The sequence below is a fragment of the Psittacula echo genome, assembly GCF_963264785.1.
Source record: "Psittacula echo genome assembly, chromosome: 2".
NCBI lineage: Eukaryota > Metazoa > Chordata > Aves > Psittaciformes > Psittacidae > Psittacula > Psittacula echo.
This window is the reverse complement of record NC_137737.1, coordinates 45,022,922-45,167,100: the sequence shown is the minus strand read 5'-3', so window position 1 is coordinate 45,167,100 and position 144,179 is coordinate 45,022,922. Positions and strand designations below refer to the sequence as shown.

The window sequence follows — 144,179 nt, the reverse complement described above, 5'->3', positions numbered from 1 at the left end:
ATGCTTATCACAAATACAATTAGACACACTCCGGTCAGATCTGTTGTTATCTCAACCCTTCGAGCCCCACGTTGGGCGCCAAAATAGAACTGTCGTGGTTTAAGCCCAAGCTGTAAATCAGAACCACGCAGTCTACTGCCCCCCCCACCTTTCTTCCCTCCGCTTCTGGAGGGACGGGGAGGAGAATCAAAAGAATGCAATCAAAATCCCACGGGTTGAGATAAGAACAGTTTAGTAACTAAGGTATAACACAAATCACCACTGCCGCCACCAACAATAACAACGACAAGAGAAATAACAAGGGAAGAGAATACGATACCGCCCGCCGGAAAAGACAGCCCGACCGACCAGGGGACGTGCCCTTCCGGGTAGCTCCCAGTTCCATCCCCTGGCATGACGTGCTGTGGTATGGAACACCTCCTTGGCCAGTCTGGGTCAGGTGTCCTGTCCCCGCTTCCTCCCGGCCCCTCCTCCTCCCTGGCAGAGCATGAGACTCACAAAGTCCTTGGTCAGTCTAAACATCAGTGTTATCAGTTTTTTGTTCCCAAGCCAAAAGTCAAAAACACAGTGCTGCAACAGCTACTAAGAAGGAGAAAAAAAAAAAAACAAACAAAAAACTGACTGCCACTGCTGAACCCAGGACAATACATTAACCTGCATTTCATTAAAATATATAAAGAGCAGCTAGGAAAAAACACTGTAGGGTATAATTTGAAATAACTTGAGAATATTTTGGTTAAACATTAATTTTAAATGTTGAAGGCAGGGATTTTTTTTTAATAACAGTAACAGTAACCTGTTAGAAATAGCTTCTTAAATACAAAGAAATTAAAAAAGAAGTCTTGAATACTGCCAATGGAAAATGATCAGAAATGTATTTGTTTATTCTTCACAGGACAGCTATATGAACTGTCCCACCTTGTTTTAACACTGCATTACACAAAACTCAAAGAAGTATTTTTTATCCACAATAGATTTTAAAATACTATATTGTTGATTCTCTGCTACATGAAATTTCAAGCTCTTGATTCCATGCCTAATTTTGTATACACCATTAGGATTGCCAAAGCAGATTTTAATACATGCTTTAAATTTGATTTGACTTTCAAGTGATGTGAAGAGTAAGATTTCCATTAGCAATGTCTTGTATTGCAAACGATTGAATATTATTTACATATGTGGGGTTTTTTGGTTTGTTGATTGTTTGGTTTTTGGTTTTGTTTTTGGTTGGTTGTTTTTTTTTTTGCTATTTGAAAGTTCCAAGCTGCATCTTTTTACCAAGATACTGATTACCAGTTAAGGATGCCTCACTGTGAAGAATGAGCCAACGCTGCAGATGAAAGCGTGGATTATTCTTCATATGTACTAGATACTTCTGCTTAGCCACTAACACATCTACAGACCACAGCCTGCTTTTTCCTTTGCTCCCTGCTTCCCGAGGACATGATGTACCGAAGGAGAGGATGAGCTAGTGCAGGCACAGCTGGCAGCGAGATGTGTTGGCCAGTGTTTCTTTGTAATGGGGTGAATGTCAGGAAGCAAAGTTTCAGAGTGAGAAATTGAGAAATGAAAGTGAGTGATGAGGAGAATGCCTGAGGTATGGAAGCAGTGCACAGAGGAAGGGTAGGCAGGGGAAGGAAGAGCCAGGGCATGTGTGAAAGAGAGGGAAATCTGCCTGTTTTCCTTAAGTCACTCACACTCCTCCAGCTACATGTTTGCTTTCATATCCTTTTACAAAGTTATCTACTTCACAGTTACCAATGAATCTGTCTGTGATTAAATGGCATCTTGTCACATTCTCAACTTTTTGCAGGCTCTTCAGATTTTCTTCCATTTCAGCAATCAAAATTTCTCCTTCCCTCATGTGTTCATAGTGAGTTCGCCTATAGAAAGTGAATGATTTTGGTGTATATCTCAGAAAAAAAATTACAGAACAGCTCTTTAAAATGAAAACCAAGATACAGAACGCAGAAAAGAATTGTATTTCCTCAATAACAATATCATGGAAATACAGAACAGTCAATATAGATTAATCAAACCATTGTAGTTCATTAGATAAAGTAATTACGTGTTGTAAAAAAACCCTGAAATGAAAAACCTACCTTTTTATCTATTACAGTATTTATATTTTATGTTAGCACAGAGTCCAGACAAGTAAAAAAAGAAAAAAAGAAAAATAAGTCTCTGTCTAAAGCATCATAGATTTTGTTCTAGGATTATTTCCTATCCAAAGCACAGCCCTAAGAATAATCAATCACATGGTCATGGTTTTTTTTCTGAATAAGGAGTATAGACTCAGGATCAAGGCCTACTTCAGAGTCCTGTATAAAAGAAAAAGGCATCAAAATCCAGTAATTCAGATCAAATGCATTTATTCTTCTGCACAAGTAATAATCTAAGAAATAAGAAGAGGTAAGGAGTACAGTGCCTGGTTTTTTTAATAAGGTTGCTGACATAGCATAATAGGTGCATCAGAAACTCTGAAAGGATGATAATTGATAGGATATTATAATTGCAAGACTGATAAAAGTCAAGCCATCTACTATAGTAATGCCTAATTTCAAGAAGGGAAAGTATAAAAAATAAACTCAACGGAGTAGCCATGTTTGGAGGGAGGCACCAAATTATTCTTGGGCACCATAGAGCCTGTTCGAGAAAGATTTAAATCAAACAGGAGAAGTACTGAATAAACATTGAAAGAAGCTGATCAAAGTAAGAAGGTGTCCTTGAAAAAGATAAATTGCATTTAAATGAAGAAAATAAAAAAGAACAGAAAGTTAAACATTAAAAGTATGCTAAAGAGGATTTAGCGCTTCATGGAAGGCATAAAAAGTAATAAATACACTGGAACAAGAAGCCTGAATCTGAGATATAAGAACAGCTGAAACAGAGAAACAGGATATGTAAATTTATTCTTTGCATCTATATTTACTGGAAAGGAGTTTCATGAGCTAGCCTCCCTCAAATCCCCATCTGGGGCGAATACCAGAGAAATCATTCAAACTAAAGTGTCACAATAGTCTAGAGATAAATCAACAAAAGCAATTGCAGCAAACTGCCAAGAGCCAATGTTAATCATTTAAGAAGGCTTAAGGAATTCAAGGGTGAGTGCCAAATCTCATTGCTATATGGATGGAAAAAGGCTAACTTACGTAGTCTCGATTTTTAAGAGGCTTTCTGGAAGTTAAAAAAAAAAGTACAGAAGAATTATACAGATGTTGTGGACAGGGTAAGTAGATCACATCATGGAAGAATCAACATGGGCTGAAGGAAGTCATATCTCACAAATCTAGACTTCTTTGAGGGAGTCATACAGAGAAAGAGAGATAATTTCAAATAACTGGAGTTCAAAGATTTTCAACAATGCTTTTCATTAGAGCCTTAAAGAAACTTCCAGAGAATGTGAGAAAAGTCTTCAAAATAACATATAACTATTACAGCATACGATTTAATTACCAGTTTTCTAATTTGAGAGTTGTTATTGATGGAGTCTTCAACCTGCTGGCAGTGCTCCTCGTAGCACAGCCCAGAACCAACAAGGTCCTCCTCCTCTGTAGAGCTGCTTTCCAGAGGGTTGGACCCCAGTATGTGCTAGTGCGTGGGGTTATTCCTTCCCCAGGTGCAAGTCTTGGCGCTTCCCTTCATTGAGTGTCGTGAGGGTCCTCTCTGCCCAATTCCCAGTCTGGCCACGTCCCTCTGAATTTCAGCACAACCACACAGTGTACCAGCCACTCCTCACAGTTTTGTATTGACTGCAAACTTGCTGAGGGTGCACTGTTACCCTTCGTGCAGGTCATTACAGAAGATGTTAAACTGTAAAGGGCCCGATATCAAACCCTGAGATACACCACTGGTGACTGGCCTCCAACTAGACTTTGTACCACTGATCGCAACCACCTCAGCCCAGCTGTTCAGTCAGCTTCCAACCCACTTCACTGTCTAACATATAGTTCACCGCCTTGTCTACAATGATAATATGGGAAACAGTGTCAGAAGCTGTACTAAAGTCAGGATAACACCCACTGCTGTCCCCTCAGAAAATCATTCATACATTTAAATGAAGGAAAATGGTAAAAATCAATTGTATATGTATTTACTGACAATATGTGAACTACCTGTAGTCTACTCAGGAAATAAGGTACAGAGCATCAGCTTAATGTTCAGCAACAGTCAATAAAACATCTAGAATAATCATGGATTACTAGAAAAAGAGTAAAAAGCAAAACAGAAAAACTTGACAAAATCTAGAAAAGGAGTGATGTGACTAAATCTTGAATATTGCTCCAGTCTCAACCTTCTCAGCAAAAATACAATAAAACTGGAAAAAATACTGAGGAGGATGCCAAATTTAAAAGTTGTGTTCCAGTCTATACAGGGAATGACTAAATAAAAAGGGATTTTCAGCCTGGAAAAGACAACTAAATGAGGATATCATAGTGACCTCTCATGAGAGGCAATGGAGAAGGTGAATAGGGGAAGACCAAAGAATTATCAGACAATTTCAAGCTCAGAATAAACATAGAGTACTTCTTCTCATAACCATAATTAAGCTGTAAAATACTTCAACATACTGTGGATGCTATGGACTTAAAATGAATAAATAAATTCATCAAAAGAGAATTCATCAAGGGAGATTAGCTACAGAGCATAGCAAATGTGTCTTAATTTGAAATTAGAGAATATTCTGGGAAGAATTATGCACTGTTCTCTACACATCTGCTTTTGAATACAGATGGAGAGAGAGCACTGGATTATATGGACTTTCAATCTGATCCAGGAAGGTTAGAAACCTTTATATTCTTTAGTATCCACCATTCATGCCACAAATTGTCTAGCTGCAAGGGCCTGTTGCAGACCTTTCCAGCTCAGTTCCAAGCTAGTAAACAAAAGGTTTTTTCTTTTGCCACCTTCATTTTCTTTTCTATCACAAGAAAAAAACTTTGAAGCAATAATTAGCAGTATATCACATTTACTGGTTTAAAATCTCATTCAAAAGAAATAACAGATTTATTTCAGTAAGGTTGTCTGGCCTGCTACTTTGTGTCACAGCAATGTGTACATCAAAACCTCATCCTGCCCAGAACTGGAAGCGCCAAATTTATTTCAAGGCTCTCCACTGATGTAAAATTAGACCGCTTTTCCATAAATCTCTCAAAAAAGCAATAGGAAATCAGTGTATGTCAAGAGATCTGGAAGCTGATGCAGAAGAGATGCCTGGCAGAAAGAGATACTTCACTTCAGTCTAATACATGAGAAAAAAATATGCACTTAGCAGTATATGCCTAGGAAGACACCACCAGTCTGATCCTTTGCATTATGTTCTTTTACATGGTGCATGAATTTTATTACCACGACAGAAAATCTAGCCATTTGGATGTAGTTTATAGAGTCTGGGATTTTCAAAACCACCTATAACTTGGAAGCAACCAAATGCATCAACTTTTCTATAAGAACTGGTGTTCTAATGCCAATCAGTTTACTCTCCAAACCAAAATGTGATCATTCTGTGCTCCTGTTTGAAGCAGTACCTACTGTCAGCAAGTAAAAAATATCAGCAATAAAATTTTATGTCAACTATTGACTTTCACTGGCACTTCAATGGCATCTTCATCCGCATAGGTTCCAGAGCACTAAGCCCTCCCTGGGTGTGGGCAAGTATAATACAGTTCAGTGGTTCAAGAACACCAGTGAATAACAGAGTTTGATTAGATTCCGTTCCTGGTTGAAACTGGGTCACTGTGCAGTCAGAAACCTAGAAATCTTTTGGACAGCTGAAAATGGGGAAGGCATGATACTCTGTAACAAGGTCGTTTAACAAATTCAGCTCCTGCCATACCGCTCTGCTTGACTTGGGAACCTCGTTTTTTCATGAAACACCCTATCTTAAGTGCCACAGCAGGTAAGGTCTGACCTTTGCACTAAATTCAATCTCTTGTATAACACTGGTCATCATATTTTGTTCAATTAATTCCTTTTGAGATAGAAAATTAAATTGAAAATAACAACCTGCTTTCATTTCATATTAGTGAGGAACACATCACGAAGCTGACAAGCATTCAGCTGAAATACATTTGACAGGACACTTAATTCCATATTTATCTAATTTTGTAACAAAAATCTCTTTCTGAAAAACTCTGATGACTTGTAGATCTCAGCTATTCTAACTGCTATTAATATATAAGGTAACCTCAACACTGCTCAAAAAATTTGGTTTGAAAATTCTCTGCCATAAAATAATAATAAGGCACATCAGTTATGTTTCCTTCCCTTAGTTTTCTATTAATATTGCCCTGCTAAATGCCTCTCTCCAATATTAAGCTGATATTATCCCATATATCCTTTGAAAACACAAGCATAGCAGTAACTCCATTACAGCTTTCTGGAAATTTTCCACTGTTTCAAGAATGACTATAAACTAATATTAATGGCCCAAACAGCTCTTGATACGCTCATTTATTCAGTACCTTTATGAGATAGTCTTCAGCTCGCAAATATGTAATCAGCTAATGCAGACTGGAACACTACCTATATCATTGTAGTACAAAATTTTCAGTCTAAAAAGCTTAATGATTCATTCCCATTTTTTGGAATATCCCATCAGTTCCCTTAGTGTTTAATAAAACCTGAAAATCTGACAGAAATTAGTACAAAAAAACTTTTCTGAACAACTTTTTCCTGCTTTTACAAAGTTTTTCAAAGTTTAAATAATTTCCAGAGATATTCTCAAAATTTATAGTCTATCAACAGTTTCATACCAAAACAGTTTCTTATTAATACATTTTATCATTAAATTTTCATATTAAGTGTATATATTAAAATTTCACTAGTCACATAACAATGGCAGATAGCTATTAAGAGTTGTACTTAGATATAAAACATATTCTAGCTGACACTTCAAACTGTAACACTGTTTTTCAGAGGCTTGTAAAACCAAGAGAGCTGTAGCTGAATAGAGTAGATGAATACACCGTATAAGAAGTATTCTGCAGCTTCAGTAGAGCCACAAGGGTATAACAGAGCAATGGCTACAGCAAAAAGAACACAAAGCAGAAGTCTACATAAATTAGCTCTGCCTTTTGTGCTTTAGAGCATAGGTCTTCAAGGAACTTGGCTGCAACATCATGAAATCATACTTTAAAACTTACTGAAAACTTTCAGGTAAACTAAAATGTTAAACTTACTTAAATATATATTTAGATCATAAACTATATTTTTCAGGTCATTTAATTAAGTACTGAATTTGGAAGAAGCAGATTGAGATATCTGTCAAAAAAGAATTTACAATCTCCTGATTTGTTTGCCTATTTTGATAGGGCAGAATACTCATAAGGCTAATTGTCTTTCATAGAGTATACTTCAGTTCAGAACATTTGTTCACTTTTCTTTATGACTAAGAAATAGCATCATCTAACATATTCCAAATCATAACAAATAACAATACATATTTTCAGTTTAGCATATATATATATATTTAAGTGTTCATTATAGAACTATCAAAGCCAGAATTTTTACTGTCTGTACATATAGATGAATGTACACATAGTGTCTCACCCTCCTGACCACGTATGCTTGACTGATCTGCTACATAAGTCTCCTTTTGCTGCAGGTCTTTCAATTTTGCTTCCAGACTTGCAGCTAAAATCCTTTTTAGCTCATATCCTTTCCTGTCTATAGAAAATGACATATATGCTAGTCAATATGAAGTTTTACAAGTTCTTGTAACAGTTTTTAATTTAAGCTACAGTGTTTACTGTTGAGAAGTTGCCTTTACATTCTCATAGTAAATAAAGTATACTAAATATTAAGCACAGTGATTACTCAAGTTGTTTTAAAAATGTTTAAATCAAAGAATGAAAACATTCTATAAACTGTTATGTGCTGTCACATAAGATATAATGCGAATATGTAACAGACTCTTTCTGCACAGCTTCAAGAATAAAACCAAGTAATTCCTGCCTGCTGAAACTTACAGCTTTCTATTAACATTTTCTAATTCTAGTGACAATCTAGTATTGCAGACATAGATCTGAAGTATATCTTTATGCAGATCCAACTATTACACTCCTGAGTTATGAGTCATTTAAAATGTATTTGCTTTAAAAATACCTAAGTAGCACTCAGTCAACCTTAAATACCACTCCCCGGTGTCAGAACTTCAGTCAATGACCATTATCACATATGTTAAAATAGATAGTACCTTCAACTTCTTATTTTTACATCAGTCTTGGGCAAAAGAATTCTAAAACATGAAAATTTGCTAAAATAATTTCTATGTTTACAAAAAGCCAGCCCTGTAATCTTACTCCTAGAAGATATGAATGTCTCTGTGATTCAACTCTATGGATACACAAAACTGCTAGTGAATAAACAACATGGTATCAGACTTCAACTGTGTATTTATCATTTATGCTGCCTGTTTGGCTTGCTGCCAAAGCCAGTGTTTCCTGCTAGTCTTCCAGATTTGATTTCACAATTGCAAGAAGCCTTCTCTGGTCTGGTAACTCATTTAGTTTGTTATCTGCAATAGGTGCAAAATATTAGCCATTAGCTGGAAAACTACCTATTTCTTTTAAAAACTAAATCCTATCAGATGGATCTTGCGCTAAAAAGTTACTTCACATTGGAAATGATATCCATGATAAAATAAATTATTAGCCTATACCATAATATTTAAAATAAATTTCTAAACCTTGAAAGAAAACCATTGTCATTTGCTTACATTTAAATAATGCCAAAATCCGAAAGTGCACAGGGAATGAAAAACAATGACATTTTTAATGTCTTGTTAACCCTGCCCGCCTGAAAGTATTATATTTCAGATTTAAGTCCTTCAAAACAAAGATAATCTTGTTCTTATCACAACGTAACTGTGATTTTCATACCAGTCTCTGGATCATAGTATCTTATTTTCTCATTCTACACTTTACAATAGCAAGAACAAATTATGGTCAGACACAGGACTTTCCTGACCTTAATTAAAACAACTAGAAAATTCTCATTAACTGCAGTGGAGTCAACCGTAAGTCATTAAATATAATGAATCACCTGGGGCAACCTGTTCCCCCCTCCTAGGGGCTCAGCCACCTGTGGTCAAGAGCATCTCTGGTATGATACAGCTTGGTAACCCAGGGAGAAGATTGCTGTGAAAAGAGCTACGTGAGAGTAAGTTGTGAGAAGAGGGTCTCTTCTCTCTGGCTAGGGAGCTGTGCGAACTTTCAGGCCTTTGACTGGACTACATTGTAAGCATGCCCTTTCCTAGCCATGTCCTCACCGATCTGAACCCGCTGACTTGGATTTCCTGGCTTGACTTTTGACTTGCCATGTCATTATAGATTTGCCTTACAATCACTGAAAGGCTGGCTGAAGCTGGTTTCAGTCACCAGCCCTGATTCTGACCCTAATATGCTGACTTGACTTCAGATTATCTCTCATTATTTTGTACTTACCTTGTGATCTGACTGTTAGGTGATCCTAGCTACCATAACCAGACCAACTCTGCTTGCCTTGCCCAGCTGCTGCACGATTGTGCCCTTGAAAGGGAAGATACTGAACTGACTATCTTGCTGTCATCATCGTCTCTCAGATGGTCTTTCCTTGTGGAGCAGCCTACTCTTGCTGTTCCCTGGCATACATAATCTCACTGTCCTTCATCTCCCATCTCTCTTTTCTTTCTCTCTTCATCTCCCATCTCTCTTTTCTTTCTCTTCTGCCTTCTTCCTATTTTTGATGCCATCGATCATTTATGCCTTCTTGGCCTTTTACACCCACTAGGCTTGAAGATAATTTTTTTCTCCATTTCTTTTCAAGAATGTTCTTTCAGTTCATCTTTTCATGAGCCTTTCTACAAGCTTTTTTACTCTTTCTCCACTCTCCCATTATTATCCAGGGCAGTGCTTATAGCCTTTTGCTCATCTTACATTATGTTCTCTCTCCAAGCAATTTCATCAGCTGACACATCTTCAGTTATCATCTCCATGCTGATGACTAACAAATCAAGATCAGCGTCATTAATTGTTTTTCTAGTAATATTTTCCATCTGTCCTCTCAGACTATGTCATTTCAAGGTTTTATCAGTTTTAACTAAACTTGTGAAAAATAGCTTCTATCTTTCTGTTCAAAAACTTGCCAAACTTGCCATATCTTTACTTTCCATTCTGGATACTCAGGTATGTAATCCCAGGATACTTTCAAAGTTTACCCTCCCACTGCTCTTAATAAAAAAAAAAAAAAAAAAAAAAACAACAAAACCCACATGCCATTTTGGGATCCTGCTCTACTCAATACCCTCTTTCTCCATTTTTCCAAACAGAAGTGGCCTGCTTTTATTCCTTATAAAATGTTACAAAAACCCTTATAAAAAACATCTCAATTTGTTCATATAACACCCTCCCCTCAACACTGTCATGTCTGAATTCTTCCACCATCTCCCTGGTTCTCTTTGACATCAAATTTCCATTTTTCTGTATTGCTTTTAAATGTCCATGTCACATATAAATCTACATCTTAATTAATTAATTAATTCCTGTATTAGGTAAACCCTACCTAATTAACAGTTGAAATATCTGAGCTAGTTTTAAATCAGCTAGGTATTGATAGAAGTCAGTTAGCACTAGTGAAATACCAGCAAGAGCGGTACTGATCTTCTTGGCAGGATATATTAGCTCATGCATAAGTTTATGCATTTGTGGATAAATATTCTTCCTGTTCTTCTGTATAGCTCTGCAGTTCCCTCATAACATTTCATTATGCTTTATGCTTATTTATACTTTTTACATTCTGCCAGTATTCCCAGTCTTGTTTAATATGTTTGACAGTCTGTCATCTATATATCAAATAATGTAAAGTCTTTCAGCCTATTTGCATTTAAATTCCTCTTAAAATAATTCTACTTTCCACGATGTCTCCAGTACCTTTCGCTAATATCTGTTTCCTTATCTTGAGAATGCAAGTTGCTAGAAGAGTAGCACTTCTTTAATAATTGCATATGAGGTGTTAAGAGTAAATTAAACAGGGACCTCATTAATAGAATACAGTTATCTACATTCAGTCTGCATTTACCAGTACTTCTATTTAACTAGCTTCAAAAGCTTCTTTGTCTTTCACATCTCCTATATCTGACAGCAGCTTAGCACGCATACTGTGCAAAAGCTCAACTGTTTTCTTCATAAAGATAAAAGCTACTCAGAAAGATGTTCAATAGAGAAAACATCTAAACAGTGTCTAATGTTTTTCCTCCAGAAACTGGCACATGCTGTTTTCTAATTAGAGTGAAGCAAACATTTTGTAATTCTTAAGAATTAGTCTTTATTGCATTTTCTGCCGCAGGCATGTGCATTCCATGCAGTTTCATTCAATGAAGATGACAAGGTACATGCCAGTCCAGACACAGGCATTTTGGCCTACTTTGTAAAGCACATATATAGCACAGATGTAGGTCGCTTCGTCCCCACATGAAGATTTTAGGTTTTGCTGCAAAATATCTTTACTCCATCCTTTATTATATCATCTTTATTAGCCATTTTCTAGAGATAGATGAGGAACTGGCACAAACTTAAGATTTTATGGAGTTGCTTAACTTTGGAGACATGAGAATCATTATCTCGTTCTACAGAAGCAAAACCAGAAACCTCAGGGGACAGGGATGAAAAAGTTTACAAAAGGTTAAGAAGTAAATTAATTGCCAATATGGAAATACCAGCACAGCATCTCAACAAGGTTCTTTTCTGTCTAAAAGACTGTAAACACCCATGGACAAGCCCCAGTTCTCCTGGCTAAACATCAAACAAGATGATTTCATTAATTTGTAGAGCTCAAAAATATGCTTATGTTGACATAGTTTGGAGCACATAAGCAACAAGCACGTAAAACTGACAGTTGTTTCAGGAATTGTATCAGAAACCTTAGCAGGGCCAGGTGTGTCTTACTTCTCATGACAGTCCAGCAAATTCCAGTATTTATCAATTAAGAAGACATGAACTAGTCATTCAAGAAAGACTGCCACAGAAAATGTGGTTCTGGCAGATGAAAGTTTAAAAAAAAATTATTCTTCAATATTTGTAAAACTACAAGATACATATTATCTTTTTGTGGGGTCTTAGAAGGCATGTATTTTGAATTGCTGAACTATGGGAAGAGTGCTGGACAAAGAAGAGATCTCTCACACAATAGTGCTATAGTGCTGGCGAGACTGCATCATGTTCCAATGTACAAAGAAAACCAGATGCTACAGGTTTGCTGCAGATTGCTGGTGCTGCCATAAAACCATTTAGAATCATTCATCATTTCTACATGGCTAGCAACAATTAAAGTATTTTATTTCAAAATATGTTATTGATTATGTTTTAACACTTTTACGGTATATTTTATATCTTCCAATTTCTGTGTTAGGTTTTTACCTCCTTACCTCATTAAATTGTTGTAGACTGCTGTCAAATAAACTACTGTAATGTAAACATAATACTCAAAAATATATTCCACTACAATCTGTGCTGCTGTCATGTAGAAGAAATTATGAAGTGCAAGATAGAAAATCTTTCCATACAAAAGTCCCCAAAAGGTCAAACATGCTGTGTCCACCCACTGTACATTAATTTATGAAAGGCTTATCCGCTTTCCTACAGTTTAAGGAAGAAAAACTCATTAATAAACAAGGGAACTAAGAGTAGCCAAGAGCCAGTGGATTATTTTGGCAACAGAGGAAGCATTTTGTTTCACCTTTTTATCTCAGTATCTCACCTATTTAGCTCAGTTTCTTTATGTTTGTATTTTCATCCTCAAGATAATGAGAAATATTAAAGTGAAACACTTTACAATGCTGGTGATCTCACAAAACTGGGAAAAGAATAGGGCAGGTAAGAAAAATAAAGAATCCCTTCATCTGCAATCAACTTCTCCAGGTTTAAACAGCTGCAGTTCAGCTTACCATACTGTTTTCTCGCTGAATGAAGCCATGCTGTCAATTGCTAACAGATATAGAACACTGACAAAGCAATACTGTAGTAATAAATAATTATTAAATTCACCTATACAGTGTATATGAGAATTGAATAAACTCTGTCCCTCATTTGCATCTGTTTCGTCTGAAATATTTTACTGCTATATTAGGTTCACAAAAGATTGGAACTGACAAAATGAGATGTAAATTTGCAGTTACTATGGTGATCAACAAATAAGTCCTTCAAAAATTAAAGTTATTTCTTCTGAACATCATCTGTTTTTATTTGGACTGAGGTTCGCTGCTGTATTTTATTGGGTATCAAAATTTATTTTAAAAGTTTCTAGCATACCACATTCCTGGGCAGTATTTCCTCCAGCAAACCACAGTCCACTGCCCTCTCAGTTGCACTACTGCAGCAGTTTATGTGGCTACAGTCTGAAATTACCTATATTTTTTTAAAAAGTCTTCTGGTTCTGCTTTTTAGTACTGCACTAAACTCTGACTAGTCTCCAAGGCACACTGAAAACCCTAGCTTCTAGCACCTTCAGATTAAAAAACAACAGCAACATACATCTATCTTGAAGTAGCTGGACTCAACCAAATAATTTGATCAGGTTTTTCTCTCTTGAGTTTCTATTTGCTGAAAACCAAAGGCACTTATCATGGTTGACTCTCAGAGTTTAAGAAATGTGTGACTTTTCTTTGGAAAATAACAAGCACAAGTATCCCATCCCATTCCATCCCATCCTCTTTCAAAAGCACTTTCTCAAGAATATGATGGAAACCTGTCTGAAGACTGAGAGGATTTAGAGTCTACATGACTGAAATACAAGGCTTTCTATTCAGACAGAGAAGATAGAAATAAAACAGCCGCTGAACGCTGACATATCTCAGAACAATCATTAGAGGTGCTGTAAATTATACTGACATAATGTACTTTTGTAGCAGAACCCAAAGTGCCACCTATGAGTTCCTGGCAAAACCACTACCTCTTTGTAATCACAGATTCCATCTGCAGCAAGTGGATAATAATGTTATCCATCTTTGTAATTAATTTTGATAACTTGATATTAAAATTATTGTATGAATCAGTTCTGTGAAAGCCAAAGAACTGGAGAGCAGATGCAGCAATTTTCTCTTGTTTTTCTGGGTTTAGTTGGGATGAATCTTTTTGTATATTTAACAACTTGGGTAATAATTGTTCTTGACATTTTGAGGAGAAATGTGATACAGAGAAACAATCAGATCTACTCTCAGTACAATTTTTTTTTTGCATTATGGAAGAGTTTGGAAAAAAATAGTATTTTTAAACTGTTGTCCAATATGAAGCTATGCTGCTAATTAAAAAGCCAATAAGATCATGGCCATAGTAATTTATATTATCTTGGTACTTACTTTACCATTCACATCAAGGAACAAACTTTGGTCCCTGGTTCAACTGAGACAAGTCCACTGAAGCCTAGAATCTTTCAGAGCACACTGGCTGTCTTCACACTTCCTAGGAAAGGTCCTCACACACATAAATATGCACCGTATTCACCATTCATTTGCCTCGTGCAATACATGAATGGGCCAGTAGCATTAATGCAAACAGTTTGTGCTTGACTATTGCTCGCTTTTGAGTACATCCTAGTTCATCACTAGATTAGTGGGCCAGATAAGTCCTTCAGAAAGGGCCTTCTAAGCCATTACTATGTGGACAGTTAAAGACACCCTGGAAGAAGGGGATCCCTGGAAGAACTAGTACTACTAAATCTGCAGGAATAGGAAGAGATACTTATTTATCAGCGGTGTGTTCCAGCACTTTGAGTTTCTGGCATTAGGCTGACTCATGAATGCTATGGTAAGCATCCTTCTGTTCAGAAAAGGTTTTGAGTCTCCAAAGAATAGTACCTCCTTGCCAGCATTATAGTATGTTATATCTAAAATGACTCAGCAGCAAGTGTAATCTGGATAGAGAGAATACTTGCACACAGAGACGGAAAACCCTATGGAGCTCTCACAGTCCTTAACTTACATCAGCAGGCAGCTTTCTGGGGATAGCTGATGATTTCCAAACCAGCACAATGTCGAAATCTGCATTCACTTGTAACACCAGTTAGGTTGCATGGGCCACTTCTCAGTGTGTCAAACGCAGAGAGACAGACTCAGACCTCCCTAGTCTGATTCACGCCTCCCACTGAGTTCACAGTTCATTTTGACCCTGAATTTCCTCAGGGTCAGGATTAAGCTGGAATTTAATTAACTGACAAGAAAGTAGAAAGATCATCAAGGATAAACAGGTAAACAGGATGCAAGCGTGGAACACTTCAGTCTGCCTCACCTCATACAGGAGAACGTGAGCTAACTTTCAGAGTTGGTCTCCTGTGCTCCTCCTCCAGTTCAGGATTAGTTCTGCCCAACAAACAACAGACAAGTCTCCAAGGATAATGAATATGCTTAAAACTGATATTGCAATTTTTAATATTATTAAAAAATAAATCTTAACTGTAAATGGAATTAGATTTTCCATCAATTTATCCTGCTTTAATAAACAAACCAACCAACCAACAAACAAAAAGGCAAACAAAAAAAACCCACAAACATGTGTGTAAACAAAAAGGAACACACAAAACCTCCAGTTTTCTGTTTGCTGTCGCTGCTGTTGGCCTTTGCTGGGTTTTACCAGATAACAATGACGTTGGCTTCTCATCAGTATGTGTAGAAGAATACTGCTTGTTTGCATGCTCAGGATAAGTTTCAAGTTTCGGAGTCTTTTCAATTATAAGAAGTAATTCCTTAGGTTTATCCAACCTCCCTTACTCCTGAATGTGATATTTTTCTTTTAACTTCCTAGCTGAAGCCCCATGATTGTTATACTTCCTTCTCTCTGTAATCCTTTTTTTTTTTTCATACTTTAGCATCCTTTTTTTGAGATGCTGCTGCAAATTCTTCAGTTTCTTCCATTTCTGCAGTACTTTTCCTTTTGTTTATTGCTTGTGTCCCTTGATTCACTACTGTCAATTTCTGTATTCAGTAATGGACTTGGACTGTACAGTCTTCTTGGACTGAACCGTCTTCTCTGGTGCCTTTGCTTTGAGGTTATTTTTTGGCTTTTCTTAGCTGTCTAATCTTCAGCAGTGTCAGACACACCAGTATGACCCTTTTCTGCATTTTTGTAACTAATGTGTGTATCCTGAACAACTTGTTTCTTGAATATGAATAGACTTTGCAAGTTTGTATGTTGCTTGTTAACATCTGCAGCTTCCTATTACAGCATCTATTGTTAACACATTTGCATTAAAAAGATGTTGCTATTTGGGTTCACTTCAATGCATTTAAATACTTCCTTAAGCCTTTTTCAACTGAAGCATGTTCTCAAATACTTTGAATTTTAAAACCCCTTTAAGTTTCATGTAAAATACACATTTAAATATTTAGCAAAGCACATTTAAATATGAAAGTAACATATAACAAGTGGCTAACCCATTATTTAAAGCTTTTCAAATATGAACTGAAGATAGAAGAGTTGAATTAAGCTTTCATAAGAAATTACTGGGAAATTTCCCCAAGAGTTTAAAGTTCACCATATTTTAAGTTGAAACTTGTTTAATACATTGAAATGCAACACTTTCCCTAAAAGAATTACACAGGTTACAAAATGGGAGTTTAAAAGAAAAGCTAGGAAATACAATATTCCAGTAGATATATAATTTCGCCATTGTTTTTAAGTGTGTATATTGTTAAATTTACAGCACTTGGTACAAAGGACACAGCCTGGTCAAACTTCTGTTTCCCAATTTTTTTAAGCTGCTATATTTTAGCTATATTTTAGCATTCAGTATATATTTTCAGTATATAGATATATTTTCAGTATGCTATATTTTCAGTATATAGAATGTATGTTTCAATGTTCTAGTCAGCCTCCATTAGAAAACATGCCTATATTCACCCATATCACAGTATCACAGTATCACAGTATGTTAGAGATTGGAAGGGACCTCAAAAGATCATCTAGTCCAATCCCCCTGCCAGAGCAGGAACACCTAGATAAGGTTACACAGGAATGTGTCCAGGCGGGTTTTGAATGTCTCCAGAGAAGGAGACTCCACAACCTCCCTGGGCAGCCTGTTCCAGTGTTCTGTCACCCTCACTGAGAAGAAGTTTCTTCTCAAGTTTAAGTGGAACCTCTTGTGTTCCAGTTTATACCCATTACCCCTTGTCTTATCATTGTTTGCCATTGAGAAGAGCCTGGCTCCATCCTCATGACACTCCCCCTTTATATATTTATATACACTAATAAGGTCCCCCCGCAGTCTCCTCTTCTCCAAACTATAGAGACCCAGCTCCCTCAGCCTTTCCTCATAAGGGAGATGCTCCACTCCCTTAATCATCTTTGTCGCCCTGCGCTGGACTCTCTCCAGCAGGTCCCTGTCCTTCTTGAACTGAGGGGCCCAGAACTGGACACAATATTCCAGATGCGGTCTCACCAGGGCAGAGTAGAGGGGAAGGAGGACCTCTCTCGACCTACTGACCATCCCCCTTCTAATACACCCCAGGATGCCATTGGCCTTCTTGGCCACAAGGGCACAGTGTTGGCTCATGGTCATCCTGCTGTCCACTAGGACCCCCAGGTCCCTCTCCCCTACACTACTCTCTAACAGGTCGTTCCCCAACCTATACTGGAACCTGGGGTTGTTCCTGCCCAGATGCAGGACTCTACACTTTCCCTTGTTATATTTCATCAAGTTTCTCCCTGCCCAACTCTCCAGCCTGTCCAGGTCTCGCTGGATGGCAGCACAGCCTTCTGGCGTGTCAGCCACTCCTCCCAGCTTAGTGTCATCAGCAAACTTGCTGACAGTACACTCAATTCCCTCATCTAAATCATTGATGAATATATTAAATAATACTGGTCCCAATACTGACCCTTGAGGCACTCCACTAGATACAGGCCTCCAACTGGACTCCACCCCATAGACTACAACTCTCTGGCTTCTGTCCTTCAGCCAGTTCGCAGTCCATCTCACTACCTGATCATCCAGGCCACACTTCCTCAATTTAGCTATGAGGATGCTGTGGGAGACTGTGTCAAATGCTTTGCTGAAGTCAAGGTAGACCACATCCACCGCTCTGCCATCATCCATCCACAATGTTATTTCCTCATAAAAGGCTAGGAGGTTGGTCAAGCATGACTTCCCCTTGGTAAAGCCATGTTGACTGCCCCTCATAACCCTCTTATCCTTGACATGCCTTAAGATGGCATCAAGGATAAGGTGTTCCATCACTTTCCCAGGGATGGAGGTGAGGCTGACCGGTCTATAGTTACCCGGGTCCTCCTTCTTGCCCTTTTTGAAGACTGGAGTGATATTTGCTTTCCTCCAGTCCTCAGGCACCTCTCCCGTTTCCCAAGACTTGGTAAAGATGATGGAGAGTGGTCTAGCAATGACTTCCGCCAGTTCCCTCAGCACCCGCGGGTGCATCCCATCTAGACCCATGGATTTATGGATGTCCAGATTGCTCAACTGGTCCCTAACCCATTCCTCATGGACTAAGGCAAACCGCTCCAGTGACCTGACTTCATCTGAGGTCTCAGGAGTACAGTGCTCTTCAGGACTGCCTCCAGCAGAGTAGACTGAGACAAAGAAGGCATTCAATAACTCTGCCATCTCAGTATCTTCTGTCACCAGGGCACCCATCCCATTCACCAGTGGGCCAACCTTGCCTCTGGTGTTAGTTTTATCAGCTATGTATTTGAAAAAGCTCTTTCTGTTGGCCTTGACCCCTCTGGCCAGATTTAATTCTAAGGAGGCCTTAGCCATCCTAGCTGCCTTCCTACATCCTCTAGCAGCAGCCTTATATTCCTCCCGAGTGGCCAGCCCCTCCTTCCATGACCTATAAACTCTGCTCTTCCACTTGAGCATACCCAGCAGTTCCTTATTCAGCCACGCAGGTCTCCTGGCCCTCTTCCTTGACTTTCTACGTGTCGGGATGCTCAGCTCTTGAGCTTGGAATAAGCAATTCTTGAATGTCAACCAACTATCTTGGGCCCCTTTACCTTCAAGCAGCCTTGCCCATGGGACTTCCCCTAGCAATTGCTTGAAAAGGCCAAAGTTTGCCCTGCTGAAGTCCAGGGTTGCAATTCTACTTGCTATTGTACTGGTCCTACCACACAAGATCCTGAATTCCACCATCTCGTGGTCGCTGCAACCAAGGCAGCCCTCAACCTTTACTGCTTCGACCAGACCCTCCTTGTTAGTGAGGATGAGATCCAGCAGCGCTCCTCTCCTGGTTGGCTCATCCACCATTTGGATGAGGAAGTTATCATCCATACACTGGAGGAACCTCCTGGACTGTGGCTGGGTTGCTGAGTAGTCCTTCCAGCAAACATCAGGGAAATTAAAATCCCCCATGACGACCACGTCCTGTGACTGTGAGGCTGCTCTCAGCTGCTTGTAGAAGGCCTCGTCAACTTCCTCACCCTGATCTGGTGGCCTGTAGCAGACACCCACAACAGTATCGCCCCTGCCAGCCTGCCCCTTAATTCTCACCCACAGACTCTCAACTCGCTCATCCCCTGTTCCTGGACAGAGCTCAGTACATTGCAGCTGCTCTCACACATAAAGAGCAACTTTCAAGTCTTCCTATAAAATCAATAGAAAGATATGTCTGATACATATCCTTACAGTTAGCTGGCACATTTTTAGTCCAAATTTTAAGGGATTTGTGCTGGAAACAGTGTTGATAATTATGGGATGTTTTCATTACCGCTGAGCAGTGCTTACACAGAGTGAAGACCTTTTCCATTCCTCACTCTGCCAGCGAGGAGGCTGAGGGTGCATGAGGAGCTGGAAGGCGACACAGCCAGGACAGCTGACCCCAACTGACTAAAGAGATATCCCATCTATATGGCATCATGCTCAGCACATGAAGATGGATGAAGAAAAAGGCGGGGGGGGGGAGGGATGTTCAGAATGATGGCATTTGCCTTCCCAAGTAACCATTATGTGTGATGGAGCCCTGCTCTCCTGGAGATGGCTGAGCATGTGCCTGCCCATGGGAAGTGGTGAATTAATTCCTTGTTTTTCTTTGCTTGTGAATGCAGCTTTTGCTTTGCTTATTAAATTGTCTTTTATCTCAATCCATGAATGTTCTTACTCCTAACCTTCTGATTCCCTGCCCATCCCACTAGTGGGGAGTGAGCAAGCAGAGCGATATGGTGCTTAGTTGCCAGCTGGGGTTAAATCATGACAACTCCAATTGTTTTAATATGTAATAACAATACAACCAGAAGTCAGTAAAAACAATACTAATGCCACCTTCACTTGGAAAGGGTTGGGCAAGATAAAAAGCAGCTATTTTCTGGTCTTTCACAAAGCACATTCCTCATCCAAGACCCAACCTAGAATCATAGAATAGTTAGGGTTGGAAAGGACCTTAAGATCATCTACTTCCAACCCCCCACCATGGGCAGGGACACCCCACACTAAACCATGCCACCCAAGGCCTCATCCAACCTGGCCTTGAACACCACCAGGGATGGAGCATTCACAACTTCCCTGGGCAACCCATTCTAGTGCCTCACCACCCTCTCAGTAAAGAACTTCTCCCTTATATTCAATCTAAACTTCCCCTGTTTAAGCTTGAACCCGTTACCCCTTGTCCTGTCACTACATCCCTGATGAAGAGTCCATCCCCAGCATCCTTGTAGGCCCTCTTCAGATACTGGAAGGCTGCTATGAGGTCTCCACGCAGCCTTCTCTTCTCCAGGCTGAACAGCCCCAACTTTCTCAGCCTGTCTTCATACGGGAGGTGCTCCAGCCCCCGATCATCCTTGTGGCCCTCCTCTGGACTTGTTCCAACAGCTCCATGTCCTTTTTATGTTGAGGACGCCAGAACTGCACACAATACTCCAAGTGAGGTCTCACGAGAGCAGAGTAGAGGGGCAGGATCACCTCCTTTGACCTGCTGGTCATGCTCCTCCTGATGCAGCCCAGGATACAGTTGGCTTTCTGGGCTGCAAGCACATGCTGCCAGCTCATGTTCATTTTCTCATCAACCAACACCCCCAAGTCCTTCTCTGCAGGGCTGCTCTGAATCTCTTCTCTGCCCAACCTGTAGCTGTGCCTGGGATTGCTCTGACCCAGGTGTAGGACCTTGCACTTGGCATGGTTAAACTTCATGAGGTTGGCATCAGCCCACCTCACAAGCGTGTCAAGGTCCCTCTGGATGGCATCCCTTCCCTTCAGTGTATCAATTGAACCACACACCTTAGTGTCATCAGCAAACTTGCTGAGGGTGCACTCAATCCCACTGTCCATGTCACCGGCAAAGATGTTGAACAAGATCGGTCCCAACACCAATCTCTGAGGGAAACCACTCGTTACTGGTCTCCAGTTCGATGCTGAGGTGTTGAGCACAACACTTTGTGTGCAGCCACTCAGGCAGCTCTTTACCCACCAAGTGGTTCACCCATCAAATTGATGTCTCTCCAATTTAGAGACAAGGATGTCCTAGGGAAGGTCAACTTTTGGAACAAGCCCCTTGCATTTAATTGTCTTCCTCCTTTTTTGTACTTTGTAAACTCTTTTGTTTTTGTTACTACCTCCCAGCTTCCAGGATTACTGCTCTCATCCTTTTCTGTATGTGCTAAGGGGTATGCTAATGGGCTCTGCAGAGCTTGGACCTTGAGAACGCAGTCCAGCTCCCATCAGATTCCCTGATATGTTTCAGCTACTGATAGTGTCCCACAGCTCAGCCCCTACTGCAGGAGGACATCTATCAGGGCACACCAAGTGCAGATGTGCCTATTGTGCAACCTCACCTCAAGAGACCAGGGCAGGCACTTCCTACACCATGAGATCTGCGCTGCAGCCTACGCTCTCATCGGCTGTCTGTTACAGACACTGTACCCTCACGTGATAGCCAGTTCAGGTTTTTAATACTGTTCTGCAGAACTGAGTCAGTTACTTGTTCTTCCTGAGCATTGCAGGGAAAAGCTGCTCAGTCCATGCGGTTTAAACCAAATTTCCATCAAAACATTTTACTGAGCTATCCAGAGCACGGAATTAGGCAGCAGTCAGTGAAGTGTTGCGTTCAAGTAGTAATACAAGAGATAAACCCCCAAACCAGACCCACGAATGATAATAAACACAAGCAAATATCTAAACACCCTGTGTAACAAACATAGAAGAGATTTCTTAAATTCTCCTTCTTTCCAAGAAGAAGATCTCACCATAAGGAGTGTAGTAGCAAATGCCACTTGATGTATTGATAAGGAATGGTGAGGAAATCCTGTATGCCCTCTACGTTTCTGCAAAGTTCATGCAGAGGGAACCAAAACCCCTTTCTTTCACCTCTGGGATCGCCACAGTCAAACGACTGTACGTGCTATGAAAGCCTTCATTGATACAGTCTGGGCATAGGGATTAACTTACAGGGACACCCAGCAGCGGTGCCCAGTGTGCGGCGCCCGCGGGCAGGGACATCCCCTCGGCCTGCTGGGCACAGGCACTGCCTGAGGGCCAGCACCCCACAGCCCTTTCTCCAAGGCATGCTGGGCCGAGGCGCAGCAGCAGCAGGGCTGCAGAGGCCCCGTCACCCCCGTGTCATAGTGCCACCACCCGGCAATGCAGCATCACAATGCTCTGGGGGACTATAAAGCCCACTGCCCTTCGCCAGTGCTTTGGAGCTCCAGTGCCAGGCACAGGAAGGGTTCTTGCTCCCAGGGTAGATCAGGCCAGTGGCATTTTGCTATTCTTGGGAGCCCGTGAGATGGCTCCAGGTGGAGGCAGAAAAGGCAGTGCTAGAGGCATAACCAGCCCGTGGACCAGGAGCGAGTCTTGCTCACGTGCTCAGGGAGTAGCCGATCGCCAGTACTGGGGTCAGGAAGGAATTTTCCCCCAGGTTAGATTGTCACTGGTCCCCGGAGGCTTTTTGCCTTCCTCTGAGCACTGAGCATGACCACTTGTCAGGGCTCCTCTGGTCCTGGTGCTCTGGGTTATCACCTGGTGCTCATGCACCACAAAGGTGGCCCCTTGTGTCCTGCAGCTGGCAGGGGAAAGGGCTTTTTTGCCGCCAGGCTGGACTAGCAAGTGTCCCTGGGGTTTTCTGCCTTCTCCGCAGCCGAACACAGCCCCTTCATGGGGCTCCTTTGGGTTATTGTAGCCCAAAGGCAGCAGGTCGTGCTCCACGCAGGTGGCCCTCGTGCCCTGCATGCCGAGGAAGGGAAGCCTTCTGCACTCCCAGAGTGGCCCCAGCTTTGCCCCAGGACTTGCTGCTTCTCTTTGTTGCATCTAGCACACCCCCTTGTCAGGTCTTCCCTGGCCCATTCTGGCTGGGTTCTTTCTTGCACTGCTCTCGCACCACCACGGCTCTGCTTCTGCCCCAGTTTTCCTTTGACAGGATGCAAGGGATGTTTTCTCAAGCTACACTTCAGCATGCTTCAGCGCGCTGCTGGCTACGTCTGTGCATTGGGTTAAGGCAGCTCTGCAAGATCTAGAAAACAAAATCTAAACTAAACTAGACTAAAATTTACTAAACTAAGATAAATAAAATAACTTGTAAATAAATAAAACACGCTTTCCACCTGTAACCTGATTTGTGTTTGATTTGTGTCTTTGGTGCTGAAAACCCCTTGGCATTTCAGGTAAATAATGGTCATATCATCATGCAACTCATCACGAGTGCAGGGAATGGGATGGAACGGAATGGAATGGAATGGAACAGAACAGCTATAACATGTTATGCACATAGTTCTGCACGACAAGCTCTGACATAGGTCTGTGGGGCCACGTGGACTGCAGGTCCCGAGGGCGGCCGGTCCCAGGCACTCAGGACTATGAACACCCTCTGGACCCTGACAGAAGCAGGCCTTCACTCCTCATCCACTCTCCTTTAGACATGTATGGGGTGCCACTGGAGAGAGAGTATTGTGCCTGATGGATACTGATGGAGTGCATTTGTTCTCAGGCCCTTGTGTTTTGTGCTGTTTCTCCAAAAGAAACAACTCAGGCATTTTTGAAAAGTAGTTTTTGGTGGAGGGGTAGGTTTGTGAGCGTGGTGAAATCACAAGGACATGAGCAGGTAATGCCCACATACAAAGGATTTGCCCTGATGAGGCTTCCAGATAGGCGCTGCCGGCTGCAAAGTCGAGGGGCGCGGCTCCTGCGTGCCGGTGCGCCCTGCTGTGGGGGTGACGGGAGGGGGATGAGCGAGGCCTTCCCCTCACAGCTGCCCGCTGGGCGTTCGAATTGATGTGCGCCGCCGCCATTCCTCAACGGCCACAGCCTGAGGCGGGAGCCCTGGCGCGCCTCAGCCTAGCCTCGTCCATCGGGTGCAACTGCTAAAGGACAGTGTCACTACAGAAACCAAAATGCTAAAGTTTTAATTAAATTAGGGCCTGCAAGTGAACCTGAAAAAGGAGTTTCCCTTCCAGAGGATGTGCCAGGTTTTTTAGTACAACACAACAGCCTTTAACAAAGCAGAGCTAAAATAATGACATCTGATGTGTGTTGTGCTCTGTGTTCAGTTTGTGTGGTGTCACAAAATACAGGACGCCCCGGAGTTATGGTTTAGTATTCATCAGACATTTAGCAGCATGTGTGTATTAACATTGCAGCAGGACTCTGGGTGCTTCAGATAGTCCCAGCTGGGGCCAAACAATTAAGAAATTGTAGGGTGAGGTAGGATGTCAAAAAGTTACTAAGCAATTGAAAGTTCTTATTGTTACTGGAGCTTCAAGATTTAATTAAATTAATCAGTGACCAAAGCGTAACGGCATGTCGCTTCTAACGTAAATACTATCAGTTTTCACACAGGCAACAAGTGGTGTCTTAATAGTTCATACAAACAAGAAGCAGAAGTGGCCCTCTCAGGCAGGGCACAAGGAAGTATCTTTCTCACCCTGTGAGAAAAACAAAAGGGTTTTTTAGTACATGGGACTTAATAAATACATAAAACCCAAGAGGAAACCTCATCCCTGTCATAATGTCCTTAATAAAATAGAGTAACATTTACATAATACATTGGATGAAACAAGAGCAAACAAGAGTAGCTAATGATTTTAAAATACAAAAATATATAACCTCTGTAACTGCATGTTTGTTTTAACCATTCTCTTTTCATTATCCTGTATCTTTACTAAAACACAAATCATGCAACCAGGCAAATAGATTAATGTGATGACTTACTTTAAAAAATGTAGTTGCTGAATAGCTTGTAAATACACACGGACTAGATACTCGTATTTCATAATGAATACAATGAGGAACATAATAATGAGCAGATTACTAGACTAGAATATAATACAAGTATTGAGCCTGCATATAAACTGTACTTCAGTAATTACTGTTGCATGATCAAGTACTTGCGGGTTAGGAAATGCCCTAACTAGTTTGCCCATACAACTTTAATTCCTGTTTCTTTCTGCTTTACATGTCTTAAGGTCTAATGGAAGAAATGATACTTTATCATGTACCTGAAACATCTTCGCTTTACATGATGGGAAATCCTAAACTAGTAGCTACTGATAATTCCATTCAGATTGTTGATATACATGACACAACTTATAAATCATGCTTTGGAAATGTATTATTTCCTTATGGCTTTTTCCTCTTTCTTTACAACACAGGTCACTGCTGTGAAGTACTTTACATACATTATTCATGCATTTTCAGAGACACTTTGTATGATGGGTGAGGTGAGGGTGGAATTTTTACATGAATCTAATGAGGGCAAAGCCAGTAGTGTCAACCTATTTTGAAAGTCCAAGGTGAGCTTTGATTTTTCCAGTTTCAGCACTTTATGTGTTCTGATCAGGGTTCAGACTGGCTTCGCCATCACATAGGAGTCACAAATTCCACTACGCATTATGACATTTCCAAATCGTATCTTTCACTACTTTTCCAAATTTTATTGGAGTAACTAGGCCAAGATCATACAGGAAGACAGAAATTCAAATACTGGGGGATTATGCAGCTGCCTGAATCTTTTCTTCACCTCATTCACTGCACATATTCTGAAAACAAATGAACTGGAGTGTCAGAGACAACTTCATTCCCTGAGGATCATGTTTCATGCACTGAGGGCACTGAAGGAAGCAGGGATCTTGCGGAAGAAGTACTAAGTGATCATCTAATTAAGGCCCATACTCCATCACACTTGCAAAAGTGACAAATGTGGCACACACAAAGCTTTTTTGCAACATCGGCATGCCTTTAAAATTGAGCCTTGTGTGTTTTTTCTTCTGCTTTAATATGAATGTAACTTTTAAAACTTTAAATTAAAAAAAAAAAAAAAAAAAGGAACATACACATGCTCTCTATGCCCTGTCTGTCCAGAAATTTCATAGTGTGGAAATACATTTACCCCACACAGGGTCGGAGCAATACTGGACCATTCAGGTTGACAGCACAGGCTGCCTGGTAACTTATTGCTGCCTTCTACACAGAGAAATCAGAAGAGAGGTTACATACATTTGCATTGTTTCCAAAGCCGTTTGATGATGGCAGATGCACACGTTGACTTATGGATTAATTCCAGGCTCTCAGAGGAGTTTCTCCTTCTTCCTTAGCCTAATCAAGTTTGCTTTGTCTTCTTTAATATGCAGCTGCCCAGAAGACTTGCACTCCAGTCAGACTGCATGTGCAAGTTCTCCATGTTAGTGGTTGAACAAGGAAAATCTCAGACATTACCCACAGTTTTGGTTTTAGCACCACAGTAGCTTTCAGTACCATAACTGAAATGTTAGATGTCCTGCTGAGCTCCAGTTCTCAAGCTAAGCTACTTCTTTGTTAGCTAGCAGAGGAGCAGAGCTACAGCTGTAAGGGTCCGATGACTGCACTACCTACCAGTTGCAGCAGCAGAAGAGTCGAATTAATACATGACATCTGTGTGACAGTGGAGATCTCTACATACAGATACAATATTTCTAAAAATCATAAACCATACGCTATTTTCATGTAGAAGTGGAAACAATAAAAATGGATAATTTATAGGTAAGAGAAATCTATTAGTATTTACTGAACAGATGGGAATTGTTTTCCTGGGGATTATTTGGCCGAAGTTTGATGGCAATCATAAAAATAGCAAATTCACATCACTAGTATCAGAGTGGTTCTGCTGCAAAATTCCAAGTCCCTGCTACAAAATGTGGCAATATTAGACCTGGTTGTTCTAATATCTTAGTACTAGGGAAATCAAATGTGATAAACATGATCCTTTCATAAGGGATGATGATACTGTGAACTTCTAAGCTGCTGAGACTGTCTTCCATACTGGGGAAACTACTGGTAGAAACTATTGGTAGAAACTAGTACAAATATAAAACTGAAAGACAGACGTATAAATCTGGTATACCTGGGGAGAAGTCACCATCACTTCTGTAACTGTGAAATAATGCACACTGGGAAAATAAAATGCAATTGCATATATTAAAAAAAGGATTCTAAGTTGCTATTAATTCCTCCTCCCTCTCCTGAAAAAAATGAGGTTATTGTGGTTAGTTCTCCAAGGAGAACTAACACTTTGTGCTAAGTAAATAATGTTAAAAACTGTTGGAATACGAATATAAAAATAAGCAGAAGGTTAGAAGCAATGAAAGCTTAAAAATCAGAAGAAAACATCATTGGCCTGATGTATGCATGGATGGTCTGCCCACATCTTGATTACTACATCTACCTCGGGCAATCCTACCTCAAAAAGAATAAAAATTAGAGAAGCTGCAGAGAAAGGCGACAAAGATAACAAGAGGCATTGAACTGTGTAACTTCAAGTCAAGAACTTGGTTTTAGTTTTCCCCCAAAATACAATAGAATCCTTATTATCTAACAGATAACAGTAAAGGTATAGAATTAGGAGTGACTGGAGAATGAGTTAGAAATTATTATTTGTCATTTATAAAATGAAAGAAAGAGGGTGGTACGTTAGAAAATCAAGCAGCCAATTACAAATTAAGTCAAACTAGAAATCATTTCTATTACAGAAACCAAAAACATAAATGGCTTTTAAAAATACTGCATAAATCCATGGAGTGTATGTCCACTGGTAGCTAATCAGCACTGTGAACCAGATGCAGAAACAAGCTTCAGAAACCCCTAAGTCACCACCTCTCAGAAGCTAAGCGTGTCTACCAATGCAAGGATCACTCTGTACTTGACCTGTTTCCTATATTCCTGCCTAGGTATCTGCTGTCATTAGCAGCAGCAGCCTGACATTTCATTCCACTCACTGGCTGTTCTCACTTTCTTACATTACTAAGTGATATTAACACAGCAAGCCTATGCCAAATAAACAAGTGAAAGCATTCGCCGATCTGCATGTGCCCTAGATTCCTGTGCTTTTTTCAGTTTTCACTAATTGTATATTTGCCATGCTTGCACCCTGAAGAAAATATTTCACTAGTGCCATGAAAAGCCTTCTTTACTCAGCCACTCAGACTACTGATTTATGGATGTGCCTTATTCTCCAACATGTGTTTAAATTCTAATTTATTGTTCTATGTTATGTAAAATTATATTTAGCTGCACTTAAAGGAGTGCAACTGGGCTTCTTGCAGATTTTTCAAATTCCACAAATGGGGTGAAGTGTATATGGGAAAGCATCCATTTTATACAAACGCTTTGGTAGGTCAGGAGATGATCCTAAGTAGGCAAATAAACTGTTGGTGTGACGATGGAGCCAGAAAAAATATATCACTCCAAAATTGATGGCACTTTCTTAAAAGAAAAAAATATAAGTAATAAAACCTTAAAATTCTGATTGAATTGGAATGACAAAAGCCGAGTCCCCACCACAGAACTTCTCTGTGCATTTACTTTTTTTTAGCATTTTCTTCAGTGAGGTTAATATGCTGCCTCTCTGTTTTACTGGAATTAGCAAGAGCTAGATATATTTACACACATGCATATCACTCTAGGAGCTTACAAAACTCTGATTGTGGTTAGACATTCAGATTATGCATACAAAAGCAGAGTGACGTAAACACAGTTCTTCCTCTGTTAAATATAAATGAAACACATTCAAAAATTATTAGAGACAGACTGCAATGCATAAGTGTAAAAAAATAATTTCCTCATGAAACCTGCTACAAAGCCCTGTGAGAACTTTAAAGAGAGAGCTGTAGGGAGGGAAAGGAGTTCTGGACCTGACTCTAATGAAGATGAGCTGAAGTAAAGGGAATAAAAAGGCTATAATAAGTAAACATTCCTAAGTTTTCCAGTCCTTTTGACTAGAAATACTTCATTTAAGAAAGCAAACTCTTTACTCACAGGCTTTTAAAATCACGTGATTCTTCTTCTGGCTTTTATTTAACTCCAGGAGCATTCTTGCTACAAAACTTGCATATATTCCTTCATTTCTTCCTTTCTTTCCTAGATGCTAAGCTATTAATACTGTAGTAATAAAGTCCATTTGGTTTTACATTGGCTCAGTAGCTTCCAAAGTCTATTTGGTGTGTTGTTCAATAAATGAGGAAATTCAGTGTAGTGTGAGTAGGTTAACTAGTGATTGATTGGATGATATCCAGTAAGTAATGAGAAAAATGTGTTAACAGTGGGGAAAACTTTTGGCTCAGAAAAGTAAATGAGACTTAAAGCAAGTAAACCCAGCTAAGCTGCTTTTTTTATTATTATTATTGTGACAGAAACATCTATAACTATCCTCTCTGACAAATGTTTTAAGTCTACCTGAAATAAAGGTCTGTGCTAAAGCTTTACAAAAAGCAGCCAAGAAGAGCATGTGGGAACTCAGCTCTGTCTTGTGTAAAATAATTGAGCTCAACTCGGTTGCGAGTCCATAGTGCTTGTGAAGTACTTTGCATAAAGGTATTACCAGTCTTCATAAAGTACTTCCAAGCAACATGAACTACCTTAGTTCATAGTTCACTTTAATGCCTTACAGCAAGTATGTAGAGATATAAATGACAGTGAAGTAACCTAATATTTTTGTGCACAGCTTCATAGTCATTATTTCTTCATGTCTAAAAAAAACCTGCTGCATCTTGACTTGCATCAATTTATGTAACTTGGTTGGCTAACAGCAGACACTAAAGCCATACTGCTATTCTCACAGTACTTCTAACCAGAGAGAAGTTATTACTCTGTCCATAAGTGTTCTGGCATTAGTTCTAGACACCCCATGTGGGAAATACACAGAAGGTACTTCACTGTTTTTTAACATTTTGTTTTCAAATCAAGTAACCATAGTATACACCTGGGTACCACCATCCACTTTCACACAGCTACAAGGCTCTATATGAAAGTTTTCTTTATCATTCCCATTTGAAATAGTGCTATGTGCTGCTAAGTACCAGAGAGTGGCCATCAGAGCTGGCATTAAAGTCTGAGAGGATGGGAAAGCTCCAGTCCAGTTATAACTCAGTGCAGAGATTAAAGCAACCACAGTGGAAACAGGGATGGGGAACAGAAGCTTCAAAGCTGTTACCCATAATCAATATGTGTGGTTCACACATAGAATCATAGAGTGATAGAATGGTTAAGACTGGAAAGGACCTTAAGATCATCCAGTTCCAATCCCCCTGCCACGGACAGGGAAGCCTCACACTAGACCATGTCACCCAAGGCTCTGTCCAACCTGGCCTTGAACACTGCCAGGGATGGAGCATTTACCACTTCTTTGAGCAACCCGTTCCAGTGCCTCACCACCCTCACAGTAAAGAACTTCTTTCTGTATCTAACTGGAACTTCCCCAGTTTTAGTTTAAACCCATTCCCTCTTGTCCTATTGCGATAATCCTTGATGAAGAGTCCCTCTCCAGCATCTTTGTAGGCCCCATTCAGATACTGGAAGGCTGCTATGAGGTCTCCACGCAGCCTTCTCTTCTCCAGGCTGAACAGCCCCAGTTTTCTCAGCCTGACTTCATGCGGGAGGTGCTCAAGCCCCCTGATCATCCTTGCGGCCCTCCTCTGGACTTGTTCCTCCTTCTTATGTTGAGGACACCAGAACAGATATAAAAAAGACTTCATACCAGATACTACTCTACTATCTAGAGCCAGCCCTTGACAATTTGAAACCACATGTAGAACTGGATAATGTCTAATAAAGCTATTAGGCAACAAAATAGTCTAAAACCTGTGTAATGCCTTACTTACCATTTAAAAAGAATCATTGGGTTAAATGCAAAGGTTACTGAGATATGCTTCCGTAAAAATCTGATTAGATCTTAGATTAAATCTGGTTAGATTCTTGAGATCGTTTTGTACATTTGTAAATGCCTACACACATGGAAGAATTTTTAGCTTATTTTTCCCAGGGCTATTGATTTAAAGAATCTGTAGCAGAATGAACAGAAATATAGTGTAGTATCAATTTCCAGGGCTATGTTTCAATCTGACCAGGACTTACTCGAAAACTTCTTAAAATAAACCACAAACACCAGTGTTGCAAAATGCCTTTTATTTTGATTTTTGTCTTAATGTTTTGGAAGCTGCTGTTCCTGGACCCTTCCTTAGATTGCCAGCACTGTTCCTCAGCTCTTTGATTTGAGTTGAACAAAAAGCTTCATAAGGCTTATTGTGGTGTTTGGGTTTTCTTTCCATTAAAGCTAGTAGTTACAAAGAAAATTTTGTCCCTTAGAAAAAAATAATTTTTGTTCAAGTTTTGGTGCAGCTCCGAAAATAACAGCACTTAAACGAGTTACAAGACTTGGCCTTTTAAACAATGAACTTGGAGGAAAGCTGTAACATGTAAAATAATAAAAGTTCCAAACTAAATTAAAATTCAGTTCTTTCTGAGCTGCTGTCATAGCAAGACTCAGGTTGAAGGGGGATGTAACTGCTAAGGCCCAATTCAGACAAAGACCTAAGTTAACGTAGCTGCAGGGCTGCTCTAGCTTCTGATGAAGGTTGCTATTATGTTGTTGTGCCATCTACGGATCATGGGCATGCAATACCCAGAGGCATGATCCAACAAATTCAGGACCTGGAAAACCGTGGTTCTATTTTGTATGAGCCCAAACTACTTTTACTTCAAGTATTACTCCAGACAGCAGTCACATCTGCTTTTCTTTCTCCTACTCTTGCTTTACACAAAGGAGATGGGCCCAAGACTGGCGCAGAAATATGCTGTCAATTTAGGCCATTAGTCATTAGTTACTGTTTGGAAGCTGCAATCTCTGTACTGAAGAACAAATGAGAATCATTCAGAGTTAGACTGAAATAGGACACTATTTATTTCCCCCTTCATAATTTAAGTTCTGAACAGAACATTACCCTACACTTTAGGTTTGTTGATCTGCCAAATACAGGTTTAAATTTCTAGTAGGCTGTGAGTCTTTTCAACAGAAGAAAAAGACAAAAAGGTAGAGGCATAATATTGCAAATGGTAAGAAACAGGAAACTCTTGTGAGCAAAGAATAGAAGACACACAGTGCCTGTGGAATGTGGACAAAAACAGCAATGAAGGTCATGACAGGAAAAATAAACTAAAGAGTCATGCAGAAGACTAAAATAATGTCAAAACTTTATACAAGAGCATGCAGGACACACAGAAGCCCTGAGAAGGACTAGGAACACAAACAGAACCTGGCTCAACAGAAGGATGTTAGGCACTGTTGAAGAGATAAGGGACATCTGCATCATCTGATGGATAACAAATGGAGGAATAAGTACCAAAGAGCATGGGTACATTTGGCACGGGAAAGCATCTGGAAGGTTCCTGAGATAAATAAATATGGAACTCAGCTGAGTGAGGACTGGAGAGATAAAATCAGTCCTCTAAATATGGACTGAGCACACTGAGGCAGGCTATCTTAAAGTAACTTTGCCAGGCTAGGGTCAAGAATGGAGAGTGAAGGTAATACAGGATTAAAAACCAGTGGATGAACTAGTCCAAAGAGCAAGATAAGAATGTGGTCTGTGGCAAGACCAAGAGTCAGGAAGGAAAGGAGTCCCTAGTGTAAAGAACAGCAGTGAGGCATGTCATAAAGTTATGGAATAGTCCTAGTTGGATGGGACATCAGAAGGTCATCTGGTCCAGCCTCTCATGGAAAAGGTAACCTAGATGAGATTATCTAGCACCCTGTCCAGTCACTTCTTGAAAGCCTCCAGAGATGGGGATTCTACCCTGGAATTGTTCAGGGTTGTTCTCACTGAAAAAAAATTCCTTCTTATATCAAGATGAGGCCTCTCCTGGTGCAACTTGTACCCATTTCCCCTTTTCTTCACCTGTGAAGTAAGAGCTTCTGTCTCCTTTGTAGCTGCCTTTTAAATACTGGAATACAGTGATGAGGTTTCCCTTCTCCAAGTAGAAAATACTGAACTCCTCTTTCCTCACAGGATGGGTTTTCCAACCCTTTGACCATCTTCGTGGCTCTCCTTTGGACTCTCTTCAGTCCATATATGTGTTTCTTGACTCATGGGCACCAGTCTGTATATGTGTTTCTTGAATAGTGGCCACCAGACGTGAACACAGTACTCCTGGTGCAGCCTGACAAGCACTGAGTAGAGTGGGATGGTCACACCTCCACCTCTGCCAGTAATGTCCCTGCAGATGCAGCCCAGGATCCAATTTGCCTTTCTTGCTGCAGTGGTATACTGCTGACTTAGGTCAGAGTAGACAGACCTGTCACGGAGCAGAAAAAAGAATTAGAAGTATATCATAGCCTAGAAGTACACTGAACAGTGAAGGACCGCTAATGCCTACTGCTAACTTGGGGAAAATGTTAAATCACTGCCCAGTTCCTTGTTGATGGGACACAATAGGCCCTCAATCACTGAAGAGACAGGCTGCAGGTAGACTCTTACAGGTTTGCCTGGCCAAAACAGAAGTAGTCAACTGCATGATCTTCTCATGATATATATTTCAATGTATGCTCACATCTCATCTATAAAAGATGTATTTGCGGTGAGGACCTACTTACGTTTTATGTTTCAATATTTTTAGTTCAAGAGCTGAAGGACAAAAGTAGGAATGTTTTCAGTACAAGGACCTTCAGTTCTTAATGAACATGTACTAGAATAGACATCTTTGCTGACAGGCAATATCTTGTCATTTGCTCACCTTAAAAAATCTAATCATAAAGCAGCAAGTACAGCTGCAAATAACTTTTAAACTACAAATGATTGAGACTAACACAAAATTTTTTGAACTGAACTACTAGCTCTTCCAGGTTTCAATGGTATTCAATTGCAACTAATTAGCCTCTGTTTTCAGAAAATATGTATTCTTAAAAAAATACACATTTTTATTCTCAAAAATTTATTGATTGTAAATAGATTGTGAATTATTTTAGAGAAAGTTGCATCAAGAGAAATGTTAGCAGCAATTTGTAAGGTAAAAGCTAAAATTCTATCATCATTAAAGAAATTCCATGCTAGTTCTAAAAATTAAGAGGAATCTGGAATTAAATAAGCAAGTATGAAAATAAACGATATATTCATAAACTGTTAAGTTCCCTTTTCTTCTATCTGTGGAGTGATAAGATGCATATGTTAACCCGGCCTATGGGGGTAAGGCAAAACTAAAGCCTTTTTATGCCTTATACCAGACTGTGAAGCACATTATAAGGTTTAATGATCAATGTTACAAGTGTAGTTCATCAGTTGCAGATGTGCAATTCACAAATCACTGTGGAATGTTTGCACTAAGATTTTTGTGTAACAGCCTTAGCCTTGGATGCTGTGCATATTGTCCATCATGGCTCAGACCAAAGTGGCTCTGGCAATGCTTCTTGAAAATTTACTGCATAAGTAAAGGTGCTGTTACCCAGCTGGAAATATGTGTACTGAATCTAGCCTGTAAGATGTTTCCTTTAGATCTGATATTTTTTATTTGCGGAAACAACAGATCATTTTCTTTTCACAGAAGAGAAGGACTCTTCTTGCTTCCTGCTAAGAGATGCTGCAACCATTAGGTCCTTATGAGTGTAAACAGCAGGGCAAAGAGCACATTTCTTACTGTACATGAGCAGTGTGGGAATGAAGGTTACTATTGATTCTGCGCCACAGGGAGGGCAAAACTGGGACCAGTGTAATATAAGATGCACAAAACATTACATGAAAAGGCTGCAACCCTGTCACATGGTATGTCTACTAATATAGACTTCTTCTTGGTGATTGTTTATATTTATAATCAACAAGCTAATTAAGTTTGGTCAGCTTAGTCTTCAGAGCTTTTTCTAACATTAAGAAAAAGACTAATAGCAATCACATTGTTTCAACTTAAAAATAGAGAAACTGCCAATAAATACATACTATAAGTCAGAATCCCTAGAAAATTGACAAGGATGTGAAAAAGCAAAGAAAATTTCATCAGCAAAATTATGGAAACAAGAAGGAATTTAAGAAAAATTAGGTAAAAAGTAGGTCATAAATATTGTATTTCTCCTTGAGTGGTTTGAAATATTACAGCTGGCAATAATAATGCAGAAGAGCAGATATGTCAAATACGCAATTTCATATTTGAGAATATGATGGATGATGTAATAATACCAGAGGATGTGTATGAGCTACTTTGTTTTCCAACAGCAATCAATAATGGTATGAAAAAGCAGCCACTGTATTATGATATCTTAAGATAATTAATGCCTTATCATGTGCACCCTGGAATTTCAGATGAGCTGACCAATTAACGCATTGAGCTTGCTGACCAGAGTTTCTGCTGCCTGACTCTAGTTACTCAGTGAAAGGCACCCAAATTGAAATAGCGTTATCTATAAGGAAGCTAAACCTAATAAGAAACAAGGAGAAAGAACAAAAGCTTTTATGCCTGCAGTTCATAGTCTTGCTGAATCTGGAATTGTAAAGGACTTTGGTTTAGTCACCCTCAGACCTACATATCCTCAAAGCTGCATGCAACTGTAGGCTTTTCTTAAATTCACCTTGCTATACTCTTCCTATGCTCCTCAGGCTTTTGCTGACTAAACTGGCTCCCATTCAGTATGTCACCAGCATCAGATTGTTTCAAAAAGGAAAAGTGAATTGCGACAGCATTGCCTTTGCCATGCAGATGGTGCATTTGTTTGCAGCAACAGTAAACGTGAACACCATGAGTGACTCTGAACAGTTCTGAGATGTTTTCAACAGTGGCTCTTTATTCTGAATGACAAAAGTGAGTTCAGAAAAGAACAGATAAAATCTGATGAACACATAAACCAGTCAACAGGAAAGTCAGTGGAGCACAGATGGGCTGCAGCCATTGTTCACCCTATCTGAATCCATGGCATTTCTGCTGAAATTTCCTACGTATAATAAATCATATGGGAAAATGGTCTCCAATAGTAGCTTGTCTAATAAAATCTGTAAGGGAGCCCCTTAATTGTCAGAAGATGAAAATCAGAGAAAACAGCAGAATCTATTTAATGAAGCAGAATCATCAATTGCATGTTCCCTTGTTCTGGCACATGACACTGCAAATAATTCCACAGCAGTGGCAACAGGTGTATCTTACAGTCTGGGAACAAAGCTCGCACAAGAACCGCTGTAGACATAGGAGAGGAATGCGAGCAAGTGAAAAAGGTGCTTTAACAATTACTTCTGCTTACAAACATCCCAGTGAATATTTTTTCAGCATAAATTTAAATACAAGGACTCAATTCAAAAGTACCTAATAACATCCCACCTGAAATTCCAAGACCTGGACCAAAGCTGATGTGATTCTGTTTCAAGTATCAGCAGGTAATAGGAAAGTATGCAGACCTATCCCAATCAAGCAATTGCCAAAGTTAAAAGAAAGGTTTCACAGTGAGCTTGCTTGCTTTTTTTTTTATGATTTTTTTTCCTGCCTTTGCTCTGAAATCACAGCCAGTATTTCCCAACCAGTTTCGACCAATTAAATATAGACAACTGAAAGACCAGATTTGTTAAAAGACATCTGTGTCAACATGGCGTGGCTACAGTATATACTACCGTGTAGTATTTTTCATAGAATCATAGAATAGTTAGGGTTGGAAAGAACCTTAAGATCATCTACTTCCAACACCCCTGCCATGGGCAGGGACACCTCACACCAAACCAGGTCACCCAAGGCCTCATCCAACCTGGCCTTGAACACCACCAGGGATGGAGCATTCACAACTTCCCTGGGCAACCCATTCCAGTGCCTCACCACCCTCATAGTAAAGAACTTCCTCCTTATATCCAATCTAAACTTCCCCCGTTTAAGTTTGAACCCGTTACCCCTTGTCCTGTCACTACAGTCCCTGATGAAGAGTCCATCCCCAGCATCCTTATGGCCCCCTTCAGATACTGGAAGGCTGCTATGAGGTCTCCACGCAGCCTTCTCCTCTCCAGGCTGAACAGCCCCAACTTTCTCAGCCTCTCTTCATACGGGAGGTGCTCCAGTGCCCTGATCATCCTCGTGGCCCTCCTCTGGACTTGTTCCAACAGCTCCATGTCCTTTTTTCATATGGACATAGATTTAGTTTGGAAAGCAGGTGCATTTTGATTCCTACCACAATTCAACAGAAGATACTTTCCAAAACTCTTGAAGATTATTAATGCACAAAAAGATGTAGGTTATGACCTGACCAATCTCTACAGTAGATCTGAGTAGATACTTTCAGATCATCAAAGGATACAACAGAAATAATAGAATGGGGGGAAAGTTATACTCAGAGATGTGTGGCATACCTTGGCGACAAACAGCAACAGATGCTTTGGAGGTTTATTTGTGTTTCTTATTTTCAAAAGACTCCTATGCATTTTTGTAATTAATTGCTTCTCCACCTATATCAACTTGGCTCTTTTTCCACATTTTTTGCCACTGAACATTGTCCTAAACCATCTGAACTGTCACTGGCAGGACTTCTGATGTGAAAAGGATGAATGACACATCAGCCTGTGACAATACTGTAATTTAAACCTACTTGGTCTAATCATAAAGTATTTGAATATGAAGTCCCAGCACAAGGAAGGAAAACCAGTAGTGCAACTTCAGTGTCTACAACAAAAAAAAAACACTGCTTGAAGATTAATGAGAAAAGAAATCCTTGCTGAAGCTCACATGTACCGCAGAGTTTAAATAAGAGGAAAATAGTAGTGAATGGGTTACTGGTAAAAGGCAACTTAGATCAGCTTATTAAGGTGGGCACAAGTATAGCCGTGTGTTTGTCTGTGTGCAGGTGAAAGCAAATTTCAGAGAGCAATGTTAAGTCCTATTGACAGGAGAAGTGAGAAGGTATGAACCGAAAAGGAGTAACTGCAAAGGATATAAATTAATGGAAAACGGTACTTGCAATGCTAATGAAGCAAGAAAGCAGATGAAATCTTGGGATATGGAGAAAAAATATCAGGAATTACCTTACTTCAGCATGTGGCAAGTAGTGTGGTGTTGGCATATTGCACCTCTTTGTGATGTCCATGGTTTGTGAAGCATGGAGATTGGTGATAAACTGGAGAAGCACTACAGTCACATAACACACATAACAAGGAGTAACATTCAGTGAATCTTACATGCTCAAATAAAACCCGAACCTAGAAAGAGAGATGGAAAGAGAAGATCTAATAAGTTACAAAGCCTGTGATTTAGAATTAAATTTCAAGCGAGTCAAGTAATTACTGTAACAATTCAGTGAAGATTATGGTGATTTTTTTTCATCATTATATATTTTCAGTCAAGACTAGATGCTTTTTATAAATATCTGACCTGGGTCAAACAAGAATTAAGCCAGGGAAGACTATATCCTCCTTTATAATGCAGACATCAATGATACATTCTTATGCTGTAATTTATGAACTTTCGAAATTACGGTAAATCAGGTTTTTAGATTCTTCCAGAGCAATTATGCAGATATATGAACATTATCTATTGAATAAAAATGTAAAATATTTACGCATTTGTTGATCTTTCAACTGAAAAACATTCAATTCCATTTGTATGAAAAGAAAACAAATGATCAGTTACATACCACTTACTTGCAAAAGCACTTTAATATCCTTCAGATATGGCTATGTACCTAATGATTTACTGACTAAACAAGACTGGTAATTCACTTCCTAAAGACATCAAGAAGAGATTGTCAGAAGAAGATCAATGTGGTACGTTTATTACAAGTGTAGAGACGGAGACCTGCTTGGAAAAATATGGCATTTAAATTAAAAATTTATGGGGAAGACAAAAATTAATGAAAATGAAAGATAAAGAATAATAAAAGCAATAATACTGCAAGCAGAATGTAAAAAGTGTTTTCACTAATTTGAGTGAGAAGATGTTATTTGAATGCCGTCAGGTTTTAGCCAATTCTTTGTGCTACTCTAAATCCTAAAATATAGGTTGTTTCTTTGCTCCCATACAGATATTCTATTTCCCTATTTTTGAGTAAAATCTCAAGATGAACATTCACACCAAGCACTGGATGAAGCTTTAAAAATGAATGGTGGTGCTCTTTAGAGTTATTCTGCACAATAAGAAATTTAGAGAAGTTTGACGTCAAGTGAGGGTTGTTCCCAAAGCACAAGAACATATTGTTCAGCCTTTCTTGGAACACTTACTCAGATAAAAAAAACCACACTGTTCATATCTATCACTATTTCAGTTCTCAACTTTTAGCACTTGTTGCACAGTATTTTCAGTTAAAACTGATGGTGAGATCAAACATGATAGAGAATGACCCTGGCTTAAACAGTCACCACATATCAGCTCACCTACAGAACTAGTTAGCTTTCAATCAGAAGGAAATTTATGATAGTTCAGTTTAGTTTAGCCTGCAACAAAAGAATCCAGACAAATTCTTTCACATTTGTCACACATAATATCTCCGCAGACATTCACCAAGGCCTAGCTCATTTAAAGTTATTTACTTTGCAGTATTTAGCCCCCAGTTATAGCGTGACCTGCCAACATACTTCAGAGCTTGTCACGTTGTTGCTGTATTAAACACAATCTTATCTAAGGTATTTCATGCAAAAGAATTATAAAGAATTTGTAAATATGCTCCTGTTACTACTGTAACGCCAGTACTATATGTGGGAAAGAAAGACAAAAAGTTTAAACACCTGCAGCAACATAACATAACAAGGATGTACTGAGAGAGGCATGAGCCTACAGACCATATCTCTCCTCCAGAGCATGGTCTGCACTCTCGGACAAAGCTATGCCCTAAACAAGAGTGCATGGCCCTTTCTGCTCCCTCAACCATTCAGATGAGGCCCCTGTCAGACCTGTGCTAGCTTAAGGCAGTTAGTGATGAGCATTTAATCTATGGAGCACTGCAGGGAGATGAAGGCTTCTCAAAAAATGGGTGTCAGGAGGAGAAACCTTCCCAGTGTGCATGGTCATTTTGGTCCCAACCCTCCTGTGTGTTTATCTGCTTGTATTAACAAGTTTGAGGCGACCCTTTAGTAAGCAGGTGTTCATATAATAAACACTACTACTCAGAGCAGTGCTTATGAATTCACTACATACAAGTTAGGGGGGAGATTCAGATAATCAACACATAGTCCCCATATTAATGGTTAAGAATGCCTTCATTGCTACAAACAACATGTTACACCTCTTCAAGTCCATATAGTTTGAACTACTGTGTATCTTTTTTTCTAGGGCTTGTTAATCGCTAGCAGGCCTGGTTTGTGATTTTTGCATGTCACTATGCCTTTTGGATCCTTCCATTGCCTCTCCTATATCAAACATAAGCTTTGCACCTGTATTTTCAATGCTCTATTAGCCGACCTCACCCCTTGTCTATTTTCATAGAATTATGGAATTGTTCAGGTTGGAAAAGACCTTTAAGATCATTGAGTCCAACCATTAACTGAGCACTGCCAAGTCCATCATGAAGCCATGTCCCTATTTTCTGTCATTATAAAAAACCATTAATGACAATTTGATTAGACTTTAGTAATTCATCTGCTGCTTTTCCAAACAAACGTCTTTGTGGCTGTTGAAAGAAAACTTCTCTAGAAAGAAGGACAGCATGAAAGAAAGCACAAAGATAATTAATTTTCTTCACCAAATCTCACTTATGTCTTCTTCTACGCCATGACGTGTACACAGAAACAAGAGTTAGGCTGATGCTGTGTTGCAAACTGCGCCTTCCCAGCTGATCAATACAGTCTCATTGTTTCCCTCATCTGTCTATAGCCATCTGCTGTCTTTTGTCTTATACTTTTGAGCTCTTCAGGGCAGGAATTATCTTTTTGCCCTATATTTCTGTACAGTATATCATCATATTCATAGTCCAGGATTAAGGCTGCTAGATAGTGTGGTAATTCAAACAAATGATAATAATGACAAAATTTGCTCCAAGTTCTTTGCAGATATTTTTTTGAAATCTAAGATGGAGAGATATGAGGTGATTCAGAAAATACCATCATCAATTTCACTGCTTTTTCAGTGCCTCTGAAAAAGGGTTTAGAATAGCAGTGCATGGGAATATTAATGCAAGGCTTTTAATACAGTGCTGGATCAGGCTCAGCAGGTCTGACAGCCTGTCTCCATTGTAACTCCTCCTACAGGCAGTAAAAGGACTCTCACGGGGAACGAATCAGGCCCTAAGAAGCCCATGAGGCTGTGTGCAAGTGGAGCTGTACTATTGCTGGGCGAGACTGGGGGCTCAGACAGAGGGCCATATATATTGGCGTTTTTATGATCATCTCTAATTTAAATACACCACCTTTTCCTACTTATTTTCATTTTAATATGAATAGCGAGAAAGTTAAAGGGCTGCAACACTATAGAGGATCATAATAACAGAAAAACTAAGGTTATTTCCACAGAAATCATATCAGGCAGACCCCTGTGAACCACAAATGCGAAAATACAAGTATTACAAAAGGTATATTTATGTGCAGAAGGCCTAAATTCCAGTTACCACTGAGCTTCCTCATTGCAGTGTCCTCTCTGCGCCTACACACTCCCTTACGAGTCGGTAGGATGGGGGGGGGGTGTGTGTGTGTTTAATTTTATCTCGCACTGAGCACGGGCAGCGTTAGAATTTGCCCGTCTTTTCCCAGCACAGCTCCAGCAGGGACTACCTGACTCAGCTCACAAACTACAGCCACAGCATCGAATTTCCCAACCTACTTAATTTGAAAGCCTGCCAAGATAGGTGAAAGACCTTATAAATATGCAAAGCAGGAAGTTCAAATTACAGAGTGATGTAAATTCCCAGTGATTGATGCCCTTTGAAAAACAATAAAAATCCTCGAGAAAAGACAAGGTTGGTGAACGTGCCCCTTTCCCCGTGCTGTCTGGTGGAGTTTGGACGATGCGTTGTACTTTTCGTGCGGATTTTATTTTGGATTTCTACCACTTCCTGGAGGCCAGGGGGAGGCACAGTGGGAGGAACCAAAAAACTCGGTGCCACAGCCATTTTGTTTGTGGGCAGCATGGTAGAATTCTGTCAGTCAGTGTAAGGAGGGGATTTTAAAACAGTATTTATGAAAAAACTATTCCTGCCGTAGCGGATGTATCTGTTGAATTTAGTGTTAATTTAGTTCTTTCATAAGGTAGGTATTTATATTTGTAAGTAAATAGGGTATTTGTTGGGATTCAAGCCTCCCCACTTTCCAGGAATCGTGGATTTTGTTTCAGGCATGACTGGCTTTTCAGATGCTGCGAGGTTGCCGAACTACGGCAGGGCCGGGGAGCACCGACGCCACGGGGAAAGGCCGAGGGATGCGCTGACCGGCAGAAACTTGCTTCGGGGTTGGGAGGGGGACTGAGGCGGGGGAAGGGACGGAGGGTGAGGAGGAGAGACAGAGGGAAAACGGCAAAGTCTCGGAATTGTTTTCTCCGGCTGGCTTTCTGTATGAATTCTCCGGAGGCGGCTGCTCGCACCGCAGGGAGGAATGAGGCAGGGGGACTGCGTGGAGCGAGCCGTAGTTTTGCAGTGTCACCGAAAACCAGCGCTAGACTTTGGTCCTGTGCGTTTCAAAGGCGGTGTAAAATGGCACACTGCATTTTTCCAGGCGGCGGTAGCGGCGGCGGCAGCGGCTGGGTGGGGGGGAAGCGCAGGAGGTGGGGAAGGGGGGAGTGGGGCGGGGGCAGCGGGGCCACTGCCCGCCGAGCCCGTCGAACCGCTGCCGGCCCCCGCAAAGTTGTGACCCCGGCGGCCCTGGGCTCCAGCCCCGGCATCGCTCGCAGAGCCACGGGGAAGGCGCCTCCTTCCCCACCCGGCGGTTCGGGCGGGCGGGGGGCGGGGAGAGAAATAGAAACGGGGAGGTGGGGGGTGAAGAAAAGTCTCACTTTTTCGCATTTGCGAAATATTTTAAGGATGTTCGGGGAGCCCTTTGCAGCATGGAGGTGGCTGATGGCAGGAGAGCGTGTGCGTGGTCCATATTGTTACAGCCGTTTTGCCAGAACTGCCCTCTCCGAAGGTAAGTTTGTGGTTTTAAGCGAAAATATTCGTTTCTGCGGGTTTTTTTTTTTGTTGGTTTTTTTGGGGGTTTTTTTTCGTGTTGAGGTGCCGTGGACGGGGTTTGGTTGTGGGGGTGAGCAAAACGCAACCCGGTATTTTTCTTAGCTTTGAGACCGTGTGTTTCCCACCCAACGGTGTCTCCTTAATACCCACAATTACCGAAGTCAGTTTTGTTTCCTCTTTAAAATTTTATACACGCGAAGCTTAACAGCAATTTAAGTGCCATTTCAGAGTGTAAGAACTCGGATATTTTCCAGATGGACTTGGGTTTGGGGTTTTTTTTTTTTTCGGTTCTAGCTTTTTGTTTGGGGGGTTTCTCTACGGACTAATAAGCGGATCCAGGACCAAATATGTGACTGTCTTAATAAATATAATCCGCCTCTAATATATAAAGAATCGTTTTGTGTTGATGTTGTATGGTCTGGTCGTGGCTAAAAGAGTTTACAATGCCATTTGTGATGGCTCTTGATGGATTACTTTAGTCTAAAGTACGGGGGGGAAAACTGCCTGCCCTTGGTATGGTGAAGGTGGAGACTGACAGAACGGGGTTTATATTAAGTTATGATTCTTGTTAAATAGTGACCTTCGTATTTACAAATTAGCGCTCTTGTGGCAATTAGCTTAAAGCATTAGTTATATAAAGGTTTTTATTTCGCCTCACTTCATTTAGATGTCTTGGGAGGGGAGTGTTGGGGGGGAGGGAATGAATGGTTCGTTTGTTTGTTCTCTTTCCTGCAGGAAGGCGCATTTGGGAGACATTTTGCAATTTTTGGCATTTTTCTTGGCATTTTTTTTCCATTTTTTTCAGGCGGTGGGAGATCTTTTTTTGTTTTGCATCGGGCTGCGCTGGTGGCGCTGTGGCGCCCGCGCCAGCCCCTGGCCCTGGCTCGGGAAGGGGGGAGCTGGTGAGGGGGGAAGGTGGGGCACGGTTTGATCTATTGTATCTTTTCCTTTTATCTGGATCAAAAGTAAGCGTAGATTAGCTGGAAAGACGATTAAATTGTATCTGTGAAATAATTGCAGTGTTGCGTGAACTGTGGGCCGGAACAGGCATGACCTCACCCTCTCGCTGGTTTGTGTAATGAAGCGGATTGCTAATTTATCCACCCCCCACCCCCCAGTCCTGTACCTAGAGACCAGTTTTCTTCAGTCATGAGATTTTTCGGCCCCACCCCCAAACTGATTTTTTACACTGCCTGTGAGATGAAAGGTTTTAAAATGATTTTTGCATACAATATGGAAGGCTTTGGTACTCATTTCTTGTGCAACTAGTCCATTGTTTGCTATTTGGGAACATAAGGGTTATATTCACCCCTGGCTGTTAAACCTTCAGGTCTCTCTTGCTTGTGTGGTTGCATATGCAGATTTCTTGTTGAGGTCTGTAAGAGTTTGCATTGTGTGTGAAGGTGGGGTTGTAAAGAAGAGAAAACTTAACGTAATCCTTTGGATTGTAACAGGATTCACCTGAGGTGGGTGGGCTTTTTCTTTCCTGTTGCTAAGTGGAGCATGCATTTTGCATATATTTATAAATAGATATGTATTAATGTGTGCTGTTTTCTTTTGTTACAACCTACAGATCACCTCGGTTCTGAGTGCAATGTTTTAGAAGGCTTTCTGCTAACATCCATATTGGGCGTTTAAGAAAACAAGAGTGATTAATGTTCTAAGAAGATGGGTGGGAAGACATGCTCTGATCATAGGCTTGCCTATATTAGAAAACTCAACAGGTTCAGGAATACATTTAACATTAGATTTCATATATTTTTAAGGAATCAATGTTTCTATTATCTTTGAGTGATATGAAGCTGACGATTTTGAGACCTTTGCATCTATTTTATGTTTCAATGTCATTATTTTCAAAGAACAAATTTGACAAACACTAGACAGTTAGAGACAGTCTCTAAACTTCTCATGAGCATTTAAGTCTTCAAAAATGCATTTAGATTTTGTTTTTAAAAGAAGCTTGCTCATCAGATTATTTAGTTTTATGGAAACCAATTCACAACTTCGAGTAGATCTGTGCAGTGGTAGTGTTTTGTTTTTTTTTTTCTCTTAGGAAGGTAAAATTTACTTCTATATATATCATGTAACCTTCTTCCATTAAGAAGCATTTATATCCAGGAGAGCAGTCAGCTTTTATCATCTCTCCTCTGTCAGACAAGATCTGCTTCTATGAAGTCTTGAATGGAGCATAGTCCTATTGGCCTAGGACAGTGCAGTATGACCATCACATCTTCAGTGTCCTGGTACAGCTCTTAGGTCTTGAGGACAAGTATCAAGATATGGACCCTCTTAAAAAGTGTGGATTTTGGCCATCTTCTGTCTCCAAGGTCTGATCACTAGGTCACAAACATTTTGGGTTATGGCAATGGAAGTAGGGTCAATTGCTGTTGAATTTATTACAATGATAATAAATCTTAGAGAATCACTGGATTATTTAAATCAAAGTAATTCTGATGCAACTTCCATTTTCTCCTTTACATTGTAGAGACCAGTGTTGGGTTTGCTCATCCACAGGCAAAAGTACTGAGCAAATGATAAATACTGAAGGTAATTTGATGCTTCTGCTCCTCTTGTCATCCTGGCCTATGAAAGTGACGATTTCTAGTGATGCAGCCTGTGCACACAGGCTGTGGATGAACTGATTGCTGATGATCTTGCTGCTCAGAGTCAGCTTCTACCTCAGTGAAGTCAGCAAGAACATGAATGCTGGATAGAAGCTTGCTTCACACTTGCTTTTCTTTTTCCCATTCAGTTGAGGCTACTTTTTAACATTAGTTAAGGTTTTGCAGCTTTGATGCTGTATTTGATGAAAGTATGTGTTCTCACTCCTACCCAGAAGTCATAAGGTGAGAGAAGTGCTGATGATTTGCAACACAGTGGTTTCCTCACTTCTTTCCTCCTTCCTTTTTGAGCTATCCTTGAACAAGAAATGGTTCCCAGCAGATGTGTTGCTAATAAGGAACAGTAATTTATTAGAGTTAGCACCCTCTCAAAGCTAAATGACCACTAATTTATCTCCTGTACCTTCTGCAGAAATGCCTGGAAGAGTCATTACTAGGGATAGCTCTGTCTTGATTGTGTGTTTTTTCCACCCTGCTCCTTCTGAAATACCTGTCCTGTGGAATAACAGGACCTAAAACAGAAGAGATTATTTTTCTTCTTTTTTTTTTTTCTTTTTCCTTTATGGGTTTCTTAATTTTGTCTCCTGTATATCTCTCTCTTTCTAAGATGGCAAAGCTAGTAATATTTTTCTCCTAATACAGTTTCCCTTTTACCTAGAAACTATATAGGCTCCATACTCCTTTCAAAGATATTTGTCTCTACTGGCTTAAAACTATTTGAAGTATAGCATCCTACTATAAACCAAAGGGACCTTGACATGCTTGTGAGGTGGGCTGATGACAACCTCATGAAGTTTAACCATGCCAAGTGCAAAGTTCTACACCTGGGTCGGAGCAATCCCAGGCACAGCTACAGGTTGGGCAGAGAAGAGATTCAGAGCAGCCCCACAGAGAAGGACTTGGGGGTGTTGGTCAATGAAAAAATGAACATGAGCCGGCAGTGTGCACTCGCAGCCCAGAAAGCCAACTGTATCCTGGGCTGCATCAAAAGGAGTGTGACCAGCAGGTCGAAGAAGGTGATCCTGCCCCTCTACTCTGCTCTCGTGAGACCTCACTTGAAGTATTGTGTGCAGTTCTGGTGTCCTCAACATAAAAAGGACATGGAACTGTTGGAACAAGTCCAGAGGAGGGCCACGAGGATGATCAGGGGGCTGGAGCACCTCCCGTATGAAGACAGGCTGAGAAAGTTGGAGCTGTTCAGCCTGGAGAAGAGAAGGCTGCATGGAGACCTCATAGCAGCCTTCCAGTATCTGAAGGGGGCCTACAAGGATGCTGGGGATGGACTCTTCATCAGGGACTGTAGTGACAGGACAAGGGGTAATGTGTTCAAGCTTAAACAGGGGAAGTTTAGATTGGATATAAGGAAGAAATTCTGTACTGTGAGGGTGGTGAGGCACTGGAATGGGTTGCCCAAGGAGGTTGTGAATGCTCCATCCCTGGTGGTGTTCAAGGCCAGGTTGGATGAGGCCTTGGGTGACATGGTTTAGTGTGGGGTGCCCTGCCCATGGCAGGGTGGTTGGAACTAGATGATCTTAAGGTCCTTTCCAACCCTAACTATTCTATGATTCTAAATAATCTTTCCCAAGATCTTAACTTATCCTGAGTGACAAAATGTTCTGTGTGCCTTCATGACATTCCTCTTACCAATATTACTAGTATTATATATTCAAGTAAGAGGCACAGGATAAAGATGTTTTTCTGTCTAAAATTCTCATGGAAGTGCAGATGTGTATATCCCAGGCAGATTTAACTGGCTTCCAAAGTGAGACAATACTAAGGTGAAGACAGTTGCCCAGATGTGTGCTAGTGGTATAAAAGAACATCACTGGGGACTCAGTTGAAATAGAAGCTATAACTCCTACTTCATTCATGCATGTGTCGCTGTGTTCTCTATTTTCTTACGGTGATAACATACTTTGGTGGCGGGGACTCCCAGCTGTTCTCTTTTGAGGATCTTGAACTATAAATTGTTTCCTTGATTCAACACTCAGCAAGATTTCAGAGGGGGGAAGGTACCGTTATGTTCTAAACCTTGTGACATATAGTCTTATTTCTCACCTTTCTTACTCCATGACTTTGCTGCCTGTAGTACTCCACATCATACATCTCAGTATCAAGTTATAGCAATGAATAATTTTTTGAAAACCTGCTTCAAGGGTCACTCATTTCCCAGCTGTGAACAAAGGATGATCTATTTCTTGCTTGCTTCAGACTCGCATCTTCTAGAAAGCTAGGTCCCTCCACACTGCTTCCAGACAGGCACTTGGCATGGCTTTCCAGTGTTATGAAATAATCTGCTCCACTCTTATATGCCAGAGGAAACTAGCCATAGGCTAGGGGTCTTCCACCTTTTAGCATTCTTCATATATTTCCTCTTTCATCAAACAGCACAAGAAGTTGATTTATGTTTTAGTAAAGAGGTCCAAATCCTTGAGACAATTCTAGGTTTTTAAAGGCTTTAGTAAATGAGGTAGAGAGAATAGCAGTGCTTTGAAACATAATTTTTCTGGCTTGCTGTTGTGAGAAACAGAATGTGCCTTGGACACATACAGCTACATACCAGTGGCTCCAGCTCCCATGGGCTTCGTTAGTCTTAGTGGATAATGTTTCTACTGTATTATGTTACCTATCACTGGACTGTCCTTTGGCCTCAGCAGCAAGGCAATACCAGTGCTACAAATTTCCTTAATAGGTAGCTTTGTTCATAAATTCCCTACTGGTAATAGTAGAGCCTAAAATTGGTGATCAGAATCTGACCCTTAAAGTAGGTGTTGCAGTGCTTAAAAAGTGAGTACATTTGCTAAGAATTATTCTTTCTGCTTATCTCCCTGTATAAACAACAGGAAGATGAGAATTGTCAAATAACCTGTGAGTACTAGTCTTCACTAGTTGCGCAAGGAGTTGAGATGTTGTTACGGAGGTCTCGGATGGTAACTGTATTGTATGCTTAAATGCATACAATACTATACAATAGAAAACAGTTGTTGTGGATGATAATGTCTGTTGAACACCAGTATAAAATAGCATGAGCTCTAAATGCTAGGCCTTCTGCAGTCTGTGGGAATTCAAACCTGGAGCAAATGGGTTCAGATGGTGGGATGCTGACTCCTCACCTTCCATTGTTGAAGACAATCTGGATCACTTGCTAGAGAAAGGGAAAAGGAGGAGTCAGATTTTACAATGGGAACACTGGGATCCTCAGACGTAGAGGGAAAAAGGTGGGCTGGATCTTGTTCCTCCTCCCAGCGTTGCTTCATGGATTTTACTCAGTAATGTTTAAACATAAAATGTAGGAAGCATCAGAAATGGTGAGCAGAACCAAGGACTTGTTCCTCCCAGAGCAGTCATCTTTTTGTCAGGTTCCATTTTGGTTTTCCTCTGGGACCTGTGCTTACAAATACATGGTTAGATACCTAGGTAATGAGCCTGTAAGGTGATGTTAACTCATGCTTCAATGGATTGTCAGCTGTATTTCCAGGTAAATTGGAATCACTGTATCATAAGCACTCAATGTAGAACTTCCTTCACCTGACTTTAGATGGGTATTGTTAAATCTGTAATCCTAGTCATTAAAAAGAAACAGGTCAAATAGATACAAACCTCCAAATTTTGGATTTCTGCTGCAATATGAACCATATTTGAAACTTCATGGAGTACCCTGGTCAGATCTGCTTCTGCTTAGTATGATCAGCTCAGATGTGAATGTCCTCACTTACCCAGATAAATCCTAAACCCCAGTGTTTGCTTATATTGACTTGTGCATGGTTTAGGTATTGAAAAGTTAGCTCTTAACCCTCTCTCCCGTCCAGAGCTTTAAGAAACTTGCTAAATAGAAGCAAGACTTCCCTGGCCTCACAGGTGTGTACATCTTTAATATTCATTAACACAAATAAGAGAGGGTTTTCCATGTTTGTTTAAACAGGCTAAAAAACCAAGCTACTTGGATCTGGCCTTTCAGCATTACAGGCATCCCTTAGGTCCTGCATCTCTTTACTAGGAAACTTGGTGCTGTCATAATCTGATGCCTAAAAAGATAATTTCTTTAAAGGGTCCTTTTACCTGACAGTTTTTCAACTGTAATGCCAGGCATAGACAGCTCACGTTACCTGGATGAACATGTTCAGAGAATTTTTTTCTTAAGAAAACCTCATATTTAAATTAAAATTTAATTTCATGTTATAATGCAGAGCGGCTATATTATTTCTGATAGTCTTAAAGGTAACCACACAAGACAGGATACCTTGATGCCTTTAGACGATGTGATTGTTTATTCACAGTTCAAAAAAAGTGCCACAATCAGCATCATTTAAGGAAAAGCCATGATGTGTAACAAGGGGGGGGGGAAACCCTAACATCTGATGACTCCACATCCACACATTCTGTTTGGCCCACATCCACTTATAATCATGGAACAAGTTAAGATTCTATAAGGAAGTATTTTTATTTTTTTTTTATTTTCACCTCTGAGTCAATTTCCAAACTAAAAATTGGGTATTACAGGAATCTGTGGGACTTGGACGCTTCAGTCAAAGCAGACTTTCAGATGAGCTGCTTTAATGCGAGAAACTATTTTCCTTCTCTTCTCATCTTCTATGTTCTTCCCGATTTATTTATTATTTTTTTAATTAGGTCATGTCCTTTTGAGCTAACACCCTTCTTGAGGTCCTTATAAATCAGATCAAGTTCAGCAGACTTTGCACTGTGACCAGCACCTCGCTTTGCACATAAGCCTCTATGTTGATGACAGTGGTCTGTTGGCTTCCCTTTGACAGACCAACAGAATGTCAAACAATTGTAGAACTAACACCTTATTTAATAAGAGAATGAGACTAGAGTACCTGTATTGGAGAGGGGTGAGGGCACGAAAGCCTTAACTGTTTGTACTCTAAACGATTTGAGAAAACTATTTCTCACTTGGTTGTGTTTCTCAGTTTGCCCTCACAGCAGACTTGGGAAGAAAATGCCAATGATATAGCACCAGCTTGGGTTTTCCGAGCCCACCTACATTAGCAACATGGAGGAAAAAATGTAATATGATTTCTCTTTCTTCTCAAGGCAACTTCGTATTTCCATCTAAACCAAAACACTTCCCCTCTCAATATCTGCCCAACTCCCACAAGTTTTTTGTATTCTGTGAATGTTGAAAAACTTCCGAAAATGTATTTTCTTTGGGGTAAGCCTATCAGAGTTTTCCATTTTTATGCCTCTACTATAACTAAATATATATATATATATATATATCTCAAACTACTTTTATCAGATCAGTTTTGTGTTCAGATCTGGCCTCCTGTGCTGGATATACATATTCAACATTACTTCATTACCTTTTTTTCACTACTGCAGCACTATTGAGTTTTCTGAAGTGTCTAGATAACTGTTCAGTTATAAATATGAACATGAATAATTTGTGTCCCAGAAGACAAACATCTTTATAACATTCACTCATGTTTAATTTAGAAGTATAAATTAAACTAGAATGTGTAAAGAAATCCACATCAAGGGGTGAAAGAATTTTTGTGTTCTTGCAAATTAATAACATCAGACTTTTGAAATCCAAAAGCTGAGTTATATTTGGTTTTTACCTTTCTGTGAAGAAATGCATGTATCTTAAGTAATGATGGCATGGCTTGTATTAGGTAATTAATAACACAATCCTATTAATTTGCCCTGGAATTCATGAGAGTTTCCTCATAGTGTGTGTAGTTAGTGGTTCCCACTAAGCACCTCCACTCCAATCTAAACAAATGCATTAAGAAATGCCTCTTCATTCCAAGATGCAGATAATACTTCACTGCACCAAAAGACTTCTGATGCCTTCTATTTCCTATCTAGGTATAAATCATTGTTTTCCTGAAATATCTGAGGCAAGCAGATATACTCCTTTCATTCTGATTAATGAACTGCAATTTTAAGTATTTGACACTATATAGTAGATATCAGACTATTAACTCCACAGTTGAAGGATTCAGGACATTGTGCATCGCTGTGTCAGATCTAGGTACAACCTTAATTCATAATTTCCCTACTTCTGGTTTATGTTTTAGTCTTTCACTTTATCCTATGCAGAATGTTTAAGTCATCTGATTAACAAATTAGCAGTTGTGTTGGCAAGAGAAGGTTGGGCTTTTTTATTTAGTTTGGGGGGGTTGGTTGTTTATTTCTTTGGCTTTTTTTCTGTTGGTTGTTTTTGCCCAATCCTTTCCATTTCCAGCAAGAAGATAAAATTTTTGCCCTTCTGCTGGCTCTTCTACTGGAAATACATAATCATATCATTAACTTCATTCAAAGGTTCGGCAATTATTCATGTGTTATAAACCAATGGTTGCAGAAGTCCAGGCCTAAGTAAGAGGTGGTTAGCTTGTCTGCACAGCTAAGATTTTATTTACTATCATGTTTTAGATTAATTAGTATAAAATAATAAAAAATTGTTATTCTAATATTAATTTGTGTTTTAGAATACAAAATGTTTTGGATAAAAGTGGGGGTTCTTATTTTCATTCTGGGGGAGTTTATTTCTTTTGTTTTTTGCTTATATTTTTTCTTTTTAACAAAAAAGAAACAACATACAAAAAAAAAACCAAAACAACAAAACAGAGCATAAAGTCAGACATTTATTTGTTTGTTTGTTTTAACTTTGCAAAAAGGCTGTAATTTAAAAGTTTGTCTGTTTTACTGCTTAATCCTAAGAGATTATTTTGTGAAGTGAGTTGCTGGAGAAGATGAGTAAAGCAAGAATTCAAGGTGTGTTTAGCATAATATTTTGGGGGAATACATATTATGGAATGAAAGAGTAAAGGAGAAACTCATAAATCACTTATCACTTAACCCTTACAGTTCTTGTGACTCTATCAAAACTTAAACAGGAAAAGCTATCTTTCAATACAGAAGAGTCTTAACATAATCTTTGACTTGTTTTGACTGCTCTAACAGAATAACTGCTTCCACTATTACGTGTTTTCCCTATACATGTAAAAACTTAAGTCACCTGAGTAAGTCGTATAGAGGAACCTAGTTCCTTTCTAACGGTTCTAAAGAACTCCCACAACCCATTTGTGCTTTCAGATACATTTTAGGCAAGAGAATGGGAAAATGGGCTCTATCTGCATAAGGATACTGGGACAAATGCTGAGTCTGTACAATAATAATCCTGAGTCATTAATTCTTCTTGCAGTCTTTCTGTGCCTTCTGTAGAAGCAACTGCAACCACTATAAGAGCTCAGCTATAGTTGCAGATGTAGAAATGTGGTAATACTTCTGCGAGCAGAAGTATTCTTAGCTTTGTTTCTTCTCAGTAAGGGAATAGCTGGCTAGCGACTCTTCCTCTTCCTTTGGCTATAGCTCATAATACTTTTCAAGTTCAGCTTAAGTTCCCCTGAGGATGCTGGACCTCAGGGTAGTTTTGAAAAGTAGTTTTGGATTCGTATGGCAGACAACATATTCCTCAAATAAGATTACACCATTAAATTGGCATCTAACTCCTTTCACTCATGGAAGAATGTTGCCTGGTTCCCAGGGAAGTGATGGAATCACTGTCCCTTGAAGTGTTCAGAAACTGTGTAGATGAGGTTCTTAGTGACATGGTTAATGTCACTAAGTTAGTGGTGTCACTAAGTTAATTAACGTCACATGGTTAGTGGTGGTCTTGGCAGTGCTGGGATAAAGCTTGGACTTGATGGTCTTAAGGGTCTTTTCCAACCTAATTGTTTCTGATTCCATATGTACTTGAAACTGTAAAACTCCACCCATACACAGTGAAATGTCATCAGCACAAAAGAAAATAAGAAACCCTCCATTTATAGACTAGTACAGACACTGGTCTTGTAGAAAAAGGTTTTCAAATATAGCTATGTCAGTGTATTACTGTTTTGAGTGCATGTTAAATTGCATATATAGTTTTATCATTTTCAAATCATTTATGCACACAGTTTGTCATTCCAGACTTGTATTCTGTAGCCTTCATAAACTGGATCACGTGAAGGAAGAGGGCAGTGGCAGCAAACTGTAGCTAGTGGGGGAATGTAACTTTTAATATGGATCTTTTCAAGTGGTTTCTCTTCTGACTTACGTAGTTGGGGGATTTTTTGATAAGTTGTTAAAGTATCTGACCATATTCCCACTTGGTACTCAGTTTGGCTTCATAAGCAAAGGTGCTGATGCAGATGAAGGGGCAGTGCAGCTACAGAGGAGAACGAATGGCAGAGCAGGAAGGAGGACGGCAGTATCTTAAACCAGTATCGTTAACAAAGCAACACATTACAAAGTGATAGTCTCACTTGGACAGCCTGAGAAATGACAGAACTATTTTCATTTCAGCCTATCTTGTTAGCGTTACTTGATGCACAACAATGTTGTCTTGCCATCTCCTTCCTGCATGTGGTTTTAAAATGTGAAACCACCCATTAATTACATGGTAATAACTTATCCAGGTTAAGTATGGCAACAAAGTGTTAAAACTTCAGATTTTGTTACAGGAAAGCCAACTTCTGTTTCTGTTCTGAATGTTGTGGACACAACTAGTTTTGTAATTCTGCTTTCCCAGTCATTCCTAGTAAAACACTGCTCATGAGACTAGCAATCATTGGTTTTATAGTGGAAAAATCACATGCTCATGTTTAATGTTTCCAAGCTTCTCATACTGCCAGGCTGCTATGTCTCAAACTTTAAAATTTTTGTAGGCAGTTTTGGAATCTAAAGGGTAATGTCTACTTACATTCTGTTGAATGGCAACAGAAATAGGAGATTAAATGCAATATTATCCCACCTCATCTCTGTCTGGTATTCTGCAGTGCAAATGGGAAGTACTTACAAGAAGTAAAAGGTAACTAAAAATTTTAGCCATGCAGTACATGTACTTACCTGTTTGCTAAAGAAACAAAAATTCAGATATATATGTAGACATAAAGACAAATTACTTTCCCCTCATTGAGACAAGAATTGAGGGAAGGACTTACTTAGTCCATACTTCAAATTATGATTTTAAAAGAACTTCAAACAAGCTTTGTACCTATTGCGTCTCAACCATGAACACTGAAAATAACTGAATATTTCATACCATTCTTTGAGATGCCAAAGCTATGAAACCCTAAACTAGTCCTTTTTTTTTCCTAAAAAAAAAAAAAAAAAAAAAAGGCAAAAGCTGAAGGTATCACAAAGACATTCTACACCTATTTTGTAGTATGGTGTCTGGTGTCTGATCTTCCAGTATGTTTGACAGTTCCATTATCTCTTTTAAAACAGAAAGCTGACACCAGCAAATAAGATTAAATTCTTTTAATTGATGGTTGCAGTCTTCATGCTGTTGATTTCTATATGCATCTACTTACTACTGTAATATGACATTTTATAAAATAATGAAGAACTTCTAGTGTCATATTTGCCTACATTTATCTCATTTTAATCCAAATTCCAGGTAGCTCACTGAGATGATTTAAAAGAATATAGCTATCTGTAATATAAAGCATGAAAGAAGATAGCTGAGGAGTGAATTTGAACAGAAGCATCACTAGCAAATGTAAAACAGGAATAAACATACACAATCCGTAATAGCTTACTACTGAACAGAAGAGCCACATGCATCTTTCCAAATAGAATTGTAGAATGGTTTGGGCTGGAAGGTATCTTCGAGTTCCAACTCAAAGATCACTGAGTTCCAGCCTCTCTGCCACATGCAAGGACACCTTTCACTAAGTCAGGTTGCTGTAAGCCCCATCCAACCTGGCCTTGAACACTGCCAGGGATGAGGCAGCCACAGCTTCTCTGGGCAACCTGTGCCAGCGTCTCACCATCCTCACAGGAAAGAACTTGCTAATATCTACCTTCTTCCAGTTTAAAGCCATTACCCCTACATGCTATCCCTACATGCCCTTGTAAAAAGGGAAAAAGTGCCCCTAAGAGTCCTTGGGAAAAGAAACCCAAGTACGGTAACTTCATAATATGTCATTTCTTAATACTTGATTATTGAAAGGGGATGGGGGGTGGGTGGGAGGAGGAAGACAAGTGATACTTTTTTAGTTCAAAGTAGTCAGCATTTATGGAGATAAAAGGCAAAAAAAACTGAGGTCAAGAAAATTGCTATATAAATTAATGATGAGTTAGTGAGCTCTACGATAGTAAAAGCAGGGTGTAAAGTAGTCCCAGAGTGATAAAAAAGAAAAATTTCAAATATTTATGGATATGCAAGTTATTATATAGTTTAGTGTACTCAGCATATTCCTTAGTTTATGTAAATACTGTATTATCTTCTGTAAGAACTATTTTTAAATGGTTGGCAAATGAGAAACATGTTTTACCTTTAATACGTTCTACTTTTAATTGTTGTCTCCTGCAGTTTTAGGTAGGTACAAGAAAAGTATTAAAGAAAATGAACATATGTAAGGAGTCAAATACACTTGATTTCTAATCCCAGTTTAACTGTGGATGTCAGTGTATCATTATTTTGGGAGGCAGGGGAAAGAAGGAAGTTAGTTTTAAAAAAACAAACCAAACCACCTCCGCACCTCTTCCAATGAGGCTGAAGAGTGGAATGACATCAGATGTTCACTGTTAATACTATGTATTGCTGTGGATATTTGTTTTCTCAAATAAACAGTCTTTCCTTAGAAAGAGAACAACAGAAAACTCATATATGCAATATCAGCCTATATTGTACTTTATTTCAGCCAATAAAACCACCATCTCCTTGAATTTTATATCTTTAAAAGTTGCATTATTCCAGAAAGTGCCAAAACTGGCAGTTTAACGTGTATGCCCTTTATGCATACGTATTTTGTGATTAAGATTGCTATTAGAATGGGAGACTATTAAATTCATGTTCAGAAGACTACAAGTCTTGCCTAAAGAAACTACCGAAAGTCTGTCTTTAACTCAGAGAGGTTTTAAGCCACAAAATTAAATAAATACTAAAATGTAAAAACTTGTCAAATGGTACATAGAGCTTGCAAACCAAAGCAGCAAGTTAAGTCTTGGGGTTTCACAAACCTGAGTTAGATATCACAAGAGACCCCTTTCTGGATCTGTATGGATAAAGTTGTTGGATCTCCACCCTTAATGCTTGGTCTGAATTTAGTACTTTTGAATGTATATGGAAATGGTCATATCTACCATCTACGTAGCTGATGTACAAAGTTCTTTATTTTGGTAAAGCTTGTTCTTTTAATTAAACACTTTGAGATCATAAAAAGATGGAGCATTAAAGAAATGCCTCCGATGTTAAAGATCTAATTTCAGTGGTTTGTACAAAAAGACCCCTAGCAGTTCAAAATGTCATATTCATTATATTTCAGCTACCTTACAGTTCATTAAATTTCAGTTTTTAAAATGGACACCTAGCACTTTGGTACAACAAATGAGTTTACACTTGCTGATCCTTTACTGAAAGCTGGCAAAGAATATTTTGGTCATTATGCAAAACACAGCAGTTTCAAATTAATTGCTGTCGTAGTGCAACACTGATGTCCACAAATGCAAAGTGAGCATTTTGGTAAATGCTACAAAATGGCAAAACTGAAAATAGAGCTGCATATCCTAAGTGAAATAGAAACATCAGTCTGTTTATGTTCTATACTTTCTCCTGTTATCACCTTTGCAGAACAAAAGTTAGGGCTGATGTCACATTGTTTTCAGATACCACACTTCATCTTACTAGCAAATAAATTTAGGTAATTTTGAGGACTAATCAGATTCTGCTACAAAATAGTTAAATGCAATCTATTTCATTGGCAAAGCATTAAAAACTATTGAGTCCAACAGTTTCAGGCCAAAACTCTTTCTTAATGCACACTGTCCTGTTCATATCCAAATGTTATTGTCCATTCTCCTTGCTCTGCACTTTAAGCTGTGATAGGGTTAGAAAGGCAAGGGTCAATTAAGGATAAGTTTAAAGTTGAATATTCTTTCTTAATACTTCAGGTTATTTTCTATACTTTGCTTTTCATTCTGTGTTTTCTTTTATCACTGGAAGTGGAGAATGGTATTTAATGGCCTTATTTTTTGCTTGGCTGCCAGGTATTTCGTTTTCATTTCATGTTTTAGGTTTATGACAGCATTTTTTTGCTATCACCTTATCTGTCTACTAAGTGGATAAACTAAATTGTCCAGTATTTGTGGAAAACTCTGTAGATGTTTTATGTGCAATATATTTTAGGATTACTGTTTCTAGCTAGTGTGTGCTTTAAGCTTTAAAATTACTGTAAAAAGCATTTTTTTTAAATTTAGTTCTGATGTAAGTACGGAAATACAAATGCATACAATGATATTAAGCTCATGCTACTCTCCTTTAGAGAGGAAAATATGAACAAACAAAGCCCAACCCCAAACTAACAAAACACCAACCTTTGCTCAAAAAAGGGAAAGGTTTCATTCCCCCTAGCAGCTGTCTTCCACCACATTACCCATATGCAACACGAACAGAACTTAATTTCCTAGAGAGGTTGTGAAGCTGAATGACTTGCTGGTGAAACAGTTTGGGAGACCTATGGGGAAGTCAGACATGCAAATAGTTGGCTTGTTATAGAAACTGCTATAACTGCATGTAAGAGTTATAGAATAGCTACGTGCTATTCTATATAGAGTATTATATATTCTATATATATTCCATATTCTAATAGAAATTGCTGTTAACTGCATGTAGCAATATTTCGTCCAGTGGCTCAGTGTTGTTTAAAGTCAAGGATGGTGGTATTATTATTAAAGAGGTGATTAAAATTGGCTTTTGCTCCTATTATATCCGAGATACCAGATTTTCAAAATTACTAAGCAATTTCTAAAATTACTAAGCAAACCAACGCTTTTCTGATGATTTTGTTTCATGTCCTAGTTCTAAAACTTCTATTTCTGAGGAGTAATATGTGCTAGAGAACAAGTTTTGTCTACTGACTCTTGTGTAACAGCACAAAATCACAGTGTTTTGCTTTGTAAGTGGAGGGATACTTAAATTCCAGCAAAACAGTTGTCACACTTTTTAATGAAAATAAATGTAATTTCAAGGTGGATTTATTTAGGATTTAACCACAGAATTAGAATTACATTCTGACTTATTGCAAGAACACAACATATATAAGAATATTAAGCATTCCGCTCTAGTGATGGCCTGGGAGAAAGAAACAGGTTTTGACATCTTTATGGATGTGCTGGGCTGACCTGGGCTGGCATGTAGACATTACTGAGAGACGTGAGACCCTGAATTTCCCATCCATCGCTTATAGTAGAACACTGTGTCAATTTAATCAAATCATTTGAGATATAAACGAGCTTACCTTGATGAGATTAAGGTTCAGATTAAGTTCTGACCTCTGCCTGTAGCGAGCGAGCTCGAACGGTAACTGATAACTTAAATCCAAGCAAGGGTTAAACTAGTTCACGTTTCTGCACTTCGCTAGCCGACCAAGTTTTGGGAAGCCTCCGAGAAATAGGCTGGAAGTGCTGTTCTACAGGTGATCGGTTGTTAGAGTGCTTCGCTTTTTTGGGGAGGTGCCCGTGTTTCTCCTTCATTTAGCACGAAGGCGACCGCGGTTCCGCGATGCAAAGAGGGATAGAGCCCGGCGGGCAGGTGCAGCTGAGGGGCAGAGGGTGCCACCCCAATCCGGGAGGCGCCGCGGGCAGCCCTGAGCGAGGACCGGGGCCGCTGCCGCCCGCAGCTGGGCTCGGGCCGGCCCCGAGGCGAGGAACAGTTTCCCTCCCCGGGCGGCCCCGCAGCCGCCACGCGGCCGTCAGCCGCTCTCCGCTCCAGCCGTTGCTCGGGCAGCGCCCTCCGAGCTCGAAGGGAACCGGGCGGCCCCGGCGGCGCTCGCCTAGCTCCGGGCAAGTTCAGCGCTCAGGGCAGACTGCCCTTCGGCCCGTTGCCGAGCGACCGGAAAGCTCGGGGCCGGCTTTTCCCGATTCTCTTCCCTAGGTTTCTCGTGCTCGGGAGGCTGTCAGTAAGAGGCACTGCCGTTTTTACCTCAGGGAGGCTCCCCGCCGGGAGTCGGGGGCTCCGGGCCAGCTGAACCTCCGTACCGTAGCGGGAGCTGAGCACACCCGCCCGGCACAGCTCTCGGGCCGGTCCCGGCCGCACACTGAGGAAAAGTCTCCCTCGCCCTTTTCCCTGTCCCCGTCCCGTCCCCCAAGAAAGACGGGGTCCCGCGGGGAGCAGCTGCGCCCCCCGCCCGGCCGCGAGCAGCACCCGGGATTTGCCGCCCGAGCCGCTCCAAGCTCTGCCGCGCTCCCGAGCCCGCGCTCCCGTGCCCGCGCTGCGCGCGCTCTCCCCCGGGCGGCGCTGTGCCCGCGCCCCTGCGCGATGCAGTGTGGGAATGGCTGTGGCGCTGGGGTTGGCTGAAAGAGGCGGCCAGTCGAGGTTTAATGTCCGCCATGTTGGCCGTGGCGTATTGAGCGGAGCCGGAGCGGCGGAGGAGAGAAGCCAGCGCCCAGCCCAGCCGCGCCAGCCGGCGCCGCCGGGCCCCGTGTCGGAGTGCGCCCCGCCCTGCCGGGGGAGCCCCGGTCCCTCCATGAGAGCGCTCGGCGGGGTCCGGCTCTCAGCTCGGAGCGCTCTTGCTGTCGCCCCCCCCTCCCCAGCCGGAGCCGCCATCGCCGCCTAACATGAGCAAACTGTCGTTCCGGGCCCGGGCGCTGGACGCGTCCAAGCCGCTGCCCGTCTTCCGCTGCGAGGACCTGCCCGACTTGGCCGAATATGCCTCCATTAATCGGGCCGTGCCGCAGATGCCCACGGGCATGGAGAAGGAAGAGGAGTCGGTACGTGAGACCCCCCCCCCCCTCGGCCGGGTCCCTCCATCCCCCCCGCACCAGGGGCCCCCACCTTCGCCTCTGCGCAAGCACAAAATGGCCGCCATCTTCTCCCTGCTCTCCCCGCCCGCCGGGAGGGGGGGGAAGGACCTGAGGAGGGAAGGCGGCAAGCCCGGCGGCCCTTACCGCCCCTTCCCCCTGCGCTCTCCAGCGGCCCCCGCTCCCCCCCAGCCCGCGCCCCGCAGTAGCTGTCGGCCCTTTCGCCAGGCCTCGAAAGGCACAAAGGGAGTCACGTGATACCGCGGGTGTCCGCCATTTTGTGTCTCTGTTTCTTGGGCCGGGCCTTGTGCGGCAGCGGCCGGGAGACGGGCCTCGGCGGCGCTGTGCCCGCTCTGCCCCACCGGGTGGCGCTGCTGAGCCGGCCGCCACTGCAGGGGGCCCTCGGCGGCGGGTGGCGCTCGGAAGTTGTGGCGGCGGCCGCGGGAGCGCGCGCCCGGCTGCTCAGCCCGGTCCGCCCGCGTCGGGGGAGCGAAAGGGGGCGGGCGGGAAGAGGGTCCCAGGGCGCTGGGAACTGAGCGGTGTGAACTGCAGGCGGCGGCTGCTGCAGCCTTCTTGTGGTGGGCTTTGCCCGCGGCCCCGCGCATGTGTTGTGGCGGCCTGCGTTCTTCTGGCGAGCTGCTCCGCTCCGGCGGGAGCTGCCGTCCTAGTAGCCTTTGTTTAGTTTGGAGTTTTTTTGCCTCTAGTCACAGGAAGTGGAAGAGTTTCTGTTTACATTTACTTGAAACCTTAGAAGCGCCTAGTCAGGCATGGTGTGAGTAAAGCTGTACTGTTCACTACGTGGAAATATGAAAGCCAGTACTGAAATGCTACTCAAAGTAAGAAAATAAGATTTTGGAGGCCAAAACCTATCACTGCACTGTCAGTTTTGTTGTCTCGGTGGAGAATGAAACTTAAACCTTTTCGAACTTTAGGATCCTTTAGCCGTTCACTCAATACTTTCCAAGCTGGGTATAACATTCAGTAGCTGTTACTGCTGAAGTGGGTTATTTTTGGTGTTTGCAGATCTTTATTTCCTTAGTATGGTAAGTTTTCCCTATTTCTGCATTGAGCACAGCAGATAGAACTGTAGAAGTACGGTTATGTAAACAGGTTCTGAAACTTCGTGATAAGGACAGGCGTGACAATTTCATAGCGTTGAGTTTTGCTAGCTGTCAGGCTGCCATTGTCTTCCGAAGGTGACAGGCTGTGAAGCTCCTGTTTATATTTCTACATTTAGCAAACTTTGAGTTACTTTTCTAAAAGTTAAAATACACATACCTTCTTTGAATGCAGTTTTCTCTTCGTGGCACTGTTGCTTGAAAAAGTTAACCGATTCTGTAAATTTTTGAGTGATTTCTAGAGTAGTGCTCTTTGCGTGTTGTGGCCTCCATACAGTAACTACTCTCTGAGACTTCCCTAGTGTAACTGCCTACCGTTTTAATAGAACTCAGTATTTCCAAGTCCTGTACAAGTTGTAAGTTGCTTTGAAATCCACTAAAATACATATTGTGAAGTGTATTATTTTTATTTTTTATTTTTTAATTTTTTTTTTCAGATTATTTCTGTTTGATGGTGGTCATTTTTGTGAAGGTGCTCAAAACTGTCATAGTTTCCATTTAGCAGCAGTAGTTAAGCAGTATTATGTAACTATGCTTGAATGTGTTTCTTTTGATGCAGTAGATACACACTGAATTGATACCTGTAGATTCTGAATATGAGCGAGAACACCCCTAATTTGCATTTGTACCAGAATGTAAAATGTTACGTTTGCTATTCTGCTTGCTTGCTGAGTTTATTTGTCAAAGTGAGCAAGTGTGCATGTATGCATGCATTTATTTATGTAGAAATGCATGTTGCTGTCTTTCTCTTCTGCTGTTTGCCTGGCAGTCACAAGTTTTCAGGCTAGAAAATTACATGGGGTAACTGTATAGCGTCCTTAAACTCAGAGATACATGTCCTAGTTAAGGAAAAGTAGACATTGACAATGGAGAAACTTTAAATGTTAATTATAAGACTTGTTTCTGTGGTTAATGTGATGCTTTCATTTACTGTACCTAGCTTTGAGGGTTGAACTTCAGAGCTGTGGGTGTAAGTAGACACTTTACTCAGTAGAAGTTTGCTCATGCCTTTGTTTTAAAACGAAATTTGTTTGCCATCAGTAAATTCGGTGTTTTCCTAAATCCCTTTTGGATCTTCTTACGTAAAATAGATGATGTTAAACTCTTTCCCCTTCTTGTTTTTGCAGACTTGCCGAACTTCCTTCCTTCCCTCTTGCTGCCCCAAAAAGTTTTCTCTTCAGTTTTATACTGGCGTTGACACTAGAGACTAATGGCAATTGACTAAAGCTATATCAAACCTCACAGAGTTAATACCTTGTTACGCTTTGTTTCCCAAACTTTATGCCATGCAGGATTTAAGAAAGTTGGGAGTTGTTTGTGTTATATAGCAGTTGAAGACTTGAGTTGAGGATTTTTCCGTAATACAAAAATATCTATTATTTTCCTAAATATTATCCCTTTCTTTACAGACAGTTGGCCAAGTGTCCATAAGAACCTGGGGGGAAGGGCAGCTTCAACTAGTGTGAACAGACATCTGTAACTATTTTATAAATAGAATTCTAACATTGCCTTGAGTTTTGCATAAATGTAATTTTAAATGAACATATATTTGGAGTTAAGAGCTCTCCTCTTGACTAAATAATTTTCCCTAGGGAAAATTGCAATCAAAAGGGATTTAATATTCAAACATCAAGTCGAGATATTTAAATGACTAATTAATGTTTTGATGCACAAAAAGGAATCTATTTTGTTTCCCTTTCATCTTTCTCCCATCCTGTTTTTACAAAGAGTAAATATGGAAAGCAGTATATCTTCATTATTACAGCTGGAGTTGAAGTTGAGCAGTGATTTTCTGTAAGAGTCTTCTAAAGGAAAGCCTTATGGAGTTGATCTGAGTTTTAAAATATGCAGTTGGTAAGAGTGGCATACTAAGTCTTTAAAAAGAGATGGCAACAAAGGGCCTTGAAGTAATGTTAATTCTGTTAACAAGTAAGAGTATATCTTTCTGCTTAGCAAGTCATAACTTCAACTAGTGGTTTTGTTTGGAGGTAAAAGGCTACTGTATAAAGCTTTTTAGCACACAGACAGTGGTACTCGAAGTTAGCAGCTGATACTGTGTTCTGACAGTTGGTTTAGCTCCTGAGTTTCCAGAGTAAACACATTGTGGCTGTTGCCAAGTCTGTTGCTAAATCTAAGAAACTAAAAACTATCAAGAGACATATGCATCTCTAAAAAGAGAAAAATAAAAAAGCTTTCAAAATATAATGACACTTCTTACGCAACGCAAAACATTCCCTGTATTATCTCAAAATCCTGGGTTTGAGCAAAATGCATCCTTAGTTCTGTAGTTTTGAGAACCTAACAGACTGCTGTTAATATACTAATGCAGATTTGACTAACAAGTCCATTTAAATTTATAAGTGCCTGAATAAAGAAGTAGATGGATTGGATTTGTTTGTCTTTTGTGGAGTTTCTGGATTTGTTTGGTTTGGGGTTTTTTTATAGGTATTAATTTGTGTGGCCTGTTCTGTGTTTTTTGAGAGAGATGTTGCTTTAACTGGAAATTCAGATCCTGGAAAAGCAGAACATAGGTAACTTAGTTCTTTGAGGTAAAATGCTTTACTGAAAAAAAAAAAAAAAGGCAGACTGAAACTTTTTGACCATTTTCTGTAACTTATGCTTCAGAAGGAAAGCATGGATAGCTTTACAGACATCCTAAATCTGATGGCTTCCAATCATACCAAGAAAAACTGCACTTGTTTTTTCCTGTATTTTTCTGAAAGACAGCATGTACACCATATCCCCAGCCTCTAGAATCTCTTAGATAAATAGGAATGTAGGTGCTTCTTAGACTTTGTAGATGAAATAAATATCCTTGTGGAAAATTGTACCTATAGTTGTTTTGGTTTCTTGTTGGGTTTTGTGTTTGGTTTTGTTTGTTTGTTTGTTTTTTTCTTTAAAGAGAGGAAAAAAACCCCAAAACACAGAAAACCCCAAAGCCTTCCTCAGCCCCTCACCTCTATCTTCTCCCTCTCCCCCCCCCCCCCCCAAAAAAAAAAAAAAAGAGACAAAACCAAAAACCCAACAAATAAAACCCCAAACAAACCAAACCAAAAAGTGAAGCCATGTGTTTGGAGCACCTCTTACTAACATTTATAAGGCACATTTAAAATGTCAGGAAGTGTGAACTTTTTAGCTGAAGCAGTTCCTCAGTAAAGATTAATAAGTGAGTAGGTGTGATACTTTTAGTTAAGTACCCTGGTATACATCAGATAAATTAATTATCAAAATATGAAAATATGGCTATGTTGATGACATTTCTGGAGTTAATAACAGTCTTGCGGGTATGGGAATTATCATGAGCTTGGGGGGAATGTTTGTTTCCTTTTTCTTTTCCCTTGAATGAGTATGTTATCCTCATATTACAGTCATCCTAAGGTTTTGGTTGTTACATTTCCGTTTAGCCTTGTGCATGTTTGAGTTTGTATAGGTTAGATGCACATTTTTCAGCAGGTAAACTTTTGTGAATCCTGGTGTCTCTGTCCTTTGTGTTGAGGCAGGGCAGAGAGTATCAAGCAGTGTCCTGTTTCTTTATTATATTACTCTTTACTATCTCTTCTGACTAAGATCATGGTCTGGTAGTTTATCTTTGCCCTTATGTTAACTCCAGCGTAGCAGCTTTTCTGTCCTGCCAGACTGATGCAATATGTGGAGTTCTGTTGTAAAGGTTCAGAGTTTGACATTTGAGCTCGCTTTCTAATTTTAGTTAGTGTTGCTAGTAGCAGATGGAAGAATTAAACACAGAGTCTGAAATTATAAGATGTATGGCTGTTCTTCAGTTCCTATTGTTTGCATGCATGATATGATGTAACTAATAGGTTGCGCAGAAGGTGGAATTCAGTCTGTGCATTTGTCATCTCTGAAATTGTCATACTGTGTTACCTGATGTTTGAGCAAACTCTTGAGATAGTTTAAAATGTGCTTTTGATCTCTTTAATTTCATAATTGTAGTTATATTCCCTGCTCTGACTTTGAGGATGCTTAAGAAAAGTTTATTTTCCCTACCCATGGCAGGGGGGTTTGGAACTAGATGATCTTAAGGTCCTTTCCAACCCCAGCTTCTATGATTCTGTGATTCTATGATTCTGTTTGTTACAATTACATTATTAGATGTGGCTTTGGTTGTGGGATTCTTTCTCCCTCTCCCCCAGTATCTGCATGACCTGTCAGTATTTGATAAATGCTGTAGAAGACCTGATGAAGATAACCTGATGTTCTTTCAAATGCTTTGGAACACTTCAAACCTGTTCTTGATAGGATGTGTTTTAATTTAGCAAAGCACTACTTGGTTGATTTCCCACTATACAGGTTGGGTAGGCTCAAGGATTGCATCTTCTCCATAAAAATGTCTTGAGCACAGCTACCATAGGTAGATATGAAATACATGCACAGAAAATAAGCCTTTTTCCTCCCAAATCCATCTTGGAGGCATTGGGAGGCTTCCATACCCAGATCCTCTTGCTGCTGAAACAGCTGGTTTTACTGTATCAAGTTAAAAAGCTGCTAAGGAGTGTACAAGTAGGGGCCTATGCGGTGCCATCTAAGCTGTGATGAATTTAAAAATGTGTGAGGTAAGTATGTAGCTGAGGTGTAGTGAGTCAATGTATGAATGATCTTGAATTACAGATTTAAGTTTCACTAACGGTCCTGTAGTCTTTTTGAGAAAACTGAGAGGCGTTTTGTATACCATTTCACCACAAACACGGCCAGATTTCAGCTGTAAGAAAATTCCCATACTATGTCAAAATAGGCAGTGTAAAGTGGTTGTTTTCTCTTTCTCTCCCTGTGCCCAGCTTCCGACTATTCAGTAGTAGTGGCAGCTTACTGGATATTTCACCTTCAGTTGTACCACAGCTTTCTGTTCCATTGTGTTTGATGTTGGCAAATAATCTGTGCACCTGAGCATTCATGCGAGTTAGGAACTCCTCATGGTGAGCAGTAGCAGTAATATTGAAAATACTTAATGCTTTGGAAAATAGTGATTAGAGTTGGTTGGTTATCAGTGCTTTATGCGGGTCAGAGAATTCTCCTGGAGGTCCAAGCTCTGTTTTGAAATGATGGAGGATATGAATTAGCAAACTCTCTTTGGAAAAATTTCAAGTCAGGACATTGGTGTTCTAGGTGGAGCATGTTCTTTTTCTAGTTTGTTTGTCTGTACAGGTTCTGCATAGAAAAGCATTTAATTTCTCCTTAAAAAGTTGGTCCAGAAAAGCTAAGTGTAGAGCAGTCTTAAGGAATTAGTTTGATGCATGCATAATCAAATGCTTTTTAACCTTTTATTGGCTTTCCTGTAAATGCATAGTGAGAAGGCATGTAACAGCAATGGCTTTATACATAGCAGAAGTAACTACAGTGAAACATATTGTTCATGTTCAGACTTAAGATAAAAAAGGTTAGACTTGCTTAGTACTCATTTATTTATAATGAGGATGGTTAACCATTGGAAGAGATGAAAAATCTCTCTCAAATTACTTACATTAACATTGGGGGGTTGGGAGGAACCCAAAACCATAACTTCTTTAGCAGTATTCTTAATAGCACAAGAAATAATACAACTGGCTGGAGTTAAAGGAGAAGAGCTTATGTCAGGGTAAACTTAAATCATTTTAAGGCCAGGCTTGTATGAAAAGGCTTTACCTCCTCGGATTTTTCACAGCCTGTCTTAAGGAGGAGCCCTATAAAGTTATCTCCCTGTTTTTCAAATATGATTTATCTTATAATGGATTTCAGCAGAGGATTGGGTATTAATTGTATACAGTGGAATATGAGTAATGGGAAGGGGCAATAGTTCAATGACCTTAATGTTTGAGAAGTAGAGTAATATGGCTTTACTTTTTGTTTCATCTTAGTAGCTGACATCCTGTATTTTATTCCAGTAAAGCATAAGTTGTCTGTACATGAACCTGCCTAATAATAATTTGTTTCAGGTAAAAGTGCGATGTGGCAAGCCCTTAAATCAACTAGTGTTTTCTTGTAGCTGTCTTAGTAGTTGTGACATAATTACATTATCACATTTGTCATAAATGTGCATACAGTTATTTCAATATCAATTTGCAGAGAGTATTCAGTGTGAGCTTTTAATACCTGTAAGTTAATACGTTACTTCTTCAAGTCTTTGTTTTAAAGGAATGTGTGTATGTCTTTAGGAGTCTTCTCTGCTAGAACAAGATACTGTAATTTGCTGGCCTTGGGGAGCTGTAATAAGTTACTTGTTCTTTTTTCATTTCATTTTTGTAAAAGGAAAAACTAGTGCTAATGTTGAAGAATGTATCAAATGGCTAATGCATCAGAGTGAAAATGCTGCCTGCTGCTTTTGAGTCTGTATATATCCTCATCCTGTTTAATGAGCCTTTATGTACGCTCTGCTCTCCCTTCCACTAGTATATTGTGTATTTCTGTGTATTCAGCTGTATGCACATTCAAGGACTAACGCTGTTCTAGGAGGATCTTTCTTGGTTAAACAAATATGTGAAGGTGAACTGTATGAATGATGCAAAGCAGGGAGTAAAAAGTTGAAAACTTCCCAGTCTGTCAGTCTGTTCAAGCACAGGTAGTTTGAGTGAGAGGGGAAGCTATCCTCTTAAGTACCACTCTTAAAGAACTGTTTCCTTTACATTTAATCAGGAGTTAAGAAATTAATGCTTGCTTTCTTTTTTTTTTTTCCAATTGGAAACTTTCAAGAGGGCGTTTTTTGAAAGGATTGGTGTTTTCTATTATGACTTGAAGAGCTGTAGTCTTCAGATTCTTCACTGATCAGATGTCCAACTCAAAGCATGGCTACTAGGAAGGCACTAGTGTCAAAACTTGAATTTTGCATGGTCTTCACTTTCCAAATTTTTTTTTTTTTTTAATTTGAGGATTTTGTGCAAGGCTGTGTTATGAAAACATAAAGACTGTGCGTTACAGACACACAACTTGTTTTGTAAAGGGAAGAGGGGTGCAAGTTGCTTTGCAAAGTTCCATTGATTTGTAGTGAATTTCACACAAAATGCATTTCTTGGTGTAGGTTTGGAAACAGTTTGACTTAATTTTATTTTTTTTTTACTCTTCTGTCTGTGCCATTATTAATGCCCATGTTAGTCTGCATACATAGTATAACACCTTCTCTTCCAGATATTTCCTAATATTTAATTATTTGAAATGTCCCATTCTCTTGTGTTTCTAAATTCTGTAGTTTTGTTCTTCTTCTTAAGTTTCTTTAAACACTGGTGATAAAATTGTATTCCTGGCTTCCCCTATGCCTTTATGGTTTTGCTTAAGAAATGTGGATTTTAACTTGCGGTAAATCTGCATTCCCCCACCCCCAGTCCTGTATTAGTTTTTCAGCAGGAGATGTCCTGTGTGCCTTTTTGGCATTTAATTTTTTTCCCTACTTAAATACAAGAAAAGTAATTCTGAAAAGAGTGGCAGAAGATAGGAACTGACTCCAGGAAGAACATTTTACAGTACTATGATCTGACTTAGTGTTTATTCCATTTTAATAATCCAGATGTATCTCAGAAAAGAGGGTAGGTTTGTTGGAAACTTAAGGAGTAAGGCTACAAGTAAAAGTCAACTTGAGTCTGAGCCCTGCAGATTTTTTTTTTTTAATTTTTTTTTTTATTTTTTTTTTTTTAATTTCGTACAGTTACTGAAATCCCTTAAGCAGGTTTAACTACTGGATCCTTCAGGTGCTTGTGGATAAATTTGGGCACTCTTTTGTTTCTCAGCAGTTTTTTTAACATTCCTGTGTTCTTTGCTGAACATCTTGTTTGCCCTTCTGTTGCTATTTATTTTCTGGGATTTTTCGAAGAAAAAGTGCACTAGCTCTGCTTTCTGATGAAGATGCTGTGGTCATAAAGTAGGCCAGGTACTGTGTGAGACTGTTCGAATGTTTCTTTTGAGGGGTCTCGTTTTGAGAAGATGTTTAGAAATTTGCTTAGTGGTAGCTAAATGTTGAAAACAAATTTTGCATGTCTTGAGATGGAACAGAAAGCAGTGAGCTTTTCTGATGATCTCCAGGGCTTTATTGGAGGAAGTTGTAGCAGTTAATGCATTATTAACCCTTATGTCTGGCCTGGTTTTCCATAGCATCTGTATTTTAGTTCAAGGAAGACCTTGAGCTGGTATATGATAGTTCTTAGATGTTGTCTTTGGGAGCTTCAGATGGCTTTTAGGTAGTTACAAGTGTGGGCTACAGAATGTCCTGGAAATGAAGATAAAACCTTAGCACTGATAAAATCTGGAGAAGCTGGAGAAGGAAGAGAAGTTCTGAAGTGCTCCTAAAAAGTGTAAGTTACTGAGGAAGGTGTAGCACAAACTGTCTACTAGCTATAATTTCGTAAGTGGGTTTAATTTCATCATGGGTATGTTGTGGAACTAGTCCAGTCAGAAGATAACAGTTCCAAAGCTGTCTGGAAGTAATAGGAAAAATGTTAATGGATATTCCCATTGGTAAATGAGAGCCTATAAAAAATCCAAACCTGTAAAACCAAGTCCTCAATGTATTCATTACTGATGTATTTCAGCAGGTAAAAAAGGTCCCTTCATGATGTAGTAGAATGATTGTTTTTAAATGATGTATGTGGTGGTTTACCAAACTCTGCAATTTGAGAAATTGAAGTAGTGAGGTATCTGACATCTTGTTTTGGCTTGTACTAAATTATACTGTAATTTCCCTGCTATAATTTTCTGGGGAAAAAAAAAATTAATGTTTTCTGATGTGTGTCTTTGTCCTGTCTCTCAGCAATGTACGTTTGGCCTCTTTAAGCTGTGCTCAAGATAAGTACTGTTTGAGTTACTAGAGAATGGGAAGACTAAGCAATAAGTGGGTTGGAGAGAAGAGTCTCCCATCCCAGACTGTTTTGCGCTGTGGTCGGGAGTATATGTACAGTTCAAATCTGTGTTTATAGTGGATGTTTGTCTTGGTTTTGTGGTTTATTCTCACCATTAGCAAGGAGAGTGAGTGTGCATGTATGAGTTAGGCTGTGGTGTAATTTCCTTTTCAGATGGTCATAGAGCTGAATGCTAGCTGAGATGTTAAACTTTCTGGGTGGTTTTACCATTTTGCTCTTTCACGCTTTACCTGGAAATGATAGACAGTATTTATTGCTGAGGATTTGAAGGAAGCAGACCACTACTTTTAGCAGTGTCTGTGGAGACAGAGTTGGAATTTGAGGTCCTAAACCAGCTTTTGGCAGCAGTGTCATTTTCAGAGATGGAGAGAACATCATCTTACTTTGGTTTACTGTTGCTGAACTAACTTTACTAGGTCAAATCTTTGTCATAATACAGAATAAATGGAGGAAGTAGGAATACATTGTCTTGTGGATAGCTAACAAAAGCATCCAACCAAGCAAAAGAAAACCCAGCAAAAAGTTATTTGGGTTGAAGTTGGGAGTGGCCTGAAGCAACTGACACTGTCTCCTTGTAAATCACATTCAGTAGGCTTATTTGTCCTTGTCATACACTTAAACTCACTGCATGCATAGAGAGAATAACAATGGCAGTTACAATGCATTGAGGAAATGCTAGTCCTTATAGTAAACCTTTCCTATTCACCTTTCTTCTTCCTCCTTTCGTCCCCTTCTCTGCATGACTTTACTGTTTTTCACCTCTTTTGTGCAGTGTTTATACAAGCCTTAAAACTAAGTTTGATCATAATTGCACATAAAAGGTCATGAATTTGAAACGCTAGTTTGTCTTATGGGTTTAAAGGCAATCTAAATAAACTTGGGGATTACAAGACACCAAGAATAGCTGACCTATAAAGAATAATGATTCGGCACCTGACTCGCAGTCCATGTAGACTTTGTCATTCAAAACCTATTTTTACTGATCAGGAAACTTTTAAGTTGGTATTTTGTCAAAGCCTTTCAGCCTAATACAGGCCTCTAGGTAGCATCTTTATGCATTCAAATGTACCAGTGTTCACTTTAAGTCCAGAAAAGTGTCTAAACATGTAGATTTGCAAACTGAAGACTGACGTCTGCAGCAGGAAATACATAGATAAGCTCATCACAGTGGTGTAGTCTTTGGAAAAATCTATTTTAAGTTATTCAGTGTTGCACCTGTCACCATCGCTACTGAAGAAGCACTTTTTCCACCTTTATGATATTTGACCTGAAATTCTGATCTGGTGTGTGTTGTAAATACAGCAGCTAAAAGGTAAATAAAGTATTGTTAGGTTTTGATTAATGTATTTCAACAAAATGTAGTTAACTAGAGCAATTCTATATCAATTGCTAGGTAGGCTTCATCTTTATTAGATGCCTTATGCAGTGTAACTCTTGAGTACATCTCTTCTAGTATTTGTACTTCGGGGGGGGGGGGTACTTCAGTTTTCTTAAATGTCTTAGCAGCTCTCCTGATACCTTGCTGTCTTAGTGTGTGATGTGAGAGTTACAAACTGCAATGCAGTCTTTTTTTTTTTTCTCCTCTTAGCGAAAGCTGTAATTTGGAGGAACATGAGGTGTGACTTTGCTACCATTGACACAGTTACTGGAGGGCAAGGTTAGGTATACGCTTTGCCAGCCTGTGCATATATGTGCAGCTCAGGTGTCTGCTTGTTACTGTATTTGACAGTTTATTCCTCTGTATAATGCATAATGGAAATATTTAAAATACAGATACTGTGGAGTCTACGAAAGTGTGCTTGTTTAGTAGCTTTTAGTCATTACTATGTGCTTTTTCTACAGACTTTATTCCCCATAGCACTGAAGTGGATAATACTTGAAAGGTTTTTTGTTCATTTTTGAAATAGGAATAAGCTTAATTCAAGGTGATGCTCTGGAAGCTTCTGTAGTTTGAATTTTTAAACTGAACTGTTGTATGACCTTTTTATATGGAATGCACATGTGAGTTCTTGAAGAGTGCTTAGATTGTTTCGGCGGTTATGGCAAACTTCTTTTTGCTTGTCTCATGTAAGATGCTGAGCCTTAACTTGTTAATGAACAGATTTAAACATCTGTTGATACTTGTTTTTCTGATTTTTGACGATTTTCTGTCTCCACATTACTTGAATACTGTATGATGTTCAGTATAAGTATCAGTCAAGTTCTGTTACCGTTTAAGTGTGAATGACTGCTTGAGGTAATGAAACTGTACTTTACAGAAGACGTAGTTAAACCTGACAAGAATATAGTAAATGAAGCAATCTTATGGGAAGGTACAGCTCTTGTAGTTTTGTGTGTTACAGAATCTATGTAAACCCCATGGTTCACTCACTGATTTTTATTATTAATAGTACTAGTAGTAGTAGTAGTTCATTTGCCTTTTTCCCCCCAACAAAAAATAAAGTTGCATGTGTTGGTTGTCTGTCAAGCCTCTTATTAACAAGAGTTGTATAGTGCACACTGGACTAAGAAGTTCATAGAAGCAAAAATTACCAGACTACTAAACACAAAGACTAAAGTAAATTTAACTTGCACTCCCAGCTTCTGATACCCTGTGGCTCTGAGAGAGAACTGCTATGGTTTTTGTGCCATTCTTACTGTTCACTGTAGGAATACCCATGAGCTCCTTTTTGAGACAGTGTTAGGCAAAATGGCACTCTGACAAAACCCACACTTGTGATGCAGTTAGTTTCTGTAACTGTTCTGTGCTCTGTGAAGAGTTTGGTTTACTAGTAATGCCTAGCATTTACCTTAGTCCAGTCAACCAGTTTTGGATGTTTGTTTATTGGGTAGGTATGTGTTTTGGTATTTAGAGTTCTGAACTTTAAAGTCCAGATAATATTAAGTTTTGGAGTCTTATTGCAGGCTCTGAGGGGAAAAATAGTAGCTCTAGTAGTGTTCTTGAGATCTATTTTTAATAAAAGAATCCAAATCCTGTTCTTATTTGGTCTTGTTTTTCCTCCAGAATCTTTGAGCATATGTAGATCTGGGAAGTGTCAGTCATGCAGTTTGTGCAGCCTGGTCTGCGGAAGGTAATGGTTTTAAGCCTTCAGCAGACTAATACTGGGGAAATAGAGGTGCTCCTCAGACTGTATGTTCTGGCTTTATTTCCTTGCCTGCTGCTTTTCTGTGCCTTGCGTGTCTTGATTCTGTACTGTTACTGAGTTGATTGGTGCATCCAGATTGAGATATGCCTTAACTGCAAATGGAAAGGGTTCATTTAATGAGAATCATTTGAAAACCTGGTCTGAGGAACAGCTCCTCTGGAAGGAGTCATAGATGTTTTTTTTTCCATAGCTGACATAGAAAATTTTGAGAAAAATGTAGTATAAAATTTCATCCAACTCAGCTGACTCTTTTTTAAGTCATGTTATGTTTCTAAATACAGATTTATAACTTACCTTTAACTTCACCCAGTGCTGTGTATGATATTCTACTATGGAATACTTGAGGCACCCTGTCTGTAGTGTAAACGCACAGCCCTGTGCACACCTGCATATTAGTATTGTTCAGAAAAGTAGTAAAACAACTTTTCTTACTTGCTGAAACTCGTTTGCAGTGAAGTTGGATTTACATATTATTTGTTATTCAAATGACACTGCTTTTTTTTTTTTTTTTAAGCAGTGGTCAGTAGTGTTAACAGTACTGTTGAGTCCTGGTAACTAATAAAAATGCTGGAATCAAAGTATGCAGCTCTTGCCATCCAACACTGACTTCTTATGCAGTATTACTAACACACAGTAATGTTTAAGCAGCATCAGTATGTTGCTGCGTCTATCTTTTAACTTGGGAACTTGATAGAATTTTATTATGAGTCAGCTGATGAAGTGATCTTACAGTTCTGCTTCCATTTTCCCCATACAAGGGAAAAATAAATTTGCTGTGAAGATTTCTTCAGGCTCTCCTAAGTGGCTTCATAGCTGAAACCTTTGATAAGGACAGGTTAAGTTTTGAGAGCAGTTCTCATTCTATTTTAGATTGTATCCTGAAAGCTGTATTCTTGTGAACTGTATCATGTCTTGGGTTAATTTTGTGTTACAGTCTGATTTCAGTGTGGATGTCATGCCTTGATCTACTTAAGTAACACATTAAAAGCATCTTAATGTTCTTTAGAATCCTTTATTTAGGGATAATATACTGTATTATGTATTTGCTGTACTATGTTATAATCTGTGTAATACTGTTTTATGATTTAAGCTGTATTATATTCGGTATAGATCACTGAAATAGTTTTGATGCATTGCAGTCCCAAATTATGACAATACAGCTGGAACAGCAGGGCTGTGGTAAAGAAGAGGGACTTAGGTTTGCAGCTAAGTCTAGAATCTGTGCTGCAGTCATGCAAGGTGGACTGACACGGTTTAACCGTGTTGATACTGAAAAGATGCGGTTGCACTGTTTCCTTAGAGCTTGCCATGGTCTTTACATTACCTGTCTGTGAACTGATTTAGCTTACAGCAGGCAATTTGCCTAAGAATAACTACCAGGGCTGTGTAGTCTTAGGAGTTCCACGGGAGTCGAAGTGATCACAGAGGAAAAGATGGGAAATTTTTATGGCTGTTACCAGCGCTGAGGAGATGGGATAGCTCCTTCTGCTAGTATTAAGCTGTTAGCAATTCTTAAAAAAATACTTCAAACTGATGCTGAGTCCTGTGGTTCTGAATGCATGTACTGCACTATTGATTTGGCAAGCAGCCGAGTTAACTTTAGTCAGGCTGGTTTTAGGTAGTCTGAACAGGACCTGTGCCTGGCAAGACTGAGGTGTTAAATTCCACTTGTGAACGGTACTGTGATTTAATGTATGTATTAAATACTGGAGTTTTCCTGATTCCCAGGGTTGTGTACTTAACCCTCTCTAGCATGTCTTAAGCCTCTCTCATTAATTTCTTCATCTCTGCCTGTCTCTTTTCCATAGTAATTTAAAATGTGAAGCTAATAATTCTTTTCAGATTTCTGGTAACAGGACAGCAAATCAGTCTCTATTTCTTTTAGAGTTGTGATCTCTAGTATAATGTTGTTAGACTTCTGCGTCAAATGCCCTGTGTGTCCTCCACCTCACGACCACAATCCACTGAACAAGCATAGCAGGTAAAACTTTCTTAGAAGTTGCAAGTAATTCATTGTCGGAAGCAAGATCTTCTCAAGAAAAGGGCAGTTTTCTTGCATGCTCCTTTAAGCGTCTGATTTGAACATGGGGAAAAGCAGTCAACTAGGATGCTCAAGATGATGTGGGTGACCTCATTTGTAAGCAGTGTTCCAGACAGACTAATAATTAGGAAGGTTTCTTGATAGTCTGTTAATTACAAAACCCACATATTTTAAAAAGTAAGTTAGATCACGTTTTCACTGAGTAATTGCTGTTTAATCCTATGCAGCTATTTTAAATTGGCATTTGTTGCTGAGGTAGAATTATTACAGTAATTACAGTGGAATCCTTCCTAATTGACTACTCATGAGACTGACTTCAGTTGATTAACAAAGTGACCACCATAGTTTTTCTCCAGGTTTGGAATATGAAAGGGCAGTTTTAGGCTCTGCTAACAAGAAAACAGCTTTCTCTACTGCATAGAATGATTCAGGACATTGAGAGATCTTCGCAGCTTCAGAAGGGAAGATTACAGGCATGTGGTTTGGGTGAATCTTCAGGCAGCTTAAATTTATGTGAGAGAGTGTTTACTCTGTGTGCATATATATTACTGGTCATAATAGAAAGATGGCTTATAATTGATGTGGGAGGTGGAAGTGGTCTGCTGTCTTCTCACAGACCCGTCAGAGGAGAGAGCAAGGAGTGACAGTCAGTAACTCAGAACCACGCAGCTGCTCGCTCACTCCTCTCCACCCCCTTCTTCTTCCCCCTGGCTCCCAGAGGAATGGGGAGGAGAATCGAAAGAATGTGACTCCCACAAATAGGGAAAAGAACAGTCCAGTAACTAAGGTATAGCACAAAACCACTACTGCTACCATCAATAATAATAATGATAAGGGAAATAACAAAGGAAGAGAATACAGCTACTCACCACCTGCCGACCAATACCCAGCCCCACCCGAGCAGTGATCTAGCCCTTCCAGGTAACTGCCCCCGCTTTATATACTGGACATGTCATGCTGTGGTATGGAATACGTCTTTGGTGAGTTTGGGTCAGGTGTCCTGTCTGTGCTTCCTCCCAGCTTCCCCTCCTCCCTGGCAGAGCATGAGGCTCAAAAAGTCCTTGGTTGGAGTAAGCATTACTTAGCAACAGCTAAAAACATCAATTTTACCAGCATTGCTCGCAGGCTGAAAGTCAAAAACGCAGCTTTGCACCAGCTACTAAGAAGGAGAAAAATGACTGGTACTGCTGAACCCAGGACAGTGACATAATGCTTTGTTGACCCACCATTCTGTGTGTTTGTTGTGACCAAATTTAAAGTATTGCTAACACATTACATGATATTCATGTACTTGAGGTCAGGAGGGTTTGCTTAGCAACACAACTGTTGCCTTGCCATTATCGAAGGTCAACTCTATAAGCTGGTATTCAGGAGTTGGGCTTTGCTGTCTCAGAGTCAAGGATCAGCGTAATTCAGGGACTGATCTTGTGCCAGAATACCTGTTGAAGACTTCTCTGCTCTTCAAGGCAGCATCAGATTGCCCTCAGCAGTACAACTTCAGTCAGAATTGGACTCTTCACCATCTTGTTACAGGTGCTGTAACAAACTTGTCAGAATGTCTCTGCTGTTTTACATGTAGTTATGTGTGACTGGATATAGGTAATAAAAGGAAAAGTGTGTTGCGTTTCTGAAATAAGTGCTTCTCTAATAAGCTGTGAAGCCTGTTGTTTAGGAAGAATTGAGCATTTTTGCTTCCAGTCCTGCTAGAAGCCACCAGAGCTACTTGCTGCCCTAAAGATAAGAAAAATGCAAAAGAAATTTGGAGTGTCCATCAATAGTTTACATCATCTAGGATAGTTAATGTGTTCTTGGCTGTGTGTTCTGTATCTTTGTTTGCAGCATTCCTGGTGTCTGCCTGTTCTTGGGTACCTGGGTAAGCCCTTCCTTTTGCAGTGGCAGATAACTAACCCCCATAGAGTCTCACAGAAGCATACTTCTGATACCTGAACTGGTTCTGGGAATGGGAGGGGAATAATGTGAGTGAGGAGTAAGGGGTTGCATAAGAAAAATAAAAAACTGCATGTAACTCTCTGAGATCAGTCTCCATGATCCTTCTAATCTTGGATTTAAAATATGTCTGAATAGTAAGTTGCAGGATAGCTAAGATCTGGTAACAGGAGGAGGTGGTGAAGAGAATGAGCCAGTTTGCTCTTTTTATTCCTTTCTGTGCAAAGATTTAGTGGATTTAATCTGTGGACAAATTTAATTTAGAGTGGATTGACTGTCACTCTTGCAAAAGAGGCCACCTTCTCTGATTATGCAAGTTACAGAAATCTCTTGTATGGCTGAGAGACAGGATACATAGCCCAAAGCTCACTGAGCCAAGTACAAGGGGGAGGTTGGGGAGTGGTTTGCAGGCAGTAGGTCATAGAAGCACTTCAGTAGTCCCTATCACAGTATCACAGTGTGCTAGAGATTGGAAGGGACCTCAAAAGATCATCTAGTCCAGTCCCCCTGCCGGAGCAGGAACACCTAGATGAGGTTACACAGGAATGTGTCCAGGCGGGTTTTGAATGTCTCCAGAGAAGGATGAGTTAGTCTGAATGGGCTTAGTGTGCAGTGGGATCTCATGGCAACTTTGCTGTGTTGTCTTCCAGTACCCTTCCACCAGTAAATGCTGCTGATGTGAGATAACCTACATATAGGAACAGTACTGTTGCTGTGAATTTAGCAGCCAAAAATCTTTACCTTGTAGCCTGGAATCAGGTTGTGCTTGCAGCTCTGAATGATGTATTAACCTCTGAATGATGTATTAACAACTGAATCACTTCTGAATGATGTATTAACAACTTCTGGTTGGTCTGGTTTTGGGTTTTGTTTGGTTGGGGTTTTTTGTTTGGTTGGGGTTTTTTGTTGTTTGGTTTTATTTTTCCAGTTTCTATTGGGTTTTTTGTTAATTTCAGCTTACCTACAGAGTAATGTGTTTGTGCTTAAGATCAGCTGGAATTTTGTTGAATTCTTCTTGTGTGTTCAGGTGTTTTTCCAAGAGAGTTCTGGATCACAAGTTGCCAGAAGGTAGAATGAGTATAAAAAAGACAGGTCTGTGAGTATGTATGCTTGTACGTCCTCAATTCTATCTCAGCTGTGATCTGTTTTGGTGTAACTGTTGTGAACCTAATGCTTCTTAAGGACACCAGTTTCAACAGGTGGTTGTTTTCAGTTCTGGTATGTTAAGCATTGTAGGGTGAGCTGTGAGATTGTAACTTTGGAAAGCATTTCTGTCAGGCAAGGGATGGGTGGGAGAGGATTCTCCTCAGTCATACTGGTGTAAATCAGCAAGTCTGTGGAGACCAGTAGCTGGGCAGTGGCTTGATGTGGTACTAATGACAGAATCGATTGTGATGTCCTTTTTTATAGTTCCTGGATTTTGGAAGCAAAGATGTGATTATGATGTGCACAGGCTTGCGAATTTGGAGAATTTCTGCTTTAATCTACATAGTGGACTTAAGAGTTGGCTGTTTTGGTCATGTCCATAAGCAGATGTGCCTTAAATAATTATTTCTTTTAAGAGCTCTGGAATAATTTGGGTAAATTATTTGAAGAAACACACAGTCAAATTGCAAAACAGTAAATTGCTTCTTTCGGTCTTAATAATACGCACTCGTTACTACTGCACTGATTTGATTTTTTTTTTTTTCAATTGACTTTCTAAAACAATAACATGCATTCTGTCCCTTTGGTTTGTTCAGCTGTTAATGACAGGGTCTTGTCAATTTGTCTTTTAATGCATTGTGTTGTGGTTATATTACTTTGAATTTCATCTCTAAGGTGTGCTGCAGAGTAAATGTTTCATTGAAGGAGTCTTTGTTGCTCTGGCAGTGCCAGTTTTCTTTGAGAAACCGTAGGAATCTGAACAGTCATGTTGCCAAAAACAATTTACCAAGAATTACCAAAATGTGAAAGAAGGCAAATGCTGCTAGCTTTCAGTTGCTGTGCTTCTGCTTGTCTATTCTTGTAGTTGGGTTGAACCACAATTATGGTATCCTTTCTTTATGCTCTAATTATTGTCATTCAGGTTTTTTAAATTTGCTAGAAATGCAGCAAGTATGCAAGTAGTAAAGTTGTTCTGAGGAATTACACTCATGTCCTTGCATTGTAATGCTGTTGCCCCTTCCCCCCCCCCCCCAGCAGAACTGAACAAAAGTTCCAGTTCCTTCAGGCTGCAGTGAGAGCTGCTCTGCTGTGTTCCTGCTTTCCCCAAGTGTCTGTTACTGACAATTTGCTGTAGATTATTTTTTTGCTCTTTGATGTTTTGAAGTGTGCAGTGGCAATACTGATGCAATGAGTGGATACAAGGGGCAAAATTGGTAACTTCAAGAGAAAGGAAGACTGCAGGACAAAGAGTGGTGTCTATACATAATTTTCCTTAGATCCAAGTACATCCTGCCTTGCTACATTCTGGGTACTGAGAAGAAGGGTTGCTCTTCTGGTGGGCTTTTTGTGTAGACTGTCTAAAGAAGAAAATTTCTGAAGGAGGAAAGTGGTTGTTGAGCTTTTGCTTGTTTAAACAACTAGCAGGGTAAATGGTAAGTGTTGGAATTCTAACTGTTCAGGTATTTTTCTGAGCAGGAATATAGTGGGATGAATAGATGCTATTTCATGTTACTGGCTGTGTGTTTCAAAAATTATGAAGCTGCTTTTTCCCTCAGGCACTCTCTCTCTGGGCTGAGTGGTCCTGTTGCATCCCTTGGGCTCTGGGGTTGCCTGACCACATGATGACCCAGTGCAGGAAGCTAACCTGATGGAAAATTAACTGAGTGGAGGAAGAGCAAGCAGGGTTTTAGGTTTTGAATGAAGTCTCTGAGTAGCTTTAAATAAATTTAGTGCACGGTAAGATGAGAATATTCTGTAAGTGTTTGTAGAAAGAGGAAACCTTGATTGTATTTGATACTGAGATAGTTGAAATGTTTATCTGCCATAGCTTTTCTTCAGTCTTCATATTTTTTTCTTCTTGGTGTTCATTTTAAAAATAATTTTGGGTTTAATTTAGTCATGCAGCTTAAGCTAGTTAAATGGCTACTAAAGGGAATCATCTTTGTCTCTTCCTTTCCACACTGCCTCCCCCCGCACCTGCTCCAGCAGTTCAGGGAGCTAATTTGTCAGATTAGTTGTTTCTAATTGCTTTCAGGGGAAGCAGGAGAGAGATGGCTTTCTGTAGGTTTGGTTCCCTAAGCTGTAATCACAGGTTCAGTCTGGCATGAGGCAGTGGTAACATGGTGCACAAGACTGCATCTTTTAGTGGTAGCTGTTAGATGAGTTTCCTTCTAACAAATTACAGCCTTTGAGCTTGACTAACTCCCCTGAAATTTGTGCTAGGAATATAAAGAAACAGTGAAATAATTTCACAGCTATTTGAGAACTTCTGAGGGGCAGATGATGTTCCAGAGAATGGGAAAAGGCACTGCAACTGTGCTGCTCAAAAAAACCACATTAACACCACCCCTCCCCCACCCCCAAAAAACAAAACAAAAAAAACACACACACACACACAAAAAAAAAAAAAAAAAAAAAAAAAAAAACCAAAAAAAAACAACCAAAAAACAAACCACACACAAAAAAACCCTGAATCCCCGCCCCAACCCCCATGACAGCCTGTTGAAAAGGTAGGAGCTAAAGGGTTACAAATAAGCTATCTTAATGCAGTTTCTGGAGCAATATGGATAATTAAATTATTCGACCCCAGTAGGCACCTGGAAGATACTAATCTTTTGTGAACAACTAATAGGAGTTTTTCAAGAAAAAGTCCTGGTTAATCCAGTCTTACTATGGCAGGGAAGGGACCAAGTGCGTAGATGCATCTTGACCTTTAAAAAAAGCTTTTTGATACTGCTGTAATAAGCAGTGAATGAAAACAATATTATAGAAACTCTTGTATAGTGGAAATATATCCAATTAAAGAAACCCTGGAAATTGATGAACAGTCAAGGTTAAAAGATATGTTAAATTTCTGAGAGGTCTCTCTTTGAATGTCTGTTGGTGTTTTCAGGAGTGATTTGGGCTACAGCGTCTATATATTAAATCAAGATAACATGAAAGGCAGTATGTTTGATTAGGATTTGGAATTCAAAGTCATTCTGACAAACTGAGGAAACCACTGCGTTTTATTTAATGGAAAGCTTCAGATGAATGAGGTGTTGCATTTGAGAGGGAGTGATCAGCTGTGCAGTCGCAGTGAAGGATGACTGCAGGATAGAAACTGTAACCTCTAGTAGGTTAGTTAATGGTAGATGTTCAATATGCTTTCAGATTAAAAGTGAATGCTTCCAGAGCTACCAGTCATACCTGATTATATATGTATTATCAGGAAAGAGAGATGTGCAGAGCTACCAGCTGAGATGTTGACTTTGGGGGGAAAAGTTGCTGCTGCTGATTTGTCCAAATAAGTGAGAACATGATGCATGGGGTTGTAAAGGGGAGGTGACCTTGTCTGCTTATTTTTGTTTATTTAGAATCATAGAATAGTTAGGGTTAGAAAGGATCTTAAGATCACCTAGTTCCAACCTGTCTGCCATGGGCAGGGACACCTCACACTAAACCATGTCACCCAAGGCTCTGTCCAGCCTGGCCTTGAGCACCGCCAGGGATGGTGCATTCACAACTTCCCTGGGCAACCCATTCCAGTGCCTCACCACCCTCACAGTAAAGAATTTCTTCCTTATATCCAATCTAAACTTCCCCTGTTTAAGTTTTAACCCGTTACCCCTTGTCCTGTCACTACAGTCCCTAATGATGAATCCCTCCCCAGCATCCTTGTAGGCCCCCTTCAGATGCTGGAAGGCTGCTATGAGGTCTCCACGCAGCCTTCTCTTCTCCAGGCTGAACAGCCCCAACTTTCTCAGCCTGTCTTCATTCGGGAGGTGCTCCAGCCACCTGATCATCCTCATGGCCCTCCTCTGGACTTGTTCCAACAGCTCCATGCCTTTTTTTATGTTGAGGACACCAGAACTGTACACAGACTCAAGTGAGGTCTCATGAGAGCAGAGGGACGGATTACCTCCTTCGACTTGCTGGTCATGTTCCTTTTGATGCAGCCCAGGATACGGTTGGCTTTCTGGGCTGCGAGCGCACACTGCCAGCTCATGTTCATTTTTTCATCGACCAACACCCCCAAGTCCTTCTCTGCAGGGCTGCTCTGAATCTCTTCTCTGCCCAACCTGTAGCCATGCCTGGGATTGCTCCGACCCAGGTGTAGGACCTTGCACTTGTCATGGTTAAACTTCATAAGGTTGACATCCCTTTCCTCCAGCGTATCAACCGAACCACACAGCTTGGTGTCATCGGCAAACTTGCTGAGGGCGCACTCAATCCCCCTGTCCGTGTCACCGACAAAGATGTTGAACAAGACCGATCCCAACACCGATCCCTGAGGGACACCGCTCATTACCGGTCTCCAGCTGGACATCGAGCCATTGACCACAACTCTTTGAATGCGACCATCCAGCCAGTTCTTTATCCACCAAATGGTCCACCCATCAAATTGATGTCTCTCCAGTTTAGAGACAAGGATGTCGTGTGGGACAGTGTTGAACACTTTGTACAAGTCCAGGTAGATGACGTCAGCTGCTCTGCCCCTGTCCATCAGTTCCATAGCCCCATCATAGAAGGCAACCAGATGGATCAGGCAGGATTTCTCCTTAGTGAAGCCATGCTGACTGTCACAAAGCACCTTGTTGTCCTTTTTCATGTGCCTTAGGATACCTTCCAGGAGAATCTGCTTCAAGATTTTGCCAGGCACAGAGATAAGACTGACTGGTCTGTAACTCCCTGGGCCATCCATTTTCCTCTTCTTGAAAATGAGGGTTATATTTCCCTTTTTCCAGTCATTGGGAGCTTCACCTGACTGCCATAATTTTTTGAATATGATGGCCAGTGACTTAGCAACTTCATTTGCCAGCTCCTTCAGGACCTGCAGATGGATTTCATCAGGTCCCATGGACTTGTGTACATTCAGGTTTTTAAGATCGTCTTGAACCAGATCCTCTCTTACAGTGGGCCTAGGGTCATCATTCTCACAGTCCCTGCGTCTGCCTTCCAAGACTTGGGTGGTGCGGTCAGAGCCTTTGCCAGTGAAGACCGAGGCAAAGAAGTCATTGAGAACCTCAGCCTTCTCCAAATCTAAGGTAGCCAGTTCTCCTGATGCCTTCCGGACAGGAACCACATTGTCCCTAGTCTCTTTTTATTTGCAGTGTAACTATAGAATCCCTTCCTGTTATCTTTCACCTCCCTAGCCAAGTTTATTTCTAACTGGGCCTTAGCTTTCCTAACCTGGTCCCTAGCTTCTTGGACAACGTCCCTGTATTCTTCCCAGACCGCCTGTACTTGCTTCCACCTCTTATAAGGCTCTTTTTTCCCCTCAGAGTTTCCTCAGCAGCTCCTTATCCATCCAAGGAGGTCTCCTGGCCCTCCTGCTGCACTTCCTTCTAGTTGGGATGCAACACTCCTGAGCTTGTAGCAGGTGATCCTTGAATATCAACCAACGGTCTTGGGCACCCCTGCCCTCTAGGGCTATATCCCATGGAACCTTACTGAACAGGTTCCTGAAGAGGCCAAAGTCTGCTCTCTTGAAGTCCAGGGCAGTGAGCTTGCTGCATGCTCTTCTCACTGTCCCAAGGATCTCGAACTTGACATGAGAAGACATGCCATTTGTCATTTTTCAACTTGAAAAGACATGCCACTTAGTGGCATGTCTTTTGTGATGGATTGAGACACATAGAAACAGCAGATTAGTTTAGCTGTTTCAGTGGATGGACTTTTATCCAGTTGCTTTCATGGTATGTGGTCATGGAGTCACAGAATGGTTAGGGTTGGAAAGGACCTTAAGATCATCTGGTTCCAACTACCTGCCATGGGCAGGGATGCCTCACTAGACCAGGTTATTGAACACTGTCAGGGATGGGACAACTTCCTTGGGCAGCGTGTTCCAGTGCCTTGCCACCCTCACAGTAAAGCACTTCTTACTTATATCTAACCTAAATCTTGCCTGTTTAAGTTTAAAACTTGACTACTAAAACTCCCAGCTCAAGTAGTGAGTATTTTTGTAATTGGGATGAGAGTCAGGCAAAACTATGATTCGTGCTTCTGTTTCAACAGCATTGTGGAGATTTCTGTAATTATTTGTTACTGAAGCCTGTTAGGAAGTCAGTATAGAGTAGTGGTACTAAATAGCAGTGCCGATTTCCATATCAAAGGTGGATCAGAGACATTGAAATCTTAATTCAGTGTCTAACCCCTTTCCCTGAAATGAAACATTATTTTTGTGTTTAAAAACACAAGTTGGGATAGATGTGCCAGGAATCCATCATATGATTATAAAAATAGTAAGCCTTTGCTCTTATTCAAAAGCCATTGGTCATTACCATGTATTTAACATAGAATCCTACTATGCTATATGAAAATTAAACTTAATTCCCTGTTCTGCAGCAGTTGGAGCTGTTGTGACAAAATACTGAAAAATTATGACTGTTAATACAAATTCAAGGTGTCTGGCAGCAATGCTTCATTAAAAGGCAGACAAGACATTATTTTGTACCATACCTAAGAGAGAATTTTATCTGTCACATATCCTGGGTGACAGATGTTTCTACACTTAGCAAATGCTAGAGGATCAGAGTCAGTCCAGTGATTATTACTTGTGACTGTATGATATGTCATGTTCTCAGGAGTAGTCTCTTTTCATGAGGAAACTTTTTAATGGGACACATGTGGAAAAGAATATCTACAACTTGTTTGAAGGTAAAGATAGAGTGGAATCCTGTGAATCCTTGCAGCAGTTACACCTTGGAACAGATTTTAGTTTGAGTGTTGCATTAGCTCTGCAGTTTACAACAAAGCCTATTTTGTAGTTGTTTTGAGACAGAAGATGTTAATTGCCTTTACTGTACTGAAGAGGGAGTAGATTGATGTCAAAGATACCATAAGATGATATGGATGAATGCTGATACCTTTTACTTCAATATTAAAATGGATTACCCTGCCACTCTTTTGCTGCTGTTCCTGGTTTGAGTATTGCAGTAATGTGGTTTATAGCAGATCTCAGATAGCTGTATTGGTACAACTGATGCAGCACTCCTTTACTGGGCACCAAGAAAGGAACAGTTTAGATACTTAAGAAACCAGCTTTGGTAATAAGGAAAAAGTAGTGTGTTACATTGTCAGTAAACCATTTACATACATGCGTGCATCTTGCTATGTTGAATTTTTGTTGGTAACTGCTGATACTACTTATTGTCATGACAGCACCACAGGAATGCATTTGAATATTGGCATTAGAAAATTACTAGAATTCATAATGTGATTGATCTTTACTTAGGTTGTAGTAACATAAATGGAATTTACTTTTGAGCTTGAAAAACAACTGCAGATTTCTGAAAGTTAATTATTCTCACCCTCATGACTTATAGTTTAATAATAAATTGACAGATTAGGAGTGAGAAAAGGAGGGTAATGGAAAGCATTGCCATAAATGAGAATGTCTTTAGAGATCATCCTCTGTCTGGGTAAAAATAGTTGTTTCTCTTCTAAATAGATGATAGCAGGCCTCCTTTCCATTTTTCTGACATCACTGGCTGTGAAATGGCTGTAGAAAATACAGACTAATACCAGAGTAAATATCTGTCTGTAGCTACTTGTTATAATCTGTATGCGTAATCAATCATAAGTGTCTCTCCAGAAATATGTAAAGATGGATTTATGTGAGCCAAGAACATGCAACTTGACTTTCAAGTTTAGTAACTGAAGCGTTGTGTGTTTGTAAAAGGGGGAGAGCTCCACCTACTGGAAAAACCTTCCGGTTTATGAAGTGTATTTTGGGTCAAGATTGATTGTAGTATCGATTTCTTAGGTCTGGTCTCAGGGATTTGGAATGTGAGCACTTGCAAATAAATAGACTTCCTTCAGCTTTAAAAAGCCTGTGCCCTGAAAATATTTTCTCATGTTTTCATCTTGTCTTCTTTTGTTTATAGGAGCATCATCTCCAGCGGGCCATCTCAGCACAACAAGTATATGGAGAGAAGAGGGATAACATGGTTATACCGGTTCCAGAAGCAGAAAGTAATATTGCATACTATGAATCTATATATCCTGGAGAATTTAAAATGCCAAAGCAGCTGATTCACATACAGCGTAAGTGAAGTAATTTATATTCATTGAAATCTACACCCAGAACTTTATCTTGCTAGTAGTATTTCAGGAGATGAGTCTTAAATGTCTGTTGAGCTCACATCAACTCACTTCTGAGAATTTATTTTTTCCAGCATGTGAAGTTGAAAAGGTACTTTTAGTTCTTGATGAAGAGATAGGCAGATGTCCTTCTTGATTCTTTATGTTAATACTTCACAATCTCAAAGGCCTGTTTCTGCTCTCTGTAATAATACTTAGTAGTTACAGCTTGCAGAGAAATTTAGGTTCGTTAGCAAGGGCAGACAAAAATCTTGAAGAGGAGAACATATAATACATAGTTAAGAAACAGAGTACCTGTCCCCTGAAGCTTAACCAGGATATAATGGCAATAAAGTGGATTGGGAAGCCGAGCAGAAATGGCAACAGTAGTAGCATTTGCCTCTGCCGGAATGGAAGTATTCTGCATCTAAAAGTAGGTGGGTTTTGATACCACTGATGATTTGCAAATGTGCTTGGATTTTGTTTTTGTTGGGAGATACCAGCTATTATGTATGGATGAGACTCTTAATGTGAGCACCACATTACTTCAGATACCTTTTGAAAACATTTTAAAAATGTAACCTGTTGCAGAATTCTGTTTTGCAGTGTAATTTGTAGAATTTAAAACGTAGTATCTGTCATTTAAACAGATCTCATGCCTTATTAACTTTGGTTAAAGGTTAGACTTCTACATCAGTCTGAGCATCAGTGATAGCTTAAAGTATTAGAATTGTGAAAAAGTTTGCGTTGAAAGGGACCTTTAAAGGTCATCTGGTCTGACCCCCCTGCAGTGAGCAGGGTTTACCTTCCACTATATCAGGTAGATTAGAGCATGTTGCTGTGCTCTGAAGAAAATGAAGAGACTAATATTAGTAGTCTTTCATGCTGATGTTAAGGTTACACTGTTTCATTCTTTTTCTTATCTAGTGGTCTAACAGCTGAAATGGTAATTTTTTTTCAGCTGCACTGTATTCTACAGTGTATTCATTGTACCTTTGAAGTGTGTTTGGGCTGAAGTCTTAAGTGTTCGTAATACAGTATATACACATCATTGAAAATATTGACCAATCTAAAAGTTTCTTACTGAAAGCAATGAGGTTTGACCAGTAGTAAGCTTTCATTAGTTAACAATATATAGTCAAATAGATAACCAGCCTTTACTCCGGATTTTTAATGGTGTGCTTTTTTTTTTTTTTGAGAAAAAACTAGGTATAGCTTCAAAGTAGCATTACTGCAACATTCAAACAAATAATTTGGGTTTGTCTTCAGAATAATCTGGTGTGTACTCCAGATACTGCTATTAGAAGAAAACATTTCTATAGTAAAACTAACTTTCAGTGTGGTGTTTAGCTTTTAGTTTGGATGCTGAGCAGCCGGATTATGACTTGGATTCAGAAGATGAGATCTTTGTGAATAAGTTGAAGAAAAGAATGGACATCTCTGCTTTGCAGTTTGAGGAGATGATAGACAGACTAGAAAAAGGCAGCGGTCAGCAGGTACAGTGGTACTTTGAATACAAAGAATTTTAAATATGCACTCTCTGTATTGCTATATGAAAGTGACATGCTGGGCTTTACATTTAGCCAGTCAGCCTGCAAGAGGCCAAACTGTTGCTGAAGGAAGATGATGAATTGATCAGAGAAGTCTATGAATACTGGATTAAAAAGAGGAAAAACTGTCGAGGTCCCTCTCTTATACCAGCAGTGAAACAAGAGAAGCGGGATGGTTCCAGCACAAATGACCCTTATGTTGCATTTAGAAGACGAACAGAAAAGATGCAGACACGGAAAGTAAGTAAATCTGTTCTTCCTTCTGCTTTCTTTCTCTTCCTTTCCTCTCTCTCAAAAAGTAGCTTATATAAAAAAACAATCCTGCTAGGTATTATAAAGCAGTAAAAGTTGGGATGTTCTTTTGTTTTAATTTGCAAGTGTAAAAGCATAAAAGAAACTATTTTAGGACAGCTATTGAACAGAAGTTTATACGCATTTTTCCACCAAATCTGCTAAATCTGCTTACAGTATTGGTAGGCTGTAGCTCATTGCTAACAGGCACATGCTTTTTTTTTTTTTTTTTTTTAGCATGGGGGTTTTTAATATATAAATATTTAGAACTTTAATCATTATTTAATTTAGATGATGTGAGGAAACATATAAAATATGTATTTACAGAATCGAAAAAATGATGAAGCATCTTATGAGAAGATGCTTAAGCTGCGTCGAGATCTGAGTCGTGCAGTAACCATCCTGGAAATGATAAAGAGGAGGGAAAAAAGCAAGAGAGAGTTGTTGCATTTGACACTGGAAATTATGGAAAAGAGGTAATGTTATTGAAAATTTGCTGCAGAAGGCTCCAAAAACTACTTTGTATTTTGATTCCTGCAAATGCTTAGAACAGTGAGGGTTTTTTAGAAGTATTTAGGCTCTTCCACATTTACAGGGAAAGCATATTTTCATATATGGCAGAGGGGGGGAACCAAACATTAGGAAGCTGCTTATTAGGGCAAAGTAACCCAACACATGCATCTACATTCTTACATATGTACATGTATTCATGTATACGTATATAGCCTATTATACAGGAAGAGAGATCTTTGTTTCAGGTAAATTCAGTTGCAAATTTGTGTTAAATACGTAGATTAAGGAAATCCCAGCTAATTTTAAGGTTGTTTCCAATCATTGCTGTTCTTCTGTTTCTTCATTATCCCCATTCTTTTTTAGCAAAGCTTGATTTAATACCCTCTTGAGGAAAACAAATAAGCAGTTCAGTAGAGTATAAAATGTTGTTCTGTGACTCATCTCCAATGAGTGCTTCTCTTGACATCTTGGTTGTTGGCTGTGCTGAAGACCAAATGCTCTGCTCTGTCAGTTGTCACTTTGCTGGTCAAGTGGAAATCACATTTGCAATGTAGAGTTGTTCTTCAGGTTGATACTTAGAATCTGAATAGACTTCCGTGGCTGAAGTATCCATGTTTGAAAACAAATGTTTTGAGTCAGTATCTAAAAGTTCTAAAACTCATTTAGACTGTCTTCTGAAGGAGACAAGTTGAATGCCTCTGTGGGGCAATTTCTTCAAGCAGTAACTATTTTTATTAGAAATAGAGAGGGGAGAATCTCCCAAGATTTTCCAGTAGCTTTTTCAAGAAAAGAAGCTGTTGAATAGAGGAAAGACTCTTATGCCCCCCTCAAAATGGAAAACTGCATTTCAACTCAGCACTTTCACAGGACTTGAAATGCAGTATGTGTCATGGGTCTACTTGTTGTGAAAATATTCCATAATACAAGAGAGAGAGGACTCATGAATAAGGCACTCTGCCTCACTGTATAAAATCTTCTGGGTGATAAATGTATGTTTTGAATGGTACTGTCCCCAAGTTAAGGGGATTTGGAAACCTTTTCCTGTTCTTTCTTTCTGGTTTCTGCTTCTCTCCTTTGCAGTGTTGTGTTCTGGTGATGTTTTACAGGGAGTTATCGTTTTTATTTATTTGTCAGCATTAGTTATTGCAATGAAGTTTCCATGTTACTAGTCCTGTTTTCTGCAATAATACTAACTATACTTCTTACTGTTGTCTTGGATGTCCCTTTACCCCAGGCTGCAAGTATTAGTCTGTGTTCTCTGTTGTGCACTTCTTTAGCAGACATATATTGTAAATATTCCAACAAATAAAGAAATATTTCTGATTTCAGGTATAATTTGGGTGACTACAGTGGAGAGATCATGTCTGAGGTCATGGCACAGCGGCAGGTGATTAAACCTACCTATGCTATTCCCATCATTCCTGTGACTAACAGCAGTCCTTTTAAACACCAAGAAGCTATGGAGCTGAAAGAATATAAAGTTAAAGTGAGTAATGTCAGTAACCAAGTTTCTGGTTTGTGCTGTTACTATGCAAGATACAACATTTTTAGGACGGGAGGAGGGGAAAGCTTCTTGAGATTGGAAATAGATTAGCAAAGCTGCAATTGGAATAAAATGCTTTGTTCTGTTGGAGTTACGAGGATAACATGCAAACTACTGGCAGAATTAAAGGAAGTATAGACCAACTACGAACAAAAGGATACATGCAATTGTATTCTTATTCTGGGTGATAGGAGTGTTTAATACTGTCCATAAAGTTAGGCTATCCTGAATAAAATTGTATGTATTACCCAAATACTGGACAAAGATAGGACTAATAAGGTAAAACACGTATCTTTTTGTAAATTACGCAGTTACTTTAATCTAGAGGGTTATTTTTGTGGAAGTTTTCTCGTCGGTTGGTTTGTTGTGATCTGCTGATATTCCTAGCATGCTGTATTTCTTTTGTTTGGCTTTATATTTAAGTAAAGTATCAAATAATCCTAATTAATTTAGATAGCTGACCAGCACTTTTTTTTCCTGCAGGCTTTAATTTTGTGTCATACAAAGCAATAGCTACAGTGCCAACAACTGAGCATATTAAATAGGTCAGGTAACACTGGAGAAATACTGAGGTATAAGAAGTCTTTGTTTAAAAATCAAATTTTAACTGAAGAATGTCCAAAAGCTGTTCTGAATCTGACATAGTATCTTGAATCAGTGAATACTTACATTGATAGCAGAGCATTGTGACTGAGGTGGCTGGAGCGTACTTATCTGTTAGTGATATTGGGTCAATGCAGTGTCTTGCAGATTGAAAGAAATCTGTTTCATGGAAACTTGGGAAATGCACTTAAACTTGACTTTGCATAGTACGGGGAAAGAGAAGTCTAACTTCTGTTTTTGTCTTTAAAGCATTGTTTGGTGGTTAGTGATTCCTTAACACTGCGGAAATACCTAGTAATTTAAAATGTTAAAGAATAAAAATGGTGCTTCATGGAGATCTTTATATATATTTTGATATACTTTGAAGTAGTACTGTTATCTTAACGGCTAGTGTTTTATCTAACTTGGATTGAGCACACAGTGCTTGATTTCACCTTGTCAAATGTTTCAATTACTGGGAACAAAATAAAAATACTCATGAAATGTCTGAGTTTCATGACGATTACGTGGTAAGGCACTGGCACACGTTGGCCAGAGAAGCTGTGGGTGCCCCTTTCCTGGCAGTGTTTAAGGCCAGGACAGATGGGGCTTTGAGCAAACTTGGTCTACTGGGAGGTGTCCCTCCCCATGGCAGGGGGGTTGGAGCTAGTTTATCTTTAAGGTACCTTCCAACCCAAGCCGTTCTGTGATTCTGTGACTGCACGTTTTGCTATCAAAATGATGGAGATATGCATTCACTATTTAGCTTGCGTATATAGTTTTCTAAAACTCCTGTTTTAATCTTATTTGCTTGTGTGTGTAATTTTATGCCTTTTTTTTTCTTGCAGCAAGATAAAACTGATGTTATTAGACCCAAAAGAAAGTATGAGAAGAAGCCAAAAGTCTTACCTTCATCTGCTGCTGCTACTCCTCAACAGACAAGTCCTGCTGCACTGCCAGTCTTTAATGCTAAAGATTTGAATCAGTATGATTTTCCTAGCTCAGATGAAGAACCTCTCTCCCAGGTAGGACCTCTAGAGTTCTGTGCTATTCTTAAGGTCAGAATAGAAGTAAAAGTGATCAATTTATTAGTATACGTACACACTCCATCCTCTCTTTAAAGGTTTTGTCTGGCTCTTCGGAGGCTGAGGAAGAAAATGATCCTGATGGTCCTTTCGCCTTCCGTCGGAAAGCAGGCTGTCAGTACTATGCTGTAAGTAGAAATTCCTTATGTATCATAAGACAGAGCATCATTGTGGGGAAAATACCTTGTGTTTAATTGGTTCAAATTATTTTAAGCCTCATTTAGACCAACCTGGCAACTGGCCGTGGAGTAGCCCTAAAGAGGGAAGATTAGGAGATGTGCGTTACAGATACTGCTTAACCGCCCTTAGTGTACCCCAGAGGTGCATTGGGTTTGCACGAAGACGGGTCGGCCGTGGTGGAAGGTAAGTGCTACATTATTGCTGCATGGGAAAAAAAAAAAAAAAAAAAAGCAAAGTTTAAAAAACCCAAATCTCTCAAGAATCAGAGAAATTGACTTTTTAAATGCTACTGTTTGATACAAGTTTCCTTAGCTTGTTCGTGTCTCCATTTTTATTTTGTGGTAGTGGAAACTGCTTTAATCCTGTTTAATTAAATGGTTCTAGGGTTTTTAATTGCAAGCACTCCCCAAGTTTTGAAGTGAAAATACATATATGTTTTCAGTTTTGATTGGTGCTTTGTATTTGAATGATTTGCATAGTTGTCTTCAAATAGTAGTAGTTAAAAATAGCAAACCCCACATTTTTCTGAAAATGCTTTTCTGACTTTGGACCTTATTTGGCGATTTGATAGTTGTAGAGGAGAATTTTGGGAGAAATACTTACAAGTGACAATAACTGTTACATTTCAAACATTGGTAAAAATACCAAAGAATTAAGGACTTCCTTCAGATATTTTGCTTCTGGGCATCATCATTGAAAATAGTTTATAAATTGTTCAGTGTATAAGTGCCATTTCTTAAATATTGTATGACATCTTTTAAGAAAAATGGTACATTTATAATAAATTTTAATTAAAAAAAAAAAGGATGCAGTTTGGCTTTCAGATTAATGTTTAGCACTTCTTCACATATTAGCAAGTCTGGCATACCAGCAAAATCTGAATGGGACCTGTAAGTCCTTAATGGGGTTTTGCAGGGGGATTTGGAAATTAATGTATGACATCCCCACTGCGCTGGGATGGTTGGTATATTTGGTATATGTGGGAGTAAGGCTTTTGAGCTGAAATTATTTAAGCAGTTATAGTTTATTCTGGTTTTTGTTTTTTCTTTGTATTGTGGAACTCTTTTATCTTCCAGCCTGGCTTTTTTTTTTTTTTTTTTTTTATTAAGAATATATGTGTTCTTGCAGTGTCTTAATATATACATGATAATGTACATCAGCTACTCGAACAGTAAAAGCTAGAATATACATGTGAAGAGAAACCTAAACGTTCTACTAACTGTAAAATAATACATAGTCATGCATTGTGTCTGGTTGGGGTACTTGTTCTGAAACAGTTTTTTGTAGTTTCTTCTATCTGCTTGTCATCTGCAAGCACACATGGCGAAGTGGTGACTTGCTTCGTATTTTCTTGCCACTGTATAATTCTGCATTGTTTTCCTGGTTTTAGGGTGCTGCTAGACAGAGCGCATTCGGACTACGATAATACATTTCATCAGCTGGATTTGGAAATGTTTTCCTCATCACAACACTCTTCAATCAGTCAATTTGCCAATACCTCAGAAACAAATACCTCGGACAGATCTTTCTCAAAAGACCTCAGTCAAATACTAGTCAATATCAAATCATGTAGATGGCGGCATTTTAGGCCTCGGACACCATCCCTACATGACAGTGACAATGATGAACTCTCCTGTAAGAAATTATACAGGGGTATAAATCGAACAGGCACAGCACAACCCGGGACCCAGACATGCAGTACCTCTATACAAAGTAAAAGTAGCAGTGGTTCAGCACATTTTGGTATGTTCGTTTTGACAAACTTGCTTCTAGAAATTTTAAACTTGGCTCAGAAAATGCAGAGTATCATTAGGTCATCCATACTCTACATTGTGGTCTATTTTGATTATAACAGCCCATCTTTGCTTTTATCGCTTTATTTGCTGCATAGAATGTTTATTTGTATTTATTGCTAGCAGTAGTGTACTGCATTTCAGATTTATGCAAATGCTACCTTGGTGTGTAATCATTATTTTAGAAATATGAAGGTTTGGAAACCAGTATTGTGTAGGGTTTAAGTTGACTCTGAAGATCTGAATTTTTATCATTAAAAATACATTGATTTAAACATTGATGTAAATACTACGTTCCAAATTTTTTTATAGTGCAAGGTGTGGTGGTGGTGTGAAATATTTATTTAAAATGTTTGCGTTTAAAATCCCATCATGTTGTGAATTTTTATTTGAATTTACCTGGAATTAAATGCCATTTCCCATCTGAAAAATACCCAGCCCACCCCCACGAATGCATCTACCCATGCTTGGCAAAACAGACTAATCACCTCTGCATCTTGTCAGCGAGTAGCAGATTACATCTTATAGAACCTGAATTACACAGTTGAGGACCTGACTATTGAGTAAACTTGATGTGATGTTAATTGTTTTTTAACTGGAATACTAGTGGATAGCGTCACTCTTATACTGGATCATTCACACTGGAAGACTGGTATTTACATGGCTAGGTGTAAATTTAAATAACTTGAATTTTGATCAGATGGTACACTGAATGCTATCTTTTCTATAGAAAGTAAAATTACTTTTTTACAGAGTAATAACTTGAAAAGTTCACCACCATTTTGTAAGGACTCTGTAGAATCATGTTTTGCTTGCCATTTTGAATTACGGCTTTGAAAACCAATTAGAAAACTTGGTTAATGTTGGAGTGGGGGTGGGTGTTTCGGAGATTTGCTCAACCAAAGAGTGTTACTCTGGTGTCAAATGACTTCGGTCCTGATTTCCAGTATATCTTGCACCTTTTCTCCCTGCACCACCTGTTGGGATTTTTTCTGCAGATTCTTCCTCTTTGCATTTTCAGACTTAGTGGGCAGGTTTGTTCTGCTGCTTTATTTCATGCTTTCTTTCCATGCTGTCTTACAGTGGGTCCTTATCCTCATCCCCAATTCTTTTCTCTTTTATGACTCTTCTTGCTGGAAATGTATTAGGGCTAAAACTGAAGGTTATTCTAGTTTATAATCTAAGTGCATCATTTAAATTCTGCTCCTCTGGTGTTTCAAATTGGTAAACCAAGCTCAGAACTGAATGAGGGCAGCTTCTGTCAAGTGACGAGTCTGAACTGTAGAGTAAGGTTACTACTCTGAAAACAAAACTAATGTGATGAATAGATTATATATGCACTATAAAGTATTAATGAGCAATACGTGATATCTGAAAATCACATAGACTTGAAAAATTGGCTGATTGAGTTTAAAGTACATGTCTTTGTGTGTAAACAAACATACATATCCGCTATAGAGTCTTTTTTCCTAAAATAGGTGATTAAGATATTTATCTTCCTCACGCAATTATTATTTATGGTGATGAGTTCTGTACGGGGTTTTAACTGTGTGATTGTATTTTGAAGCCTGTGGCAAGGGTAATACATAGGTGTAAGCACCTAGCAGATTACATTCGCTTGTGCTTGGAATTCTATGCAGATGGTTTATTTAAGTTAGTATTCTGAGCTTTTCCAAATTTAAATATCATGCAGTTTAGATTCATATATAGGTGTAAATATGTCTGAATACATAAATTTCAAATTAGTTACCACTAATTTCCATTTGTTATTAACATAACCAGGTAGATTGTACCTGTGTAATTATATGTAATCTTAATTGGGATTCTTGTGGCATTGGAGGTGTGTATGTGTATATGAGTATGTATATATATATGGTGTAATGATGATTGTCTGTTTAGGTGTAGGTGTTTGAAAGGAGAGTCTTGGTGCTGTTTTGTTTTCTAGTGTTCTCCTTTCAGTTTCTTAAAGGATTCTTTAAGATACATTGTCTACACAGATTATAAGTGTGTTTGTCTCACAGATATGAGTGTGATTTCTTCAAAAGTGCATGTCAATTGGAACTGCAGCAGCTAAGTAATGTCATCTTGCTGTTTGTAGCAAATACTGTAAAGAACATCAGGTGTCTAACATGTACTGAGGTTTTTCTAATGGTCACTACTGCAGATTTACAACTCTACAGAGTGTCCCTCTTCTTTTTTCTTAGCTGTCTTTAAAGCTGGGAGTTTGTAGGTGTGGATTTTTAGGTTAGCTTCTCTTTGCCCTTTAGGGTTTTGAAGTGGCAGTAGGTCTTTTTAACAGAAAATAGTTATTAACGCATCTTTCTTTTTAAAAAAATGCTTTTATCTTCTCACTGCTGTTGTGAGTTGTGGTCAAATCATGTTGCTTACATTTAAAATGAAGCTCATACTGAGATTCTGTAGCGGCCAGCAGAGGTGGTCATGTTGCTGTGTTTATTTTGCATCATCACATGATGATAAGTTTTGTCTGTTTCCATATTAAGTCTGTAGAAGTCTTGAGCTTTTTCCATCTTGAATGATGCAGACAACATGCTGCTGTGACATGGAAAAAGTGCTGTGGAAAACCTTGCTTTTCAAGTCTGTTATACATGGCCAGCATAGGCATGAAATTGCTTTCTGCTGGAGACTTGATGTTAAATGTGTTACATCCATATTTTTGGATACTTGGATTTAGTAATCAAAAGTTTGAGGCATATAAAACTGCACAGCATGTATAATTCTGTTGCAGTCTTGTGTTTAGGAGGCTCACCAGAGATGCCAGTCAAGTGAAGGATTTGAGCACTTGTTCCCAGGCTCCACAGTAAGACCAGGCAACTGTCTTGCATTCTCTTCTTTTCTGCCTTCATCCAGAAGCCAGGTCACTCAGAAAGAAACTCTGCAATTCTGCTTACTTAAAGAAAAAAAACTGCATTCTGCTTACTAAATTCGTTATTCTTTCCTTGAGAAGAAGCTTAAGTGTTCTAGCAGAAGACTTACTGAAAAATCTTAAAGATATTTGGGATTGTACACCTTACTGTACATGAAACCCTGTGGGCATCCAGAATATAATTAAAGAATACGGAGTAGCTTACCTTGCATTTTCTTGTAAACTAGAAATGTAGATGGTGTACTCCTAAGTTGTGTTTTGCTCTTCAGTAACTTTTTCTGTGAGGAATAAGATGGAAATAGCATTTTTCCAAGTAAACTTGGATGCTTTTTTTGCATCTCTTAATCTGCTTTTTAAAAGTAAGTTTGCAAGCTTGGGGGTCTGGCAGGCTGATGTACTATGCTTTGATTTTGCAAATGTATGTTTAGCATTTCCACCTCCAAATTTGCAATGTTCATTGCTGGACCTGTATTGGGGTTTTTTTGAGCTGTCATTAAGAATATATGACACCTGTCTTCAGGCATCCCTTTCCTGGAAAGAAGCAGGAGAAAGCTCCTCAGTCTTTGTGGCAGTGTTTAGATCTTTTTATTTAATCCTTGTATCTGTAATAGTCTCAACACTGCTGTCTGTTTTACTGTGTTCCCTTTTCCAAATGCTGGTTTTTACGTTGCAGGATAAACTTGGTCATGAAAAGTGCTGACATTTGTAATGGCCATCTTCAGTTATCATTGGAACTTAGTATTCTTGGCCCATCTGTGGCTGAGATGTTGAAGAAGCAGCGGCCTTGGGAGTAACAGATGTTGATAGCCTACCCTAGGTTTAGTTGAAGGAGGATATTTTAAAAGGAAAAGCTTCTTTTGTCTGGGAAATGTGACTGGGGGTGGTAGAAGAGTCAACACTTATTTGGAGACTTTGAGACTTCACAGTTTTATACTAGATTTTCTTACTCTGCTTCAACCCAGTTGGAGTAATACTTTGCTCCACAGTTCTGGATCCTTGGGCTTGTGTAAACTGTTACACTTTGCATCCTATGGAAGGATGATCATATTTATAATTGTGGAGTAAACTGTGTATACCCCAATTGGCCTGTGACATCTTTGTGGAAACGTGTACTAAGAATGATGGGCAGACAAATATAAATGCATAGCAGGCATTTCTAGCTTTCATTCAATGGCTAGTAAAATTCCTCAATAATTATTTTTGTCTGTTTATCTTCTACTACCAAGAAGGGAGTACATATATAGATCTTTTATCTAGTTTCTAATTTCTCAGTCTAGCGCTCCCATGTTAGGAATTTCACACTTAAGTTCTATCGGACTGAAATATAAGGCTATTGTAGTAATAATCAGGGGTGTGATGATTCATGTTCTCATAGTATCTAATAATGCCATGCTTAAGTAAAATCAATCTTGAACTTCTTTTCAGAAAGTGAAACATCTTTGGGCCTGGTGCATCAAATACTAAATCACACTGATGGCTCTAAGTCTCTCCAATCTTCTGAATTCACTGGTGAGAGCTTGATATACAGTAGAAAATCTCTAACCAGGCAACGTAAGCCAGATAACATCTTTCAGAAGATAGAGATAAAAAATGTGTTGTTCTGGGTTACTTAGTATTGTGAATGATGTTTGCTTTGCATGCACTTTGGCATTAGTAACTGCTAATTGTTTTCTTAAACAGCAGGGATGTTATGCTTTCATGTATTTCCCTTAAGGAAACGTTGTAACATGATACATCATCTTTCTACACACTTCAGCAGTTCTGTAGTTTATGGGATTTCTCAATTGCAAGCTTTAGTTACATGATCTTTCTTCTGTTACCTGATTGAAACTGACTTTTTAATGGCCATCGCCTCAGCTGTGAAGGCTCAGGGAATTCCACACTCTGGACCTAATATTTCTGCTCATGAAAACAGATACTTAACTTGATGTTATGAAGAAACTACTTCTTTTAAAAAAAAGTTACTCTAATTAAATATCTGATTCTTTAGATGTTTGACAGGACTGAAACATTTGTTGAAAGGTTTATTTAAGCTGTATGAGTCTCTACTATTAAAAATTATTTTAATCTTATTTAAAAAAATAAGTTTACCTTGATAGGTCGTTGTGTTTAATCCACAAAGCTTGCTCAGTTTCCCTGGCAGATCTAGGGAGCATCTTCTATTCAGGAAATTAAAAGGAATTCTAGTAGAGGGACCTGGCATTTACACATGCTTTTTCTGCTCTCCAGGATATGCTTTGTAGGTTTTAGGAAATTGGTTCTTGTAGTCAATTTTTCTGAAGTCTGTGTTTTCCTACTTAAGGGAAGCAGAGTCACCTCACAGTAAAACGTGAAGCAGTGGTTGGGAGGGGAGGCTGTGGCTGCTTAGCATGCAAAGACTCATCTCTTCGTACAGATTGCACAGCTGGCCTCCCTCCTCACTGATTTGGCCACTTCTGGGAAGGACTTGCGTTTTCAGAGAAGCTAAATGTAAGCTACAGCATTGTAAGGTTAGTGCATATTAAATGCTGTGGTAAAATTAGTTAGCACTGTAAAAAATAGTTTTATATTGCAGTATAAAACTGCTAAGAGCTGTGAATCTCTGAGAAGTCCAGTGACAGCATCACTCAGTCTGTGCTTCAGGAAAAGCCACCTGTTGATATCAGCATCCCACAGAATTTGGTAGATATGCAAACGGAATTGAAAGGCATCATTCAGTGGCTTAATTTGAGTAAAAAAGGGGTATGTAATTGTCCCAGAGATTACAAGTATTTTGCTTATAGTCATGGAAATGATTGTAGAAAAATATATTCATAATGAAGTGTGCAATAACTCAATTTTTTAACAACACAAAATTGGTGGCTGTTGCTAAGGAGATACTAAGCAGTCATTTATCCTGTCAGTCATTCTCAGTAATGTACAGTGGTTATTTCCCTGTGTTCACAGCTGCAAACTCCTGAAGGTTTTTCTTCTACCTTCCATTCCTTTTTGCAGTCTGTAAGCCACAAAACATTTCTCTTACTTGCTGCCAAAGTATAGCACTCATACAGCTGCAGAGTAGGTGCATGCATCTCCCAAGCTACTAAATGAAGAGGATAACAGTATAACTCAACGTACTGACTTAAAATCCTGGAGGTTGTCTCAACTGAAATGTTAAACTTGATTCAGAATTCTACTAGAAACAACTCGGAAGCATACTGGCTTTTAATTGTTCCAATTCAAAACAGTATGCTGAAAAAAGCAAGAAAGAAGCATTTACATAGACTAGTCTCTCAGTAAAATTTGAGCTACCTATCTTTTCACAGCCATTTGAGAGCTGGATAACTCCAGGTGGGGTTGTGTCTTGAAGATTCCTAATGCTTCAGCTCAGGAGGGGAGTTGGATTAGGTTAACTTAAGAGTCAGGTGACTTGCATACATTTTTAAAAGTGTCTTGGAAAGCACATAGAAGTTTTGGAGAAGGTGCAGTTGTTAGCTATGAAAGACAGTTGAGATATTCTGAAATGATAATGTTCTTACTTAAAGTGTATCAGTAGTGGTGGTTGAAGTATTTCCACTTCCACTCCTCACTGGATTCTGTGTAGTGAATGAAACTGGATGTTTTGTCACTGTCCAAATCAGTAAATTCTGTAGTCTTAAATAGTCATTACTGTATGATGAAGCCATGACTGCTGTGGCCCTAGTACACTGTTTGAGAAGAGTCTAAACACTGCACTCATGTCTAGGGCTGCTGAAGTGAGAATCTGTTCTAAAATCTCATGTATCATCTTTAACCATTGATTGTTCTGTCTTTTTTTTTTTTTAACTTGAAGCCGTTGTTCAGTTGTCTGTTGCTTTACTAATTTTTTTAAAGCCTTGGAGGTCTCCAGTAATATCAGGAACATGTAAGTTTATGTAGCAATGCTCTTCTGAGTTACTAGAAATGTGTTTGCTGATTGAAGGATATAGAAAAGGTCTGGGTTTGCTTCTTGCCTTCTTGTTTTTCCAGGCAGATAAAGACCAGTGTATGACACAAAAGAAAATTACATTAATTTTTGCTACATTTCTGCATTTACCATTTTTCTCTGACACAGGTGAAATATTTCCAGCTGCAGCCTTTCTCTTTAGAATAAAAATGAGAAGAGGTAGCAAAACTTCTGGAAGAAAGTCCTTGGGGACACTGTTAACTGTTTTTCTAGAGAAAGTGGTGTTAATAAGATGCTAAACTTGGCGTCTGTGCAATTGCATCCATGGTAGCTTTGTAGGCAAGAAAAATTCTCTGCAAGCCATTAATAGTAGCTACGTTTTATGGTCTGCAGTGCATTCTACTTTAATTGCTTTTAAAAAAAACATAGTTGAACTTAGTCTAGGTCTTTGAAGAATTTAAGGCTGTGACTGCAAATGAGGCACAGGGAGTCAGTACACCCGTGACTTCACTATGCTGAGCATGTGTGTGATTTCTCTGAAACGCTTTCCCTAATTCCAGTCACAATTGTGTGCCACAGAAAATGAATATCTGAAGTTAAACAGGTGGAATACTCTCATGTAGAGTACATACAAACATTTTTTTTATGCATGGGAAGGATTGTTTTCAGAAGCAACTTAACATATAGGCTTATTTTTTCAACAGAAATGTAATATAGAATCATAGAATGGTTTGGGTTGGAAGGGACCTTAAAGATCATTCAGTTCCAACCCCCTGCCACAGATAGGGACATCTTCCACTAAACCAGGTTGCTCAAAGTTCTGTCCAGCCGGGCCTTGGAACACTTGCAGGGATGGGGCCGCCCCAGCTACTCTGGGCAGCCTGTGCCAGTGTCTCACTATCCTCACAGTGAATAATTTTTTCCTAATATCTGATCTAAATCTACCCTCCGTCAGCTTAAAACCATTCCCCCTTGTTCTGTCACTATATGCCCTTGTAAAAAGTCCCTCTTCGGTTTTCTTGTAGGCCCCCTTTTTAGGTACTGGAAACTGCTGTAAGGTCTCCCCTAAGCCTTCTCTTCTGCAGGCTGAACAAGCTCTCAGCCAACTCTTCCAACTCTCAGCCTGCCTTCATAGGAGAAGTGCTCCAGCCCTCAGGTCATCTTGATACAGACTGTACTCTTGAGAGCATTGTTAATGAGCAGAATACATGGTGGCTCTTAATGGAAGAGGAATAAAGTATGCTGTGTCCTAATTTGCAGGTCTTCAGAAGAAATAATAATCGATCAGTAGTAATGTATTCAATAAAGCCTTCAATGTAGTGCATCTTCAGCATGGAGAGGGAAGAGCTATCTTACATAATTACAGTCTGTAATCTCTTCTGGTGTATAAGCATCTGGATATGCTGTGAAATGGAAAAGGAATATTAGATTATTTTAGGAGGCTGTAGCTTGCAGCAGTCCTTTAATGGGCAGTGTTGTGTGTCTAAACTGGATGCAACTGATTAATTCAGAATCTTGCAGTAAATCTCTGATAGTGTTTTAGATAGTATTTTGAAATGTCTAGTAGGCTTTTACCTGTAGTAAGGTAAACAGCAAAAACATTGCGGAATGTTTTAACCTAAATTGGAAAACCTGAAATAAATTGTTCTTGAGTGTATTTTCAGACATGATAGGTAAATGGCCATTTCCATGATATTTTCAAGGTCTTCTTTTGTAAGTGTATTTGGATATTTGAGCAGAAGTAAGAGAAGCAGTTTGAATATAGATGAGGGTGGTGGTCATGTAAGGGTTCTTTTGTCACTTGTTTACTTTGAGAGCTGTATAACTGTTCGCATAGCAGGGGGAAACTTAGAGCTGTAAGGGTCATGGAGTACTTAAACATACTGATGCACAGTTTGAGAAATACAGTTAGTCTAAATGTCCCAGGAAGAAGGGGGAGCACTTAAAGGCTGTCCTAAAAAATGCAGCTTGTCTCGAGAAACTTCGTATCTCCTGTTTTTCCAAAAGAAAACAATATTTTGGAGATGGTTAAACCAACACAGGTGGCTGTGCTTACAGCTCTTTTTTTCATAGCTAAAATCTGACATATGCTTAAGGCTTGAAAACTGAAAATATCTGTTAATAAATTTACTTAATCAAATGGGCAAAAGTGAGATGGTTATGATGATGGAAATTTTAATACAGTCAAAGGTGGTGGTGTAACATACCCTTTTTTTCCAATTTCCCTGTTTCAGTCTGTAAGTTATCTTTATTTACATCACTTATGCAACCGATTCCTAAGCAGTATAGAATCATAGAATGGTTTGGGTTGGAAAGGACCTTAAGATCATCTAGTTTCAACCCCCTGTCAAGGGCAGGAATATCTCACACTAGACCAGGTTGCCCAAGGCTCTGTCCAACCTGGCCTTGAACAATGCCAGGGATGGAGAATTTACCATATGTGTTATCATATATAATTGTGTCATACTGTAGAATACAATACCTAACTAATAATACAAGAAACTTTCTATGCCATTGGCACTCTGTTGGCTAAATCATTCCACTTTTAAATTTCAGGGGTTTTAAAAAACAATAAATCACTACTAACTAATCAGCATAAATGAAACATCTATCAGTAGCAGAACAGTACATGCATTTTTCTCCCTTTATTACATACTATTCAGCTTTCTACATGTTCGTCTCTATGTGATGAAGCTTTCTTGCTCTAACTAATGTGTTTGGTGACAGTTAAGAAAATCAAAAGGGCTTTTTTATATAGAGTAGAATTAAAATTTAAACATCCACGTCCTGAATATTTGGTTTTAAAATAACAGGTTTAGGTGTGGGGGGTTTTTTATTTGTGAAGGCATTTGTGAATGGTGTTACTACTAAGCTGTTCCCCTAGGAATAACTTTAAAACATTGAAGAAGTAAAGCAAGTTGAAATGAGATTTAATGAGCATTGGGAAATAATTTGCCACTTACGGCAACATAAATAAGTGCTACATCCCTACTTGCTGATGTATATTATTTACAGAAAATTAGTAACTTGAATGTAACAGCTGAATAAGGCTTTATAACCTCAAGTGCTCAGATAGCAAAGTGCCAGTAATAATTTAGTGCTATTTCCAGTACAGGCTAGAAGGATTTGGAGCAGTGTTTAAAAATAAATAAAATATCATAAATGCACTGGAAAAATGCATGCCCAGCAGTGTTTGCTCTGTTTACAGACACTAATTCTTTTTTTGGTTAGCCGGTTGTATTGACTTGTTATTCCAGTTTAAACATAAGGTACAATCGCTCTTCAGAATCCGGAATCTTGTGTCCAGAAGCAGGAGATTATCATAGCTTTGATAGAAACAGATTTTCTTGAGGCAGACAAACCTGAAGAGGTAAATTAAGCAAAAGAAATTTTAAAAATTGCCATTTGTGAACAGGATTCAAGTGATTTGTTGCCAAACAGCGAACTTCCCCAGAAGTGTAGCTTCCACTGCAATCTGTGAATACTGTTTACAGAACTTACTTGAGAGCATTTTATCGGAAGATAAAATTGAAGGAAAAACAGAAAGGTGTATTCTAGGCAGAATTTGCAAGGGGATTCACATTTCAGCCTTGGTTCAGTTTTAAATTGAAAACAAACTTCCTTTCTTTTTGGATAAACATTTTACAAAGTTAATCAATTAACTAATGACTCCCCACCACTGGGCATCCCCTTGTGAATCTGTATGATTAATGCTGGGTTTATCAATTTCATAATTGTGGGCAAGCTGGATAGAATTCTCCTTGATTTTTGGTGCACTGACGGGTCAAAGACTTTCAAAGATTTAAGGATATAGTTCTGTCAAATTCTGTGTTGGAGTTGCTGCACTATGATAGCCTGCACAGTTGGAGGCATGCCCAGTTTAATGTTTCTGACTAAACTTAAACATAAATCTTAATTTTAGGTATTCGCTACCATCAGAATGCTGTCTGTGAGGGCTGAAAGCATGCCATGGCCAAGCTTTGCACATTAGCCTACTTTACTAATAATGTGGATACTATAATTTCACGAAGTGAAAACAGTGATGCGATTTCTACCTGCAGTTTCTTTTTAATCTGTCATTACAGAGTTCTGGTGGTTTTGATTGTGTTTTGGTTCCCTCCTCCCCCTCCCTTTTTTTGTATCTGGAGCTGAAAGCAGCAGAGCATTTACAGCCTATGTACTGAAAATCAGCTTAAAAAGGGAACACTTGAACAAAAATTTCCAGGAGGATGGTAGCCTTTTTGTCGTAAAGGTGCATTAAGGCTCTTAGGAACTTGCTGTGGTGTATTTTTATTTTATTACTATTATTTAGGATTAAAAATAGATGTGTTTATATACACAGCATCTATGTATTTTGATATAGTATTTTCTCATTTTATATTTTGTTCAGCATTTACAGCCGAACAATACCAGCAACATCAACAGCAACTGGCACTAATGCAGAAACAGCAGCTTGCACAAATTCATCAACAGCAAGCAAATAGTAATTCTTCTGCCAACACATCACAGGTGAGGGATTTGTCTGTGCTATGATTTATCCCTCATTGTTTCCCACCAGGGTTCATCTCTAATTGTCAACTGTTGCCATAGAACCTTGAAACTAACCAACAGGAAAGTGGCTTTCGCCTGAATCTACATCATAGCCATTCTGTAAAGTGTTTAGAAGGGACACTGCAGGTGAGTGTAGCAGGCATTGCCTCTGCTCCCTCTTAAACAAACAAAAAAGATGGGTCAGGTCAACTAATGACATTTTCAAAGCCTAAGAAATATGAATTGCAGAGATCTCCAGCCATGTCATTATCCTCTTGATAGTGGGGGATTTCTAGAGAAGGGGTTTTAGTTAATAACTAAAGCTAACTCCTAAATATGTTCTCTGTACAGCTCTGGAAGTGTCTTAATATTCATAAATGTATAGTGATTACAGTGGTGATGGACAACATACAGGGATTCTGAAGTTGTTTGCAATCTGAGCCCTCTGAGTCTCTGAATATGGTTTAGAATTTCATGAAACCAAGTTGACCTGTGAAAGTGTTCCATAGAACTTTGGAAATAAGTCTGTATTTTAAATAGTTGGGGATTTTCTTCTCTGTTGTTGTAATGGATCCAAAAGTGCATGATTAAAAAAATGGCAGTTCAGATTTTAGTTAGTTTTACCAAATGCTGACAGTTTGGTCTGAGAGAATGACTGGGCCACATTTCTGACTTACATGTATTGATTTTTGTTTTACTAGTTTGTGTGTAGCTTTAAAATGGGGAGAGTACTGACTCTTGGAAGCCTCAATCACATGTATTTGCCACGATTGTTCTTTTTAGGGTTTTGTTTCCAAGACACTGGATTCTGTTAGTGCTCAATTTGCCGCTTCAGCTTTGGTTACATCAGAACAACTGATGGGATTCAAAATGAAGGATGATGTGGTGCTTGGAATTGGGGTGAATGGCATTCTTCAAGCCTCAGGTATGCAGCTATTCAATGGAATTTGACTGCATTCTGATGTTTACAGTGGAGATATGTCTGTCTGGAGTGGAGTATTTTCTGAAAAAAAAAAATGAGCTTAATCTGTTCTGTTCCTCTTTTGCAGGAGTGTACAAGGGCTTACACCTCAGTAGTACTACACCTACAGCACTTGTCCATACAAGTTCTTCATCAACAGCAGGTTCAGCCTTGTTACAGCCTTCAAATATAACGCAGACTTCAAGTTCCCACAGTGCACTGAGTCACCAAGTAACTGCTGCCAATTCTGCAACAACTCAGGTTCTGATTGGGAACAACATTCGATTAACTGTACCCTCATCAGTTGCCACTGTAAACTCTATTACCACACTCAATGCACGACATATACCTAGGACTTTAAGTGCTGTTCCATCATCTGCCTTAAAGCTGGCTGCAGCAACAAATTGTCAGGTGCCCAAGGTTCCAGCTTCCTCCTCTGTGGATGCAGTACCAAGGTAGGGTTTCTTTAATATCTGGTCTTTATTTTGCTTGATAAGTATATTTATGGTAAATACCAGTCATATTAGATGAGGCTGGCTTAACTTAACACTGTGTATGATGGTGGTCAAAAGGGTTACTCGGGGAGGAATACAAGAACAGACAGACTTCTACACTGACAGTTTTCCAGGATGTTCTGCTAGCCACCAGATCAAAAATAAGCATTAACTCAAAAGTGAAACTGATGATCTGCTAATACTATACCATATAAAAATTCTCCATTGTTGAGTACAGTTCTTGGCTCTTAACTCCTACTTGAAGGCTGAACTTTTCCAAAATTAAATCTGTGTCTGCCCTTAAAAATAAGTCTGGCAGGAATGAATGTAGGGTAGAGTTGGTCTGGCTGCATTTGGAGACGTTTCTGTAATTTGAAGCCGGCAGAAGGACTTAAGAGGACATGTTGTATTTTGTGAGAAAAGCACGTCACATTCTTTAGGTAAAATAATAATTTTCATTTCAAAATTACCGTTACTGGTTTGTCATCTTCATTACTTTAACATACTTGGCTAGAAGATGAATTAAAATAGATTCAACAGGAAGTCAGTTCAGTGTTTCCTTGGTTAATTCCAGATTTTGTAGCTGGTGACTTCATCAGCAGCTTTCTATTGCACGTTTTTTATTACTTCATCACAAACTTTGATGCTTAGAACACTTTTTTTTTTTTTTTTTTGTTTCCTCTATGACATGGTGCTTTATGGGGAGATTTTACAGCATGGCAAATGTTCAAAGCAGTCATTGCTGGGAGTTAAGGACACAGTAAATCTGGAAGTATAAGATGAGTGTATTTCGTGGTCTCTTTGCTTTTCAGTTTAATGCCTTCGCTGCATTTTAACAGCTCTCCAGTAGTGATAAGCAGTTGTCTGGGGAGTTGTTTTTGCTGTCTTCTCCCAGTCTTGTTAATTTATTTATCTCATATTCTCTCAACAGGGAAAACCATGAAACGGAGAAGCCAGCACTCAACAATATAGCGGACAATACAGTAGCAATGGAGGTGACGTAGTTTCCGTAGGAGTGAAACTGCAGCCTTGGGAACTTGTTTAGGTGCTATGCATCAGTAGCATTTTGAATGCAAGGGGTGATGGAATGCCGCACATTGCGTTTCCATGGCAGCTGTGGGGACTTGACAGCAATGCACATCTCTCATGCTTTGGTTTTTCTTTTCTTACTGTTAATAGGAAAGAATCAACATCTGTAAATTAACAATACAGCAATTATCTGTACAGTACTGCATATTTGTAATACCCTTGTATATATGTTACTTGAATACAGAACTGTTCATTTGTGATGCTTTGCACTTGGGGAGGGGGGAGGGAGGGAAACAAACTGCAACAAAGTAAGAGTGTGAGATGTGAGATTGTATAGAGATGAAAAAGTGTCATCACATCATGTGCATGGTGCGGAACCTGCTGTTTTATCTATTTATTGTGCCGTGTTTACAGTTTTTTGTACACTGTACCTTCATTGGTTCCTGTGCTGTAGTAAATGTGTTAGGTAGCTGTGGACTCCTTGGTATTTTGTAAATGGTATAACATAACTTGGTTCCCCTCTGGGTCCCTGAGTTTTCTGTGTATCATGTGAAAAATGGTGACATACATACAGAATTTTTTGAAAAGGCATCAGTTGAAGAATGGGGAATGTACTGTTTAATGGGGATCTTCCTGTTTGAGTATCGCAAGACAAGTAACAAGCTAATAATGAAGTCTCAATTCTCCCATCCTAGCTTGTCCACAGGCATGTGGGCAGTTTCTGGTACTTAAAGCACTAAGGTTATGTTGCTGCTCCCCTCGTTAGTCCCATTTCCTTGCACACCAAAAAGTGTTAGTATGCAAATGGAGTCCTTACAACTGGAGTTTTTATGTTGTCTTACCCTTTTTGAAGACATTGTATTTTTTTATTGTATTACTGTTTTTAAGACTTCATTCTTTACTTGTTCTTAAGAAAAAGGATATAAGGGAGAAGAATGCAGTAATTGCTGTACGTGTATCATCATTCCAGTTTCTAAAACAGCCAGCTTTTTTCCTTTTAAGATTCTCCAGAAGGCTGCAAGGCCAGAACCACAACTATCGGGTGCCTTCCTTTGGAAATATTTGCCCTCTCTTCTGTGAAGAGAATGGTACTTAACAGACTACTATTAGTGCTTTGTCAGTACCGAAGTCTGAATGCCCACTCCAATGGCATACATTATCCTTAAGGTTTTTAATCCCACCTGGAAAAATTGTGACAGAACTCTCACAAAATAAACCCAGGGCATTACATGTTGACAAAAAAGTGTGGTTGTGTTTTCTTAATTTAAAGTTCTTTAATAATTCTTGCTTTTATCCGAAGGATTTGATCTTTTGAGGTAGCCGCCCTTACAGTTTAGAGAGGAAGAGTAATGACTATGTGATGGCAGCTGTCAAGAATTTTATCAATGGTAAAACTAAAGACAGTTTCTTGATACTTTTGTGGAAAACTCAGGAAAACTGAGTTGCTAGAAGTGTATTATACAAAAGTGGTAAGGCAGTTACTGGAAAGACTTTTTCAGAGTTGCCTGTTGAGAATCGCAAAAGGAAATGTGACTTCCACGGGGCAAGGAAACGCCATTTTTATATGTATGTGTCCTATCTGCCACAGAAAAGTGGAGATTTTCTGATAAAGAGCATCTCGTCTTCTGATTCAGCTTACGTGTCCTAAGACAAAATTGCTCTTTCATAGTGCTGTTATGTCATAATAGCTGTTTTATGAGTTTAGTATCAATTACCAAACAGTAAGGAACAGTGTTGAATATTTAAGTCATTATCCTGCCTTATCTCTAAGACCTTAGACCAGAAAGACAAGTAATCTTTTGCTACACAGCGTTCAGCCAGGGGGTAAGCAAGAGCACAGGTTTGCTGTGACTCTTTTGTAAGAGGGCTGTTAGTCTGCTGCGTCTTTAACTGATACAGAACAGTCCAAGTAAGTGCCTCATCTTCTACAGAAGACTTGAACATACGGCAGAAAAGTGACAGATAAATTTTATGTGTCACCTTGGTTTCAAGCAAAAACCCTGTTCCACAGTGATAATCATGCTAATGCTTGATCAAAAATGCATGTGGGAGGAGGTTATTAGTCCTAGGCCAACACTACTACTTACCTTTCTCTGTCTAAAGGCACAAATTAAGACCTGAAACTGAAGTCTTGCCCTGTCTAAGAATTGATTACCTGCAGTTCCTTTAATCCCTTTACAGCCCATTTGTTGCATGAGAACATTAGATGCATCTTTGCCTCTTGCATTCTCCTCCCTTGAAAACAGAAGGAATAGTTGCTGCTGTTTTGTAGTGTGACCACACAGCTGGAGGAAGGAAAGTTACACTGGAGAGGACCTTTTCTTGAAGGAAGTATGAGGTGAAAGGCAGTGCCACTGAGTTCCAGATGACTAGTCTTACCCTGTGATTAGTTGCTGTTGTCTTTTGAAAATTAAGGTTAAGGATGTGGCTGCCATCTGGGTGGTTTGTTACTGCATTACTGAGACTACAAAAATACGCGTTGAAGTTTCTGAACGCAGGAAAATTGGATTGCCATACAGCAAAAACTCTTATGTCTGTGGAAAAGATTAGCTAATAAATAATGCTGGCTGAAATGTGGAATGTGCATGAAAAGGTAATGACTCCTAGATTTTGGGAGTTTTCTGAAGGCTTACCTGTGAGGTACCACTAGATGCAGGTAAACAAATGGCAGAATGAACAGCTGGAGCAGTGGATTCCAGAAGTGCCGGTTGTCCATAGGGTATGGCTTAATACAGGTGCATTAGCCAGACAGAAAACACTCGCAGTGTTACCAACAGGTGATGAAAGATTACTGCTTCAGAGAGAGCAGGGGTGGAAGCAGGCTGTGTAAGCTCTCGGATAGCTAAAACTGCAAATGTCCTTGTCCTCCGCTTAAGGGACAGCAGGAATCCATACTGATGAAAACAGTGCAGATCAAAATAGCGTGCTCTCTCATATCACTGCTTGTCTTTCAGTGAGTATTTTATATCAATGTTTTCTGTTTGTGTACAGCAGCTCACTGTGAGGGATGGCCAGACATGAAAAACTTTGTTTTCTATGAGTGTGTCTTGGGGAGTGAGTGTGCCTGGCATATTGACATTTCAGAAGGATTAATAAATCTATTGCTTCTTGAGTTAGAGAAGGTAATCAAATCAAGTGTCCTGGGAAGGCTCTGGCGAGGCAGTATTGTGGCCTTTCAAGTACTTAAAAGGGGCCTATAAGAATGATGGCAGGACAAGGAGTAATCATTTTAAACTAAAAGAGAGGAGATTGAGGCTGGATATGAGGGAAAAATCCTTTACAATGAGGGTTGTGAAACACTGGCACAGGTTGCCCAGAGAGGTGGTGGATGTGCCATCCCTGGAGACATTGAAGATCAGGCTGGATGTGGTTCTGGGCAACCAGATCTAGCTGAGGATGTCCCTGCTCATTGCAGGGCGGTTGGACTAGATGAGCTTTGAAGGTCCATTCCAGCCCAAACTATTCTATGACTTTGTAGTTTGGTTGGTGGTTGGTTGTTGGTTTTGTTGTTTTGGGGTTTTGTGTCTGTTTGGTGGTGGTGGTGGTTGTTGAGGAGGGGGTGGGGAGCAAGGGTTTTCCAAGAAGTAAGTAAATAAATCTCTGGAGGGAAGAAAGGGAAAATTGAGAGTATGTCTATTAGGGAAGTAATTTATAGGAAATAATTTCTTCATCAGGAATGGGAGAAAGCCAGGACTGAGTGAAGGAGCACTGACTGTTGATCCACATCAGGAGGAAGAGGGAAGAAACAAGCAAACCTGCTGTTGGTTGGTTCTGTTCAGATTGCTCTCTGAACTGTGGGTAAAGCCAGTAGTTCAAGTAAGTAGTAAGCTTCAGTAATCTACAAGAATGAGGCTGTAGGATAAAAATGTCCTAAGCAATTAGTGAGGCAGGCCTGTTAGTGCTGATGCAGGTCATGCAGTTCAATTCTGTAAAACAAGTTAAATTAAAAATAGTCCCAATGCCAGAAGTGCACCGGCGATGCAGCAGCTTAGCAGCTGGATGCGTTGGCCTGCTTGTGCCATGGAGCTGGAGCATGAGTTCAGGGGGATTGCCAGGAAGGGGAAGGAATGGTTTGCTTATTAGCGGAAACCTGTGGAGCTGATGCAGGTCTTGAGTGATCTGAACACGGTTACTGTGGGTCACTAGGTAGGGAGCAGCTATGAAGGGACGGCAGCAATTGGCTACCCTGAATAACGCCCATGTTCCTCAGCGTTAGGTGGCAGTGTACAACAACACAGAGTAAAGGCTGGTTCAGGGTTTGGGAGCCAGGGCTAGAAACTCAGCTACAACTCTTCAGTGTAACTGGGGCTATTTTTTTCAGTAAAGATTGGTGAAAGGATGTATTTTAGCATTAACTGGTCTTCCTTCGCCATGTTGGGTTAGTGGGATGTGCCGCACTCTCACGTGCATTACCTTTTTATGCATGCAACAGCAAAGCCACCCATATCCTAAATTCTGTTAAAACTTTTATAGCTTCTTGTCATGTTTTAACCCATCTGCTGAAGACATTAAAAGAAGGAGGTGTGTGCCTTCCCAGTGTAGAGAGCTCCTCTGTCAGAGCTGGAATTACTACCACAGGGACGTAAGGAGCGATTCCCATTCCAGTTTATAAATGGTGTGTTAACCTGTATCTAGGTATTGTCTAGAACTGCCATTTAGCAAGTGCTAGTAATGGGCAGGTTGGGAAGAAGCTAAAAATCAGTGGGGTTTTGATGAAGCTACTAAAGTACTGCATAGCTGGTTTAAAACTAGTTCTATAAGGATTTCTTCTGTTTCACAGTGTAAGCATTTTCAAATGTTTGCATACTGAAGTCATCCATCCTGGCTGTAAACTACTGATCTGTGGCTTGGTGCTCGTGGTGGCAGGCGAGCAGCCTCCAGGCTTGCTGGGGGCTGATTATATCCATTTATTTTACAAGTCCTTCTCAAATCTAATGTAAGTGTAATTTATGATGATTTTGTTTCCCGTACATTTTGGAGATGTGATTGCATAGGTATTTGTGGGATGTAATTGCTGACCTTGCCATGCTGAGCCTGTGCTGTCTCAGTAGCCAAGGAGTATTGTTAACATTGCAGAGCTCATATGCTGCTTACTGATTTTTCCAGTAGTGAGATGCAATGACTTAACAGTGGTAAAAATACATTCTTTTTCTATAGGTTCCGTTGTGATTTCCACTTTCCCAATGTCTATTTAAGTGTTTAAGTAATTCAGTCCTATTTGATGCTACCAGACCTCCACTGATCATAGCACTGGACAATAACATGAGCAAAGTGTTTCAATACCATTCAGTCAGACATGATGCTTAGTATGTTAGGTGTTCCTTTCAAATCCCCATCTCATTTTGCTACACCCCTGCTGTAAAAGTAGCTGTGGGCTATAGCTTGATTGGCTGGTTTTATGTGGCAAAGCTGTCAGTGCCATAACCAGCGTTTTTTTGATTCAGTAGAAGACAGGTTTGATGAGAGATGGGAGACCTTTACACCAACCCTCTCTCATCAGCACTGTATCTCAGGTCTTCAGGGATTATAAACCAGTGGCACTGATACAGATAAAGTACTTTTACTGAAGTTTCTAGAATTATATCCTTTCATTTGTGGTTTTCAGTGCATTGCCAGTGTAAATCAGTCTGTAGCTGTCAGTAATACTTGCTTAGCTGATGCTTCTCATTACAGTTGCTGTTTTTGAAAGATTGGTTCATGAAGCAGAATTGTAGAGAAGCAGCCAAACCAGTTAATAGGGGCAGTGTCATCTGTCTGCTAGTTCTCTGGCACAGAGCTGCTCTTGACTTCTCTTACTTCTGGGAGCTGGTACTTCCAGGGGTGTCCCACCAAGGGTTTTATTCTAGAGGTACTTGGTTTAATAAGCTTTAATTTTCTATGTAGTGCATTTGTTGAAAAGATACTTGCAAAAAAGTAAACTTCTATTAATGCAAAATTGCATTAAAGGATCATAACCCCATAAATCCTTTTGGAAGTGCAAGACCCAAACCTAAAAAGGCAGCAGCTCACAGTGAAGAAAGCAGATTAAAACCCTGCAGATAACACAAAACAAAAAACAGAAAGTTTACAGAGATACTTTACAGGTCAGGTACCATTGTACAGAAAATCAATAATATACCAAGAATTTGGTGTTCCTTACAGGAGTGACCTGTCACTAACTTGACACTTAATCCCTGTTCCCATGGGTACTTTCTGGGTACCTGCTCAGCAACCATAGCCATCCTTGAGATGCTTCCTTGAGACAATAGTCACCTTCAGCACTGGAGATATGGTGGAGGGGCAGCAGATAATAATACAAAAGAAACTTCCAGTGACTCAAGCCTTAGATAATGTTCCCATTTTCTTAATGCTTCCCAGAGAGATACAGACTGATCCTGCTTCAGCTATTTGTCCTCTGCCCAATCTCACTGCCAGGCCAGCAGGCAGACTGCCTTCGGGTTCATGAAAATCCCAAAGCACATTCAGTATCCCAGCTGGCAGCTAAGCACCATACAGCTGCTTGCTCACTGCCTCCATCGGGGTGGGGGAGAGAATTGGAAAAGTAAAAGTGGGAGAGCTCACGAGTTGAGATAAAGACAGCTCAGTTGGTAAAGCAAAAGCTGCACGCACAAGCAAAGCAAAACAAGGAATCTATTCACCACTTCCCATCGGCAGGAAGGTGCTCAGCCATCTCTAGGAGAGCAGGGCTCCATCACATGGAGCGGTTACTTGGGAAGACAAATGCCATCGCTACAAAACATCTCCCTCTTCCTCCTTCTTCCAGCTTTACATGTTCAGCATGATGGCGTATAAGACAGGATATCCCTTGGGGTCAGCTGTCCTGGCTGTGTCCCCTCACAACTTCTTATGCACTCCCAGCCTCCTCACTGGTGGTGTGACTTCAGGGGCAGAAAAGGTCTTGAGGCTGAGTAAAACACTGCTCAACAGTAATGGAAACCTTCCTGTCTTTCCAGCACAAATCCAGGACATAGCCCCATGCAAGCTGCTATGGAGAAAATTAACTCTATCCCAGCCAATACCAGCACACCGAGACTCTCCCAAAAGTTTTCCAGTGTGCCCTTAAATAATCTATTTGTTCTTCTCTGGAATAACATGCATAGCATGTGTCAGTTTACTCACGATAAGCTTTAATCAAGCTTTAAGATAGAGAGTTGCTTAGAATTGTAAGCTTGAAAAATGGAATGAAGTCATAACCATAGAAAGCAACAGCATGCACCTTTAGAAGTCTTATTCACAGCTTCTCAGGTGCTGCTTGTATCTTGGCTGAGTTGGCATCATGAGCCAGCCCCACAGAAACCATCCCCAGCACAGATTTGGCCTGAAATCTTAACCTTGCTTCTCTCCCAGCTCTACTTCTCAGCTGACTGCTGGTTTCTCCCCAGAGCTGCCACTCCGGCCGGCCAGGCCTTCTCCCTTCCTCCCTGCCAACCCTTGTGCTGAGGTAGGTATCACCAAGTAAATCACTGTGTGCTTTCCCGCCTGCCTCTTATTTTTCTGATCAATACGTGTTATTTCTTAAAGAGATCATGCTTTTGACTTCAGCTTAGTTTGCAATTGGAGCAGCTTATTTACAGCTGTACAGCTTGGGTAGCTGAAATAAATGAGGCAAGAAGAGACAAGATGTAACAGGAAAGCTAAAATCATTCCTCTGTATGGGTGTCAGGAAAGAGTTGTGATCTCATGGTTCACAACAAGCCGATTTTCAGAAAGAATTCACTCTATACAGACCAAGCACACCACCAAGGGATCCTGCCAAACCACGGTAGCAGATAAGCATGTCAGGAGCAGCAGCAGTGTGTCTGACAGTGCAAAATGCCCTGCCTGGCTTGCAGTTAGTGATGGGACAGGCGTAATGAAGATCTGCACTCATTTTCTGTGAGTTTATTCATGGGAGTAAAAGCTTTAATGTGCTTCTTTTCACAGGTAGCAGTAGGGGCTCTGTGACAGTGTTTGGCACAGGTTCAGTTGCTGCCAGAGCACTGCAGCCACCATTCACAGGGAACAGTGCTGCACTGAAGGATTCAAAGGAAAGCTGTGGGAGTATCCAGAATTCTATGCACACTTGATGGTGAGAGCCACAGAGCCTAGCTTGTTTCGTTCAGTCTGCTATGGATAGCTGAGCACAATCTCCAAGTGCCTACCCTAGAGACCAGTGGCAGGACAATAGAAGGCCCTTCAAGCTACCAGAAAATATACAATTTACCACATATGATCCATTTATGTTTACAACTACCAAGGGTCTGGTGGACTGCAGTTCCTAGTAGTGTTTAAATTAGGACTGGTTGCTCTTCAAAAGGAACAATGGATTAGGTTAGAGAAGGTATGAGGGCAGTCCAGTGGTACGCACAGTGCAGCAGATCCTGGTACCCAGTGACAGCATCAGAGGCACTGCTCACAGACTGAAACACAGGAGTTTCCCTCTGGACATCAGAAAACACTTTCTCACTGTGAGGGTGACTAAGCACTAGCACAGGGCTGCCCAGGGAGGTGATGGAGTCTCTGTCCTTCGAGATCTATGTGGTCCTAGGCAACTTACTCTAGGGCTCGGGCCAGATAACTCTCAGAGGTCTCTTACAACATCACTCATTCTGTGATCTTTCCTGGCTTCAGGATCTATTGACAGAACTCAGAGCATGTCACTATTCCCTACTCAATTTCTTTCTTATTTTCATGAAATCAGCAGCAGTATAGTACAGATTCCCATAACACAAACACGTACAACAGACAGCAGGAATTCAGTTTCAATAGGTTCCAGCCCAGCCGCTGATTACCATCCAAAAATCACTGTTCTGCTCTCATGCTGCTTTTGGTTAAGACTTGAACACATTTAAATAATTGTTGGTGAATCCAGAGCGTTTTGTGGATGAGTTAATAAGATAAAATTACAATTATCCCCTCATAAGCCTGGTGCCCAACTTCAGCAATCAAAAGTATGGTTTCAATATCTGTAAACATTCCTTATATAATTAATGTAGTATGAGATTATTTTGTGCCACAAAAAAAAATGTGTAAGCTGTGCTAGGAAAACAGAAGGAAATTATACCAGGGTGCTGCTTCTATTGACATCATACATGGATTTTGTTTGCTATATATGACCAATTTCTTTGAAAATTACTCTTTATGGCTGAAAAATAAACTATGCTTTACACTGAGTAAAGATTAAGGTTAAAAATTAATTACTTTGAAAACAACATTATCAAAACTAGCTTTTTTATCATATACTTACTCAGAAATCAGAGGTGTTAAGATTTTTTAATGGGTTCCCGTTGTGTTTGTAAGGTTGGTCTTGGCTACAAACCCTTTCATAACAAACCTGGTTAAAAGTTAAATATGGTTTGGGGCCAGCACAGAATATAAATATACATTTGCTGATACCAATCCTACTTCTGTCTCATTTCAGAGAGTTCTTTACAGCTGAAGGATTCCCCATGTTTAAAATGCAATCTTGCTTAACTCTGAGGGAGGAAAGTGGTCCTGGTACAAGGTCAACAGGAGCAGAGTTGTGAGAAGGCGGAGGGAGCAGCTGTTTGTCAAAGGAACAGCCTGTGTCCCTGGGGAATGGATTTTACTGTGTTTGAATTCACTAAGAACTGAAGCCAAGAGCAGCTTTCAGAAACAAGAGCCGATCTGTGGAAGGACCAGAGACTCCTGGCCTTCACCTGGGAGCTCTAGCTGCTCATGGACGCAAGGTACAACTTCTAAGGAGGGACAAACCTTGCTAGGTGACAGCTCCCTGTTAACTCCAGAGCTCACCCTTCAAATCAAATCAGTTAAATCAAATAGCATCAAATTGGAATACCTCTGCTTACAGAGACCAAAGAGGCATAGTTATCTTCCCAGAGTGTGCACTGGCTTCCAGGCTTCTTCTGAATGCATTTCTCTTGCAGCCTATGTCCTTTCCTGTGAGCCACGGAGGTTGCTACATCCAGTTATGTTGTTCATAAACAAAACGAGCAACTGTCACCCGGTCTCTACTTTTTAGTATTGTGACTGATGGATACAGAACATACAGTTTGCATGAAATAAAGTACTGAAGTAAATGAGAGCTACGAATCTGAGCCGGGATTTTCTGAGCTTCAGCTGAAGGCATCAGAAGATTTCCCTTTATAGTGCTGGATAATGCCTCACCTCTGCTACATTTCCTTTTTCAGTGAATTCATTTTCAGTGAAATGAATGCAGTGCTATTGCTCACACGAGAAAAATAACGGTTGTTTAAACCTGGAAACTGGTGTTAACTTAAAAAGTGCTTCAGGTTTCAAGCACTAAAGAAAGATTTTACTGATTTCACTGTGTAGGCACACTGCAATGAAGTCAGTTTTGCTTTGCAAGAGTAAACTATACTGTAAAAGCAGCATAGCAGTGACAGAAAAGACTTAACCTAGAGCTGCCCTCCCAAGAACACCAAGCCCTTGGCTGGCCTTGGCAGCTGTCATCCTTGTGTCTCAGTGTACAGACACTACATAAGCAATGGGGAAACCTCGTAGTTTTGAACTTCAAGATAAAAGCAATCCTTATTTACAGTTACACCCAGTGACTGCTGTGCACAGGAAGAGCATGATTATAACAATGCAGTTAGGACAAGTCTTGCAAGTCTTCCCTACCTGACTGTAGTAGGATATGTGCTGCCTTCACTGGATTAGATAAAATGCAGCCATGCCTCTGCAGCAACACAGAACAAGCCGTACCTTCATGCAGTTTGTGCAGACTCAAGCTGTCACTTCCAGGGGCAGAGTCAGGGTCTTGGGAGCTCTGATGGGCCTCTCCAGGTTCCTGTAGGACCTGCAGTCTCAGAGAATCCCCCTCTCAGTCAGGGCGTTTCCAATAGAACACGAGCAACAACTGCTTCCACACCAGGTAGTTTTGATAGACAATCTCTTATAGGATGAAAAAGCGCTGTTATTGGTTAGTAATCATCATTCTTTGAGCCATGGGGCTTGGTTTGCTCAGTTGAACAGCGTATCTTGTCCCATGTGACCCTTGGGTATTCCCAACATAACCTACACCAAGCTGACAGATGTGACATGACGTACAGGAGACCTGTGCTGTTCTGGAGTGGCAGCTGGAGGCCAATCTGGCTGCCCTAAGACATTTGTATTTAGGCATTTGAATCCCTTCTGTGGTGCTCGAATATCTGAATACACAGGTGAACAGAGGCAGTCCAGTAGCCACCCTCCTCCCCTCACTGAGCTGTGGGTTCTGGCTGAGGCAGTGAGTGACAGAGGCTTCATTCCACTCTGTATGGCCATGAGGAGGGCAGGGTCTGAACATGCCTGGAGCTGCTGGTAAGTCATATTTCTTTGCTCCGCTGATCAGAGGAGCCTGCCTCTGCTATTGCACCAAATTCAACCCCCTCAGCTGTGAAGCCTTGAGGCTACATTGCAGCAGACGGCTGTAAGTTCAGAGCAGGAAGCACTTACTACTTCTGTATAAAATGTACACACGGTCAGCAAAAGGACAGTTCCAGATAAGATTAAAGTAGATCCAACTTGGGAGGCAGCACGGCATTTAATCATCAGAACTACAGCAGAAGACATAAACTCAGAGTTTTTCAATCAATCAGAGACACACATTAAAGGAAATGGCTGCAATGAATCCCCCCATTTCTGGCCGACACTTTTATAATGCATTTGGAGTTTTCTCATCCTTTCTCCCAAAGGCAACATATAGGCTTGCAATATTTTAAAGTAACATCAAGGACATAATGTTCCAGTTCCACATCCCCGATGTATCAATTAACTTGAGTGACTTGGAAAGCTTACCTTGACGTTGTGCACAGAATGTTGACATTAAAAAAGAAAATGCTGCCAGCATTTGTTGAAGTGCCAAAATGAAAGTGCTTTGTTGAGGCTCACCCCAGCCACCTCATTGTTCCCGGTCTATCTGACAGGAAGATCAGAAAGTGTCTGGGTGATTCTCCACCCTTTCCTCAGTTTCCCTGCAGGGAAGCATGAGATCAGCAGCTTTCTCCTTTAGTTCATTTTTGTCCCCTGCATGGCTGCCATTTGTTTCGATTTATTAGAATTTATTTTCTTAAATAGGAAAAGATTTATGGGCTATAATGCGGGCTGTAATATAAGCTATAAATGCCTGCAGGCTCAGGCAGCTGTCTCTTGGAAACCCCTTACACCAGGTCTGCTCTACAGAATCATTTAGAGCACTTAACTTTTAGGTTTCTTCTCTGAACTGTGTTATAGACATTTCCTCCTGGTTGTAGAGGCAGCACAGGGAGATTAACCTGGCTGGGTTAAAGAAAGCCTTTGTGAATACCACTGCAGTGATTAGCCGCTTTATATTTGCTGATTTGTTATTCCAAAATTAGTGATGTCTCTGAAAGTAGGCAGTGTTAGTGGTATAGAAACATTTACATATAGCTCCCAGCTACCTCGTAAACATTCAAAGACCCAAGTCCATTAGAGCCAGGAAATAAATTTCCTGCTTATAACATATATTTATAAGAAACACAAATAGCAACCAGAAGCAAGAATTCGGTTCTCTGCCAGATTTAAAAGATATTTTAGCAAAATAGGAAGCACAGTTGGGATAACTATGCCATTAGTCACTCACTGTAACTAGTGGGGCTGTTACCTATTTTAGAGAGTTTGGTCACCATTCCAAGTCAACTTCTTTTAATCGGTAAAGTTTTTGGCAATGTCAAATGACAAACCATGTATATTTATTTCCTCATGTAAAACCAGGAGTTATATGTTTACCTATCAAATCCACAAGTACCAGCCATTAAAAAACCCTTGTGGCGCAGAATTGCTTTTGATAAAACCTCCTGTGCTTTACTCATGCTAATTCTGATGTCTCAGTTATGAGTCCCTTGCTTTCCCCAGCAGTATAGCAAATGGGCTAATGACATAAACTAAATGGGGTAAGAGCTTCTGGCCATGAGCTAATTCACACTGTTAAAGGCAAAGAGAGGCCAACAAGAAAAGTGCCGAAACCAAGGTAGCCACTGGTGTGGTAGTACAATGTGTCCTTTTGCAGAATAACAAAATTAAAGAACTTAAGGTCAAATCAATCCCCAGCCATAAATACCAGGCATTGACTTTAACAACGCTTATTTGGTACATCTAACGTCAAATGAAATAAAGGGTGATATTTCCATTATGATTCATTTTTTCAGCCAGCCTCGGGGGTACCTGTCACTGCTACCCCATATTGCTTGTTTTATAGGTTCGCTTTGTTTTTTATCTTATTTCCAACTTTTATCTTATTTCCAGTGACTGGAGAGTCATTTTTACTGTTTTCTCAAACCTGCTAAGGAATATAGCCTGCATATGCAGAGTAATCTGAAGAGATTAACAAAAAATGGCAAATTTCCAACTGCTAAACTTTTCTGTGTTCATCTGTTCATCTGTACTTGATTCTACTGTAACGGCTGGCTTCCATTCTCACCATTTTATACTCCTTCCTTCCCTCCCTGGTAGATAGCCACCCTACACATGGGGATTTAAGCAGAAAGAGAAGCAAGGCAAACTTGTAAATATTCATGGTCTCAAATGCATTTTCTTTCTCATTCTTATGACATATGGGAGACTGAATTGTTTCTGGTTGAAGGTTTCACCCTTCATTTTGGTCATATAAACATGTCTAGGGCAAATGTAGCAGATGTGATACTGCAGCTTGATATTAACTTGTTGTATTTTAACTTTACCCAGCACTTCCAAAGACGTGATCTCTGTTCAGTTCCCTGAAACTTCAGCTATTCAGTGATGTTTCTCACAGTAACTACTGGTAATATAATTTATTGGCTATTTTAACAAGTATGCTTTACTTGGATCAGGACTATCTGTATTACAGGCATCTGACAGTACAACATGCAAAAGAAATATTGACCTGACTGCAGGGTTGACTTTCATTTAAGGGGAACCTGAGTAGCCTCTTCAGTGGGTGACCACAAAGCACACTGAACACCTCAGGTTCCCTTCTTTCCTCCCTTCAAGCCTTTACAACATAAACACACTGTCTCAGGAAATGACACATTCAGTACGTCTCAGTAGACAACTACCACTTGAGAAGGGAAAAACTGTTGTACCCCCAGAAAAGGGAGGATTAACTTAGGGGCAAGGAAGAACTCACAGTGGTGGTTCAGGCTGCAGCAGATGCAGAGAAGTCAAAAGCTTCTTGGAGGCAAAAGAAAGGATTTCTCAATCACTGGATCAAAACCACTCTGGTCACTGTCACTGAAGCTAATGTCATGTGCTGCTTCCAGCAGTGTGGTTTTTCCTGGAACTTCAGATGTGAGTGCTAGCACCCATCTGAGAAGCAGATCTTTGAAAACACTTGATTGTAGATAATTTTGGTAAGATTTTTAAGTGATTTTCACTGTATATGTTATCTACAGTATGTGCAGGACTTGAGCACAAGATTCGGGGGTCAGACCAAAACTTCGTGCCCAAGAAAGTAGTTAGTCTCCATAAAAGTCTGAGATGATGTGATGGCGTATACACAAATGGACCAGGATCATGGCTTTTTCATGGCAATAGAGCAGATCAGTGCATTAGGTTCTCATTTTCTGCAGACACCAACAATCACACTGCCAAATCCCAGCTCTGCAACATAAGGTATCACAGTCCAGTTCTTGAGAGTGTGTAAGAAATCACACTTCCTAAACTGGCCTTCTATTTTATTAAGTTTCTGGGATAAACTAGCTTTTATCATGGAAGAATTCAAGTTGAAAAAATAATCAGTTTAATGTGTTTGATTGTATAATTGGGGTTACATATAAAATGGGATCAAATTGACTAAACAAAGGCACTTCCATGTTCAGTAATATTTTCTAAGCATACAGATGACATCATCTTAGAAGGAATCTTAGTTCTAGAGATATGTATTTCATAAGGCTTGGAAGTTTGTATTCTATTTATAATTGTGCGTCTCAGTGTGATAAACCTGTCTCTTAAAGTATGCTTGCACACAGATGAAGTAAACCAGCCACATCCAAAATCAGAATAGATCACAGATAATACAGCACAGATAAGTCTGAAGTTTGTAATCTCTTGTGAGTTCAAAGCTTGTTTTATTCTTTAGAGTATTTAGTTTGTGGTCCATTGATGTTAGCAGTAGAGCAAACATAACTTTCCATTTCAAGAAATGCCCAATTTAAAGCTCAAAACATTTGGCTCATTGCAATGGGAATAGCTGTTGCTTTAGCATAGGAAATTGCGACACAGAGTTACAATCAGTGGTGTGGTTTAGTATTTTGTTGGCAATATGGTCAAAATGAAGAATTTCACAAGAAAAACTTCCCAGTTTTTGCTTGATTTAACATTTTGCTCTAGAGAAAATTAGTATCATTTGTACCTTGGAAAATAAAGCATAAGCTAAGGCTTAGGAAGCGTATTAAAGTGTGCCCATCAAGAAATCATATGTCCCATTCTTCATTTCCATAAGCAGCCTCTTTATTTGTAGGAGCTGGCAGGAAGGGACTAATGCACCAGCAAACGCTCCTGCATGTTTGTGTGAGTAAGCACTAAGGTAGCCTTGATGGCCACAATAACCATTGCCCCTCAGGGTCATGCTGGCAAACGAAAAAGTACAGAGTCCTTTCTGCAGAAGGCTTGTGTCATTGTGTGTGGTTTGGGGAGGAGCGGTAGGAGGAGAAGATTGCCCCAGGATGAGATGGATGTGGGTAAATGCTGAACAATCCTTGAGAGTGGAAATTAACAGCCTCTGTTGCAGTTTCCCTGGCGCCGATGGTCTTCCTGCTGGAGCACAGCCTTTGGCAAGCCACTGGGGTAAGCAGTTTGTCAGACTGCTCATCTTGGTGCTTTGGAGAAATGCCTGACTGTGGCTGGTGACGGCAGTCAGATGCCATCAGCCAAACCCACTTTCAGGCATTCTTTATATCTAGTACATCAAACTGTCCTTGTTTCTCTCATGGATCAGTCCTTCCAAACTACTCACCAATCACTGACTTTTTTTTTTCCCGTTGTTCCTCTATATTCATCCACTGGTCCAGGTTGCCTATTGTCCTTCTGGGTTCTGTTGTTGTTTCTCTTGCCATAGGCAAAATTGATAGAGTTAAGGTGTCTGGTCTAAAGACTTCTGAAGGCTCAGAAGCACTGCAGTGGCATACAGAGACTTGCCTTGGGGTTATTTGTCTGCTTTGCAACACAGGCCAAAGCTTTGTAACAAAGGACATCTTTTAGCACAAAAGCACACAGTTGGTCTCAAGCCAGGTTCTGACAGACATGGATCAGCATTATCATAAAACCAATCACCACAACGGCAATTACCTCGGACCTTTGTAAGCAGACACATGAGGTTTGGTAAGTGATACAATCTCAGTCTTGGGAAAAAAAAAGTGCTTCAGTGCTCTGCATTGAAGATGAGGTTTCTAACAGAGCCAACACAGGATGTGGTAGCTCCCTTTCAATGGGTATCTGCATTTTCGTTTTCCACCTCAAATTCAGTGGTACTAAAGTAATCCTGCACCTTTGCAGCTATAGGAAAAAAAATGTTTGACATAAACAAAGGCACCAAAAAATGGGTTGACACACTAAATCCAGCTATGTAATCACCTCCTTGCTGATGGTCTCAAAAAGAACTTCCCACAGAGTAAGTCAAGTGGTGACAAACGTGATTTCTCAGGGACATAACACTTTTCATTCCTTGTAAATCAGATTGACAAGTGAAATTCTCCAGAGAGAAGTGGGCTCAGCAGAGATCCACAGAAAGAGAGAAGTAACAAGACTAAGCAGTAAGGAAAATAACATTCACAAAAACACTACCTAATACTGAAGTACCAGAAGACAAAATTATTGAATTGGGATTAGGACCCACTTTGCATACCACGATTCATGCTGAATTTGTAATGAGAACGAGAGAAATCTTGCTAATCCTTGGGCACTTTACAATGCTACCAATGATGATCCTGGTGCAGACTGAAAGAACTTGTATGCCTGTGTCATGTCTCAGTAGCAAGAATAATTTGGCTGGAGATGCTGAACGTCTTCAGGTCCTGTGGATACTTGGGAAATTTTACCTTTTAGTTATGCTTGGTCTAATAGACATTATGATGACACTATTTGACTAGGATTAGGTGCAGAAGATAACTCAGCTGGTAACTTTCCAACTTCTCAGGAACATTAAGCTCATTCCGTGAAATAAATTGCTTGTTCAGTCTCATACATCGCTGGGGTTAAACACCCTTTTACAGTAAGATGGAAAAAAAACGATTCATCAGCAACCACAGAGACCAGGCCCAAAATAATTCAGCAGAGATTAGGCCTTAAATTGGCACAGTGCCTGGGAGTGAATTATATCCATGCCACTGGACTTAGTGGCCTTTCTCATATGGTACTTACTATATATTCCTACAGTGACTTAGTATCTGGCTCCATTTATTTACTTTTTTTCCTTAAGTATTTTCAAAATACCAGTACTGTAACCATTAGAAAATTTCTAGTGATGACATGTTTGGCAGCCAGAAGCCTCATCTCTCTAACGTAGTTTTGTTTTTATGCCTCTCTCTGCTAGTCATTTTAGATTCATTTTGCTGTTCTCATTCTTCTCACTCTTATTTCCTGGTACAAATTTCTATCATTTCAATGTGAACATGGTTGGCCAAAGCTCAGGCTTGAGAAGACTTCAGTGAAAGTTCAGGAAAGGGAAATGTGCTCAGAAAAGCAGACCAGGGATCTTTAAACCTGCCTCCCGGTTTTGTTAACTTGCAATTAGCTCCCTGTATTTGAAGAATAGATCTTGCCATATGCTTCTACTGGTCCAGTCCTTAGGCTGAACTCAAGCAATCAAAAAAATCACGACAGGCTGAAACCAAGTCAAACTCTCACAGATCTCACAGATAGATGCTTATTAGAAGTAACCCTAGATTCACTGAAATCACTTGCAAATTTTCACTGATTTCCATAGGTTGGGCTCTTGGCCACTTTTGGTGGAAAGGAGATGAACTCCATAGGATGGCAAGTCACATAAATTTTCAGATGGTTTGGTGCAGGAATTTGAAGAAGGCCATTCTTCCTAACATGCATATAGTGAAGCTTAGTCACTGTTCTACTGATCCCAGGCTCTTTATAGCCTCTAAGTCAGGCAGAAATCTCAGCTGCTATCTGATCTCACATGTTATCTTTGATGGCCAAGTTGTATTACATGACTGAAGAAATCAAAATCATTAATAATTATAAGTGAATTAACACAGATACATAAAACAATCGGGGTATATGTCAGACTACAAACATCTTACTGTTAAGTTTCAAAAATCTCAAATGACTGTCCACAGTAACACACCTGGAAAGCCCAGCTTTTGCTCTCACCAGTGACAACTTAAAGCGCTTTATCCTGATCCTGGGCCTGGTTACTCTGCCTCCACAGGTATCTTCATGTACACCATACCTTTCCAAAGTCAACAGGCCTCCACATGTGTATCAACAACTGTCTTCCTAGCCTCAACTGCAGAACTGAGTAGAAAGAAAGAAAGAAGGAAAGAAAGAAGGAAGAGAACAGTTCATTTCTGATCAACCAAATAGTCTAATAAAATATAGTGAGGAAATGCGCTGCAGAAATGTATTTACAACACACAGGATGTTAAAACAAACAAGTCAGTGATAGAGGAGAATGACTCAAGCAAGATAAGCGTCCAAATAATTCATCAGGCTTTGAGCTGGCAAGAACGCTACAGAACCAGATGTAGGCTGTGAATCAGCAGCTTTGGAATGCCAGCACAGAAAGAATGGCAATAATGATCCAAGGGGACAAAAGAGGCATGCAGAAATAGTTCCAAGACCATTTTAGCAGAACCACATGTTTCTAATATATATACATATATTCCTGTGATGGTAATGTCTCAAACACTTTCTAGCTTTGTTCCCCAAAGCATTAATTGAGGTCCAAGAATGTTCCTGAGATCCTGAACAGATAAAATCTTCTGCTAACCAGATGCTAAGGCAAAATTTAGAATAACCCCCCTCATGCTTTAGACAGACCTATTTGCTGGAGGGTGAAGGCAAAATGCTGAATTACTGTTGTTTAGTATCCAAAATCTGAATTTCACGGGCTGACTTCTGCCCTGGCTGGAACTACAATGGGCTGAGGACCAAGAAGAGGGGAGCAATCCCGTGCTCCTGGGAACATGGTGCCAAACACAGGATTCCTTTCAGCGGGTGGGGATAAGAGACATGCTGTGGGCAAGAGCAGCATTTGTCCCCAGCTAACTTTGGCTCTTTGCTAAACAGTCTCAGGATAGATGTGGTCCAGTGGGAGGGCTTGGCATGTATGCTTACCCTCACCCTGCTGATTGTGCTCTTTCCTTGGCGATGGCGGATACAAGATTATTGCAGCACTCAGACTTCACTAAAGATCTTTGGGACTCTGTGAAAAGACACTCGTACAGGTCAGTGAGAGTCCTTATACCATTTTCTTTTTGGCAGCGTCACTCATTTCTTCTCTCCTATAAGGGACACCAAAACACCATTTGGCATCCTTGGTCCATCTGAATGCATAGGCCCTGTGCCCTCCTACAGAAAAACCTGCTTGTGTTCAGTAAAGAAAGCAAATGAAGTTTCTGTTTCTGGAAATAGGAATAGCACATAACGCTGCTGGAAGAATTACCTTTCATTTCATGAGATAAGCCAGACTTCAAGAAATTTTGCAAGGGTTAGAATATATCTACTTAAATTCAAATGGCACTCATGATTAATTTTCATTTTCTTTCCTTTTTCATATTGGGCATAAACCCCCCACCCATCTATCTATAAAAGTCTAAAAATCACCTTTCCTCCAACTTTCAGCCTAGAAAAAAAAAAAACCTTTATAAGAATTGGTTACCCTGTCAGCTGGCTGACTGAGAGCAGTAGTAGGACTGGACTGCTCTGTGCAGCATACAAAGAGGCCATTGTCAGGATTCAGAAAACACCTCAACACTTCAAACAGAAATCACATGAAAGGACCTTCATGGTGACCAGATGGGTCAGTTGGCAAGAGGAAGACTGACAGCAATGAGAAGCCTACCCTCTCTGTGTTTATAATTACCACACAGGCTGCTCAGGATATTTTTACTTCTTTCTTCCTGTGGCTCTGCAGTGAGCAAAGTCAAACATCTTTATGGCTTCCATAGTCTACCTGAAGATACATTTTCCTTGAAAACCATTTTAGCATTATGAGGGAGGAATAATCCTGTCACCAAGGAAGCAGTACTTGTTTTTTTTATTTCAATTAAAAATTAGTTCTAGCTTTGACTAGATCCCCACATTACTTTGGTCTACTTCAGAATAATAATGCTGAGCTCTTTTCACAGAGCAGGATAGCAACTCTTGTCTTGTGTATGCTACTGAAATCTCTGGATGTAGTTTGGATGAAGACAAGAGAGGAAAAAAAATGAAGTACGATGAGAATTTCTAGTGTTCCATTATGCTCCTCAGCTGAAAAATCCCATCCAAGATGGTAATACATTTCATCGTGGCTTGTAGTCAGAGGGAGAACATTGTTTTCAGAGAACAATTACACAGCACTGTTAGTTAGGCTGGCACTGTACTTTGTTTTGAGGCATACAGTTAAATTACAGTCTTTTCAGTCCCACTATGCCCAAACTAAGACCTAAAGGAAACTTAGTAACAGCCTGTGTGGGCCTTCTGCACTCATTGCAATCACAGCTGCAAATGCGTGACTGAAGGGAGCAGCAGCAGCAGCATTTTTCTCCCACTGCACATACATCTCAGTTCTAACTTGAAAAATACATGGGCAGGATGAGCAACTTATGTCACTGTTCTGTTCAACCATTGATCACTGCTGCCCAGATTGCTTATATGCATGCCAAAATGGTAGTTTGGGCACTGAGGACAGACAACTCTGTGCTGGGAACTGGCCTATTGCTCCTTGCAGAACACTAAGCAAATACCTGGCAGTAATACACAGTTGACCTGAGCTGTTTGTTAGAAGCATAAGGTTATGCCTCCCATTGCAAAGCACCTGGGCATTTTAGGAATTTGGAATGGGTGTTTTTGTAATGTTAAAGCATGTAAGGCAACTGCTCAAAGCTCTGCCTATTTTTGTTCCAATTACTGAACGGAGAGCCTAATCTTGGCCTTATATAAAAACAAAAGCTGGTTCCCATTCAACACCCTTCCTCTGTTAAAAGAAAAAACCTTGAAATAATATAAATCAAAATAAATAAGTCAGAATAAAGAACTGCCAGTTGTGTTTCACATGCAGCTGACGCTGTTATGCCCTCTAAATACATACAGACAGTGTGTGATCTTCTTTCATTTCATCACTTGTTTAGGTAATACAGATGTTTCATTCTCCAAAGTGAAAGGCAGAAAAAAAGCAAAGTAAAAATGTAATAAAACCCCAACAAACTCTATGCCTAATAGACAGTATTTGCAGGTCAAATAAAGCAGAACTCTTTGCAACTGTTCCTGGAAAGTTTATGGGTTTGGATATTATCTCACTGAGTAGAAAATAACCAAGAGATGGAAACATGAAGAAACATTTCATCTGTGAAAGTATGAGACTTCAATAAATGGATTAAAATAAGATGATCTCTGTCTTGAACTAGAGATCAGGGGTATCCCTCTGTGTTTGATTATTTGCCAGTTGTGCCACTGGGACTTTGTCTTTGCACTTGTAACCCTGGCAGAGAAATGGCATGCAAGAAGAAAAGTGCCAGAAAGGCTCATTAATGCCTATGTAAATAGCAGCTCTTGCCTTGTATGGGCACTGGGAAAGATTCAGTGAATGCCGCAGCAACCTCAACACTGAAGGGCACTATATTGCTTTACAAACCTTATACAGACATACAAGGTAAGATTAAAATGCATCTGCAAAATAGCTCAGACTGTTCTGCAGGTAGAATTACCCAATTAATTAACATTTTGATATTGAAAGGTTTTTTTCACATGCACCCCAAGCTAACCACTAGTGGTAAAAAGCCAATACTTGGAGTCTGTTTGTACAAAAGACAGCGGATGCAGAGCAAACACAATGATTATGAGTTTGGCTGAGTCTGCATGTTCTTTCCACAATTTCATCTGGTTACATTCCCAAGCTGAATTGCAAGATCATAGATGACAACAATAATTTCAAATTGAGAAGCAAAAATACATCCCTTAAGAAAATATATCAGTTTTTACTTTCCAAAATGAATGAAAAAGTTTTCTGCAGAGACTCACAGTAGTTTGTGCAGAATTGCTCATGGTAGATTGTCAGACAGGCAATCAGCATATTGTGAATCTGATGTCTGTGATTTAAATGATGTAGCTTGCTAGGGAAAATATTTCAAGTTTTGTCAATAATGTATTTGTTCCTCTGACAAAATAATGAAGCATTCTGTTGAAAAGGGCATTTTATTGTGGCAACCTCAGAAATATCAAAACAGTTATGATAGACATCCATTGCATTCATTTGCACAGTTGAAAGGCAAATCATCTGTCATCTGACTGATTATCTCCATGACAGCCCTGAAGCTCCATTAACAGTATTTGAAAATATAACCAAGTGTAATGCAGTCAAACATCTTGATTGTTGGCAGTGTGTCATCATATGCATGTCATGTTAAGAGATTATACTTATTCTTCAGTCATCAATTCGACTCATCTAAAAGCACAATATGGCAAAGCAGGAAAAAAATTAAAAGGAAATTCAGTCAATCTAAATAATTCCTTCATATTTTGATTTCAGCAAATAGAACTTTCATAGTCATCTTCATCAACTTCCTCTAATCCTTCAGGAAATCCTAACAGGGTTAAACCTGGACAAAAAAATCATAGAGATTGTTTGAATGAGGACTATTGCATATTGATCAATCAGTCTATGAGCACTTGCTTTTGGAGTTTGGTATCAGAATTCTAAACCATTTCCTATCTTCAAATCCTACACCTTGAATGATGTGGAATTCATTATTTTCACTTACAACTCAATTGCAACAGTGAAAACATTCTCTTACCTGGAAAAATGAACTTGAAAAGATTGTAAAAATTTTCAAAATGTTGATACTGCTCTTCTATTAAATTTATTTTTGCTTGCACACGCTGAGAGTTTTATGATTGGATTCTAATGTACTGAAATACATTAAATGATAATAAGGACCATTTCATAGGCTTTCATAAGCTGGAGCTTGTACAAATGAACTGGACATTTAGATCCAAAAAGAAAACAGCAAAAAAATATCCCTAACATAACATACAGCAGCTTATTTTTCATGTGATTGTCTTTATTGTCCCTTTTAAAAGATGACCACTGATACCCACATAAAACAACATACAACTTAAAAGGAAAATTGTATGATGTTCTCTGCCAGTGGAATGTCTGATTTCAATCACTGCAGTGTCAAATAAAATACATAGAATACAGCAGTAGATAAAATTTTTTAACCCTCTGTGGGTAGATAACTTCACTACACAATTCTCTGCCTAGGGTTTGTTTTCATTCTATTTGAGATGCATTCATTGATAATGATGTTTCTATTCTCGCCTGGTGGGAAAAGCACACAGAAGCCCATTACTGACAGACTGTTTAATCAAATCTGTAAAGGATTCCATCTTGAAGCTGCTTTTCCTTCAAATATACCAGAGGCATTTACCCAATTTGTCTCTTTGATGTAAAAGTAAAATGCTTTTTTAAAAGCTTTAAGAAGCCAGTTTCATTTGGTTTTCTGTTTTGGTTTTGTTTGTTTTGTTTTGTTGTTTTTTTTTTTATAAAGAAAGTGCAATATTAGGGTGGACAGAACAATTGAGAAGTCATGGCACAGGAGGAGGCAGAGAGGATGTGCCACATGTGTGCCGGAAGTGCAGTCATCACAGAATCCCACAGTAGCTGAGGCTGGGTGCAAACTCTGGAGATCATCTAGTCCCATCCCCTGCTAATGTCCTACTCCTTTCACTATGTACACAAATACCATTTGGTAGCTTCTATATGCTCATAACTCATGACAGAATCTAATCAGCCATTTCAGAGGGCTAATGACAGAGCTCTTATGGAGAGTACTTCAGCATACAGTTTGAATCAATAGCATTTTAATGGATTCCATTTGATCTTTGCAAAATACAGAGAACCAATCTGATTCTACATCATCTGAACACTTTCATAGAATCATAGAATCATAGAATAGTTAGGGTTGGAAAGGACCTTAAGATCATCTAGTTCCACCCCCCCTGCCATGGGCAGGGACACCCCACACTAAACCATGCCACCCAAGGCCTCATCCAACCTGGCCTTGAACACCGCCAGGGATGGAGCATTCACAACTTCGCTGGGCAACCCATTCCAGTGCCTCACCACCCTCACAGTAAAGAATTTCTTCCTTATATCCAAACTAAACTTCCCCTGTTTAAGTTTGAACCCGTTACCCCTTGTCCTGTCACTACAGCCCCTGATGAATAATCCATCCCCAGCATCCTTGTTGGTGCCCTTCAGATACTGGAAGGCTGCTATGAGATCTCCATGCAGCCTTCTCTTCTCCAGGCTGAACAGCCCCAACTTTCTCAGCCTATCTTCATACAGGAGGTGTTCCAGTGCCCTGATCATCCTCGTGGCCCTCCTCTGGACTTGTTCCAACAGTTCCATGTCCTTTTTATGTTGAGGACACCAGAACTGCACACAATACTCCAAGTGAGGTCTCACAAGAGCAGAGTAGAGGGGCAGCATCACCTCCTTCGACCTGCTGGTCATGCTCCTCTTGATGCAGCCCAGGATACAGTTGGCTTTCTGGGCTGTGAGCGCACACTGCCAGCTCATGTTCATTTTCTCATCAACCAACACCCCCAAGTCCTTCTCCGCAGGGCTGCTCTGGATCTCTTCTCTGCCCAACCTGTAGCAGTGCCTGGGATTGCTCTGACCCAGGTGTAGGACCTTGCACTTGTCATGGTTAAACTTCATAAGGTTGGTGTCAGCCCACCTCACAAGTGTGTCAAGGTTCCTCTGGATGGCATCCCTTCCCTCCAGCGTATCAACCGAACCACACAGCTTGGTGTCATCAGCAAACTTGCTGAGGGCGCACTCAATCCCACTGTCCATGTCACCGACAAAGATGTTGAACAAGACCGGTCCCAACACCGACCCCTGAGGGACACCACTCGTTATGGGTCTCCAGCTGGACATCGAGCCATTGACCACAACTCTTTGCATGCAGCCATCCAGCCAGTTCTTTATCCACCGAGTGGTCCACCCATCAAATTGATGTCTCTCCAATTTAGAGACAAAGATGTCGTGTGGGACAGTGTCGAATGCTTTGCACAAGGGGCAACGGGTTCAAACTTAAACAGAGGAAGTTTAGATTGGATATAAGGAAGAAATTCTTTACTGTGAGGGTGGTGAGGCACTGGAATGGGTTGCCCAGGGAGGCTGTGAATTCTCCATCCTTGGCGGTGTTCAAGGCCAGGTTGGATGAGGCCTTGGGTGGCATGGTTTAGTGTGGGGTGTCCCTGCCCATGGCAGGGGGGGTGGAACTAGGTGATCTTAAGGTCCTTTCCAACCCTAACTATTCTATGATTCTATGATTCTAAGTAACAAATGTCTATGCTTCAGAGCACACCGGTGTGAGGACTCTCTTGTACCTGTATCAATGCATGTAAGGTTTTCTGAAAGGGTTTCCTCTACAATCTTGTATATTTCATAAAGCCTTCAATGATCTTAATAAAGATTTATCCCTGGATTTAATATGGATTTTATAGTTAATTATGAAGTGATGCAACCAGCATGCCAATACTTGTCTTTTTTAAAGACCAAGTCATGCTTTTGAGCTGTGAGGTACAAGAAAGAAAGCGAATGCCAGCCTCCCAGGCAAAGAGCTGTGCCACTTCTCACATTTACATGCCAAAACAGAAATGTAGTTCGGACTGGTATTGCTCTGTTACATTCAAGATCCACCACATGCTCAGTTGGTTTTTCTCAAAAACTCTTTTATTTGGACAAGAAAGAAGAGTCTGAAGCAGTTCAAATGGCCAACCTTCCCAACCTTACAATTACGGCTTCTCATTCTCTGGGTTCAGATCTTATCACAGTCTAGAACAGAGCAACAGAGGACTGAAAGAGACTACTTGAGTCACTGAATAATTGTCCCAGGCAATCCAAGAACTGCCATAACAGGTAGTTCATCCTAAAAGAGCCATGTTCACATAATAATGTGAACACATCCCAGGTGCCTGTAGACCTGAAACACAAAGGACAAAAGCTGTACCTCTGATGTACCATAAGAAGAAAGCAAGAGTGATCATTTCCCAACATCTTTACAGTAGTAAGAATTGGAAGTAAATTGACCAAAAGTTTCTAAGATGTTCAAAGATCTTCTCACACCAGAAACAACAGCTGTGTATCCTGCCAGGCACTAAGCCCACCACCCTCTGCCCGACTTCCATAGCTAAGCAACAGAAGTCCTGTAATGGGAGGCTAAAACATTGCAAACACACAGAATCTCCTCTCTAACATGCATTTGGGTGCCAGCCCTACTAATAAATTTGATATAAAAGAATAGTTATTTCAAGTTTGAATTCTAACTTCAGAGTCATTCTTATCTGGTTTTGTGATCTCCATCCATAAACTTATCAACCTCCATCTTAAAAACATTTTGAGTTTCTCATAACAATGTACCATTGTTGTCTACCTTTTCCCAGGGAAATCTAGCCGTGGGGAATACAACAGGAATCTAATGCATTTTTTTCTATTAAAACAACATGAATTTGTGTGTTAACCCTTACATTATTCTGTTAAAATTAGACATCTAAAATAATAGACTGGTCCTGTAGACCAGGCTGTACCTTCCAGCAATGGAAGCAGGATTGATGTATCAGTAATCAGTGTAATCTGTAATCCTTGCACAGAAAGGACAGCTGCTCCAGTCTTCCATAAAAGACTAATACAATTAACCTTGTAAATCCTAGATTAAATGCAAAACACATATATGCGTAATTTTTTTTCAAATCATATTAGGTCTGGTTCTCACCTGTGCTACTGAAAACCATGAGATGCTGTTGATGTTAGAGAGGGAAAATTTCCAGAAATTGTGAGGGATTAAAGAAGTATTCTTTCCTCTCCCGTTTTTAAATTATTTACTTTGCAATTTATTTACTATTTTTATTTACTTTACCTTTACTTTACAAAGGTACATGAAAACAGAAGTGGAAACTTTCTGCACTACAATTACTTCAGCATATTGTTAATGCTGTTGATGACGTCTCTACCATATAGGAAGATTATACTGTTGAAAATAGAAAACACCGATATTATTGACTTGGAAATAAAAAGGAAGATTACGTTGATGAGGCTTAGAATGAACAGGCAAACAAGATGGAATTTTATAACTAAAACATAGAAGTGTCTGTTCCAGGGAAAACACCTGATAAAAGACTGTGATATCCATACAGATACAAGTTTGCTCACTCTGGCCAGCATTAAGAACAATGTAGACTGGGCCTACAGCACACATCGGCTGTTGATGTCTCATACTAGAAGTCTGACATTAACTTAATCAATTTCAAATACATCTTCACTTTTAAAAATATTTTAAAGAACTTTAAAGTCCATCTATAGAACTATACTACAAGTTATTCTAAAAGTATTTCCCTGATTAGAGTGAGTGAAAATATTTCCCATCAGAGTTTAATTTAAGTTCTTTTCCAAACACAAATTTATCTATATCAAGACACTCCTCCACCCTTTTGGGAGCCAGTATCAACACAAGACATCAGTACTTGAAGGAAAAAGAAAATGATTTCTTATGCAAATGAAAATCTCACTGTAACACTTTAATTTCTGAACAGGCTACAAACCCAGTGTTCATGTGTGCTGCGCTGCTTATTTTGAGTATGCATGTATATACATTTCAAGTATGTGAGCAGCAACTACTGCAGTGACTGCAATGTGACAGTGCAAGCTCCATGCAGACTAATTATCCTACTAAGCCACAACCAGGTAGAGGTCTGCTGGATAACAGAAACTAAAGGTCACACAAGGCTTCAAATCTGCAGTGGCTTGAATAACCTTTTACAAGCTGATCTGCAAGGTTGCAATGGCCAATGAATCATGTACTTCGGCTTCCTCCCTCTCAGCTCCTAACCTTCTTCCTCTATCCTAACCTTCACATACTCTTCAGGGTAAGGTAAACTTTTAATCCCACATGACTTAACTGTATGCAGAGGAATGGAGAGAACTATCAGTCATGTGTGCTGTCTGTTAAATGCTTGGCCAGCACAAAGGGCATATAGAAAATACTGATTTTGCTCATATTATGGTATGTAAGTTTCAGCTACTGTAAGAGGCACTGTTTCCTGTTTAAAGGATGTAAACCTTAGTGAAAACTTTATTATGTTTCCTTCCCTTATAGTTGGTAGGAACCAACTTATATTTGGTGGCAAGCCTAATGTTTCAGGGGATTCCAAAAATGGAGGCTATACCAACTGAGGAATCCATTTCCTTATTTTTCCATCTAAGTATAAGCCCTGTCTTCACAGCTGTAATCAAGGAAGGAAGCATTCTCTGCCAGGAATGATGATACTATTGTTTCTGGAAGAGGTGTATGTGGACAATCAGAATACAGTTAAGAGACGTGGGAATCACAAAGGCAATTTCAGTTCCACGGTTCCATTTTTTCTCTTTATATCTGGCAACATTTTATAATGTTCTCCAAAAAAAATACGAAAACAACAAGGTTATTGATGTCTAGTGAAGAAAAACAACTTAGAAGTACTGTGGGCAAAAGGGTGAACAGCTTTGAAGATTAATCCTTGTCTTAATAACAGAAATAAAAAGGGTTTCAGAAATTGTTCTCACAGGTCTTTTGTCTTTGCCCATATTATTCACCATTTTGGTAGGCATCATGACAGGAATATTTCTTCCAGACAGTTTGACAGCTGGAGTGACGAAGTAGAAAGTATTGTGGCAACTCTGGAAGAAAAACTGTATCCTGTCATCAGTACCAGAGAAGAGAGGACATAAGAGACATAAGCATTGGCAAGGAGAGATAAACAAATAGCGACAAGGTCATACGGAATGCAAACCAAATGATCTTTAATGCTGTGAAGGTACTTAAGGAAGAGATAATTAAATATAATTAGAGCAAGGAGCAAGAGAAGTTATATGAGTAGCTATACTTTTTTGAACTGCTTGAGATGCCTGCTGGACCTTGGGAAATCAATCAATATACCAGGGAAAACCATTAGAGTTAGACAGGGCAGGGCTATATAAAAGCTGAAAACTGAGCACCTGCATGAATGGAAATATGGATGTGATGGAAGTTTACTTAGGATCACAAAAGTTCTTTAGATGCTGCCAGAAAGTGATTAGTACCTGTCTCATCCTTTACCCGATTTTCTTTTCTTTACTCAGCTACTCCTTAGTGTGCTAAATCAGCACTTTAGCACCAAAGCTTCTGAATAACCAAGAACTGCTGCTTTCCCACATAGTAACTCTATGTCGTAAGATCTGGCAAACATCCAGATTAAAAAAGAATACAGACTTTTACTAAACATCTTGAAGAGCTGATGAAACCTCTGTACTGTACTCAGCACGGTAAAAGAGCTTGATGACAATATGACTCTAAGGCAACAGAGAAAACAGTATGAATTGCACTATGACAAATACATGTGTATGCATGCACACACATCACCTACCCCACTCCCTTCACTTAGAGTACTCTCCAGCTAACGAAGACTCTAAGTTTTCTGCATGCAAGGCACATCCATTTAGGGGAAGAGCAGAAGTCAGGATGGTGAGTCTGTGTGAGGTCAGCAGGAACTTAATATAAAAGGTTGATTTTGAAGCACAGTTGTCTGACCCTCTCAACCCCCATGGATGGTTTGTTTACCATTTCCAGAGAAATTTCTTCCCTGCACAACAGGACAAAGCAATTTCAAACTGGGTTCTGAAGGTCAGCTCCGTTCTGCACATCTCATGTGCTGTCACCCACAATAAATGTCATATTTTAGATAACTTTGTTGATAAAAGAACTAGAAAATGGTTTGAATTCCTCTCCTTCAGCATTGTTTCTGCAGGGCTTAAAGAGATTCATGAAATATATTTTGCCAATAGATTTCAGACATAATTTTGAGTATAAGCATGTTTCAAATTTGCTGAGTGAAAAGCTGTGTATGGTCATCTTTCTAAACAGAACGACACATAAAATAAATGTGAATTTTACAATCACTTTGTGTGTGTGCGTGGTGACTTAAAAGCACCATTTCCTTCAACAGCCATAGACTTTGATGTTTTCTGATGTGTGAACTAGACAAAAAGATGTAGCCAGGTATAATCTTTTGAAACTGTATCAGTGGAAGGCAAACCCCACACATCTGCAGCTGATTCTGTGTTTACTTTTCATTGGCTAACAAAAGTGTGACAACCTTGGCCAATTAGCCACAAGAATTAATAAACACAAAGGAAGGCAAGATGCTAGATCTGCTGAAGCCAGCTTTTAAGGTCCTTCCCTAGGAAATCAACTAGACCATACCAAATACTAATACTTTTGAGCTTTAGCTTTTGAAGAAACATGAAAAGATGGGATTGAGGGTGGGAAGAAAGAAAAACAAAAAAACCCAAAATCAAACCAACACAAAAAAAACCAACAACAAACAAAAAAATAAACCAGAACAGAGACACCCAGGGATTTGTTCCTCCAAACCCAAGATGGGGCATTGTATAAGATTTCTGACACCCTTATAGCCAGCTAAATGAGACCACTGGAGACATTGTGATGGGCTTTAAAGTACACAAGATATATTACACTAATGTATTTTGATAGATAATATGTATTGTACAGATACATGATCATAATACATATCTTGAAATTTCTTTATCATTCAACCCACTTTCAGTTCTCTCCTTTCTCTGAGTCTTGGGTCTGAAGGAAGACAAGTAAACTATGACATAACCCGGATTATATTAGAGTGGTGTTTTTTTGGCACATAAAAGCGGTTAAATTAAAAAAGCAAGGTGATCTACTCATCATATCAATGAGGAGCTGTGACTGACACTTTAAAGAGTGCACGATCTTTGGATCTATTATTGATCGTAATGTTCTTAATGTAACTTATGTTCCCTATTTTTTTTCTACCATTTACAAGTGAAGAAATAAGCAGGGCTGTATTTTCAAATGTAAATCTCTTATCCATATTTTTGCTACTTCCAGGCAAAGTTACTGGGTACTTTCTTTCAGAAGAGCAATCCTGCAGTGAAGAGGAAAATAAAATCAAAACCAAACAGAAGGAAAAGAGAAAGGAACTCTAATATGGGGACAAAGGAAAACATTACATTCTGAATCACTGGTGTTACATAGTTAAGGCTGACTTCTATTCTGTTCTCCAGGTCTCTGCTTTCTATGAAATGCTAGTTGCAACACCAGCTAAGTATGTGGCAGAATGATCATCTCAGAGGGATTTCTTGTCATTTCTGGAGGCAATCTGAGATGCAAAGTAATGATGTTCGTACGCATCAGTGGTTTGAAATCAGGCTGTTGTGAGACCACTTCTCCTGTCAAAACCATATATTTACGGCTGGATCAGATAAGAACAATTTTGTGTCCTTTTTAAACATTTGGATGTTAATTTTTGCAAAGCTTGCCCAGTGCATAATTTCTTCATCTTAAAAAAAAAAAACAACCAACAAACCCCAAACCTGGAAATTTCTTTGTATTACAGTATCCTGTCATCAATTTTGTTCTGCAGCACCTGAGTGACTCTTCTCTGGAGTATCCCAGTTATCAGACAGACATCCTATCGTGATTGTACTTTAGGTCCATTGTCCCTGCCCCTTTCCCTAACAAAGCATATGGTAGCTGTAGGGTGGTGTTTCTCTGTGTGTGCGAAGCTCCACCTGCTTTGCTGAATGTTTTCACATCTGTTTGCTGACAGTGGAAAGTGAGATCTTAGATCCCATTCTTGATGCTGAAGGAGGTCCCACAGCAACTGCAGACTTCTGCCTGGTTCTTATATGTTCCGAAATTTGGCTCTTCCACTTTGTCTCTTCTATTGCCATCACTTTTCTTGATTCCTTCTGTGAATAAAGCATCTTCCTTCTTCTTGAATTCAAGAAAGTCATGCTCCCTGCCTTCAGCTCAAGCTCCCAGATCAAACAGAATGCAAGAGGAAAGCTTGCTAAGCCCCTGTTGCCTAGACATGGAGCAAGTTCATTTGCTCAGTGATTTATATATACACATTAGTCGCAGGAAGTAGCTGTGATGGGATGGAGCAAGTCTAAAGAAAATGCTCATATGAGGTTTTTTTCCCCAAGGTCAGTCTTGAGTAGGTTTAGATACTCAAAATCAGAGCCCTGATTCCCAGGGTTTCCCCACCCAATTTTGACCCTTAGGTTCTCTACTATAACTCCCATATGAAACAGTTTCAAGAGTTTTCCTTTAGCAACAATGTCGAACACTGCATGTCTAGTCTCACTCTTCCAGAGACCTAAACTATTTTTGCCACAACTATTAAAAAATTGGTTCAGACAGAAAACAAGCTTTAGAATTTTGTAACCGAATAAGAGCTTCAGACAATCTAGTTGGACTCCAGTTATGTCTCAGGCCACTAGACTCCATCCACCAAACTGCTAATCTCAATCATTTACTTATTTATTGAGTTCCTCAAGCTGAGTTGACCAGATGCAGTCTGTTTGTGAAAAGACTTTAAAATGTATTTGAATAAACTCTCTGAACATAAAATTTTGTTACTTTTAATTATGCTTTCCCAGTGTCAGGCTATGATGCTAGACTTCATAAATCATCTTAATAGCTTTTACTTACAGAGTATGTTACAAGCTGTGAAGAGTTTTGTTTGAGGTACCGTACACCATATCTGGCAGATGAATCACTCTTTTGTCCTAGAAATCGACTTGCAAATTTGGAATAAATTTCACCCAGAATGCACCTTAAATTCTCAGAAGCCATCTGCTATATTTTCCCAGCACATTGCAAATTAAAATGAGAAGAGCACTTGTGTTTGCATTAGGAACACCAAATGTCAACAAGTACTGTCGACTGATGAATTTCAGAATTTAATTCTTTAAAGGGCAGTAGGAAGCAGCTTTAATTTGCTTCTCCACAAACACCTGTTTTAAAGATCTATTCAAATATGTAATATTCCTTCAAGACCAAATCAAGATCGCTTTAACTCTCCTGGAACAATTCTGATGGTTAATTACATCATTATCCAGATATAGCTTCACTGTAAGGCTCAGGTTTGCCAGTTTCCTTTGCTAAACATGCTTTTATTGCTGAGAAAGACTGGAGATCTAAAGGAGCTGTAAATCATAAAAGAATTTCTAGAGTTTTATTGTACAGATCACAAATGGGAAGAAACATGGTTAGCGAACTAACAAACACAAATTCGGTAGATAAATCACTTCTAGTAAAACACATGGGTCTTTACTGAGAAACTTCAGCAAACTTATTTATCTGATAAAGAAAATGTATCTGATTTATATGGTCATACTGAGCTCAAACACCAGACAGAAACATTCACTTTTTATGACAACCGATATACCATTTTTTTTCTCATTACAATAGATTACTTTTAAAGTCTTCTACCCTAAATTACAAAAAAAAAAAAAAAAAAGCATGCCACAGACATTACATAGCAATACATAAGACAGTAAATATATTCCCAGTTGGCAAAGAGTATTCTTTAACTGCAGTGAAATGGGAAACTTACCAGGATGTTTGGTCTCCATGCAGTTTTCCAGAAGGCAACACCACATCCTCAAGAGTGCCATTTTGATATATGTTAGTGCCAGCAGAGATAACATACTGTCCTCTTTGAGCACACTGCATCGTTGTGTCAGACTTTAAGTAGGTCATGTGAAAGAATGTCTGCTATTTTGAACAGCAGATCAGACAAGAGAAACTTCATGACAGAACCCCTGAAACGGATATGAGACCATGTATGTTCAGTTCAGCAGAGCTCATTTAGCATGGCCTCCACCATCCAGTACAAGAGATACCATCAGACAGTCCTCCTATGAGTTCACACAGAGCTGAGTGCTTTGAAGGGAGCAGTTTCTCCTACATAGCTCACACATGCTGACGTTTTTTGTTTCAACATAGTTAAAATGAGTAATTACCTACTCATGTGTCTGTGTTGTCTTTGTGGAGAGCCTGACATTTGAAACATTGAACAGGTAAGCAAGCCCAAGCACCTTTTTTCTCGAGAATCACGTCATTATGATGTTTATTCCTCTACTGAGATGTCCTTACATTACTTACTGTATGTCAGCAAATGTAGCTAATGATACATCCCTTTTGCTTTGATTAATCAGAACTAGGAGCTTCTTAAATACATTGGGTAAAGGATGTCTCAGCACCTGAAATGTGTACTTCAGTCAGTAATAATCATGAAGTTGTTCATTTTGTACCAAATGTTTCTTTTTCCTCATGTATAAAAGCAAATTAATTGACAAAGTAGGAAAGAATTTACACATCTTTCATAAAACTAATAACCTCCTATCAGAGGAAATCTGTGAGGATCCAAATCCAGCAGCTGTATATGAACAACCCAAGCCATCAGCTTGAGAATAATCCCAGAAATAGTTGCTAGATGCATTAATGTCTCTTGCTGACTGTGATACAAAGTAATAATTTCTAAAACAGCAAACAACAAAAATGTGCTTTTAGACACTTAAAGGCTAATAACAATTATGTTTAAAACATTTTATTGAAAACACAGACAAGCAGAGCTGTAAACAGATGTCTATGTATATGATATCCTAGACGTAGTGGAGCAGCACTACACCTTCTGCAGACTATGATTCTTGGCTTTACTAGACAGCTATTTCCACATGTACTGATAGGTGGGGAGGTGTAACTGGTGCTGCCCTGGATAAAACAGCACAGCCCTGCTGAACTTTTAATCACAGCAGAAAAATAAACATGTTACAACATGAACCCAATTGAGAACACTTAGCTTACCTCATAAGATACATGAAGCACTAAAATATTTTTCCTACTACTGTGTGAAAATAAGATGCAAAGGAAACCAGATTAGGTCATATTCAGTTGTGGAATAGTCAGAAGCAGCTCTCACCTCACACACCTACCCTAAGTGAAAACACACCACTGAAATCCCTAAACTGAGGAGGGTCTGGAAAATAGAGGATGCCTGATTTGAGATGGTCCCTGTTAAAATTCACAATCTTTTCCTCCTTTTTTAAGGAAAAAAGAGCATATTTTTTAAGGGAAGGACATTGCTATTCTGGCCTACTAAAATTTACTCATTAAAGAGAAAGGCTCCCTCTTTTTTTTTATTTTTTTACTTCAAAGCTATTTGAAAATTTTCCAGTACAAATCGTGATTTCTGTCAGGAAGCAGACTCAGCCAAGCTGTCAGTTTGTACTTCATCCTGGTTTGAAAGTTCAAACCTGGATGCAAGAGGTACAGTTGTAAACCCCTAATCACGATTCTTGAGAATCCCTGCCGTTACCTAGTGTTTTTAGTGTAGATAACAGTCCATTAGTTTTGATTGCCCAGAATTCAAATCCCCTGTAATGAATAAATAAAACTCGCAATAAACTCAGCTTTAAAAAAGACAACTGAGCAGACTCTTTATTTAGATGGGGATGAGAAGGTGATGAGAGGACCTGTAACCGAGGCGACACCCAAAGCTGTGACCTGGAATGCCCCTGACCCCCATCGCCCAAAGCACACTGCCCGCTTCCTAGGTACGTGAGACAAGGTTCGCGAGCAATGCAGGAACCATTGCCAGTTCCCTGATGCCTGCGAACACCTCACGGAAGTGAAAAAAAACCTCACCAAAGAGCAGCAAAACGAAATAGCGTAATTTTCTATCTCAACCGGCCGCTTTACGCCTTTACTTCAGAGCCGGCCTCTCCCTTTCCAGGCGCACTTACAAATCCGGGCTCTAACCGGGCCCGTGCAGCTGGCAGCAGGCCCTTGTCGCAATCCCCGCCCGTACAAGGCCGGCGAGCTCCCGGCCCCGCCACGCCAGACCTCTTGCCGTCGGCCTGAGGCGGGAGTTCCCCCGGCTCCGTCAGAGCTACAGCAGCGCTCGCTAGTTCCGCTCCCCC

General features: G+C 39.8%; 2 protein-coding genes across 14 annotated transcripts; one reads left to right on the top strand and one right to left on the bottom strand.

Annotated features, from left to right (window-relative positions):
• The first annotated feature begins 42,192 nt into the window (after positions 1-42,192).
• Positions 42,193-108,509, top strand: EPC1 (enhancer of polycomb homolog 1). Of its 13 annotated transcripts, none has more exons than XM_080609905.1 (17): positions 42,193-42,314; positions 43,081-43,184; positions 86,704-86,863; positions 88,250-88,395; positions 88,483-88,689; positions 89,068-89,216; positions 90,583-90,739; positions 92,227-92,403; positions 92,502-92,591; positions 92,678-92,826; positions 94,034-94,386; positions 98,746-98,829; positions 105,594-105,712; positions 105,794-105,880; positions 106,517-106,658; positions 106,783-107,149; positions 108,120-108,509. In XM_080609905.1, exons 3-17 carry the CDS (start codon positions 86,764-86,766, stop codon positions 108,190-108,192), a joined length of 2,400 nt encoding a protein of 799 aa, XP_080466031.1. In that variant the 5' UTR covers positions 42,193-42,314; positions 43,081-43,184; positions 86,704-86,763; the 3' UTR covers positions 108,193-108,509. The 13 variants fall into 13 exon arrangements, 10 of the variants coding, with proteins under 10 accessions (XP_080466031.1, XP_080466032.1, XP_080466030.1 ...); XM_080609906.1 differs by lacking the exon at positions 42,193-42,314 and adding an exon at positions 42,528-42,731; XM_080609904.1 differs by lacking the exon at positions 42,193-42,314 and having other exon boundaries at positions 42,987-43,184.
• LOC308217125 (uncharacterized protein) lies at positions 54,289-60,409 on the bottom strand (the record flags this gene model as incomplete). Its single annotated transcript, XM_080609908.1, has 2 exons — positions 54,289-58,319; positions 59,103-60,409. The coding sequence occupies one exon, from the start codon at positions 60,407-60,409 to the stop codon at positions 59,660-59,662; it is 750 nt and encodes a 249-aa protein (XP_080466034.1). The 3' UTR covers positions 54,289-58,319; positions 59,103-59,659.
• Positions 108,510-144,179: the final 35,670 nt, after the last annotated feature.

What these genes read in the sequence shown, in the direction of transcription:
- EPC1 (XM_080609898.1), top strand. Translation starts at nt 60,421, where the DNA reads ATGAGCAAACTGTCGTTCCGGGCCCGGGCGCTGGACGCGTCCAAGCCG. An exon ending in AAAAAGGCAGCGGTCAGCAG is followed by an intron (nt 88,396 to 88,482) that starts GTACAGTGGTAC and finishes CTTTACATTTAG; the next exon opens with CCAGTCAGCCTGCAAGAGGC. An exon ending in CGGGTCGGCCGTGGTGGAAG is followed by an intron (nt 92,827 to 94,033) that starts GTAAGTGCTACA and finishes TCCTGGTTTTAG; the next exon opens with GGTGCTGCTAGACAGAGCGC.